General features: G+C 37.0%; 3 protein-coding genes, 2 long non-coding RNA genes and 2 other non-coding genes across 10 annotated transcripts; 3 read left to right on the top strand and 4 right to left on the bottom strand.

Annotated features, from left to right (window-relative positions):
* Positions 1-47,413: 47,413 nt before the first annotated feature.
* Positions 47,414-47,517, bottom strand: LOC112700164 (small nucleolar RNA R71). The gene has a single exon (XR_003153081.1). It is a non-coding gene; the product is annotated as a small nucleolar RNA R71 (small nucleolar RNA).
* A 24,613-nt stretch (positions 47,518-72,130) lies between these two features.
* LOC112700317 (small nucleolar RNA R71) lies at positions 72,131-72,238 on the top strand. The gene has a single exon (XR_003153226.1). It is a non-coding gene; the product is annotated as a small nucleolar RNA R71 (small nucleolar RNA).
* A 7,897-nt stretch (positions 72,239-80,135) lies between these two features.
* Positions 80,136-84,423, top strand: LOC112696838 (uncharacterized). The gene is made up of 4 exons (XR_003150947.2): positions 80,136-80,553; positions 83,569-83,714; positions 83,799-83,879; positions 83,965-84,423. It is a non-coding gene; the product is annotated as an uncharacterized lncRNA (long non-coding RNA).
* Positions 84,424-90,472: 6,049 nt separating this feature from the next.
* On the top strand, positions 90,473-101,144 carry LOC112696837 (uncharacterized). 4 transcript variants are annotated; one of them, XR_011862417.1, is made up of 7 exons: positions 90,473-90,844; positions 91,490-91,660; positions 92,091-92,327; positions 93,207-93,296; positions 93,596-93,712; positions 99,800-100,633; positions 100,789-101,144. XR_011862417.1 is itself a non-coding variant. In XM_025749734.3 (6 exons), the coding sequence occupies exons 1-6, from the start codon at positions 90,665-90,667 to the stop codon at positions 99,842-99,844; spliced, it is 840 nt and encodes a 279-aa protein (XP_025605519.1). In that variant the 5' UTR covers positions 90,473-90,664; the 3' UTR covers positions 99,845-101,144. The 4 variants fall into 4 exon arrangements, 1 of the variants encoding a protein (XP_025605519.1); XR_011862416.1 differs by having other exon boundaries at positions 100,735-101,144; XM_025749734.3 differs by having other exon boundaries at positions 99,800-101,144.
* A 3,092-nt stretch (positions 101,145-104,236) lies between these two features.
* Positions 104,237-110,262, bottom strand: LOC112696836 (uncharacterized). The gene is made up of 4 exons (XM_025749733.3): positions 109,922-110,262; positions 109,741-109,796; positions 106,695-109,616; positions 104,237-105,572 (listed from the first exon to the last, which is right to left on the bottom strand). Exons 3-4 carry the CDS (start codon positions 109,575-109,577, stop codon positions 104,640-104,642), a joined length of 3,816 nt encoding a protein of 1,271 aa, XP_025605518.1. The 5' UTR covers positions 109,578-109,616; positions 109,741-109,796; positions 109,922-110,262; the 3' UTR covers positions 104,237-104,639.
* A 7,464-nt stretch (positions 110,263-117,726) lies between these two features.
* On the bottom strand, positions 117,727-118,170 carry LOC112698215 (uncharacterized). The gene is made up of 2 exons (XR_003151440.3): positions 118,035-118,170; positions 117,727-117,931 (listed from the first exon to the last, which is right to left on the bottom strand). It is a non-coding gene; the product is annotated as an uncharacterized lncRNA (long non-coding RNA).
* Positions 118,171-118,197: 27 nt separating this feature from the next.
* LOC140173706 (uncharacterized) lies at positions 118,198-119,558 on the bottom strand. Its single transcript, XM_072198227.1, has 2 exons — positions 119,026-119,558; positions 118,198-118,756 (listed from the first exon to the last, which is right to left on the bottom strand). The coding sequence occupies exons 1-2, from the start codon at positions 119,556-119,558 to the stop codon at positions 118,198-118,200; spliced, it is 1,092 nt and encodes a 363-aa protein (XP_072054328.1).
* Positions 119,559-144,179: the final 24,621 nt, after the last annotated feature.

Here is a 144,179-nt window from a genome sequence, read left to right as displayed (position 1 = left end):
TTTTGGCTTGTTTCTTATAAAGTGTAATTACTCTTCTCCTTACATTCTAATTCTCTTAGTAAACTAATGTTTAAAGCTTTTTTCCTCAGTTAGAAAATGGCGTGACTTCTTGTATGGAGCTGACTGTTAAGGAAGCATTAGCACTTCCTCCTGGAAAGAAGATCATACTCCGACATAACAGAGAGTTGCAACAAGTTGGTCAGGCAGCAAGCCTATTGAGCGGGTTTTTGGGACTTTTGGGGCTGATTTTCAACAATTACCAATTTGTGAAACTAGTTGGAAGACAATGAATAAGGCTTTCAAAGAGCATGCGTTTGACCAGGTTAAGGTAATTTTTAAGTTTGTTGATAAAGTAAGGCGTTACCAATGTTTGAAGTGTTTTTGGGTCGTTCAACCGTTTTTTAAGTGTAAAAAGCTTTTCTTTTTTTCTATTAAATGAACAGTACAAGGGAAAGATTAAGACGCACACACATGATATCGACCATACAAATTTTAGAGAATATCGATAAATATATAAGGACTTTTTTGTTTAGTGTAAATTGCACTACATTATTATATAGCTTAGTCCCCAATTAGTCCGATCCTTGGTGTATAGCAATATAACTAATAATTATAGTAATAATAATAAAACTTATGAACCTCATGAAAATGTTAAAGTTGCTCCTATAGTAAACAATTAGAGAGTGACTAGCTAATATTTATGACTTTTGGTTAAATCAAAATGTCAGAAGAAAATAAATATGGAACACATTTGCATAAGTTGAATCCTTTACCCTCCTAACTTTGAAAATTTGAATGTTTTGTGGTTTTAATTTTTTATTGAGAGATTATTTGATTATTGACTAGCTTTGGTTATGCTGTTTTTTTGTGCTGCTATTCTCCGTCAGTTGGTGAATTTCTTTGGTTTTCTATTTTTCTATTTTTGTCTAGTAAATTAGAGAAAGATAGTGCATGTTGGGTTTCTTTTGGTTCACTGCTTTAAATTTTGTTGCCGAGAATTGTTCATGTCTAATTATGTGTCTTTTGATAATATATAAGTCTGTTTCAAGTGGTTAATTATTATATGTTTTCTTTCTGTTAATTTTTAGTCTGCTCCTCCTCAACCCTCCGACTAAAAACCCATTCAACTTTCAACTCTGTTATTGTTGTCCCTGTCTGTAAAAAGCTATTGTAGAAGAGATTCAGCCTGATTCCTTTAATAGGATTTGATGGGTTCCTTTACCAAAAAGTTATAACAAATTGTATTAGTAACTAAAATCATTATTTAATGAAGTGATATATACTTGATCACTACTAAGCTGGTCCAGCAAGGGGGATTCTTCTCATATCTTGAAGGTGATTTTTCCATTATCATTATTCGGAACCTTTATGATTTTTGTGGCATGTATGATCAGGTGAGCGGTCCATCAAGATTTGATTTGATCCTGTTACTGATAAGGTGTATGTTAAGAGGGAATATAGACGGTAAGAATGTCTTTCATGCGCTTGTTCCCAGCTAACTTTGATTACTGAAAAATAAATACTCAATATTGAGCCATCTTTGTCAAGGGTCTCTTTATTCTTGAAGTTCATGATCAAGGTCCACCTACTATGATTTTTTGTCTGTATGATAAGCTCTTGTTAATCTTTATGTGGACCAAGTTATGTGGCCTTATGTGATTAGGCATGCTTATATTGGACATGATTCTTGCTCTTTATATGGTTATATTGGTTGTGAAACTTGCATTTTGAACTTAGCCTTTAGGATAAAGTTTTCATGGTGGAAAGTTCTCAATCATATTTGCTTGTATGTTGATTTGATCACTCGCGTATAAAGTTCTGTGATGTAGAATGGATTTAGAGTTAAAGTTAAATGGTTACAATGACTGTGTGAAAGCACTGATAGAAGATCTTTATCATCGTCATTGTGTTATCTTATGATCTGAACTATTTGTAGCGAGTCTTTCACTATGAGGACGATGGAAGAGGGAGAATAAAGCGGGAAATTGTACAAAGAATAGGAAGATCCTAGAGGAATGCAAGAAATCATTTATTCCATAAGGTTTATGACAAAGAACTGACTTTTGAGGAAAACCTCAAGCGTAAGCCATCAGGAATAGATGCAAATCATTGGAAATGGTTTATTGAATATCGGTTGAAGGAGGACACATAGGTAACAAATATTGAGTTGGTATTTTATTGTATTCGATTTTAAACCGTCATGAATTACTACTAAATATGCTGAATTTATTATGATAGTGGAAAAACTACTACCCAAAATATCTTCACCTTATCCTTTTTTGTGTTTCCTGAAATTGTACATGGCTGACTTATAGACCATTAACATTGTAGTAATTTATCTCGATAACATTTATGTTGATCTTTTTGTTCATAGGAGAAGTGTAGAAAAAAATGCCATTAATCATTCAAAGCAACTGTACACACATACCGGAGGTTCTAAAACAATGGCAAAAAAGAGACATGAAGAAGTAATTAATTTAAATTCAGTTTCAGAATTTTGACTTGTTTTTGGTAATATAGTGTTGTCTGTTATATGATTGTATCTTGATAAATGTTATAGGAGCAACGACAGGAAAGGCCTATTGGTAGAGGAGAGATATGGACCATGAGTCATAAAAAAAAGAATGGTTCGTATATGAATGAAGATGCGCATGTTGTTAGGGTAAATCATGTTCTTTAATTTTTCAAATTTCTTTTTGCAATTAATACCATTGAATTTAAATTAGTGTTAATCCGAATCTCACATGTCTGCAAGAAGCAATTAAATATATTGAGAGCCAAGACGCCTCCAACAAGAAATTTTCATAGAATGATTTCCTTGCACAAATACTTGGAAAGGAGCATCCAGAAAGAGTTCGTGGACTAGGTTTTGGTCCATGTCCCACTTAGTATTTTCGTAACATTCCACAATAGTCTGACTTCGGTGTGCAGATTGAGGAGTATCAGATGGAGATTGTAAAACTTAAGGTAGATGCAGCAGCACTCAAGGCAGCAGCAGCAGAAGAAAAGACAAAGAGACAGAGAATGGAGGCAAAAGCAGCAGAGGAGAAGGCAAAAATACAGACAATAAAAAAATTGTTAAGATACATAATCTAGCAACAAGGAGGTAATTTGCCACCTGAAATAGCTGCAAATCTGGATTCTTTGGGAAGTGCACTGACCTCATCCCATGCAAGATGATGTGCTAGCACTAATGATCTGAATGATAAATCTTGGAATCTGAGTACTTTTTAACTATTCACTATCTTAATGACTTTTGAGATATTTAGTTGTAGTTTACAGACATCGATGCACTGAATTCAAATTACTATTATAATGATTCACTTTTACATATATATTTTTGTTCTGTTTTATGTGTTTTAGTTTGATTGGCTGTTGGTTGTTTTAATAAATTAAAGCAACTTAGTGAAAGAACGTATAAGGAATAAAAGAATTGGCATATATTATTATAAATTCGGATTTTTTTTAAAAAAAGTATAACTCTACATTTAGCAGCGGTTACAAATCCACCGTTATATCTTAACAGAACTTTTCAACAGATGGCATTTTGCAGCGGTTAACAACCACTGCCATCTCCAAGCAGTTCTATTTACGATTTCATAGTGGATAGAACCACCGCAAAACTATGCCGCTGCAAAATATCATTTAGCAGCAGTTATACCAGCGGTTAAAAGTAACTACTGCTAAAGGTTTAGCTGTACGCTATCTTCCAGCGGGTTATCAACCGCTGCTAATCGACTGCATAATCGTTACTATTTGCTGAATGTGGTGTAGTGTGTCGACCATTGATAAGGTTATATGGCTACTTCCTGAAGGGTTATTATAGAGGACAACTACTGTTGGCACTAGCACAAGATGCTAACAATCACTTTTATGTGGTTGCATACGCTGTAGTTGCTAGTGAGACGAAAGATAGATGAAAATGGTTTCTAGAATTGTTGCAAAATGACTTGGGCCATGCTACAGTTGAAGGGTGGAACTTCATCAGTGATTAGCAAAAGATATCAATTAATGTCAATTACTTTTTTAATGACTTTTAATGTAATTAATTTTTATTATTTTCTAAACTCTTTAATTTAGTTAGAACCTTTAATTTAGTTATAATACTATGCAATGTTGTATAGGGTCTGATGCCGGCTTTGAAAGAGGTTATGCCAAACGTGCATCATAAAAACTATGTTAGGCATATTTGGAAGAATTTCACTAACAAGTACAAGAGCAAGAAGTTGAAGAATGTTATATGGGTTTGTGCTAAGAGCAGCACGTATGCAAAGTTCAGGGAGCACATGAATAGACTGAAGAAGGTCAATAAGGACGCATAGGCTTACCTGGCCAAATTTGACCCAGTATGTTGGACGAAGTCACGTTTTAGCCACTGGCGAAAACTTGATGATAACATTAACAACAACATGACAGAGGTGTGGAATGTCAAGATAGTCCACTACAGAGAAAAATCCATTTTGACAATACTAGAAGAGTTGAAATGCTATATAATGAGGAGGATGGCCCAACATAAGAGAGTTTTGAGCAATTATACAGGTATGGTGGCACCAGTACAACAGAAGAGGATGGAAGACATCATGAAGGAGTGCAACTATTGGATGGCTCAGTGGACCGGTGATGATGCTAGACACATTTTTGAGGTATAATATCATATGAAGAAAGTGGGGGTGCATCTAGGAAAAAACACATGTACTTGTAACATGTGACAACTTACATGTATAATGTCCTTGGTTAATTTCTTATTTAGTATTGTGTGGAATTTAGTGAATTGTTGAAGGGTAATTTATATATTGTTCCAATAGGCTTGTTGGGTATAAAATACTGATATATTTCTCATAACTTGATTGATATATGTTCTTGATAACTTGATCACATTGGAAATTTTTTGTTAGAGTTTGCACATATAAATGTTGGGTGTAATTTGTACCTATAAATATTGGATAGACTTTGCTGACATATATGTTCTTCATAAATTGGTTACAATGCAAATTTGATTGTTTGGATTGGTGGTGCATGAAATTGCAATCACACTTCGCAATCCCGCACAACTAACTAGCAAGTGCACTGGGTCGTCCAAGTAATACCTTACGTGAGTAAGGGTCGATCCCACGGAGATTGTTGGATTGAAGCAAACTATGGTTATCTTGTAAATCTTAGTTAGGATATCAATAATTATCAAGGTTGATTGTGAAAAGTAAAAGAACATAAAATAAGTACTTGTTCTGCAGTAATGGGGAACAGGTCGAGGTTTTGGAGATGCTCCATCTTCTGAATCTCTACTTTCCTACTGTCTTCTTCTTCAAGCACGCAAGGCTCCTTCCATGGCAAGCTGTATGCAAGGGTTTCACCGTTGTCAGTGGCTACCTCCAATCCTCTCAGTGGAAATGTTCAACGCACCCTGTCACGGCACGGCTATCCATCTGTCGGTTCTCAATCAGGCCGGAATAGAATCCAGTGATTCTTTTGCGTCTGTCACTAACGCCCCGCCCTCAGGAGTTTGAAGCTCGTCACAGTCATTCAATCATTGAATCCTACTCAGAATACCACAGACAAGGTTTAGACCTTCCGGATTCTCTTGAATGCCGCCATCAGTTCTAGCTTATACCACGAAGATTCTGATTAAAGAATCCAAGAGATATCTACTTAATCTAAGGTAGAATGGAGGTGGTTGTCAGGCACACGTTCATAGTTGAGAATGATGATGAGTGTCACGGATCATCACATTCATCCAGTTTAAGAACAAGTAATATCTTAGAATGGAAGCAAGCATAATTGAATGAAAAACAGTAGTAATTGCATTAATCCATCAAGACACAGCAGAGCTCCTCACCCCCAACCATGGGGTTTAGAGACTCATGCCGTAGGAAGTACACAAAGAAACGTGTAAAGTGTCATGAGGTACAGATACAATGTCAAAAGATCCTATTAATAGTGAACTAGTAACCTAGGGTATACAGAAATGAGTAAATGACATAAAAATCCACTTCTGGGTCCACTTAGTATGTGCTTGGGCTGAGCATTGAAGCTTTCATTTGTAGAGACTTTTTCTGGAGTTAAACGCCAGCTTTCATGCCAGTTTGGGCGTTTAACTCCAAGTTTTATGCCAGTTCCAGCGTTAAACGCTGGAAATTCTGAGGTTGATTTGCCATGCCGGTTTGGGCCATCAAATCTCGGGCAAAGTATGGACTATTATACATTGCTGGAAAGCCCAGGATGTCTACTTTCCAACGCCATTGAGAGAGCGCCAATTGGACTTCTGTAGCTCCAGAAAATCCACTTCGAGTGCAGGGAGGTCAGAATCCAACAGCATCTGCAGTCCTTTTCAGTCTCTGAATCAGATTTTTGCTCAGGACCCTCAATTTCAGCCAGAAAATACCTGAAATCACAGAAAAACACACAAACTCATAGTAAAGTCCAGAAAAGTGAATTTTAACTAAAAACTAATAAAAATATACTAAAAACTAACTAAAATATACTAAAAACATACTAAAAACAATGCCAAAAAGCGTATAAATTATCCGCTCATCACAACACCAAACTTAAATTGTTGCTTGTCCCCAAGCAACTGAAAATCAAAGTAGGATAAAAAGAAGAGAATATACTATAGACTCCAAAATATCAAGGAAACTTAGCTCCAATTAGATGAGCGGGACTAGTAGCTTTTTGCTTCCGAACAGTTTTGGCATCTCACTTCATCCCTTGAAGTTCAGAATGATTGGCATCTATAGTAACTCAGAACTCAGATAGTGTTATTGATTCTCCTAGTTAAGTATAATGATTCTTGAACATAGCTAGTGTATGAGTCTTGGCTGTGGCCCAAAGCACTCTGTCTTCCAGTATTACCACCGGATACATACATGCCATAGACACATACTTGGGTGAACCTTTTTAGATTGTGACCCAGCTTTGCTAGAGTCCCCAATTAGAGGTGTCCAGGGTTCTTAAGCACACTCTTTTTTTGCCTTGGATCACAACTTTATTTCTTTCTTTTCTTTCCCTTTTTTTCATTTTTTTTTGAATCACTGCTTTTTCTTGCTTCAAGAATCAATTTGATGATTTTTCAGATCCTCAATAACAGTTCTCTTTTTCCCTCATTCTTTCAAGAGCCAACAATTTTAACATTCTCAAAACAACAAATTCAAAAGACATATGCACTGTTCAATCATTCATTCGGAAAACAAAGAGTATTGTCACCACATCAAACTAATTCAACTAGTTTCAAAGATAAATTCGAAATCATGTACTTCTTGTTCTTTTGTGATTAAAGCACTTTTCATTTAAGAGAGGTGATGGACTCATAGGACATTCATAGCTTTAAGACATGAATTTTAAATTTTATTAATTATGAATTAAGAACAAGACTCAAAAATAGATATAAGATGATACTAAAATAGAAAACAAAAAACAAAAAAAAAATTAAATAGGCTCCTAATGATAGAGGTTTTCACAGAGTTAGGACTCAACAACCTTGATTTTGAGAAGTGGATGCTCCCTCAAATTGAGGGGAGAATTTTTGGCGTTTCAGTTCTTGAAGTTCACGCCCCTACTTCTCTTGTTCCTTCAGCAATTTGCAGAGCATGCAGTTCTGATTCTGCTGTTCTTCCTTAAGTTGCTCCATAGTTTCTTGCAACTTGGTGATAGATGCTTCTAGGCTGGCCCAGTAGCCAATTTCAGGAAATTCAGGGAGGAACTCCTGCGCCCTCCTTTTGATAGAGTTGTCTTGCACTTGTCCTTCCATTGACTTCTTGGTGATTGGATGTTCAATGGGTATGAATTCATCTACTCCCATCTTTACCCCAGCCTCTTTACAGAGCAAGGAGATCAAGCTTGGGTAAGCCAATTTGGCTTCAGTGGAATTCTTATTTGCAATTGTGTAGATATCACAAGCAATCACATGATGAACCTCCACTTCTTTTCCAAGCATAATGCAATGAATCATCACTGCTCTCTTGATAGTGACCTCAGAACGGTTGCTAGTGGGCAGTATGGAACGCCCAATAAAGTCTAGCCAACCTCTTGCAATTGGTTTGAGGTCTCCCCTCTTGAGTTGGTTTGGGACACCCTTTGAATTGGTTATCCACTTAGTTCCAGGGAGGCATATGTCCTCTAGAACTTGATCCAACCCTTTATCTGCTCTCACCATTCTCCTATTAAAGGAATCAGGATCATCCTGCAGTTGAGGCAATTTGAAGATTTCTCTTATTTTGTCCAGATGGAAGTACATAACTTTCCCTCTGACCATGGTTCTGTAGGTATGGTAGGCAGTTCCAGTCATTCTTTGCTTATCTGTTAACCACAGATTTGAGTAGAATTCCTGAACCATATTTCTTCCAACCTTTATCTCAGGATTGGTTAGAACTTCCCATCCTCTGTTTCGAATTTGCTCTTGGATCCCCGGATATTCATCTTCTTTCAGATCAAATTTAACTTCCGGGATCACTGACCTTAGACCCATTATTTTGTGATAATGGTCTTCATGTTCTTTGGTTAAGAACTTCTCTTGATTCCAAAGATTCTTTGGATTATTCTCTTTCTTTCCTCTTAAATTGGTTTGTTTTCCCTTAGGAGCCATGATCTTGATGAATCTTGGCTTAGTGATCACGGAAAAGCACACCAAACTTAGAGGTTTGCTTGTCCTCAAGCAAAAGAAAGGAAAGAAGAGAGAGAGGAGAAGAGCAAATTCGAATGGTGTGGGGGAATGAGGAGGCCGAACGTGTTTTTATAAGGGGGGAAGGAGATTTCGAAAAAAATTGAAAGGAGATTTGAAAAGATATGGAGAGAATTTGAGAGAAGGGTGAGTTTTTGAATAAGATTTGGGATTGATTTGAGAGAGATTTGAAGAATGATTTTGATTTTTGAAGATTTGAAAGTGAATGATGAAAGGTTGAGATGTGTTTATGTAGAAAAGTGTGGGTAAGAAAAGGAAAGTTTGAAAAAAATTTGATCGGAAAGCAAAATCTTGGTCCCCCACCTTTCTGGCGTTAAACGCCCAGAATGGTATCCATTCTGGCGTTTAACGCCCATTTGTTAGCCAATGTGGGCGTTTAACGCCCAGCCAGGTGCCCTGGCTGGCGTTAAACGCCGGATTCCCTTTTTCACTGGGCGTTTTGCTAAACGCCCAGGATGCTGCACACCTGGCGTTAAACGCCCAGAATAGTGCCCATTCTGGCGTTTAACGCCCAAAATGGCACCTTTACTGCCGTTAAACGCCCAGAATGGTGCCCATTCTGGCGTTTAACGCCCAAAATGCCCCTTACTGGTGTTTTTTCGCCAGTAAGCTCTGTTTCTCTGCTTTTTGCACCAAATCCTTCTGTAACTCTGTGAATTCCTTCATTTTTGATACTTGCCTCTGTAGAAACAAAACATATAACCTGCTAATGACTGGGTTGCCTCCCAGCAAGCGCTTCTTTATTGTCTTTAGCTGGACCTTTACTGAGGATCATTCTAGCCTCAGTTTTGAGCATTCCTGCTCAATATTGCTTTGAAGATAATGCTTGATTCTCTGTCCATTAACAAAGAACTTTTTGTCAGAATCAATATCCTGAAGCTCAACATATCCATATGGTGACACTCCTGTAATCACATACGGACCTCTCCACCGGGACTTAAGTTTTCCTGGAAACAATCTGAGCCTAGAGTTGAAGAGCAGAACTTTTTTTCCTGGCTCAAAGACTCTGGATGACAACTTCTTGTCATGCCACTTCTTTGCCTTTTCCTTATAAATTTTTGCATTTTCAAAGGCATTGAGTCTGAATTCCTCTAGCTCATTTAGCTGGAGCAATCTTTTTTCACCAGCTAATTGAGCATCCATGTTTAGGAACCTGGTTGCCCAGTAGGCTTTATGTTCCAGTTCCACGGGCAGATGACAGGCCTTCCCATACACCAGTTGGTATGGAGAGGTTCCTATTGGAGTCTTGAATGCTGTTCTGTATGCCCACAGAGCATCATCCAAACTCTTTGCCCAATCCTTTCTTCGGGCTATCACAGTCCGTTCTAGGATTCTTTTTAGCTCTCTGTTAGAGACTTCAGCTTGCCCATTTGTCTGTGGATGATACGGAGTTGCCACTTTGTGGCTAATTCCATATCTGACCATAGCAGAGTATAGCTGTCTATTGCAGAAATGAGTGCCCCCGTCACTGATTAGTACTCTGGGAACACCAAACCTGCTGAAGATGTGTTTCTGGAGGAATTTCAGCACGGTCTTGGTATCATTAGTGGGTGTAGCAATTGCTTCTACCCACTTAGATACATAGTCCACTGCTACCAGAATGTAAGTGTTTGAGTATGATGGTGGGAATGGACCCATGAAGTCAATTCCCCATACATCAAACAATTCTATCTCTAATATCCCTTGTTGAGGCATGACATATCCGTGAGGCAAGTTACCAGCTCTTTGGCAACTGTCACAGTTACGCACAAACTCTCGGGCATCTTTATAGAGAGTAGGCCAGTAGAAACCACATTGGAGGACTTTAGTGGCTGTTCGCTCACTTCCAAAATGTCCTCCATACTGTGATCCATGGCAGTGCCATAGGATCCTTTGTGCTTCTTCTCTGGGTACACATCTGCGGATCATTCCGTCTGCACATCTCTTAAAGAGATATGGCTCATCCCATAGGTAGTACTTGGCATCTGAAATTAATTTCTTTCTTTGCACTCTGCTGTACTCCTGGGGTATGAACCTCACAGCTTTATAGTTTGTAATATCTGCAAACCATGGAGCTTCCTGAATGGCAAAGAGTTGCTCATCTAGGAAAGTCTCAGAAATCTCAGTAGAAGGGAGGGACGCCCCAGCTACTGGTTCTATTCGGGACAGATGATCAGCTACCTGGTTCTCTGTCCCTTTTCTGTCTCTTATTTCTATATCAAACTCTTGCAGAAGCAACACCCATCTTATTAGCCTGGGTTTTGAATCCTACTTTGTGAGTAAGTATTTAAGAGCAGCATGGTCAGTGTACACAACCACTTTGGATCCCACTAGATAGGATCTAAACTTGTCAATGGCATAGACCACTGCAAGTAACTCTTTTTCTGTGGTTGTGTAATTCTTCTGTGCATCATTTAGAACACGGCTGGCATAATAAATGACGTGCAGAAGCTTGTTATGCCTCTGTCCCAACACTGCACCAATGGCATGGTCACTGGCATCACACATTAGTTCAAATGGCAATGTCCAATCTGGTGCAGAGATGACTGGTGCTGTGACCAGCTTAGCTTTCAGGGTCTCAAATGCCTGCAGACACTGTGTGTCAAACACAAATGGTGTGTCAGCAGCTAGCAGGTTACTCAAAGGTTTTGCAATTTTCGAAAAATCCTTTATAAACCTTCTGTAGAATCCTGCATGCCCCAGAAAGCTTCTGATTGCCTTAACATTGGCAGGTGGTGGTAATTTTTCAATTACCTCTACCTTTGCCTTATCCACCTCTATTCCCCTACTTGAAATTTTGTGTCCAAGGACAATTCCTTCAGTCACCATAAAGTGACATTTCTCCCAGTTTAAAACCAGGTTAGTCTCTTGGCACCTTTTCAGGACAAGTGCTAGGTGATTAAGACAGGAGCTGAATGAGTCTCCATATACTGAGAAGTCATCCATGAAGACTTCTAGGAATTTCTCCACCATATCAGAGAAGATGAATAACATGCATCTCTGAAAGGTTGCAGGAGCATTACACAGACCAAAAGGCATCCTCCTGTAGGCAAACACGCCAGAAGGGCAAGTGAATGCTGTTTTCTCTTGGTCCTGAGGATCTACTGCAATTTGGTTGTAACCTGAATAGCCATCCAAAAAGCAGTAATAATCATGACCAGCTAGTCTTTCTAGCATTTGGTCTATGAATGGTAAAGGAAAATGATCCTTTCTGGTGGCTGTATTGAGCCTTCTGTAGTCAATTCACATACGCCACCCTGTGACTGTTCTTGTAGGAACCAGTTCATTTTTTTCATTATGAACCATTGTCATGCCTCCCTTCTTGGGGACAAATTGTACAGGGCTCACCCAGGGGCTATCAGAAATAGGATAAATAATCCCAGCCTCTAGTAATTTAGTGACCTCTTTCTGCACCACCTCCTTCATGGCTGGATTTAGCCTCCTCTGTAGTTGGACCACTGGTTTGGCATTATCCCCCAACAGGATCTTGTGCATGCATCTAGCTGGGCTAATGCCCTTAAGATCACTTATGGGCCACCCAAGAGCTGTCTTGTGTGTCCTTAGCACTTGAATCAGTGCTTCCTCTTCCTGTGGATTTAAAGCAGAGCTTATAATCACTGGAAAAGTGTCACCCTCTCCCAGAAATGCATACTTCAGGGATGGTGGTAGTGGTTTGAGTTCAGGTTTGGGAGGCTTATCCTCCTCCTGAGGAATTTTCGAAAATTCCTTTGTTTCCTTTGGTTCTTCTTGATCAGGTTGAACATCCTTGAAGATGTCCTCAAGCTCTGATTCTAGGCTTTCAGTCATATTGATCTCTTCTACCAAAGAGTCAATAATGTCAGCGCCCATGCAGTCATTTGGTGTGTCTGGATGCTGCATAGCATTCAACTTGAACTCATCCTCATTGACTCTCAGGGTTACTTCCCCTTTTTGTACATCAATAAGAGTTTGTCCAGTTGCTAGGAAAGGTCTTCCTAGAATGAGAGTTGCACTCTTGTGCTCCTTCATTTCCAGCACCACAAAGTCAGTTGGAAAGGCGAATGGCCCAACCTTGACAATCATGTCCTCTATTATGCCTGATGGGTGTTTAATGGAGCCATCAGCAAGTTGGAGGCATATCCGGGTTGGTTTGACTTCTTCAGTCAACCCAAGCTTTCTGATAGTGGATGCAGGTATTAGATTGATACTTGCTCCAAGATCACATAAGGCTGTCTTAGTGCAAGCGCCTTCTAATGTGCATGGTATCATAAAGCTCCCTGGATCTTGAAGCTTTTCTGGTAAGCTTTTCAAGATGACTGCACTGCATTCTTCAGTGAGAAATACTTTTTTAGTTTCTCTCCAATCCTTCTTATGACTTAATATTTCTTTCATGAACTTAGCATAAGAAGGTATTTGCTCAAGTGCCTCTGCAAACGGAATCTTTATTTCAAGAGTCCTTAGATAGTCTGCAAAGCGGGCAAATTGCTTATCCTGTTCTGCTTGGCGGAGTTTCTGAGGATAAGGCATCTTGGCTTTATATTCTTCAACCTTAGATTCTGCAGGTTTATTCCTTACAGAAGTGGTTGAAGAAGCCTTTTTAGAGGGATTACTGTCAGCACTCTCAGGTGTCTGATCCTCTCTTGGCATCTGAACGCCAGAATTGGGTGAAGATTGGGCGTTTAACGCCAACTTCTCTCCATTCTCTGGCGTTTGAACGCCAGAACTGGGCAGGGAATGGGCGTTTAACGCCAGCTTTCCCCCCTTTTCTGGCGTTTGAATGCCAAAAGTGTTCCTCTCTGGGCTCTTACTGTCCTCAGAGGGATTTTGAACAGTGGTTTGGTTATCCTCTGTCAATTGTTCCTTATTTGGCTTTTTGCTCTTTTGAGCAGTGTTATTCAATGTCTTCCCACTCCTCAGTTGAACTGCTTGACATTCTTCTGTTATCTGTTTAGATATTTGCTGTTTTGCTTGATTCAACTGCAGTTCTATATTCTTGTTAGCAACTTTAGTTTCGTGGAGCATCTCTTTAAATTCTGCTAACTGTTCTGTCATCAGGAGCAATTGTTGATTAAGCTCAATCATCTGTTCTTGAGGATTGGGATCAGTGGCTACTGCCATGACTTCCTCTTTTGGGGAGAACTCATTGCTAGATTACAAATATTGATTTCTAGCAACAGTGTCTATAAGCTCTTGAGCCTCCTCAATTGTCTTCCTCATGTGTATAGATCCACCAGCTGAGTGGTCTAAAGACATCTGAGCTTTTTCTGTAAGCCCATAGTAGAAGATGTCTAACTGTACCCACTCTGAAAACATTTCAGAGGGGCATTTTCTTAGCATACCTCTATACCTCTCCCAGGCATTATAAAGGGATTCATTATCCTCTTGTTTAAAGCCTTGGATGTCCAGCCTTAACTGTGTCATCCTCTTTGGAGGGTAAAAGTGATTCAGGAATTTGTCTGATAACTGTTTCCATGTCTTTATGCTTGCTGTAGATTGGTTATTCAACCACCTCTTAGCTTGATCTTTTACAGCAAATGGAAACAGTAATAGTCTGTAGACATCCTGATCCACCTCTTTATCACGTACTGTGTCAGCAATTTGTAAGAACTGTGCCAGAAACTCAGTAGGCTCTTCCTGAGGAAGACCGGAATACTGGCAATTTTGCTGCACTATGATAATGAGTTGAGGGTTTAGCTCAAAGCTGTTTGCTTTGATGGGAGGTGTACAGATACTACTCCCATATGCAGCTGTAATGGGGTTAGCATATGATCCCAGAGTCCTTCTGGACTGATCAATCCCACTTAGGTCCATAATGGATAAAGGGAAATGATATGGATTGCAAATAGATAAAAATATATTTATTTTTTTATTTTTTTTGAATTAACCAAAAAATAAAATAAAAACAAAAGGAAAATAAAATAAAAATTCGAAAATTAAAAGAAAATAAGATCAAAGCAAATTGAAAACTGAATCAATTAGTTAATTAAAAAGATTTTGAGATTAGCAATTAGAAAGATATGATTGAAAAATTTTTATGAAAAAGATTTGATTTTTAAAATGAGGAAAGAGAAAAACAACAAAATGACACCAAACTTAAAATTTTTAGAAAATCAAACACAAATTTTCGAAAATTTTAAAGGAAAAACACAAAGAGGACACCAAACTTAGAATTTTTACGGATCAAAAAGGGACTAAAGACATGCAAATTCAAAAATTAGAAGAAAAACAAAAGCATGCAATTGACACCAAACTTAAAATATGAAACTAGACTCAACTAAAAGACTCTAAACCGACGAAAACAAAACAGTCCTAATCTAAGCAACAAGATAAGCTGTCAGTTGTCCAAACTCGAACAATCCCCGGCAACGGCGCCAAAAACTTGGTGCACGAAATTGCAATCACACTTTGCAATCCCGCACAACTAACCAGCAAGTGCACTGGGTCGTCCAAGTAATACCTTACGTGAGTAAGGGTCGATCCCACGGAGATTGTCGGATTGAAGCAAACTATGGTTATCTTGTAAATCTTAGTCAGGATATCAATAATTATCAAGGTTGATTGTGAAAAGTAAAAGAACATAAAATAAGTACTTGTTCTGCAGTAATGGGGAACATGTCGAGGTTTTGGAGATGCTCCATCTTCTGAATCTCTGCTTTCCTACTGTCTTCTTCTTCAAGCACGCAAGGCTCCTTCCATGGCAAGCTGTATGCAAGGGTTTCACCGTTGTCAGTGGCTACCTCCCATCCTCTCAGTGGAAATGTTCAACGCACCCTGTCACGGCACGGCTATCCATCTGTCGGTTCTCAATTAGGCCGGAATAGAATCCAGTGATTCTTTTGCGTCTGTCACTAACGCCCCGCCCTCAGGAGTTTGAAGCTCGTCACAGTCATTCAATCATTGAATCCTACTCAGAATACCACAGACAAGGTTTAGACCTTCCGGATTCTCTTGAATGCCGCCATCAGTTCTAGCTTATACCACGAAGATTCTGATTAAAGAATCCAAGAGATATCTACTTAATCTAAGGTAGAACGGAGGTGGTTGTCAGGCACACGTTCATAGTTGAGAATGATGATGAGTGTCACGGATCATCACATTCATCCAGTTTAAGAACAAGTAATATCTTAGAATGGAAGCAAGCATAATTGAATGAAAAATAGTAGTAATTGCATTAATCCATCAAGACACAGCAGAGCTCCTCACCCCCAACCATGGGGTTTAGAGACTCATGCCGTAGGAAGTACACAAAGAAACGTGTAAAGTGTCATGAGGTACAGATACATTGTCAAAAGATCCTATTAATAGTGAACTAGTAACCTAGGGTATACAGAAATGAGTAAATGACATAAAAATCCACTTCTGGGTCCACTTAGTGTGTGCTTGGACTGAGCATTGAAGCTTTCATTTGTAGAGACTTTTTCTGGAGTTAAACGCCAGCTTTCATGCCAGTTTGGGCGTTTAACTCCAAGTTTTATGCCAGTTCCAGCGTTAAACGCTGGAAATTCTGAGGTTGATTTGCCATGCCGGTTTGGGTCATCAAATCTCGGGCAAAGTATGGACTATTATACATTGCTGGAAAGCCCAGGATGTCTACTTTCCAATGCCGTTGAGAGCGCGCCAATTGGGCTTCTGTAGCTCCGAAAATCCACTTCGAGTGCAGGGAGGTCAGAATCCAACAGCATCTGCAGTCCTTTTCAGTCTTTGAATCAGATTTTTGCTCAGGACCCTCAATTTCAGCCAGAAAATACCTGAAATCACAGAAAAACACACAAACTCATGGTAAAGTCCAGAAAAGTGAATTTTAACTAAAAACTAATAAAAATATACTAAAAACTAACTAAAATATACTAAAAACATACTAAAAACAATGCCAAAAAGCGTATAAATTTTCCGCTCATCAATAGGCATCCTTTGTGTGCATGCAATGGCTACAATAGCAAGACGAGGAAATAGACCAGTGGAGTATGTCCATCAATGGCTGACAATGGATGCATTCAATGCTACCTATGCTCATTCCATAAATCTTATCAATAGTGAAGAGTATTGGAAGAAATCTGGCCAGGTTAGTTCCATACCCCCAAGATTAAGCAGCCAATTGGTTGTCCTGTGAAACTAAAGAGACACGACGCAGCAGAAGATGGACCTGATGGAACAAAGGCCAAATAAGACATTTAAAGTAACATGTGCCAAGTGTGGAGAAATTGGACACAATTCCAAAACGTGCAAGGGAGCATCGAAGCAAGGATCATCTTCAACGGGCAAAGGAAAGGCAAACCAATCTCAAACACATGAGATGTCTGTTTCTCAATTGGCCCCCTCATCTTAGGTATCATGAATTGCATTAGTTGTACTCTTCTCTATTTTGACTTGCAAAATCTTTATATATAGACAATTGACCATGTTCGAAGGGGACCTATCTGCATTATGCATGTGCTTCTATAAGGATCCACTTGCCTGATAAGTTAATTTTTGGGAACCTATCTGACTGATAATTGGTTACATTACCCTCAAATATATTCATTGCCCTTGTTTGGTAATATTGGAAACACAGGATGATATATCTAGACTTGGTAGTATGCAAAATTCTAATCCTTCCTTTCATGGTACTCAAATTGAAAATTCTCCCTCACATGTCATAAAAAATATCTCAAGTAATCCCAAGGTATGCTACTTGTAATTGAATTAATGTGTATGTTGAAATCTGTATGAAACATCCTCATAATAATTTTGTAAATTCCAAGCTCAGCAACCTTTTAAACGTTCAAAGCAAACTGTAATCAGGCCCAAGGCTTAGGGGAGTGCTGAGACGATGGCAGCTGTAACTAGTGACATAGCATCTAGATTGTTCAAATTTATTCTAACCCCAGGATTGAACCAGTCTTTGAAAAAATGATGCTTATAAGAATTAGTGTGAAACTTATTGTGACAGGGATAACACCATATTTTGTTATGTTGGAGGAAATAGACCTTCTTTTGTTTGGGTTGGTTTGGTTTAGTCTATGTTAAAAGAAATAAACCTTCTTTTATTTGATTTGGTTTATGTTACTATTGAACTTAACTACTTGTGTGGTTATAATATTTTGATTCTCAGTTATGTTAACATTTTGATAAATGGATGAAACAAACCAAAAGCAATGTGTTTCTTTTATACTATTTTACCACAATTAATTTGATGCATATCCATCTAAATATAATGAGACATTCCAATCCAATAATTTGATAATCAACATAGAATAAAGTTTGCCTAAATAGCCACCACATAGATATAGAATACAACCATAATTGCCATTGCACCAATTATTACATCCATAAACAAAGCAAAAATAGTATGTTTTTTCACAAATTGGCTATCCTCATTCTTCTTCAACAACAGATCCTTTAATTGCTTGACTCTCTCCTCCAAGCCATTGTTCAAACTTACAATACATTCTTCACCCACACAAGTGTCGACAGAAGCCAATTTACGCCCTTTGACTACACTATCTATCGCATATCCAAATATCTCACCAGACCATGCCAAAAAACCACAATAACCTTGCTTTTCCTGCAACCAGAATAAAATAAATGACACCTAATTCTACAGTCCCATGGCAATTATCACAACTATACCACAACAAAATGACTCTGGAGTATCTCAAAGTGAGGACAACTGGTGCACAAAATTGTGATCATCAATAATGGCTCCAAAGACTTGTCAGTCACGTGCGTTCATAGGTGAGAATGATGATGAGTGTCATAGATCATCACATTCATCAAGTTGAAGTGCAACGAATATCTTAAAACAGGAATAAATCGAATTGGATAGAAAATAGTAGTAATTGCATTAAAACTTGAGGTACAGCAGAGCTCCACACCCTTAATCTATGGTGTGTAGAAACTCCACCGTTGAAAATACATAAGTGAAAGGTCCAGGCATGGCCGAATGGCCAGCCCCCAGATCTAAGAACTAAACGTCCAAAGATAGCTAATACACTAGTAAAAAGTTCTATTTATACTAAACTAGCTACTAGGGTTTGTAGGAGTAAGTAATTGATGTATAAATCCACTTCCGGGGCCCACTTGGTGTATGTTTGGGCTGAGCTTGATCTATTCACGAGCTGAGGCTTCTCTTGGGGTTGAACGCCAAGTTGTAATGTGTTTTGGGCGTTCAACTCTGGTTCGTGACGTGTTTCTGGCGTTTGACTCCAGAATGCAGCATAGAACTAGCGTTGAGCGCCAGTTTACGTCGTCAAATCTCGAATAAAGTATAAACTATTATATATTTCTAAAAAGCTCTGAATGTCTACTTTCCAACGCCGTTGAGAGCGTGCCATTTGGTGTTCTGTAGCTCCAAAAAATCCATTTCGAGTGCAGGGAGGTCAGATTCCAACAGCATCAGCAGTCTTTTGTCAGCCTCTTATCAGAGTTTTGCTCAGGTCCCTCAATTTCAGCCAGAAAATACCTGAAATTACAGAAAAACACACAAACTCATAGTAAAGTCTAGAAATGTGAATTTAGCATAAAAACTAATGAAAACATCCCAAAAAGTAACTAGATCATACTAAAAACTACCTAAAAACAATGCCAAAAAGTGTATAAATTATCTGCTCATCAACAACCAAAGAACAACCTATTCTGGTTTCTAATGTTCGAGACTTGCATATTATAGCATATGTTCTGCACTTGCACTTAGGATATTCTCCTTTTCTCAGGCAGTCCCTCACAAATCCAGTCGTCGCATTGTCAACCATCAACTCATCACTAATATTTCTTATACTTCATCTCCGACTTGCAACTGACGTCGTGCCTCCACTAGCAATCACCAACTGCACATCTCTCACCACACGAAGTTGCAAGGGTTAAAGATGACAACCTAATTATAAATTGGTCCCCCAGTTAAAATGGCGCCGTTTCACTACTCTATCTTCCATAGTAAGGACGAATTTGTCCTCTATGAAATGACGTCGTTCGTCTCATGATCCAATATGACGTCGTTTTGTCCAACTTGGATGGGGACCAAATTATTTTGGAGGTGACACGTCGTACTTAACCAGACACATCAACCCGTTAACCTCCATGTAAGATGTCACTGTTAGTCCTGACTGGGTCAAACTGACATGAGAACGTATTTGGTGTATAACTAAAAATGTTAAAGTCAAAATCTTAGTTAAATTTTGTTGGAGAAAAATCTGTCCGATCGTGAATTTCTTAGAACCTATTTGGAGTATTACTCAAATAATAATGTTAGTTATGTAGAGCCCGGCTAATTCACAGGATGGATGTTTCAATCCTACTTTTTCGCAGTTCACGTGACGATAGCTTCTCAGAGAGAACGTGAAGCTCTGAATCTATACATCGGTTCAACACATTGGACGCCACTAATTTGCACAATACCAAAACTAAAACAATATAAAAAATAATTAGTGTCTCCCCAATAGCGAGTTACAATTTCAAAATAAAATAAAAACTAAAAAATTACTCTAGCTTAATACAAGATGCTTTTCAGTAAAGAAAAAAATCGGTATCTCGCACTCGCAGTGGGCAAAAAGGATAACCACATCGCTCCTCGACACAAATATTCCATATTTCTATTGTTAATCGAAAAATATTTTCGATTAGGTGATGCTAATTCGAAGTATTGAAGAAATAATCAGAAGGGCGGCAGATGTTGAAAAAGGTGCACGTGTAGGCATTAGTTGAGAGTTGCTTGTCATGGACTTGATTTTGGATTCCTTCTTATATGAAACGGGCCTGATCGAATAAAATATTCGAATGAGAAATTGAATAATTACTCAAATAAGAGATTCAACGGTTACATAAGTGGAGAAGTTGAGGACTTTTACCACGTGAGGAATTAATGGGTAACATTTCATTAGCAAAAGAGAGGAAACGGTTACCAAGTAGTGCGCATTCAAGAAAACACCATGTAATCGATAGTCGGTTACAAAAGTAGACTATAAATATTAGAAAGTTTTAGGGAATAAGGGTTGAAACTTTGTTTCAAAAATTACTCACGCACACTCATATTCCCAGAGACTCTCTGAGTCTGCTTCCAGTCAATTATCTGTAGAGTTCCTTCCACATGTCTTTATCTTTTCAATTTAACTTTCTATAAACTTTACCTTTTCAAGCAAATTTATGTTTCAAGTAATGATTTAACTTTCGAATGCAATTTACATTTCAGTACTTTTAATTTTCCTGTCACAAGCCCTTTGACCCATTCAAAGGCATCTTTACTACTTTCTTTTAATTTCAACGCAATCTTTCCGATTTCAGTCAATTTACATTTTCGAATTTACTATTTTTAACTTATTTTATTCCTTTACAAGTTTTTACTTACTTGTTATTTCAATACCTATCTAATCGAAGACACTTTGATGCACTTATAGAAAACTAGTACCTGCAAAAGAGGAGTTGGTTTCACTCCTAGACCATTAGAATCGAACTACCATCGATTTACTAAAAATCGACAAAACAAATTGGCACGCCCGGTGGGATATTTTTAAATCGAAGTGTGTCAAATAGTTTTTTGGTGTCATTTGGTGTATGCGATTAAGGAGTGGAAAGATCATTCACATGACTAAAGAATTGTCGAATGTGAATGGTGGTTCATCCACCAGTGATAGCATACCAGTAACTGTGCAATCTGCGAACGTGACTTCACGTTTGGAATGTGTAATTGGAAGTGAAAGTATAGCGGTTACTACCATATAAATTAGGAGTGTTGGACGTAACATTCATCCACGTGGTATTTTATCACCAACCCAGCCTCCATTAACCATGGATTGGCCTTGTTATGGTCTCCCTCCTGATTATGTTCCACCAGTGGGTAGTTTTGTTCCTTCTGTTTGATTTGGGAGTGTAAATGAAGGGAATAATTCTCAAAACCCATAACAATATTCCGAGTATTCTCGTGACTATAATATGGGCTCTACTTCGAATGCTGCTAATTTTATGGCAGTATCTCAACAACAAGTATATGAAAGTCATCATGACTTAGTCAATTTGTTGACTCAACAAATGACCATAATTCTAAATCCTATGATGGCTGATCATGAATCAAAATCCGAACCCCTTGCTAGACAAGTCGAATGAATTGCTCGAATCGTAGATTATGAGGAATGTGAAAGGCATGATGCCAGGGAAAATAATGAAGGATTCAAAAATGTTTTCAAAATGAAAACAATGTTTTGAATAGAGGAAATTCTCATATAGTTCCCCGTGGTCAAGATGTTGATGAGGTTCTAGCCAGATTATGTGCTAATCATGGTGGTAAACGTTATCAAGTCATAAGAATTGTAGAGGAAGTACCCAATCAAATTGGCTTAAATATTGGTTTTATGAATCGATCTCATTTTGCGTCTGCTTTCCCTCAAGTTGTTTAAATGGCTGAAGTACCAAGAGGGGTGAAAAATCCAAAGATAATCACAAAATTTGTAGGGGAAGTTAGAGAGTCAACCACTAAACATGTTGCTCGATATTTGGTTGAGATTGAAAATTTAGCCAATGATGAGAATTTGAAATGAAGTTTTTTTTCTTCTTCGTTAATAAAGAATGCATTTACTTAGTTTTCGAATCTCAGACCCGATAACAACATGGAATCAGTTGGAAACTGCTTTTCACGCTCAGTTTTATCGAGGGAAATTGAATATGGCAGTTACTGATCTAGTTGCTTTGAAATGCGAAGATGGTGCAACCATTGACGATTACATGATACATTTCAAAAATGCTAGAAGTAGATGCTATGTTTCATTACTTGAGAGCAAAGTGGTAAAAATAATGGTTATGGGATTAGTATTTTATATGCATCAAAAATTGCTCAATGTGCACATCCCTGATCTGGCCCATCTGGTCGAAAGGGTTCGTCAGGTGGAGTTGATGAAAAGGGAAAAGAAGAAACATAAGAATGAGCAGAGGGTAAAGAGTAGGCCTTTTACTCGAAAGGAGAAAGTTGCTTATGTATAACTATGGAGTCCTCAGAAGAGGAACTCGATTTTGAAACAGAGATCGATTTGGCTGAACTTAAAAAAGGTCCTCCATATGTTTATTCTTTACTTAAAAAGCTTCCTGGTAATGAAAAGTTGAATGATTCAAAAAAGAAAAGTGGAAAGAAATATAGTTTTGATATTTCGAAATCTGATCAGATTTTCGATGTGTTGCTTAAAGATAAACAATTAATTCTGCCTGAGGGTAGAACTTTACTTTCGGTTAAAGATTTGAAAGGGAGACCTTATTATAAATTTCACCAAGCAACCAGTCATTTGACTAATAGCTTGTTCATTTCAGGAAGCTATAATGGAAGTACGGTTAAAGTTTGATGATGGTAAGAAGGAAATGAAAGTGGATATTGATCCTTTTGATGCGGATGCCAATTTCGTTGAACCATATTTCGGAGTGAATATGGTTGGTATGTCCTATGACTTTGATGTGGCTTTGGATGATTTTGAGTCACAAGTTCGATTTGTTTATACTCGAGCAGGAGATGGCTTGCTCGATTTCTTGGTACAACAGAAGATTAAAGATTGTGACGTGTCTTTATGTCCACGATGTAACACTGTATTCGATGCTGAAGCGGCAGCCATTTTCGAGAAAGAAAGGATGAAGAAAGAATTGGCGCATAGAGAAGAGCAAACACGTCAGAGGCGGCCGATTTGGTGTATAGAGGGTCAAAGTTCCAAGTCCCCTCAACAAAATGTTGTTGCACCTTTAAGTCATTCTCAGGCTATAGGTGTACAGAGGATACCCCAGGGGTAGGGGAAAAATCTCAATCAAAATAAAAAGCCTCAAGCAGATGTAGAAAAGGGGGCAACGCCTTTCGTTCATTCTCGAATTGTCTTTCCTTCTGATGGAGAGACATGCCCGAAGGGGATTTCATCTCCTACAAAGATGGAGAAAGGCAAGGCAGTAGCTCATTCCTCGGGGGTTGACAAAGGCAAGGAAGTTGATCTGGATGAGGAGTACTTTGAGGAAGGAGATGATGAAATGGTTGGAATAATTTCAATTATTCCAGCTAAATATTTGGGAGAATTCGAAAGTGACCCAGAAGAAGACTATGATATGGAAGCCGAAGAAGCTTTCTCCTTCATCCGATATGAGGATGAACTTGGTTACTTTCTGAGGCCTACTGAAAAACAGAAATTCCATCTCCGCCTACTCCATATCACTACTACTTTGAGTGGGATTAAAGTAAATAAGGTTCTAATTGATGGAGGAGCAACAAAAAGTCTCCTGCCAGAAAGGATGCTAATGAAGGTGGAAAAGCATCCTGATGATCTGGTCCCTACTAACATTGCGGTGACAGATTTTAGTGGTACCTCGACGCCAGCAAAAGGACTTTTTACCTTAGGAGTAAAGGTTGGATCATCTGAACGAAATACTGTGTTCGTGGTGGTACCATCAAAAGCAAGTTATAATGCTTTGTTGGGGGCGGGATTGGATCCATGGCGTTGGAGCGGTAACTTCGACTGTGCATCAAAGCGTCTTTCTTTGGACAGAAGATGGCAAACCTGAGATCGTTAAGACAGATTCGAATCTTTATGTCAAACAATTGCATGTCGATTTCACGATGTATAATCCAAAACTAAAGCCTTTGATTGTTGCCAAGACGCTGAACTCTTACAATTGTGAAGGTTGTTATTTGTAATCAGAAGGTTTGACAGTGAAGTTACGTTACCCACAATTGAATATGAACCCGACTGCCTGGGATTGTCTCTCTTAAGGGTTATTGAAGGTTGCTCGATGGACGAGGGTCAGGATGTTTCAGACTACCTGGTAACTTTATATAATTATTTAAGTAATTCTCTTTCTGTAGAAAATAAAAGTGGTTCCTCTGATGAAGTGGAATCATTTAGGAATGCAAATCTTTTAAGTAGTGGAAGTAGCTCGATGCCTTCTATCGAGTTTTATCATGGTTTTAGTTTTTCTTCTTCATGTAATGTAAGTGATGTTTCAAAACAAACTGCTGATTTAATAGTAGAGGCATATTGTGTTGAAAATCAAGTTGATATTAACTTAGTAAATGATCCAGTATATCCTATTTTAAGGAATTTGTTGATTTCTCTTTTGATTGCATCTATGATTTAGAACCTTTGGGTTTCGAAAAATATTCAGTAAAAGATGATGATCATTTCCAAGGATTTGAATCTCAAGATTCCTTAGAAGAAATTAATTTAGGGACACTTGATGATATTCGAATTACATATATTTGTAAAGGTCTTGTTGATCTATTTCGAATTGAACTTTTCCATCTTTTACATGAATTTAAAGATTGTTTTGCTTGGGTTTATCATGAGATGCTTGATTTTGATCGTTCTCTTGTAGAACATCGATTAGCATTGAAACTAAATGCTCGACCTACGAAGCAAACCCCTCGTCGTTTTGCTCCGGAAATTAATCAAAAGATTAAGGAAGAGATAGAATGGTTAATTAAAGTGAGGTTCATTCAAACTGCACGTTATGTCGAATGGGTTTCAAATATTGTGCCTGTAATGAAGAAAAATGAAAAGCTAAGAGTATGCATTGATTTTCGATATTTGAACAATGCTACCCCAAAAGATGAGTATTTTATGCCAATTGCAGATATGTTGATTGATTCTGTAGCAGGAAATGAAATTTTAAATTTTATGGACGGTTATTCAGGATATAACCAAATCTTCATCGTAGAGGATGATGTGTCAAAAACTGCATTTCGTTGTCCTGGAGCATTAGGCACTTATCAGTGGGTAATTATGCCTTTTGGTTTGAAAAATGCTGGTGCAACTTACCAGCGGGCAATGAATGCTACATTCCATGAGTATATTGGGAGATTTATAGAGGTTTATATCGATGACATTATGGTCAAGTCGATTTCGGTGAATCAACACATTGATCACCTAAGGAAAGCATTTGTTACCATGAGAAAGAAGGGATTAAAAATGAATCCTTTGAAATATGCTTTTGGTGTATCAGTTGGGAACTTTCTAGGTTTTGTTGTTCAGAAAAAGGGAATTGCAATCGATAAATATAAGGCCGATGCAATATTAGCGTTGTCTGTGCCTAAGTCAAAAGAAGAAGTACAATCCTTCCTAGGAAAGGTGAATTACCTTAGAAGGTTCATTTTGAATCTTTCCGACCGAACTCGAGTGTTTGCATCTTTGGTAAACTTATAGAATGACTCACAATTCGAATGGACAAACGAGCACCAATTAGTATTCGATTCGATTAAGGCTTATTTATCTAAGGCTCAGATTATGACGAGTGTTCGTCCACATGAGCCTTTAAAATTATACATTGCAGCATCTATGAACACAATTTGGTGTATGTTAGCCCAAGATGATGAGAATGGGCATGAACGGGTTGTTTATTACCTTAGTCGAGTGCTCACTAATATCGAGACAAGGTATTCCCCGATAGAAAAGTTGTGTTTGTCTTTGTACTATGCGTGTATGAAGTTAAAATATTATATGGTTGCCAAATCGGTAAAAGTTGTAGTACAAACCAATCTTATCAAATATATGTTAAGTTTCCCAATGTTACGGGGATGTTTAGGAAAATGGATGCTAGCTTTAACAGAATTTGATTTACAGTATGTCCCTGCTAAAGCTGTGAAAGGTCAGGTCATTGCAGATTTTCTGGTTGATAATTCGAATAATCTGAATGACCAAGGAACAAATGTAATCGACATTGAAGTCGATTATTGGAAGTTATATTTTGATGGATCAAAGCATAAGGACGGTGCAGGCGTTGGAATTCTTATTATTTCACCAGAAGGGATTCCATCCGAATTTTTATTCAAGCTAAAATATCCTTGCTCGAATAATGTGGCAAAGTATGAAGCTTTAATTCTGGGTCTCGAAATATTAATCAGTAAAGGTGCTTCAGAAGTTCGAATACTAGGGGATCCTCAGTTAGTTTTGAAGCAGTTATAGAAGGAGTTTAAATGCAATAATGAGAAGCTGTAAAAGTATTTAACAACTGCTTGGGAGTTGTTAACCTCCTTTCAAAAAAATTTTCTGGTTCACATCCCAAGGATTCATAATAAAATTGCCAATGAATTAGCCCAAATTACTTTGAGATATAAAATCGGTCCAGAAACTCTTAAAAAATTGGCTACTATCCATCAAATATTAGCGCTTGCGGATGAAAGAGAGGCTTTGTGTGTGGATGAATGGGAAGATAATGATTAGAGAAAGCCTATTGCTGAGTATTTAAAGAATCCCAGCATTCGAGTCGAAAGAAAGATAAAATTGTAAGCAATAAATTTTGTCTTAATGGCTAATAAATTGTATAAGAAAGGAATCGATGAAAGTTTGTCGAGATGTTTTGACCAAGATGATCAAAATATTGCTTTGGACGAAGTTCATAAAGGGATATGTGGGGTCCATCAGGCTGAGAAAAAGATAAAATGGGTGTTATATCGCAATCATGTGTATTGGCCAACTATGATCAAAGACGATATTGAATATGCAAAGGCATGTCAAGAGTGTCAAAAGCATGGTTCGATATAATAGATCCCAGCATCTGAGTTGCATTCGATCATAAAACCATGGTCATTTAGAGGTTGGGCTTTGGATCTAATTGGATTAATTCACCCTCCTTCATCAAAACATCATAAATTTATCTTGGTAGCAATTGATTACTTCATAAAGTGGGTTGAAGCAGTTCCTCTAATAAAAGTTGGTCAAAATAAAATAATTGACTTTATTGAAGAACATATAATCCACCGATTTGGGATTCCTTAAACGTTGAGTACTGATCAAGGGACTATGTTTACTGGTCAATGAATTAAACATTTTGCAGCTTCGAGGAATATCAATATAATTACCTCAACTTCTTATTATGCACAGGCTAATGGGCAAGTAGAGACAGCAAATAAAATCCTGATAAGTCTGATAAAAAAGCATATCAGAAATAGACCTCGAACATGGCATGAAACTTTAAGCCAAGTATTATGGGCTTATCGAAATTCACCAAGAGGGTCAACAGGTACTTCGCCCTATAAATTGGTCTATAGCCATAATGCAGCGCTACCTGATAAACCCCATTTTTAGGGTTTATCTTGTACTTAATTTAGGTGGATTTCATCCACTTTTCCCACATGTATTCAATGAAATAGCATGGTTTCATGATTATCTCCTAGTTTGTGCCTAAGTGTACAAACATGCTTTTAGGGCCTTAATTAGCTAAATTTAATGCACCTTTGATTCCATTAGATGCCTTGATATGTTTGTTAGTGAATTCAGGATGGAAAGGCTAGAAATGGACCAAAGGGATGAAAAGGAAAAGCATGCAAGTGGAGAACTCATAGGAAAATAAGGATTTGGGATGCTGAGATCTACGCGCACGCACAGCTGACGCGCACGCATAGCAGACGCGCACGCGTGGATTGTGGAGTCGCATGGCGACGCTGATAAACCACTATTTTATGGTTTATATTGTGTTTAATTGTGTGGTTTTATCATGATCCAGACCCACTTATTCTTTATATTTCCTTCCTGAAATTATTACATGATTGAAAACTGCTTCCTAGAGACTTTTTAATTATACATTTTAGTTCTCCTTTATCCCATTCGATGTCGTGATCTGTGTGTTAAGTGTTTCAGGCTTTATAGGGCATGGATGAGTTGGAGATTAGAAAGGAAGCTAGCAAAAATGGAAGGAACACAAGAAATTGAGGAGGTAATCAGCAAGAAGTGACGCAGCCGCATGGTTCACGCGTTCACGCGAAAGAGGAAAAATCGCAGTGACGCGGCCGCATGGCTCACTCGACCGCGCGGAATGGAAAAGCACAAGTGACGCGGAGGCGTGGACGACGCGAACGCGTGGAAGGGAAAAACGCGAATAACGCGTCCGCATGGATGATGCGATCGCATGACGTGCGCGATCTGCAGAATCTGCAGATTTCGTTGGGAGCGATTTTGGGCCCTATTTTGACCCAGTTCTCGGCCCAGAACAGCAGACTAGAGCCAGAGAACATACAGAAACCAGAGACAACATTCATTCTACACAGTTTTTAGTTTTAGATCTAGTTTTTACTCCTCCTCTAGGTTTTTCTCTCTACAGATTGATAGATTTTGGGATTTTACTTTTCTCTCACTTTTTGCATTGGGATACTGAGAAGAGTTATTACCTCATCAAGACTTCGTCATTCTAGTTCGTTTTCTTTACTTGGCTTTACTCTTCCATGTCCTTTGCTTTGTTAATTTTACCATTGGAATATTATTAGGATTTATTTAATACAAGGATTACTTTTATTTTTATTTGATTATTTTGATTTTTATTTACAATGTCTTTCTTTCATTCCTTTTCATATGTCATGAATTTTACATTCACAATGAGCGAGTAGTTCCCTAACTTGATGAGGAGTTGATTGAAAGGAACCAATTGAGTTGGAAGACTTGAAAGAAAAATTGTAATTGGGTTATTGTTTAATTAAGTGGATTGCAATAACTAACACCAATCCCTTTTAATTAAGTGGATTGCAACTTGTAAATGGGCATAGCATCCCAACTTGTTTAACTTTTCCTTACCTAGTAAGAGATAACTAAACAAGATAACCTTTAATTATCAATTAATCTAGAGAGTAATCCAACAATAGCGGAACTTCCAACTAATCAACTCCCAATCAAGGCTTTTATTTACATTATTCAAATTCTCCAATTTTATTTCCTGTTTACTCAACTCAAACCTTTTTGAAAACATCTGATTATTAAATAGCACATTTTTCTGCAACTCGTTGGGAGACGACCTGGGATTCATACTCCCAGTATTTTAAAATTTAAATTTCTGTGACACCTTTCTAAATTGATAAGTGAATTTCTGGTGAGTTAAGAACTATACTTGCAACGTACACATTTTAATAATTTTTAATTCACCAATTTTTGCCGCATCAATTTTTGGCGCCGTTGCCGGGGAGTTGCAACAGTGTGTTAATTTATTGATTGGTATTTATTTTTATTACAATTCTTTTTCTTTTCATTCTATCACTATGAACTGTACGTTTCTTTCGTTAAATGATGCGTTCGCTTCCTGATCCAAGCTTGCCAGTATTTGACCCTGAAATTGAAAGAACACTTTCACATATAAGGCGAGCTAGGCGTAGGCGACTCCTCTTTGAGGATGAACCTGAACCATCATCTAAGGAAGAAACAAACCCCCTTTATACTGATCCAGTTCATTTACGTGCAGGTGACATGGCAGCGCCCAGAAGAGTCACTATCCAGGAGGAAGAAGCCCCTGATTTTACGCTCCAACCATTCCAGGCGCACCACCCAGCAGTAGCTGTAGATTTTGAAATAAAGTCTTCACTACTCAACTTGATGCCCAAATTTCATGACTTACCTACTCAAGAGCCTATCAAGCATCTTAGAGATTTCCAGACTGCTTGTTCTGCCGTTAAGCGTGATGGCACTGATGAAATCTCTATTCTATTGAAAGCCTTCCCGTTTTCTCTGGAGGGAAAGGCAAGAGAGTGGTACTACACTCAACCCAGAGAAACGGTTTCCAACTGGGATACACTTAGGAGAGAATTTCTGGATAAATTCTTTCCAGCTGAAGTTGCTGATAAGCTAAGGAAGGACATGTCTATGATCATTCAGGATGAATCTGAGACCCTCTATGAATACTTGGAACGCTTCAATACACTTTGAGATGTATGTCCCCATCATATGATTGACAAGATAGTTTTGCTCGGTTACTTTACATAGGGTTTGAGATCTCAAGATAGGACCACACTGGAAGGTGCTTGCAATGGTTCTATGAAAAAGTACAAGACTACGAACGAAGCATGGCAATTGATCAGAGACTTAGCTGACTCTACTAGGAATCATAGGCAGAGACAAAGTCGGTCAAGAGCTGTTGCAGAGGTATCCACTAATACAGAGACTACTGCTATAGCCCAGAGTCTATGTGAAATGACTAACTTGCTGAAGCAGATGCAACTGAATCAACAACAACCTCAACAAGTTCAGCCTTCCCCACCACAGCACAGCCAGCAGTTAGTTCCACAAAGAGTGTGTGGAATCTGTGCAGATTACAGTCACTATACCGATGAGTGTCCGCAGCTCCAACCAGAAGACAACACTGTAGCAGCCACTCACAACTTTCATGACCGCCCCAATCAAGGGTACAATCAAGGTGGCAATTATAACCAAGGATGGCAAGATAACTCTAACCAAGGTTGGAGAGACAATTCTAACCTGGGTTGGAGGGACAATTCTAACAGAGGAGGCAGAGATAACAATGGAAATCAGAGGTGGAATAACAATAACAATTTCAGGCAGCAGAATCAGACTCAATCCTACAGAGCACCTCATTTAAGACAACCTCAAGCCTCTCAGCAAACTTCTCAGACCACTGGCATCTCTTCATCTCCTGATGATGAATTACTACAAGCCATTGATCAGAGACATCAGGCTATGGAGAATAGTATTAAAGCAACTATGAATGTTTAGACTTCTACTTTACAAACTCTTGTCTCACAGATTGGATCAATGAACAACTCCAACAAACAGCCTCAAGCTTTGGTGGACTCCCCTCTCAACCATTACCCAACCCAAAGGGTGGTATTAATGCCATCACCCTAAGGTCTGGAACCACACTGTAGGAGAGAAATCAGGAGGAGCCAAGCCCATCAAAACACGCCTTAGCTGAAGAGATAGTAGAAGTAGAAAATGTTGAAGAGGAAGAGGACATACAGGACATTGATGAGAAAGAAGAAGCTCAACCACAGGAGGAAGCACCAAAAGACGCAGACACTGCAGAAAACACCACTCCCATTCCCTTTCCACAACTTGCAAGGAAGCCCAGGAAGCAGTTGGAACCTGACCCCAAAATGGTAGAAATCTTCAAAAAGGTTGAGGTAACTGTTCCCCTTTTTGATGTCATTCAACAAGTACCTAAATATGCAGAGTTTCTAAAAGATTTATGTATACATAAAGACAAAATTAATGAATTAGAAACTATTCCTTTAGGAAGTTCTATATCTGCTTTAATGGGAAATTTACCTGAAAAATGTAGTGACCCAGGTCCTTGTATAGTTAGTTGTACTATTGGAGGTGTAGTAATTTATGATTGCATGTGTGATTTGGGAGCATGTGTTAGTATAATGCCTTTATCTGTATATGATGTTTTAAGGCTCCCTTCCTTAAAAAGGTCGGTAGCTCGTTTTGTGTTGGTAGATAAAATCATTATTACAGTAGCTGGAGTTGCTGAAGATGTTTTGGTGAACATTAAAGGGCTCACAGTTCCCACTGATTTCTATATCTTGGAGATACCCAATAATGACTCAGATAAGTGATGAGCGGATAATTTATACGCTTTTTGGCATTGTTTTTATATAATTTTTAGTAAGTTTGAGCTACTTTTAGGGATGTTTTCATTAGTTTTTATGTTAAATTCACATTTCTGGACTTTACTATGAGTTTGTGTGTTTTTCTGTGATTTCAGGTAAATTCTGACTGAAATTGAGGGATTTGAGCAAAACTCTGAAGAAGGCTGACAAAAGGACTGCTGATGTTGTTGGAATCTGACCTCCCTGCACTCGAAATGGATTTTCTGGAGCTACAGAACTCCAATTGGCGCGCTCTCAACGGCGTTGGAAAGTAGACATCCAGGGCTTTCCAGCAATATATAATAGTCCATACTTTATTCGAAGAATGACGACGTAACTTGGCGTTGAACGCCAAGTACAAGCTGCTGTCTGGAGTTAAACGCCAGAAAAACGTCATGATCCGGAGTTGAACGCCCAAAACACGTCATAACTCAGAGTTCAACTCCAAGAGAAGCCTCAGCTCGTGGATTGATCAAGCTCAGCCCAAACATACACCAAGTGGGCCCCGGAAGTGAATTTATGCATCAATTACTTACTCATGTAAACCCTAGGAGCTAGTTCATTATAAATAGAACATTTAACTATTGTATTAGATATCTGATGAGCGGATAATTTGTATGCTTTTTGGCATTGTTTTTAGTATGTTTTTAGCATAATCTAGTTAGTTTTTAGTATATTTTTATTAGTTTTTAGCTAAAATTCACTTTTCTGGACTTTACTATGAGTTTGTGTGTTTTTCTGTGATTTCAGGTATTTTCTGGCTGAAATTGAGGGTCCTGAGCAAAAATCTGATTCCGAGACCAAAAAGGACTGCAGATGCTGTTGGATTCTGACCTCCCTGCACTCGAAGTGGATTTTCTGGAGCTACAGAAGCCCAATTGGCGCGCTCTCAACGGCGTTGGAAAGTAGACATCCTGGGCTTTCCAGCAATATATGATAGTCCATACTTTGCTCAAGATTTGATGACCCAAACCGGCGTGGCAAAACAGCCTCAGAAATTCCAGCGTTAAACGTCGGAACTGGCATAAAACTTGGAGTTAAACGCCCAAACTGGCATGAAAGCTGGCGTTTAACTCCAGAAAAGGTCTCTACACGAAAATGCTTCATTGCTCAGCCCAAGCACACACCAAGTGGACCCAGAAGTGGATTTTTACGTCATTTACTCATTTCTGTACACCCTAGGCTACTAGTTTACTATTAATAGGATCTTTTGACATTGTATCTGTACCTTATGACCTCATGACATTTTTACACCTTTCTTTGTGTACTTTCCACGGCATGAGTCTCTAAACCCCATGGTTGGGGGTGAGGAGCTCTGCTGTGTCCTGATGGATTAATGCAAATACTACTGTTTCTTATTCAATCATGCTTGCTTCCATTCTAAGATAATACTTGTTCTTAATCCGGATGAATGTGATGATCTGTGACAATCATCATCATTCTCAACCATGAACGTGTGCCTGACAACCACCTCCGTTCTACCTTAGATTAAGTAGTTATCTCTTGGGTTCTTTAACCGGAATCTTCGTGGTATAAGCTAGACTGATAGCGGCATTCAAGAGAATCCGGAAGGTCTAAACCTTGTCTGTGGTATTCTGAGTAGGATTCAATGATTGAATGACTGTGACGTGCTTCAAACTCCTGAAGGCGGGGCGTTAGTGACAGACGCAAAAGAATCACTGGATTCTATTCCGGCCTGATTGAGAACCGACAGATGAATTCCGCTATGCTATGACAGAGCATATGCAATCGTTTTCACTGAGAGGATGGGAGGTAGCCATTGACAACGGTGAAACCCTACTTACAGCTTGCCATGGAAGGAGACTTGCGTGTTTGAAGAAGAAGACAGTAGGAAAGCAGAGATTCGGAAGATGGAGCATCTCCAAACCTCAACCTATTCTCCATTACTGCAAAACAAGTAACTATTTCATGTTCTTTTGCTTTTCACAATCAATCCTGATAATTTCTGATATCCTGACTAAGATTTACAAGATAACCATAGCTTGCTTCAAGCCGACAATCTCCGTGGGATCGACCCTTGCTCACGCAAGGTATTACTTGGACGACCCAGTGCACTTGCTGGTTAGTTGTGCGGAGTTGCAAAAGTGTGATTGCAATTTCGTGCACCAAGTTTTTGGCGCCGTTGCCGGGGATTGTTGAGTTTGGACAACTGACGGCTTATCTTGTTGCTTAGATTAGGACTGTTTTATTTTTGTTGGTTTAGAGTCTTTTAGTTGAGTCTAGTTTCATATTCTAAGTTTGGTGTCAATTGCATGCTTTTGTTTTTCTTTTAATTTTCGATTTTTGCATGTTTTTAGTCCCTTTTTGATTTACAAAAATTCTAAGTTTGGTGTCCTCTTTGTGTTTTTCCCTTAAAAATTTTCGAAAACTGTGTGTTTGATTTTCTAAAATTTTAAGTTTGGTGTCTTTTTGTGTTTTTCTCTTTCCTCTTTTCAAAATCAAATCTTTTTCATAAAAAAAAACTTTTCAATCATATCTTTCTAATTGCTATTTTCAAAATCTTTTTAATTAACTAATTGATTCAGTTCTCAATTTGCTTTGATCTTATTTTCTTTTTGATTTTCGAATTTTCACTTTAATTTTCTTTTGTTTTATTTTATTTTACCTTTTTTCGTTTAATTCAAAAAAAAAACAACAAAATTTATCTCCTTGCAATCATTATCATTTCCCTTTTGTCTATTATGGACTTAAGTGGGATTAATCAGTCTAAAAGGACTCTGGGGTCATATGCTAACCCCATTACAGCTGCATATGGGAGTAGCATCTGTACACCTCCCATCAAAGCAAGCAGCTTTGAACTAAATCCTCAACTCATTATCATAGTGCAGCAAAATTGCCAGTATTCCGGTCTTCCACAGGAAGAACCTACTGAGTTTCTGGCACAGTTTTTACAAATTGCTGACACAGTACATGATAAAGAGGTAGATCAGGATGTCTACAGACTATTACTGTTTCCATTTGCTGTAAAAGATCAAGCTGAAAGGTAGTTGAATAACCAACCTACAGCAAGCATAAAGACATGGAAACAGTTGTCAGACAAATTCCTGAATCATTTTTACCCTCCTAAGAGGATGACACAGCTAAGGCTGGACATCCAAGGCTTTAAACAAGAGGATAATGAATCCCTTTATAATGCCTGGGAGAGGTATAGAGGTATGCTAAGGAAATGTCCCTCTGAAATGTTTTCAGAGTGGGTACAGTTAGACATTTTCTACTATGGGCTTACAGAAAAAGCTCAGATGTCTTTAGACCACTCAGCTGGTGGATCTATACACATGAGGAAGACAATTGAAGAAGCTCAAGAGCTCATAGACACTGTTGCTAGAAACCAATATTTGTACTCTAGCAATGAGTTCTCTCCAAAAGAGGAGGTCATGGCAGTAGTCACTGACCCTAGTCCTCAAGAACAGATAATTGAGCTTAATCAACAATTGCTCCTGATGACAGAATAGTTAGCAGACTTTAAAGAGATGCTCCTTGAAACTAAAGTTGCTAACAAGAGCATAGAACTGCAGTTAAATCAAGCAAAACAGCAATTATCTAAACAGATAATAGAGGAATGTCAGGCAGTTCAATTGAGGAGTGGGAAGACCCTGAATAACACTGCTCAAAAGAGTAAAAAGCCAAACAAGGAACAGTTGACAGAGGACAACCAAACCACTGTTCAAAATCCCTCTGAGGACAGTAAGAGCCCAGAGAGGAATGTCATTGGCGTTCAAACGCCAGAAAGGGAAGGAAAACTGGCGTTAAACGCCCATTCCTTGCCCAGTTCTGGCGTTCAAACGCCAGAAAAGGGGGAAAAGCTGGCGTTTAACGCCCAATTTCCACTCAATCCTGGCGTTCAAACGCCTAGGGAGAATCAGACACCTGAGAGTGCTGACAGTAATCCCTCTAACAAGGCTTCTTCAACCAATTCTGTAAGGAATAAACCTGCAGCATCTAAGGTTGAAGAATATAAAGCCAAGATGCCTTATCCTCAAAAACTCCGCCAAGCGGAACAGGATAAGCAATTTGCCCGCTTTGCAGACTATCTAAGGACTCTTGAAATAAAGATTCCGTTTGCAGAGGCACTTGAGCAAATACCTTCTTATGCTAAATTCATGAAAGAAATCTTAAGTCATAAGAAGGATTGGAGAGAAACTGAAAAAGTGTTTCTCACTGAAGAATGCAGTGCAGTCATATTAAAAAGCTTACCAGAAAAGCTTCAAGATCCAGGAAGCTTTATGATACCATGCACATTGGAAGGTGCCTGCACCAAGACAGCTCTATGTGATCTTGGAGCAAGCATCAATCTAATACCTGCATCCACTATCAGAAAGCTTGGGTTGACTGGAGAAGTCAAACCAACCCGGATATGCCTCCAACTTGCTGATGGCTCCATTAAATACCCATCAGGCATAATTGAGGACATGATTGTCAAGGTTGGGCCATTTGCCTTTCCAACTGACTTTGTGGTGCTGGAAATAGAGGAGCACAAGAGTGCAACTCTCATTCTAGGAAGACCCTTCCTAGCAACTGGACGAACTCTCATTGATGTACAAAAAGGGGAAGTAACCTTGAGGGTCAATGAGGATGAGTTCAAGTTGAATGCTGTAAAAGCCATGCAGCATCCAGACACACAAAATGACTGCATGGGCGCTGACATTATTGACTCTCTGGTAGAAGAGATCAATATGGCTGAAAGCCTAGAATCAGAGCTTGAGGACATCTTCAAAGATGCTCAGCCTGATCAAGAAGAACTAGAGGAGGCAAAGGAATTTTCGAAAATTCCTCAGGAGGAGGATAAGCCTCCCAAGCCTGAACTCAAACCACTACCACCATCCCTGAAATATGCATTTCTGGGAGAGAGTGACACTTTTCCAGTGATTATAAGCTCTGCTTTAAATTCACAGGAAGAGGAAGCATTGATTCAAGTGCTAAGGACACACAAGACAGCTCTTGGGTGGTCCATAAGTGATCTTAAGGGCATTAGCCCAGCTAGATGCATGCACAAGATCCTGTTGGAGGATAATGCCAAACCAGTGGTCCAACCACAGAGGAGGCTAAATCCTGCCATGAAGGAGGTGGTGCAGAAAGAAGTCACTAATTACTAGAGGCTGGGATTATTTATCCTATTTCTGATAGCCCCTGGGTGAGCCCTGTTCAAGTTGTTCCCAAAAAGGGAGGCATGACAGTGGTTCATAATAAAAAAAATGAACTGGTTCCTACAAGGACAGTCACAGGGTGGCGCATGTGTATTGACTACAGAAGGCTCAATACAGCCACCAGAAAGGATCATTTTCCTTTACCATTCATAGACCAAATGCTAGAAAGACTAGCTGGCCATGATTATTACTGATTTTTGGATGGCTATTCAGGCTACAACCAAATTGCAGTAGATCCTCAGGACCAAGAGAAAACAGCATTCACTTGCCCTTCTGGCGTGTTTGCCTATAGGAGGATGCCTTTTGGTCTGTGCAATGCACCTGCAACCTTTCAGAGGTGCATGCTCTCTATCTTCTCAGATATGGTAGAGAAATTTCTGGAAGTCTTCATGGATGACTTTTCAGTATATGGAGACTCATTTAACTCCTGTCTTAATCACCTAGCACTTGTCTTGAAAAGATGCCAAGAGACTAACCTGGTTTTAAACTGGGAGAAATGTCACTTTATGGTGACTGAAGGAATTGTCCTTGGACACAAAATTTCAAACAAGGGAATAGAGGTGGATAAGGCAAAGGTAGAGGTAATTGAAAAATTACCACCACCTGCCAATGCTAAGGCAATCAGAAGCTTTCTGGGGCATGCAGGGTTCTACAGAAGGTTTATAAAGGATTTTTCAAAAATTGCAAAACCTCTGAGTAACCTGTTAGCTGCTGACACACCATTTGTGTTTGACACACAGTGTCTGCAGGCATTTGAGACCCTGAAAGCTAAGCTGGTCACAGCACCAGTCATCTCTGCACCAGATTGGACATTGCCATTTGAACTGATGTGTGATGCCAGTGACCATGCCATTGGTGCAGTGTTGGGACAGAGGCATAACAAGCTTCTGCACGTCATTTACTATGCCAGCTGTGTTCTAAATGACGCACAGAAGAACTACACAACCACAGAAAAAGAGTTACTTGCAGTGGTCTATGCCATTGACAAGTTTAGATCCTATCTAGTGGGATCCAAAGTGGTTGTGTACACTGACCATGCTGCTCTTAAATACTTACTCACAAAGCAGGATTCAAAACCCAGGCTTATAAGATGGGTGTTGCTTCTGCAAGAGTTTGATATAGAAATAAGAGACAGAAAAGGGACAGAGAACCAAGTAGCTGATCATCTGTCCCGAATAGAACCAGTAGCTGGGGCGTCCCTCCCTTCTACTGAGATCTCTGAGACGTTCCCAGATGAGCAACTATTTGCCATTCAGGAAGCTCCATGGTTTGCAGATATTGCAAATTTTAAAGCTGTGAGGTTCATTCCCAAAGAGTACAGCTACGCGCAGAGAAAGAAATTAATTTCAGATGCCAAGTACTACCTCTGGGATGAACCATATCTCTTTAAGAGATGTGCTGACGGAGTGATCCGCAGGTGTGTACCCAGAGAAGAAGCACAGAGGATCCTATGGCACTGCCATGGATCACAGTATGGAGGACATTTTGGAAGTGAGCGAACAGCCACTAAAGTCCTCCAATGTGGCTTCTACTGGCCTACTCTCTATAAAGATTCCCGAGAGTTTGTGCGTAACTGTGACAGTTGCCAAAGAGCTGGTAACCTGCCTCACGGATATGCCATGCCTCAACAAGGGATATTAGAGATAGAATTGTTTGATGTATGGGGAATTGACTTCATGGGGCCATTCCCACCATCATACTCAAACACTTACATTCTGGTGGCAGTGGACTATGTATCTAAGTGGGTAGAAGCGATTGCTACACCCACTAATGATACCAAGACCGTACTGAAATTCCTCCAGAAAAATATTTTCAGCAGGTTTGGCGTTCCCAGAGTGCTAATCAGTGACGGGGGAACTCATTTCTGCAATAAACAGCTACACCTTGCCATGGTTAGATATGGAATTAGCCACAAGGTGGCGACTCCGTATCATCCACAGACAAATGGGCAAGCTGAGGTCTCTAACAGAGAACTAAAAAGAATCCTGGAATGGACTGTGATGGCCCGAAGAAAGGATTGGGCAAAGAGTTTGGATGATGCTCTGTGGGCATACAGAACAGCATTCAAGACTCCTATAGGAACCTCTCCATACCAACTGGTGTATGGGAAGGCCTGCCATTTGCCTATGGAACTGGAACATAAAGCCTACTGGGCAACCAGATTCCTAAACATGGATGCTCAGTTAGCTGGTGAAAAAAGACTGCTCCAGCTAAATGAGCTAGAGGAGTTCAGACTCAATGCCTTTGAAAATGCAAAAATTTATAAGGAAAAGGCAAAGAAATGGCATGACAAGAAGTTGTCAACCAGAGTCTTTGAGCCAGGACAAAAAGTTCTGCTCTTCAACTCTAGGCTCAGACTGTTTCCAGGAAAACTCAAATCCCGTTGGAGGGGTCCGTATGTGATTACAGGAGTGTCACCATATGGATATGTTGAGCTTCAGGATATTGATTCTGACAAAAGGTTCATTGTTAATGGACAGAGAATCAAGCATTATCTTGAAGGGAATTTTGAGCAGGAGTGCTCAAAACTGAGACTTGAGTGATTCTCAGTGAAGGTCCAGCTAAAGACAGTAAAGAAGCGCTTGCTGGGAGGCAACCCAGTCATTAGTAGGTTGTATGAATTGTTCTTACAGAGGCAAATATCAAAAATGAAGGAATTCACAGAGTTACAGAAGGATTCAGCTCAAAAAGCAGAGAAAATGAGCTTACTGGCGAAAAAACGCCAGTAAGGTGCATTTTGGGCGTTAAACGCCAGAATGGGTATCATTCTGGGCGTTTAACGCCAGGAATGGTGCCATTTTGGGCGTTAAACGCCAGAATGGTGCCCATTCTGGCGTTTAACGCCAGGTGTGCAGCATCCTGGGCGTTTAGAAAAACGCCCAGTGATGAAAGTTTTCTGGCGTTTAACGCCAGCCAGGGCACCTGGCTGGGCGTTAAACGCCCAAAAGGGGTAGCAAATGGGCGTTAAACGCCAGAATGGGTGCCATTCTGGGCGTTTAACGCCAGAAAGGTGGGGGGGACCACATTTTTGTTTTCAACTCAAATTTTTTCAAACTTTCCCCTTTTTACCCATGCTCTTCTACATAAATGCACTTCAACCTTTCATCATTCACCTTCAAATCTTCACAAATCAAAACCATTCTTCAAATCTATTTCAAATTAATCCCAAATCTTCTTCAAAAACTCACCCTTTTCTCAATTTCTTCCCATATCTTCTCAAATCTCCTTTCAAATCTCTCTTTTTTTTTTCTTTTTTTTTCGAAATTCTCTCCCCCCCCCCACTCTATAAATAAACGTTTCTCACCCCTCATTCCCCACACCATTCGAATTTCCTCTTCCTCTCTCTTTCTTCTCTTCTTTCTTTTCTTTTTGCTTGAGGACAAGCAAAACCTCTAAGTTTGGTGTGCTTTTCCGTGATCACTAAGCCAAGATTCATCAAGATCATGGCTCCCAAGGGAAAACAAACCAACTCAAGAGGAAAGAAAGAGACTAATCCAAAGAATCTTTGGAATCAAGAGAAGTTCTTAACCAAAGAACATGAAGACCATTATCACAAAATAATGGGTCTGAGGTCAGTGATCCCGGAAGTTAAATTTGATCTGAAAGAAGATGAATATCCGGAGATCCAAGAGCAAATTCAAAACAGAGGATGGGATGTTCTGACCAATCCTGAAATAAAGGTTGGAAGGAACATGGTTCAGGAATTCTACTCAAATCTGTGGTTAACAGATAAGCAGAGAATGACTGGAACTGCTTACCATACCTACAGAACCATGGTCAGAGGGCAAGTTATGTACTTCCATCTGGACAAAATAAGAGAAATCTTCAAACTACCTCAACTGCAAGATGATCCTGACTCCTTCAATAGGAGGATGGTGAGAGTAGATAAAGGATTGGATCAAGTTCTAGAGGACATATGCCTCCCTGGGACTAAGTGGATAACCAATTCAAAGGGTGTCCCAAACCAACTCAAGAGGGGAGACCTCAAGCCAATTGCAAGAGGTTGGCTAGACTTTATTGGGCGTTCCATATTGCCCACTAGCAACCGTTCTGAGGTCACCATCAAGAGAGCAGTGATGAATCATTGCATTATGCTTGGAAAAGAAGTGGAGGTTCATCATGTGATTGCTTGTGAGATCTACACAATTGCAAATAAGAATTCCACTGAAGCCAAACTGGCTTATCCAAGCTTGATTTCCTTGCTCTGTAAAGAGGCTGGGGTGAAGATGGGAGTAGATGAGTTCATACCCATTGAACACCCAATCACCAAGAAGTCAATGGAAGGACAAGTGCAAGACAACTCCATCAAGAGGAGGGCACAGGAATTCCTCCCTGAATTCCCAAGAATTGACTACTGGACCAGCCTAGAAGCATCTATCTCCAAGCTGCAAGAGACTATGGAGCAACTGAAGGAAGAACAGCAGAATCAGAACTGCATGCTCTGCAAATTTCTGAAGGAACAAGAGAAGCAGGGGCGTGAAATCCAAGAGTTGAAACGCCAAAAGTTCTCCTCTCAAGCTGAGGGAGCATCCACTTCTCAAAATCAAGGTTGTTGAGTCCTAACTCTGTGAAAACCTCTATCATTAGGAGCCTATGTTTGCGTTTTTTTTCCCTTGTTTTGTTTTGATTTTTCGTTTTTCTAGTCTCATTTTATATCTATTTTTTAGTCTTATTTTAATTCATAATTAATAAAATTGAAATTTTATGCCTTAAAGATATGAATGTCCTATGAATCCATCACCTCTCTTAAATGAAAAATGCTTTAATCACAAAAGAACAAGAAGTACAGGATTTCGAAATTTATCATTGAAACTAGTTGAATTAGTTTGATGTGGTGACAATACTTTTTGTTTTCTGAATGAATGCTTGAACAGTGCATATGTCTCTTGAATTTGTTGTTTTGAGAATGTTAAAAAAATTGTTGGCTCTTGAAAGAAGGAAGAAAAAGAGAACTGTTATTGAGGATCTAAAAATCATTAGACTGATTCTTGAAGCAAGAAAAAGCAGTGGATACAAAAAAAATTTTGAAAAAAAAAAGAAAAGAGAAGAAGAAAAGAAAAAGAAAAAGAAAGAAATAAAGTTGTGATCCAAGGCAACAAGAGTGTGCTTAAGAACCTTGGACACCTCTAATTGGGGACTTTAGCAAAGCTGAGTCACAATCTGAAAAGGTTCACCCAATTATGTGTCTGTGGCATGAATGTATCCGGTGGTAATACTGGAAGACAGAGTGCTTTGGGCCACAGCCAAAACTCATACACTAGCTATGTTCAAGAATCATTATGCTCAACTAAGAGAATCAATAACACTATCTAAGTTCTGAGTTCTTATAGATGCCAATCATTCTGAACCTCAAAGGATAGAGTGAGATGCCAAAACTGTTCGGAGGCAAAAAGCTACTAGTCCCGCTCATCTAATTGGAACTATGTTTCCTTGATATTTTGGAGTCTATAGTATATTCTCTTCTTTTTATCCTATTTTGATTTTCAGTTGCTTGGGGACAAGCAACAATTTAAGTTTGGTGTTGTGATGAGCGGATAATTTGTATGCTTTTTGGCATTGTTTTTAGTATGTTTTTAGCATAATCTAGTTAGTTTTTAGTATATTTTTATTAGTTTTTAGCTAAAATTCACTTTTCTGGACTTTACTATGAGTTTGTGTGTTTTTCTGTGATTTCAGGTATTTTCTGGCTGAAATTGAGGGTCCTGAGCAAAAATCTGATTCCGAGACCAAAAAGGACTGCAGATGCTGTTGGATTCTGACCTCCCTGCACTCGAAGTGGATTTTCTGGAGCTACAGAAGCCCAATTGGCGCGCTCTCAACGGCGTTGGAAAGTATACATCCTGGGCTTTCCAGCAATATATGATAGTCCATACTTTGCCCAAGATTTGATGACCCAAACCGGCGTGGCAAAACAGCCTCAGAAATTCCAGCGTTAAACGCCGGAACTGGCATAAAACTTGGAGTTAAACGCCCAAACTGGCATGAAAGCTGGTGTTTAACTCCAAAAAAGGTCTCTACACGAAAATGCTTCATTGCTCAGCCCAAGCACACACCAAGTGGACCCAGAAGTGAATTTTTACGTCATTTACTCATTTCTGTACACCCTAGGCTACTAGTTTACTATTAATAGGATCTTTTGACATTGTATCTGTACCTTATGACCTCATGACATTTTTACACCTTTCTTTGTGTACTTTCCATGGCATGAGTCTCTAAATCCCATGGTTGGGGGTGAGGAGCTCTGCTGTGTCCTGATGGATTAATGCAAATACTACTGTTTCTTATTCAATCATGCTTGCTTCCATTCTAAGATAATACTTGTTCTTAATCCGGATGAATGTGATGATCTGTGACAATCATCATCATTCTCAACCATGAACGTGTGCCTGACAACCACCTCCGTTCTACCTTAGATTAAGTAGTTATCTCTTGGGTTCTTTAACCGGAATCTTCGTGGTATAAGCTAGACTGATAGCGGCATTCAAGAGAATCCGGAAGGTCTAAACCTTGTCTGTGGTATTCTGAGTAGGATTCAATGATTGAATGACTGTGACGTGCTTCAAACTCCTGAAGGCGGGGCGTTAGTGACAGACGCAAAAGAATCACTGGATTCTATTCCGGCCTGATTGAGAACCGACAGATGAATTCCGCTATGCTGTGACAGAGCATATGCAATCGTTTTCACTGAGAGGATGGGAGGTAGCCATTGACAACGGTGAAACCCTACTTACAGCTTGCCATGGAAGGAGACTTGCGTGTTTGAAGAAGAAGACAGTAGGAAAGCAGAGATTCGGAAGATGGAGCATCTCCAAACCTCAACCTATTCTCCATTACTGCAAAACAAGTAACTATTTCATGTTCTTTTGCTTTTCACAATCAATCCTGATAATTTCTGATATCCTGACTAAGATTTACAAGATAACCATAGCTTGCTTCAAGCCGACAATCTCCGTGGGATCGACCCTTTCTCACGCAAGGTATTACTTGGACGACCTAGTGCACTTGTTGGTTAGTTGTGCGGAGTTGCAAAAGTGTGATTGCAATTTCGTGCACCAATATCTTTTGACCACGTTTCATCTTTGGTCTCAGTTTTGTTTTATTCTTCATCCTAAGAGATCATTGATCACGTTAGGGGGGGCTGGCCATTCGGCCATGCCTGAACTCTTTGCTTATGTATTTTCAACGGTGGAGTTTCTGCACACCATAGATTAAGGGTGTGGAGCTCTACTGTACCTCAAGCATTAATGCAATTCTATTATCTTTTATTCAAATCTCTCTTATTCTTATTCCAAGATATTCATTCGTACCCAAGAACATGATGAATGTAATGAGTTAGATAACCCTCATTATCATTCTCACTTATGAACGCGCGTGATTGACAACCACTTCCGTTCTACATGCAACAGAGCTTGAATGCGTATCTCTTAGATTCCCCAACAGAATCTTCGTGGTATAAGCTAGATAGATGGCAGCATTTATGAGGATCCGGAAAGTCTCACCTTGTCTGTGGTATTCCGAGTAGGATCCTGGGAATCCGGAAAGTCTCACCTTGTCTGTGGTATTCCGAGTAGGATTCCGGTAATGAATGACTGTGACATGCTTCAAACTTGCAAGTGCTGGGCGTTAGTGACAGACGCAAAAGAATCAAGGGATTCTATTCCAGTAGGAGCGGGAACCAACCAGTGATTAGCCGTACTGTGACAGAGTGCGTGAGCATTAGTTTTTACTGCGAGGATGGGATGTAGCCATCAACCATGGGTGATGCCTCCAGACGATTAGCCGTGCGAGTGACAGCCGCATAGGATCATTTTCCCGAGAGGATTGAAAGTAGCCACCGCTGATGGTGAACCCCTATACAAAGCTTGCCATGGAAAGGAGTAAGAAGGATTGAGTAGAAGCAGTAGGAGAGCAGGCGTCCTTGAGCCATGCAGCATCTCCATTCGCTTATCTGAAATTCCCACCAATGAATCTGCATAAGTCTTCTATCCTTTTTATAATCTATTCTCTTATTTTTATTTTCGAAACCCATAAACCAATTTAATCTGCCTGACTGAGATTTGCAAGGTGACCATAGCTTGCTTCATACCAACAATCTCTGTGGGATCGACCCTTACTCACGTAAGGTTTATTACTTGGACGACCCAGTACACTTGCTGGTTAGTTGAACGGAGTTGTGAATTCAACCAGTACCATAATAAAGCTTTCATCTCAAAATAGTTAGAACATGGATCACAATTTCGTCCACCAAGTTTTTGGCGCCGTTGCCGGGGATTGTTCGAGTATGGACAACTGACGGTTCATCTTGTTGCTCAGATTAGGTAACTTTCTTTTCAAAAATCTTTTCAAAAATTTTTCTTTTATTTTTCGTTTTTTCCAAAAATGTTTTTCGAAAAAATTAATAAAAATACAAAAAAAAATTTAGAAAATCATAAAAATCAAAAATATTTTGTGTTCTTGTTTGAGTCTTGTGTTAATTTTTAAGTTTGGTGTCAATTGCATGCTTTAAAAATTTTTTCTTGCATTTTTCGAAAATCCCATGCATTCATAGTGTTCTTCATGATCTTCAAGTTGTTCTTGACAAGTCTTCTTGTTTGATCTTGATGATTTCTTGTTTTGTGTCTTTTCTTGTTTTTCATGTGCATCTTTGCATTCATATTTTTCATGCATTAAAGATTTCTAAGTTTGGTGTCTTGCATGTTTTCTTTGCATCAAAAATTTTTCAAAATTATGTTCTTGATGTTCATCATGATCTTCAAAGTGTTCTTGGTGTTCATCTTAACATTCATAGCATTCTTGCATGCATTCATTGTTTTGATCTAAAAATTTCATGCATTGAGTCTTTTTGTTGTTTTTCTCTCTCATAATTAAAAATTCAAAAATCAAAAAAATATCTTTTCCTTATTTTCCTCCAAATTTTCGAAATTTTGGGTTGACTTGGTCAAAAATTTTCAAAATTAGTTGTTTCTTACAAGTCAAGTCAAAATTTCAATTTTAAAAATCTTATCTTTTTCAAAAATCATATCTTTTTCATTTTTTATATATAATTTTCAAAAATTTCAAAAATTATTTTTCAAAATATTTTCAAAATCTTTTTCTTATCTTTTATATCTAATTTTCGAAAATTAACTAACAAGTAATGTGATTGGTTCAAAAATTTGAAGTATTGTTACTTTCTTGTTAAGAAAGGTTCAATCTTTAAGTTCTAGAATCTTATCTTGTAGTTTCTTGTCAGTTAAGTAATTTTAAAAATTAAATCTTTTTCAAAATATCTTTTTATTAAAATTTTTATCTTATCTTTTTATCTTTTATCTTATCTTTTTCAAAAATTTTATCTTTTTCAAAATTTGATTTCGAAATATCTTATCTAACTTCTTATCTTCTTATCTTTTTAAAATTTGATTTCAAATCTTTTTCAATCAACTAACCAACTTTTTGTTTATTTCTTATCTTTTTCAAAACCACCTAACCACTTTTCCCTCTCTAATTTTCGAAAACTCTCCCTCTCTTTTTCAAAAATTCTTTTTGTTTTAAATTTTAATTTAATTATATTTTGTCTTTAATTTTCGAAAATCACTACCCTATTTTCAAAAATTATTTTCGAAAATTCTCTCCCTCTCCTCTCTTCTTCTATTTAATTATTTAATTACTAACACTTCTCTTCACCTCTCTTCATCCAAAAATCCGAATCCTTCCTTCTTCTTTCTTATACCCCTTTCTTCTTCTACTAACATAAGGGAATCTCTATATTGTGACATAGAGGATTCCTCTTTCTTTTCTTGTTTTCTTCTCCTTCATATGAGCAGGAACAGGGAAAAGGGCACTCTTGTTGAAGTTGATCCAGAACCTGAAAGGACTCTGAAGAGAAAATTAAGAGAAGCTAAATTACAACAATCCAGAAATAACCTTTCAGAAATTTTCGAACAAGAGAAGGAGATGGCAGCCGAAAATAATAATAATAATGCAAGGAGAATGCTTGGTGACTTCACAAAGCCAACGTCCAAGTTTGATGGAAGAAGCATCTCCATTCCTGCCATAGGAGCCAATAACTTTGAGCTTAAGCCTCAACTTGTTGCTTTAATGCAACAAAACTGCAAGTTTTATGGACTTCCATCTGAAGATCCTTATCAGTTTTTAACTGAATTCTTGCAGATCTGTGAGACTGTAAAGACGAATGGAGTTGATCCTGAAGTCTACAGACTCATGCTTTTCCCTTTTGCTGTAAGAGACAGAGCTAGAATATGGTTGGATTCACAACCTAAGGATAGCCTGGACTCCTGGGATAAGCTGGTCACTGCTTTCTTAGATAAGTTCTTCCCTCCTCAAAAGCTGAGCAAGCTGAGAGTGGATGTTCAAACCTTCAAACAAAAAGATGGTGAATCCCTCTATGAAGCTTGGGAGAGATACAAGCAGCTGACCAAAAGATGTCCATCTGACATGTTTTCAGAATGGACCCTATTAGATATATTCTATTATGGTCTCTCTGAATTTTCGAAAATGTCATTGGACCAGTCTGCAGGTGGATCTATTCACCTGAAGAAAACGCCTGAAGAGGCTCAAGAACTCATTGACATGGTTGCAAACAACCAGTTCATGTATACCTCTGAGAGGAATTCCGTGAACAATGGGATACCTCAGAAGAAAGGAGTTCTTGAAATTGATGCTCTGAATGCCATATTGGCTCAGAACAAAATGTTGACTCAACAGGTCAACATTATCTCTCAAAATCTGAATGGATTGCAACATGCATCCAACAGCACTAGAGAGGCAGCTTCTGAAGAAGCTTATGATCCTGAAAACCCTGCCATGGCAGAGGTTAATTACATGGGTGAACCTTATGGAAACACCTATAACCCATCATGGAGAAATCATCCAAATTTCTCCTGGAAGGATCAACAGAAGCCTCAACAAGGCTTTAACAATGGTGGACGCAATAGGCTGAACAATAGTAAGCCATATCCATCATCTTCTCAGCAACAGACAGAGAACTCTGAACAAAACACTTCTAATTTAGCAATTATAGTCTCTGATCTGTCAAAGGCCACTTTCAGTTTCATGAATGAAACAAGATCCTCCAATAGAAACCTGGAGGCACAAGTAGGCCAGCTGAGTAAGAAAGTTATTGAAACTCCTCCCAGTATTCTCCCAAGCAATACAGAAGAAAATCCAAAAGGAGAGTGCAAGGCCATTGATTTGATCAAAGTGGCCGAATGCACTAAGGAGGAGGAGGACGAAAATCCTAGTGAGGAAGACCTCCTGGGATGTCCTTCAAGCAAGAAGGAGTCTCCTATTAAGGAACCAGAGGAATCTGAGGCTCATCTAGAGACCATAGAGATTCCATTAAATCTCCTTCTGCCATTCATGAGCTCTGAAGACTATTCTTCCTCTGAAGAGGATGAAGATGTGACTGGAGAGCAAGTTGCTCAATACTTAGGAGCTATCATGAAGCTGAATGCCAAGTTATTTGGTAATGAGACTTGGGAAAGTGAACCTCCCTTGCTCATTAGTGAACTAGATACTTGGATTCAGAGAACTCTACCTCAAAAGAAACAAGATCCTGACAAGTTCTTAATACCTTGCACCATTGGCACCATGAGCTTTGAAAAAGCTCTATGTGATCTTGGGTCAGGGATAAATCTGATGCCACTCTCTGTAATGGAGAAGCTAGGGATTATTGAGGTACAACCTGCCTTGTTCTCATTGCAATTGGCAGACAAGTCAGTGAGACAAGCTTATGGAATAGTAGAGGACGTGTTAGTAAAGGTTGAAGGCCTTTACATCCCTGCTGATTTCATAATCCTAGACACTAGGAAGGAAGATGATGAATGCATCATCCTAGGAAGACCTTTCCTAGCCACAGCAGGAGCTGTGATAGATGTCAACAGAGGTGAGTTAGTCCTTCAATTGAATGGGGACTACCTTGTGTTTAAGGCACATGGCCATCCCTCTGTGACAAAAGAGAGTAAGCATGAAGAGCTTCTCTCAGTTCAGAGTCAAGAAGATCCCACACAGTCAAACTCTAAGTTTGGTGTTGTGAGGCCACAACCAAACTCTAAGTTTGGTGTTAAGATCCCATATCCAAACTCTAAGTTTGGTGTGGACAACTATACAACATTGACCTGATCACCTTGAGGCTCCATGAGAGCCACTGTCAAGCTATTGACATTAAAGAAGCGCTTGTTGGGAGGCAACCCAATTTTATTTATCTAATTTTATTTTATTTTGTTTCTTTGTTATTTTTGTGTTTAATTAGGTACATGATCATGAGGAGTCACGAAAGAAATCAAAAAAATTAAAAACAGAGTCAAAAACAGAAGAAAAAAATTTTTCACCCTAGAGGCAGCGCAGACTGGCGTTCAACGCCAGTAAGATGCATCTGGCTGGCGTTCAACGCCAGAACAGAGCACCATTCTGGCGCTGAACGACAGAAACAAGCAACAACCTGGCGTTAAACGCCAGGAAGGTGCACAGAGAGGACAAACTGGCGCTGAACGCCAGAAACAAGCATGAAACTGGCGTTCAACGCCAGAAACATGCATTACATGGGCGTTGAACGCCCAGAACATGCACCAATGGGCGTTTGAACGCCAGAATGATGCATGAAGGCATTTTACATGCCTATATGGTGAAGGAATGGTATTTCTTTTAATCTCAGGATCTGTGGACCCCACAGGATCCCCACCACAGGATCTGTGGACCCCACAGGATCCCCACCTACCATATTCCCACCTTACCTCTTAATCCTATTTTTGTGATTTGTATTCCCCATGTCACAAAACCCAATACTCCTCACCAATCACCTCAATTCCTCTTCCCAATTACCCCATTCATCATTCACATCAACCCCCTCTTCCCCATAAACCCCACCTACCTCCATAAAATTCAAATTCATTTTCCCACCCATTCCCACCCAAATTGGCCGAACCTATACCCTCCCCTCTCCCTATAAATACCCTTCTATTCTACTTCATTTTCACACAACACAAACCCACATTCTCCCACATAGCCGAACCACCTCTTCTCCCTCTCTTCCATATTCTCTTCTTCTTCTTCTACTTTTCTTTTCTTTCTTGCTCGAGGGCGAGCAAAATTTTAAGTTTGGTGTGGTAAAAGCATAAGCTTTTTGTTTTTCCATTACCATCAATGGCACCTAAGGCCGGAGTATCCTCTAGAAAAGGGAAAGGGAAGACAAAAGCTTCCACCTCCGAGTCATGGGAGAAGGAGAGATTCATCTCCAAGAGCCATCAAGACCACTTCTATGATGTTGTGGCAAAGAAGAAGGTGATCCCCGAGGTCCCTTTCAAGCTCAAAAAGAATGAGTATCCGGAAATCCGACATGAAATTCAAAGAAGAGGGTGGGAAGTCATAACCAACCCCATGCAACAAGTTGGAATATTGATGGTTCAAGAGTTCTATGCCAATGCATGGATCACTAGAAACCATGATCAAAGTATGAACCCGAATCCAAAGAACTATATCACAATGGTTCGGGGGAAATACTTAGATTTTAGTCCGGAAAATGTGAGGTTGGCGTTTCACTTGCCTATGATGCAAGGAGATGAACGCCCCTACACTAGAAGGGTCAACTTTAATCAAAGGCTGGACCAAGTCCTTATGGACATATGTGTGGAAGGAGCTCAGTGGAGAATAGACTCCAAAGGCAAGCCAGTTCAACTAAGAAGACTGGATCTCAAGCCAGTGGCTAGAGGATGGTTGGAATTCATCCAAAGATCCATCATTCCTACTAGCAACCGATCTGAAGTTACTGTGGATCGGGCTATCATGATCCATAGCATCATGATTGGAGAGGAAGTAGAAGTTCATGAGGTCATCTCCAATGAACTCTACAAAATAGCCGACAAGTCCTCACCCATGGCACGGCTAGCCTTCCCTCACCTTATTTGCCATCTATGTTACTCAGCTGGAGTTATCATAGATGAAGATGTCTCCATTGAAGAAGACACGCCCATCACCAAGAAAAGGATGGAGCAAACAAGAGAAGTTCCTCACGGCCCTCAAGAAGAACATGAGGAAGTTCATCATCAACAAATGCCTCAAGGAATGCACTTTCCTCCCAACAACTATTGGGAGCAACTCAATACCTCTTTAGAAGATTTGAGTCATAATGTTGAACAATTAAGGGTGGAACATCATGAACACTCCGTCATTCTCCAAGAAATAAGAGAAGATCAAAGAGCAATGAGGGAGGAGCAACAAAGGCAAGGAAGGGACATAGAAGAGCTTAAGAACATCATTGGTCCTTCAAGAAGAAGACGCCACTAGAGGTGGATTCATTCCTTGTTCTTTATCTTTTTCTGTTTTCGGCTTTTAGTATTATGTTTATCTATGTTTTGTGTCTTTATTTCATGATCATTAGTATGTAACCATGCCTTAAAGCTATGAATGAAATCCATGAATCCTTCACTTCTCTTAAAATGAAAAATGTTTTAATTCAAAAGAATAAGAAGTACATAAATTTTGAATTTATCCTTGAATTTAATTTAATTATATTGATGTGGTGGCAATAATTTTTGTTTTCTGAATGAATGCTTGAACAGTGCATATGTCTTTTGATATTGTTGTTTATGAGTGTTAAAATTGTTGGCTCTTGAAAGAATGATGAACAAAGAGAAATGTTATTGATGATCTGAAAAATCATGAAATTGATTCTTGAAGCAAGAAAAAGCAGTGAAAAAGGAAGCTTGTGAAAAAAAAATAGAAAGAAAAAGAAGGAGCAGTAGAAAAAGCCAATAGCCCTTAAAACCAAAAGGCAAGGGTAAAAAGGATCCAAGGCTTTGAGCATCAATGGATAGGAGGGCCCAAGGAAATTAAATCCAGGCCTAAGCGGCTAAATCAAGCTGTCCCTAACCATGTGCTTGTGTCATGAAGGTCCAAGTGAAAAGCTTGAGACTGAGTGGTCAAAGTCGTGATCCAAAGCAAAAAAAGAGTGTGCTTAAGAGCTCTGGACACCACTAACTGGGAACTCTAGCAAAGCTGAGTCACAATCTGAAAAGGTTCACCCAGTCATGTGTCTGTGGCATTTATGTATCCGGTGGTAATACTGGAAGACAAAGTGCTTAGGGCCACAGCCAAGACTCATAAGTAGCTGTGTTCAAGAATCAACATGCTTAACTAGGAGAGTCAATAACACTATCCGAAATTCTAAGTTCCTAGAGACGCCAATCACTCTAAACTTCAAAGGAAAAGGTGAGATGCCAAAACTGTTCAGAAGCAAAAAGCTACAAGTCCCGCTCATCTAATTAAATTAATATTCATTGATATTCTGGAATTTATAGTATATTCTCTTCTTTTATCCTAATTGATTTTCAGTTGCTTGGGGATAAGCAACAATTTAAGTTTGGTGTTGTGATGAGCTGATAATTTATACGCTTTTTGGCATTGTTTTTATATAGTTTTTAGTAAGTTTGAGCTACTTTTAGGGATGTTTTCATTAGTTTTTATGTTAAATTCACATTTCTGGACTTTACTATGAGTTTGTGTGTTTTTCTGTGATTTCAGGTAAATTCTGACTGAAATTGAGGGATTTGAGCAAAACTCTGAAGAAGGCTGACAAAAGGACTGCTGATGTTGTTGGAATCTGACCTCCCTGCACTCGAAATGGATTTTCTGGAGCTACAGAACTCCAATTGGCGCGCTCTCAACGGCGTTGGAAAGTAGACATCCAGGGCTTTCCAGCAATATATAATAGTCCATACTTTATTCGAAGAATGACGACGTAACTTGGCGTTGAACGCCAAGTACAAGCTGCTGTCTGGAGTTAAACGCCAGAAAAACGTCATGATCCGGAGTTGAACGCCCAAAACACGTCATAACTCAGAGTTCAACTCCAAGAGAAGCCTCAGCTCGTGGATTGATCAAGCTCAGCCCAAACATACACCAAGTGGGCCCCGGAAGTGAATTTATGCATCAATTACTTACTCATGTAAACCCTAGGAGCTAGTTCATTATAAATAGAACATTTAACTATTGTATTAGATATCTTTTGACCACGTTTCATCTTTGGTCTCAGTTTTGTTTTATTCTTCATCCTAAGAGATCATTGATCACGTTAGGGGGGGCTGGCCATTCGGCCATGCCTGAACTCTTTGCTTATGTATTTTCAACGGTGGAGTTTCTGCACACCATAGATTAAGGGTGTGGAGCTCTGCTGTACCTCAAGCATTAATGCAATTCTATTATCTTTTATTCAAATATCTCATATTCTTATTCCAAGATATTCATTCGTACCCAAGAACATGATGAATGTAATGAGTTAGATAACCCTCATTATCATTCTCACTTATGAACGCGCGTGATTGACAACCACTTCCGTTCTACATGCAACAGAGCTTGAATGCGTATCTCTTAGATTCCCCAACAGAATCTTCGTGGTATAAGCTAGATAGATGGCGGCATTTATGAGGATCCGGAAAGTCTCACCTTGTCTGTGGTATTCCGAGTAGGATCCTGGGAATCCGGAAAGTCTCACCTTGTCTGTGGTATTCCGAGTAGGATTCCGGTAATGAATGACTGTGACGTGCTTCAAACTTGCAAGTGCTGGGCGTTAGTGACAGACGCAAAAGAATCAAGGGATTCTATTCCAGTAGGAGCGGGAACCAACCAGTGATTAGCCGTACTGTGACAGAGTGCGTGAGCATTAGTTTTCACTGCGAGGATGGGATGTAGCCATCAACCATGGGTGATGCCTCCAGACGATTAGCCGTGCGAGTGACAGCCGCATAGGATCATTTTCCCGAGAGGATTGAAAGTAGCCACCGCTGATGGTGAACTCCTATACAAAGCTTGCCATGGAAAGGAGTAAGAAGGATTGAGTAGAAGCAGTAGGAGAGCAGGCGTCCTTGAGCCATGCAGCATCTCCATTCGCTTATCTGAAATTCCCACCAATGAATCTGCATAAGTCTTCTATCCTTTTTATAATCTATTCTCTTATTTTTATTTTCGAAACCCATAAACCAATTTAATCTGCCTGACTGAGATTTGCAAGGTGACCATAGCTTGCTTCATACCAACAATCTCTGTGGGATCGACCCTTACTCACGTAAGGTTTATTACTTGGACGACCCAGTACACTTGCTGGTTAGTTGAACGGAGTTGTGAATTCAACCAGTACCATAATAAAGCTTTCATCTCAAAATAGTTAGAACATGGATCACAATTTCGTCCACCAATAAGCCATCATCAATCCTACTTGGCAGACCATTCCTGAAGACATCAAGATTCAAATTAGATGCTTTTTTAGGAACATATTCTTTTGAAATAGATGGCTGAATAGTAATCTTCAATTTGAATGGAGTCACAAACAACCCTCCAGAAGATCATTCTATCTTCCAGTGTGATATCATAGATAAAACTGTAGCTGAAATTCACCAGGAAGAGCTGGAAGAAAAGTACACAGAACAAAATCCAAGTGTGGGGACTCTATTAACTGACAATAAGGATACTTCGGTATTTTTACAAACTCCAAACAATCCAGAGCCTGCCCATGACCAAAAGATAGAGTTGAAACCTCTCCTTCCATATCTCAAATACGCTTATCTTGAAGATGAGCAGAAGTTTCCAATTATTATTGCACAGGACCTCACTCCTGAACAGGAAGAGTAGTTACTTAATGTGCTAAGAAAGCACAAGAAAGCAATTGGATGAAGTTTGGCAGACATAGTAGACATCAACCCTCAAGTATGTGAGCACAGAATATTTTTAGATGAAGGATCAAGACCTGTCCGCCAACCCCAAAAAAGACTGAATCCTACTATTTTGGAAGTTGTCAAAAAGGAAGTGACCAGACTATTGGAAGCATGTATCATTTATCCCATTTCAGACAGTGAATGGGTTAGCCCAGTACAAGTGGTGCCCAAGAAGTCTGGAGTCACTACAGTGAAGAATGAGCATAGAGAGCTCATAGCAACCAGAGTACAGAACGCTTGGAGAGTCTGCATTGATTACAGGCGTCTCAACCAAGCCACCCGTAAGGATCACTACCCACTCCGATTCATTGATCAAATGCTGGATCGCCTGTCAGGTAAATCACATTATTGCTTTTTAGATGGTTACACAGGTTATTTCCAGATTCATATAGCTCCTGAGGATCAGGAAAAGACTACTTTTACATGTCCTTTTGGGACTTATGCTTACAAGAGAATGCCCTTTGGCTTGTGCAATGCACCAGCTACTTTCCAGAGGTGCATGATGAGTCTTTTCTCTGATCTTATTGAGGACTGTATGGAGGTTTTCATGGATGATTTTAGCATTTATGGTGATTCTTTTAGCCTTTGCTTAGATGGATTATCTAGAGTATTGGATAGATGTGTCAATACAAACCTTGTATTAAATTTTGAAAAATGTCATTTTATGGTTAAATAAGGGATTATACTAGGACATGTTGTATCTAATACTGGTATTTCTGTAGACCCAGCAATGGTCAATGTTATTTCTAGTTTACCTTACCCCTCCTCTGTGAGGAAAGTCCGTTCGTTCCTTGGACATGCAGGTTTTTACAGGAGATTTATTAAGGACTTCAGTAAGGTAGCACTGCCCTTATCCAGATTACTGCAGAAGGATATTGAGTTCGAGTTCAGTGAGGATTGTAAGCAAGCGTTTGATAAGCTGAAGACCAACCTGACTCAAGCTTCAATTGTGAGAGGACCAGACTGGAGCCAGCCATTTGAAATCATGTGCGATGCTTCCAACCATGCAGTAGGAGCAGCGCTGGCTCAGCGTGAAGGTAAGGATCCTTTTGTTATTGCTTATGTGTCTAAGACTTTAAACGCTGCCCAGTCCAATTATACTACTACTGACAAAGAGCTTCTTGCTATTGTTTTTGCTCTGGATAAATTCTGAGCTTATTTACTTAGTACTAGAGTAGTAGTGTATTCGGACCATGCAGCTTTAAAGTATCTATTAGCTAAAAAGGAGTCCAAACCAAGGCTCATACGTTGGATACTGCTTTTACAAGAATTTGATTTAGAAATAAAGGATAGGAGTGGTAACCAGAATCTAGTGGTAGACCACTTGAGTCGCCTTGAGCACATTAAGGATGATTCTGCTCCTATAGATGATAATTTCCCATTGGATAACCTGCAAGCAGTATCTGAAGTAGCCCCTTGGTACGCACCTGTAGCTAATTATCTAGTTAGCCGCACATTTCCTCCACACTTTTCTAAGCATCAAAGGGACAAGCTGAAAAGCGAGTCTAAATATTATATATGGGATGACCCATATTTGTGGAGATGTGGCGCTGATCAGGTAATTAGACGTTATGTGCCTCAATCAGAATTCCAGTCTATTTTAGAGGCCTGTCACTCATCTGAGAGTGGAGGACATTTTGGCCCTCAAAGAACAGCTAGAAAGATCTTAGACTGTGGATTCTGGTGGCCTACTCTTTTTAGAGACGCTGCTGAGTTTTGTAAATTTTGTTCCCCATGCCAAAAATTTGGTAATATATCCAGGAGGGATGAGATGCCTCAACAAATTATGCTTTTTGTGAAATTTTTGATGTTTGGGGCATTGACTTCATGGGTCCGTTCCCAAATTCTAATGGTCATTTTTATATATTGTTAGTTGTGGATTACGTTTCCAAATGGGTGGAAGCAATTCCTTCCCGCACTGATGATGCTAACACTGTTGTTTCCTTTGTGAGAAACCATATTATTTGCCGCTTTGGATTACCACGAGCAATCGTGAGCGATCAAGGCACCCATTTCTGTAACAGGAGACTCACAGGATTAATGAAGAAGCATGGGATAATTCATAAGGTTGCAACAGCATACCATCCTCAAACCAATGGGCAAACCGAGGTGTCAAACAGAGAGATAAAGCGTATCTTGCAGAAGATAGTCAAACCTCATAGAAAAGACTGGAGCACCAGGCTACAAGATGCACTATGGGCATACAGGACAGCATATAAAACTCCCATTGGGATGAGTCCTTTCCGCTTAGTTTATGGAAAAGCTTGTCATCTCCCAGTTGAAGTAGAGCACAGAGCCTTTTGGGCAGTCAATGAGTGCAACATGGGAATTGAGTAAGCTGGAGCTGAAAGGAAGTTGCAACTGCAAGAACTGGAGAGCCTTCGCCTAGAAGCTTATGAGAACTCAAGAATATACAAGGAGAAGATGAAGGCTGTACATGATCAGCACATCAAGAGAAAAGAGTTCCAACCTGGGGATTTAGTCCTCCTTTACAAATCTCGACTAAAACTCATGCCAGGCAAGTTGAGATCAAGATGGGAAGGTCCATACAGAGTAGAGAAGGCCGAACCATACGGAGTTTATCACCTAAGCCACCCTTCACACTCTGAACTTATTAAAGTTAATGGACAACGTCTGAAGCTGTACCATGGAGAGAAGATGCAGAAAAACAAAGAGCTTGAGATCTTCCTCTTGGAAGATCCCCACATAGCAGAAGTTTGAGCTAGTGGAGCGTCCAACTTACGGACGTTAAAGCAAAGTGCTAGGTGGGAGACAACCCACCATGGTATGATCGTTCTTTTCTTTCTATCTTTAGTTTTTCCAAGTCAATAACTCTTCTCTTTATCAGTACCTTCATGCATCTGCATTCATATATTTTTATAAAAAAAAGAGCCGCGCGACGCGACCGCATCAGCGATGCGTCCGCGTCGCAAGAAGAGGTGAGAAAATAAAAAACGAATAGAGAGTTTCGCTGGTGCGTGGCTGGAGGCGTTCCAATGGCACAAATTGTCCCACGCGACCGTGTCGCTGACGCGGCCGCGTCACATGGGATTCTTGGCCTCCCATGCGGCCGCGTGCCCTGATTTTCGACGTAAAAGGGGTGCACAACGAAATATTGTGCGAAAGTGGTGCTGGACACACCATCCCTATCACGCGACCGCGTCGCTGACGCGTCCACATCATCCCTTCTGAAGCCCACTCACACGATCGCATGCCTTACGCGATCGCGTCACCCCAATTTTGGCAAATATATCAATTTGAACAGAGAGTTGTGTAGGCACGAGGCTACCCTCGCGCCAGAAGCACAATATGGGTCACGCGATCGCGTGGCCGATGCGATCGCGTCAACTAAACTAAAGCGCAATCATGCGAACGCGTGCCCTACGCGGCCGCGTCGCTTGCGCCGCACAGCTCCACCAAAACTGCCAAAATATCTTATCTTTCTCTCCTCCAAATCCTAATTTTTCTTTTCCCTCCTTATTTCTTCCTTCTCCCTTCTTCCTTCTATCTCACCTTTCACTCTCTCTCTCTCTCTCACCTTCATTAACAAGGTTTTATTTTCTTCTTCCCTTCTTCCTTTTCTATCATTCTTCTTATTTTATATGTTATTTTCTTTTCTTTTCTTTTCTTTTCATTATCCATATTTTCTTTCTTCTTCTTTCCTTTTTACTTGGTGCTAGAAAGTTATTTGAGTCATCATTCCTCATTATTTGCTTGTGGATTGTTGCAAATTGTTTGGCAATTATATCATATTTTCATAAAAGGATTGCTTGCATGTTTACTTTAATACTTTCTATGACTTCTTTACCATGCATGCTATATGTTTGTGAAAAAGCCCATATGGCATCATGCACTTTTCTACATTATCCTATTTTACTACTCAATGCATGTTTTTAACAAATTTCTTTTACTATTTTATTAATTCAATTTAATCGCCAATACAAACATGTTAGTTTGTTACGAAGTGATGCTTGATCTATGCTACTCATGCCCTTGCCGGCATGCCAATAATCATCTTGCATCTACTTACCCTTTCGTGCACTTGTTCTATTTCCTTTAATGATCTTTTCACATGTTGTCATGACCATGTGTTCATTTCATTCATCTTTACTGTGCACTGTTTATTACTCACTCCATCTCCTTCCTTGCTTTAATTCTTTGGATCTAACTTACTTTCTCTCCCCTTTTTTAGAATGGCCACCAAGAAAGGCAAAGAGAAAGCTACCCCTAAACCCACAGCAAGGAAAGGTACGAAGACAGCATTAGTGGTAGAACCTTCTTCAACTACAGTCAAGCCCTCAACAAAAAGAATTAAAAGGATTATCAAGGTTGATGAAAAGGAGCGAGCCTTCCCAGCCAAGGACACTGCACGATTCCCAAATCGCTACTGTGAGCAGATGTTCCCCATCCTGGCAGCTCAAAATTACAATAATGAACACCTTCTTATCCTTCCGCCTCGTATCGCTGAATTTGTTGAAACACAAATTGCACAGAGACATTGGGGATTTTTACAGAGACAGCCACGACAGGTTAATCTTTCTTGGGTTGTTGAGTTCTACTCCAACTTCCACCTGCCGACTCTGCAGTTTATCTATTTACGCCAGAAGCAAGTCTCCATTACAGAAGAAGCCATACAGCAAGCCTTAGATCTCCCACCTGCTCCAGAAGGATTGGATGCTTTTCAGAAAGCCGCAATCAAGCGCCAGGCATACACTTTTGACTGGGACGTTGTTCTCAGAGTTATTGCTCGCCCTAGCAGCAAATGGATCTTCAGATACCATCATTCCCATCCTAAGGGAATCTCGACTTCCGCACTTACCTTAGAGGCTCACGTATGGGCACAGATTATGTCCCATTACGTCTTTTCGAGTACTCATGAGTCCTCCTTCACCGCAGACATGGCCATTCTACTATGGTGCATCCTCACAGACCAGCCTCTCAATTTACCGCGACATATCCGGAATGCTATGGAACATGTGCAGATCACGGGCAACCTACCTTTCCCCGCATTGGTCTCTGATCTTATCTCAGCAGCCGGAGTATCATACAGAGCTGGAGACACCAAAGCCATTCTTCCACGGGATGATCAGTATGTCCCTAACAGGAGATATCTCAGGCCACAACTTGCTACTACCAGTCAGTCCACAGAGGATGCTGCAGCTCCTCCACCATCTACTAGTCAACTGCTGCATCAGATTCTGAAGCGGTTGGACCAACATGAAAGGAAAGCAAAGCTCCGAGAGCGCCGCAATCAACGCCGATTCAAACACCTCAGGGAGCTGCTTAGAGGAGACTGCAGAGACTCAGACACCCCGGACTCCACTTCCTTCACCAACATAGGGAGCCATGACGGCCCCGACTGTGGAGACACTGCCACCAGCCCACCATTGTTCCTGACAAATGGCACCGAGGACGGTGCAAAGCCTTAAGTGTGGGGAGGTCGGTCAGTATCTGACTTCCGAAGGTAAATTCTCTTCCCTAGCACCAATAAATTAGGATATTTTAGTTAGATTTTCTTTTTTTAGAAATGGTTAGTTGCATGCATGTTCTACTTGATTGAAAAGACAATAAGTTTCTTCTAAAAAGATATTTTTGGAACAAAATTTCAAAACTCTTATGATAAATTTGCTTGAAGCTGTATTTGGAACATGATTTTTTGAGCTAAAGAACACACAACCTGTGAAACTTTGAGCCTTTATGCATGGTTACATTATTTAACCGTAATTATTTTATTCTTGTGTGTTTACTTCTCTATGATTGTAATCTAAATTTTGTTTCATCCTATATGTCCAATAGTTATTATGTTTATATGCTTGCATGTGATTGAGGCCATTATTTGTTTAAACTCACTTATCCAAATTAAGCCTACCATTTTTAATTACCTTTGTTAACCACTTTGAGCCTTAAAATCTCATTTGTTCTATATTTTACCACATTACTAGCCTTAAGTGGAAAAATAATTGTATATCCCAAATTGAATCTTTGGTTAGCTTAAGATAGAATTGTGTATACTAGTTAAGTATAGGAATTTGTGGGAACAAAAGTTATTAAGGGAATATGTCATGATAATACAATGGGAATTTGGATACCTACTCATGTGAAGCTATAAGAATTAAAAATCTATGTACATTGATAAGCTATGTTTATTTTTATTAAAAAAATCAATAAATAAATAAGAGGACAAAATCACCCCAAAGCTGAATAAAAAAAAATTCAAAGATCAATGCACATATGACAAAATTGATACATGAGTATGGAATGTAAAAGGGAATTCTGGGTAGCTAGGTATAAATTCTAAAGTTATATAAAATATATAGGTTGGGTTAAAGCTGGGTTAATTAAAGATTCAATTTATAAGCTTACTTAACCATATATGTATCCCTACCCTTACCTTGGCCCCATTACAACCTTGAAAAGACCTCATGATGTCTGCATTGGCATATTAACTATTGTTGATTGGTTAGGAGAAAACAAAAGTTAGAGAGCATGATTAGAGAAGGATAGAGTGATTACCTTATACACTAGAGAGATTAGAGCGTACATACATCATCAGTGAGGGTTCAATGCTTGAATTTCCATGTTCCCCGCTTTCATGAGCTATCTTCTTGCACTTTTATCTGTCTTGCTGTATAATGATAGAATTAGTGGAATTTGATTTGTAATTATTTTGAAGAGCTTATTTACTTTTGATCAAGTGGGCAATAATCATATAGTTGCATTCATATATATATATAGGTTGCATTGCATTGCATGAGTTTCTACATGTTCATACTTATTTATCTTATCTCCTTCAATTAAGCATGAGGACATGCTAATGTTTAAGTGTGGGGAGGTTGATAAACCACTATTTTATGGTTTATATTGTGTTTAATTGTGTGGTTTTATCATGATCCTGACCCACTTATTCATTAATTTAGCATGCATTTATATTTCCTTCCTGAAATTATTACATGATTGAAAACTGCTTCCTAGAGACTTTTTAATTATGCATTTTAGTTCTCCTTTATCCCATTCGATGCCGTGATCTGTGTGCTAAGTGTTTCAGGCTTTATAGGGCATGGATAAGTTGGAGATTAGAAAGGAAGCTAGCAAAAATAGAAGGAACACAAGAAATTGAGGAGGTAATCAGCGAGAAGTGACGCGGCCGCATAGTTCACGCGTTCGCGCGAAAGAGGAAAAATCGCAGTGACGCGGCCGCATGGCTCACGCGACCGCGCGGAATGGAAAAGCACAAGTGACGCGGAGGCGTGGACGACGCGAACGCGTGGAAGGGAAAAACGCGAATGACGCGTCCGCATGGATGACGCGATCGCATGACGTGCGCGATCTGCAGAATCTGCAGATTTCATTGGGAGCGATTGTGGGCCCTATTTTGACCCAGTTCTCGGCCCAGAACAGCAGACTAGAGCCAGAGAACATACAGAAACCAGAGACAACATTCATTCTACACAGTTTTTAGTTTTAGATCTAGTTTTTACTCCTCCTCTAGGTTTTTCTCTCTACAGATTGATAGTTTTTGGGATTTTATTTTTCTCTCACTTTTTGCATTGGGATACTGAGAAGAGTTATTACCTCATCAAGACTTCGTCATTCTAGTTCGTTTTCTTTACTTGGCTTTACTCTTCCATGTCCTTTGCTTTGTTAATTTTACCATTGGAATATTATTAGGATTTATTTAATACAAGGATTACTTTTATTTTTATTTGATTATTTTGATTTTTATTTACAATGTCTTTCTTTAATTCCTTTTCATATGTCATGAATTTTACATTCACAATGAGCGAGTAGTTCCCTAACTCGATGGGGAGTTGATTGAAAGGAACCAATTGAGTTGGAAGACTTGAAAGAAAAATTATAATTGGGTTATTGTTGGCTTGCCCTCTAGTCACTAACACCAATCCCTTTTAATTAAGTAGATTGCAACTTGTGAATGGGCATAGCATCCCAACTTGTTTAACTTTTCCTTACCTAGTAAGAGATAACTAAACAGGATAACCTTTAATTATCAATTAATCTAGAGAGTAATCCAACAATAGCGGAACTTCCAACTAATCAACTCCCAATCAAGGCTTTTATTTACATTATTCAAATTCTCCAATTTTATTTCCTGTTTACTCAACTCAAACCTTTTTGAAAACATCTGATTAATAAAATAGCACACTTTTCTGCAACTCGTTGGGAGACGACCTGGGATTCATACTCCCAGTATTTTAAAATTTAAATTTCTGTGACACCTTTCTAAATTGATAAATGGATTTCCGGTGAGTTAAGAACTATACTTGCAATGTACACATTTTAATAATTTTTAATTCACCAATTTATGCCGCATCAGACGCCTACGCGTACATGGCACGTACGCGTGGATAGAAAATTGTCTGGCGACGCGTACGCGTACATGGTGCATACGCGTCAATACTCGCACGTGACACACTTAAAGGCAAAACACTGGAGGCAAATTCTGGGCTTTCCAGGCCCAAATCCAACTCACATCTGATGCTATTTAACCCAAGGATTGAAAAGGGATCATCTATCTAGAGTCTTAGTTAGTTTTTAGTTTAAGTTTCGGAGGGGAAGTTAGTTTCTAGAGAGAGAAGCTCTCTTTTCTCTCTAGAATTAGGATTAGGTTTAGTTTAGTTATCTTCTCTTTGATCTAGATCTACTTCTACTCTTACTTCTATTTTCCTTTTGCTTTATGAATTCTCATGTAGATCTCCATTTATCTTTCAATGCAATTTATGATTTCCATGCTTTTTCATGTTTGATTTGGTTTTTTTATTATGGATCTATTGTCTTTGTAGTTAGATCTCTCTTTCATTCTTGCAATTTATGTTGTTTACCTTTATTGCCTTTTATGTGTTTGATGAAATGCCTCTTTTAGTTATGAGTTAGATTTTTCTCCTCTTGGATTTGGTAGAGTAATTAGTGACTATTGAGTTATCTAATTCCTTTGTTGATTGATAATTAGAAGTTGCTAATTGATTTGAATGCCACTAAAGCTAGTCTTTCCTTTGGAATTTGACTAGGACTTGTGGACTCAAGTTAATCCATCTACTTGACTTTTCTCCATAGTAGAGGTTAACTAAGTGGGAGCAATGGACAATTGTTGTCACAATTAAGGAGGATGGCTAGGATAGGACTTCTAGTTCTCATACCTTGCCAAGAGCTTTGTTAGTTGTTAGTTTATTTTCATTGCCATTTACATTTTTTGTCTCTTATCTCAAAAACCACAAAACATACCTCATAGCCAATAACAAGACACTTTATTGCAATTTCTAGGGAGAACAACCCGAGGTTTGAATACTTCGATTATTAATTTTAGGGATTTGTTACTTGTGACAAACAATCTTTTGTATGAAAGGATTTTTTTGTTGGTTTAGAAACTATATTGCAACGAGATTTCATTTGTGAATTCTAAACCATCAAAAATCTATTCATCACTACCATTAGAGATTAATTTGAATACTTTGAGAGTATCGAAACAGAATGACTTGCCAGTCGATGATTACTGGAATACAATGTTTGATGAGTTGAATGAATTAGACTCAGAGCGAATCTTGGCACTTGAGAATATGATTTGACAAAAAGAAGGTGTTGCTCAAAGTTATAATCGTCGAATAAGAGAAAATTGTTTCAATATAGGTGAGTTGGTTTTAAAAGTTATTTTGCCAATGGAAAAGAAATTGAGATTTCTTAGCAAATGGTCCCATACCTGGAAAGAACCTTTCCAAGTAATAGGATTGTATTCGGAAAATGCATATCAGATCAAAGATATCGAATCGAGAAACATAATTGATTCAATTAATGAAAAATACTTAAAGAAATATTATTGTTTGCAAAATTAGAGTCAAAGTGCATAAGTCCAAAAGGAAATGAAACTATTACAAATACTAAAATTTAAGAAGATGTATGAGGCGCCATGAGATTTGCCAAGTCTGAGCGTAGCTTTGCTCTTTCATGATCTAGAGCTGCAAGTGCCTCAGCATGCTTGAATTTTTCGTATTGGACCTTGTCAAGTTGTTTCCCATATTCGTCTTGTTTGCTCTCAATAGAAACAATTTCTTAGATGAGTTGTTGTTGTTCTTGTTGGGCAGTTGTCGGAGGTATGGCTATATCAGCTCGTCTCTTGCATATTTTGGAAAGTTTTTCATTGATCTGAGCTAATTCTGTTTCAAGTTTTATCTCTTTCTTGTCATAAAAAGGCTGAACAGAAATAGCCTGAGAGATTCTCAAATTGAATTCTTCACGGAAAGCTTTGATTGGTTTAAGGGCCGCAGCACAACCTTCTACTTTAGTTTTGATTTTAGCTTCCTCGTTCTCAATCTCTTGGAGTTTGTTTTGGAAAGCTACGCTGTTATTGGCAAGTTATTTGAATTGGTGGACTATGGCAGAATGTGGAGTAGAAGCCGAAAGTTCAAAGGTAGAATTCAAAAAATCAGATAAAAGTTGGTTGAGAATTGCATCATTGATCCATGCAACAGGTGGGTGATCCAAGAGTTTAAGAAGTGATCGAAGTTGTTCTCGAGTATCAACATTCAACTCGAATAAAGGACTAGATGTAGAAGGTCTGGGAATTATTGGTGCAGAAACAGGCACTTCGTCCTCTTGGATGGCTTGATTTAAGATTAAAACCAGGTTGGCTAAGGTGGCACTTGTAGGTGTGGTAGAAGCAACCAAGTTTCCAGGTTCTTGACCAGGAGGAGTTTGAAATTCAGCTTGTTGAGGGGGACTGAAGAGTCCCTGGGGAGTTTCTAAGACTCTGGATCGAGGAGAATCTGAATTGGTAGTTTCAGCAACTCGAGAGACAGAGTCAGAGTCTGGAGCCACATGATTTTCAGCAGAAAGGGCATCCTAGTTGGTTGGTGAGGTTGGTCCAAAGATTTGAGTCTATGTTGGAGAATGCTATGTAGGGTCTTTTGTCAAATCAACCACCTGTGTTCCAGAGGGAGGTGGAAAAGCAACCTGTAGTGGCTCAATGGACTCTGTAGCTTGGATTGAATCATGAGATGTGGAATATCCCAGATCATGATGTGGTTGTAAAAGTGGTTGATCAAGTGCCAAAGGAGATGTGATTGAGTGAGCAGCAGTAGTAGGCTGATATGAAAGGAACACAATTATAAGTTAAGATTTATATTCTAACTCAAATGAAATATATGTAGAAATGATCATGTTACCAGAATGAGTCTTGGCTTTCGAATTAATTGAGGACCAGGATCTGAATCAGTTGTATCCTCTGATTGAGAGGAAGCAGCAAGGATGTTCCGGATGGATTGCTGGTGCACAAAATTGTGATCATCAATGGCGCCATCAACATGGTACACTCAATTGCAATCTCAACTCTTTATCACAACTTCGCACAACTAACCTGCAAGTGCACTGGGTCGTCCAAGTAATAAACCTTATGCGAGTAAGGGTCGATCCCACGGAGATTGTTGGTATGAAGCAAGCTATGGTCATCTTGTAAATCTCAGTCAGGCAGATTCAAATGGTTATGAATAATTTATGAATAAAGCATAAAATAAAGATAGAGATACTTATGTAATTCATTGGTGAGAATTTCAGATAAGCGTATGAAGATGCTTTGTCCCTTCCGTTTCTCTGCTTTCCTATTGTCTTCATCCAATCCTTCTTACTCCTTTCCATGGCAAGCTGTATGTTGGGCATCACCATTGTCAATGGCTACAGTCCCGTCCTCTCAGTGAAAATGTTCAACGCGCTCTGTCACAGCACGGCTATTCAGCTGTCGGTTCTCGATCATGTCGGAATAGAATCCAGTGATTCTTTTGCGTCTGTCACTAACGCCCCATAATCGCGAGTTTGAAGCTCGTCACAGTCATTCAATCCTTGAATCCTACTCAGAATACCACAGAAAGGTTTAGACCTTCCGGATTCTCTTGAATGCCGCCATCAATTCTAGCTTATACCATGAAGATTCTGATTAAGGAATCCAAGAGATATTCACTCAATCTAAGGTAGAACGGAGGTGGTTGTCAGGCACACGTTCATAGGTGAGAATGATGATAAGTGTCACAGATCATCACATTCATCAAGTTGAGGAACAAGTGATATCTTAGAACAAGAATAAGCTGAATTGAATAGAAGAACAATAGTAATTGCATTGATACTCGAGGTACAGCAGAGCTCCACACCTTAATCTATGGTGTGTAAAAACTCCACCGTTGAAAATACATAAGAACAAGGTCTAGGCATGGCCGGATGGCCAGCCTCCCAAAGAGAGTTCAATCATAAAAACATGATCAAAAGATTCAAGTGATCAAAAGACGAAAATACAATAGTAAAATGTCCTATTTGTAGAGAACTAGTAGCCTAGGGTTTAAAAAGATGAGTAAATGACATAAAAATCCACTTCCGGGCCCATTTGGTGTGTGCTTGGGCTGAGCATTGAAGCTTTCATGTGTAGAGACTTTTCTTGGAGTTAAACGCTAGCTATTGTGCCAGTTTGGGCGTTTAACTCCCATTCTTGTGCCAGTTTCGGCGTTTTACGCCAGAATTCTTGAGCTAACTTGGAATGCCTGTTTGGGCCATCAAATCTCTGAAAAAGTATAGACTATTATACATTTCTGGAAAGCCCAGGATGTCTACTTTCCAACGCAATTGAGAGCGCGCCAATTGGGCTTCTGTAGCTCCAGAAAATCCACTTCGAGTGCAGGGAGGTCAGAATCCAACAGCATCTGCAGTCCTTTTCAGCCTCTGAATCAGATTTTTGCTCAGGTCCCTCAATTTCAGCCAGAAATTACCTGAAATCACAGAAAAACACACAAACTCATAGTAAAGTCCAGAAAAGTGAATTTTAACTAAAAACTAATAAAAATATAATAAAAACTAACTAAAATATACTAAAAACATACTAAAAACGATGCCAAAAAGCGTATAAATTATCCGCTCATCACAACACAGACTTAAATTGTTGCTTGTCCCCAAGCAACTGAAAATCAAATAAGATAAAAAGAAGAGAATATGCAATAAATTCCAAAAATATCTATGAAGATCAGTATTAATTAGATGAGCGGGGCTTTAGCTTTTTGCCTCTGAATAGTTTTGGCATCTCACTTTATCCTTTGAAATTCAGAATGATTGGCTTCTCTAGGAACTCAGAATCCAGATAGTGTTATTGATTCTCCTAGTTAAGTATGATGATTCTTGAACATAGCTTCTTTATGAGTCTTGGCCGTGGTCCAAAGCACTCTGTCTTCCAGTATTACCACCGGATACATACATGCCACAGACACATAACTGGGTAAACCTTTTCAGATTTTGACTCAACTTTGCTAGAGTCCCCAATTAGAGGTGTCCAGGGTTCTTAAGCACACTCTTTTTTCCTTAGATCATTACTTTATTTTTTTCTTTTTCTTTTTCCTCTCTTTCTTTCTCTTTTTTTTTCATTGCTTTTTCTTGCTTCAAGAATCATTTTTATGATTTTTCAGATCCTCAGTAACATGTCTCCTTTTTCATCATTCATTCAAGAGCCAATATTCATGAATCAACAAATTCAAAAGACATATGCACTGTTCAAGCATACATTTAAAAGTCAAAGTATTGCCACCACATCAAAATAATTAATCTATAATTAAAATTCAAAATTCATGCAATTCTTCTCTTTTTCAATTAAGAACATTTTTCATTTAAGAAAGGTGATGGATTCATAGGACATTCATAACTTTAAAGCATAGACACTAAGACACTAATGATCATAAGACACAAACATAGATAAATATAGGCATAAAAATTCGAAAAACAGGAAATTAAAGAACAAGGAGATTAAAGAACGGGTCCTCCTTTGTGATGGCGGCTTGTTCTTCCTCTTGAAGATCTTATGGAGTGCTTGAGCTCCTCAATGTCTCTTCCTTGCCTTTGTTGCTCCTCTCTCATGATTCTTTGATCTTCTCTAATTTCATGGAGGAGAATGGAATGTTCTTGGTGCTCCACCCTTAGTTGTCCCATGTTGGAACTCAATTCTCCTAGGGAAGTGTTGATTTGCTCCCAATAGTTTTGTGGAGGAAAGTGCATCCCTTAAGGCATCTCAGGGATTTCATGATAAGTGGGATCTCTTGTTTGCTCCATCCTTTTCTTAGCGACGGGCTTGTCCTCATCAATGAGGGTGTCTCCCTCTATGTCAATTCTGACTGAATAACAGATGTGACAAATGAGATGAGGGAAGGCTAACCTTGCCAAGGTAGAGGACTTGTCCGCCACCTTATAAAGTTCTTGGGATATAACCTCATGAACTTCTACTTCCTCTCTAATCATGATGCTATGAATCATGATAGCCCGGTCTATAGTAACTTCGGACCGGTTGCTAGTGGGAATGATTGAGCGTTGGATAAACTCCAACCATCCCCTAGCCACGGGCTTGAGGTCATGCCTTCTTAGTTGAACCGGCTTCCCTCTTGAATCTCTCTTCCATTGAGCGCCCTCTTCACAAATGTCTATGAGGACTTGGTCCAACCTTTGATCAAAGTTGACCCTTCTAGTGTAAGGGTGTTCATCTCCTTGCATCATGGGCAAGTTGAATGCCAACCTTACATTTTTCGGACTAAAATCTAAGCATTTCCCCCGAACCATTGTAAGCCAATTCCTTGGGTCTGGATTCACACTTTGATCATGGTTCTTGGTGATCCATGCATTAGCATAGAACTCTTGAACCATTAAGATTTCGACTTGTTGAATGGGGTTGGTAAGAACTTCCCAACCTCTTCTTCGGATCTCATGTCGGATCTCTGGATATTCACTCTTTTTGAGTTTGAAAGGGACCTCGGGGATCACCTTCTTCATGGCCACAACTTCATAGAAGTGGTCTTGATGCACCCTTGAGATGAATCTCTCCATCTCCCATGACTCGGAGGTGGAAGCTTTTGCCTTCCCTTTCTTCTTTCTAGAGGTTTCTCCGGCCTTAGACGCCATAAATGGTTATGGAAAAACAAAAAGCAATGCTTTTACCACACCAAACTTAGAAGGTTTGCTCGTCCTCGAGTAAAAGAAGGAAGAATAGAGTAGAAGAAGAAGAAATAGAGGAGAGGAAGGAGGCTTTGTGGTTCGGCTAAGGGGAGAAGTAGTGTTTAGGTTGTGTGAAAATGAAGGAGTGAAGATGGGTTTATATAGGGGTGGAGAGAGGGGTAGGGTTCGGTCATGTATGGGTGGGTTTGGGAGGCAAAGTGGTCTGAATTTGAATGGTGAGGTAGGTGGGGTTTTATGAAGGATGGATGTGAGTGGTGAAGAGAATAGTGGAATTTGATAGGTGAAGGGTTTTTGGGGAAGAGGTGTTGAGGTGATTGGTGAATGGGTGAAGAAGAGAGGGAGTGGTGGAGTAGGTGGGGATCTTGTGGAGTCCACAGATCCTGAGGTGTCAAGGAAAATTTATCCCTGCACCAAGTGGCGAGCAAAAATGCTCCTTCTGCCAATTCTGGCATTAAACGCCGGGCTGGTGCCCATTTCTGGCATTTAACGCCAGCTTCTTACCCTTTCCTGGCGTTTAACGCCAGTCTGGTGCCCCTTTCTGGCGTTAAACACCCAGAATGGTGCCAGACTGGGCGTTAAACGCCCATTTGCTGCCCTTACTGGCGTTTAAACGCCAGCAAGCTTTCCTCCAGGGTGTGCTGTTGTGCTTCTTTAATGTCAGTAGCTTGACAATGGGCCCTCATGGAGCCTCACAGATACTCAGAGCAATGTTGGAACCTCCCAACACCAAACTTAGAGTTTGAATGTGGGGGTTCAACACCAAACTTAGAATTTTGTTGTGGCCTCCCAACACCAAACTTAGAGTTTGATTGTGGGGGCTCTGTTTGACTCTGTTTTAAGAGAAGCTCTTCTTGCTTCCTCTCCATGTGTACAGAGGGATATCCTTGAGCCTTAAACACAAAGGATTCTTCATTCATTTGATCAATTCTCCTCTATCAACGTCAATCACAGCCTTTGCTGTGGCTAGGAAGGGTCTGCCAAGGATGATGGATTCATCCATGCACTTCCCAGTCTCTAGGACTATGAAATCAGCAGGGATGTAATGGTTTTCAACTTTTACCAGAACATCCTCTACAAGTCAATAAGCTTGTTTTCTTGAATTGTCTGCCGTCTCTAGTGAGATTCTTGCAGCTTGCACCTCAAAGATCCCTAGCTTCTCCATTACAGAGAGAGGCATGAGGTTTATGCTTGACCCTAGGTCACACAAAGCCTTCTTGAAGGTCATGGTGCCCAATGTACAAGGTATTGAAAACTTTCCAGGGTCCTGTCTCTTTTGAGGTAATCTCTGCCTAGTCAAGTCATCCAGTTCTTTGGTGAGCAAAGGGGGTTCATCCTCCCAAGTCTCATTACTAAATAACTTGTCATTTAGCTTCATGATTGCTCCAAGGTACTTAGCAACTTGCTCTTCAGTGATATCTTCGTCCTCTTCAGAGGAAGAATACTCATCAGAGCTCATGAATGGCAGAAGTAAATCCAATAGAATCTCTATGGTCTCAGTGTGAGCCTCAGATTCCCATGGTTCGTCATTAGGGAACTCATTGGAGGCCAGTGGACGTCCAATGAGGTCTTCCTCAGTGGCGATCATTTCCTCTTCCTCCTCTCCAAATTCGGCCATGTTGATGGCCTTGCACTCTCCCTTTGGATTCTCTTCTGTATTGCTTGGAAGAGTACTAGGAGGGAGTTCAGTAACTCTCTTACTCAGCTGACCCACTTGTGCCTCCAAGTTTCTAATGGATGACCTTGTTTCAGTCATGAAACTTTGAGTGGTTTTGATTAGATCAGAGACCATGGTTGCTAAGTCAGAATGGCTCTGCTTAGAATTCTCTGTCTGTTGCTGAGAAGATGATGGAAAAGGCTTGCCATTGCTAAACCTGTTTCTTCCACCATTATTGTTGTTGAAACCTTGTTGAGGTCTCTGTTGATCCTTCCATAAGAGATTTGGGTGATTTCTCCATGAAGGATTATAGGTGTTTCCATAGGGTTCTCCCATGTAATTCACCTCTTCCATTGAAGGGTTCTCAGGATCATAAGCTTCTTCTTCAGATGAAGCATCCTGAGTACTGCCTGGTGCAACTTGCATTCCAGACAGACTTTGAGAAATCATATTGACTTGCTGGGTCAATATTTTGTTCTGAGCCAATATGGCATTCAGAGTATCAATCTCAATAACTCCATTCTTCTGATTCGTCCCATTGTTCACAGGATTCCTTTCAGAAGTGTACATGAATTGCTTATTTGCAACCATTTCAATGAGTTCTTGAGCTTCTGCAGGTGTCTTCTTCAGATGAAGAGATCCTCCAGCAGAGCTGTCCAATGACATCTTGGACAGTTCAGACAGACCATCATAGAAGATACCTATGATGCTCCATTCAGAAAGCATGTCAGAAGGACACTTTCTGATCAATTGTTTGTATCTTTCCCAAGCTTCATAGAGGGATTCACCTTCCTTCTGTCCGAAGGTTTGGACTTCCACTCTAAGCTTACTCAATTTTTGAGGTGGAAAGAACTTTGCCAAGAAGGCATTGACTAGCTTCTCCCAAGAGTTCAGGCTTTCTTTTAAGTTGTGAGTCCAACCATATCCTAGCTCTGTCTCTTACAGCAAAAGGGAATAGCATAAGTCTGTAGACCTCAGGGTCAACCCCATTAGTCTTGACAGTGTCACAGATTTACACGAATTCAGCTAAAAACTGATGAGGATCTTCTAATGGAAGTCCAAGGAACTTGAAATTCTGTTGCATTAGAGAAACTAATTGAGGCTTAAGCTCAAAGTTGTTTGCTCCAATGGCAGGGATAGAGATGCTTCTCCCATAGAAGTCAGGAGTAGGTGCAGTAAAGTCACCCAGCACCTTCCTTGCATTGTTGGCATTGTTGTTGTTTTCGGCCGCCATGTCTTCTTCTTTGAAGAATTCTGTTAGGTCCTCTACAGAGGGTTGTGCTTTAGCTTCTCTTAGCTTTCGCTTCAAGGTCCTTTCAGGTTCAGGGTCAGCCTCAACAAGAATGCTTTTGTCTTTGCTCCTGCTCATATGAAAGAGAAGAGAACAAGAAAGTATGGAATCCTCTGTGTCACAGTATAGAGATTCCTTGAGGTGTCAGAGGAAAAGAAAAATAGAAAGAGAAGGTAGAAGAATTCGAACTTATCAAGAGAGATGGAGTTCGAATTGTTGATGGTGGAGGAGTGTTAGTCCATAAATAGAAGGATGTGAGAAGAGGGGAAGAAATTTTCGAAAATAAATTAAAAAGATTTTAAAAACATTTTGAAAAATTGAAGAATGATTTTCGAAAAATATGATTGGGAGGGAAATAAATTGATTTTTGAAAAAGATTTTGAAATTAGAAATCAAAAAGATATGATTGAAAACTATTTTGAAAAATATGTGATTAAAAGGATATGATTGAAAAGTTACGGTTTAAAAAAGATATGATTGAAAAGATATGATTGAAAAACAATTTAAAAAGATATGACTTTTAAAATTAATGACTTGGCTAACAAGAAAAGATATGATTCAAATATTAAACCTTTCTCAACAGAAAAGCCAACATACTTGAAATGTTGAATCAAATCATTAATTGTTAGCAAGTATTTTTGAAAAATGAAAGAAATTGATTTTGAAAATATATGATTGAAAAGATGATTTGAAAAAGATTTGATTTTGAAAAATTATGAAAACTTGAAAAAAATTTGAATTAAAAACAAAATCTTCCCTCTTGTGCCATCCTGGCATTAAACGCCCAGAATGGTATCTATTCTGGCGTTTAACGCCCAAAATGCTACCCTTTTGGGCGTTAAACGCCCAGCCAGGCACCCTGGCTGGCGTTTAAACGCCAATTTTCCTTCCTCACTGGGCATTTTGAACGCCCAGCTTTTTCTGTGTAATTCCTCTGCTGTATGTTCTGAATCTTCAATTCTCTGTATTATTGACTTGAAAAGGCACAAATTAAAAATTTTTTGCATTTTTAATAATGAGGAATAATCAAAATGAAACTAAGATCAAATAAACAATACATGCAAGACACCAAACTTAGAAGTTTGTATACTACTGACACTAACAAGTTGAGAATGCATATGAGAAACAACAAAACACTCAAGACAAGAGAATTTAAAGATCAGAGCAAGGAAATCATCAAGAACAACTTGAAGATCAATGAAGACACGTGAATGAATTCGAAAAATGCAAGAAAAACAGAAACATGCAATTGACACCAAACTTAAAATGAGACACTAGACTCAAACAAGAAACATAAAATATTTTTAGTTTTTATGATTTTGTAATTTTTTTGGATTTTTCGAAAATTATATGGAGAAGAAAATAAAGAGATTCAAAATTTTTAATAAGAATTCCAGGAATCATGCAATGTTAGTCTAAAGCTTCAGTCTAAATTCCTTTAGACATGGCTAGCCAAGCTTCAGCAGGACATTGCATTCAAGAGCTAAATTGATGAAGATCAATCAGCTTTGGTGATGATAAGAACATCACCTTGAAACACTAGAATTCATTCTTAAAAATTCTGAAAAATACCTAATCTAAGCAACAAGATGAACCGTCAGTTGTCCAAACTCAAACAATCCCCGGCAACGGCGCCAAAAACTTGGTGCACAAAATTGTGATCATCAATGGCGCCATCAACATGGTATGCTCAATTGTAATCTCAACTCTTTATCACAACTTCGCACAACTAACCAGCAAGTGCACTGGGTCGTCCAAGTAATAAACCTTACGCGAGTAAGGGTCGATCCCACGGAGATTGTTGGTATGAAGCAAGCTATGGTCATCTTGTAAATCTCAGTCAGGTAGATTCAAATGGTTATGAATGATTTATGAATAAAGCATAAAATAAAGATAGAGATACTTATGTAATTCATTGGTGAGAATTTCAGATAAGCGTATGAAGATGCTTTGTCCCTTCCGTCTCTCTGCTTTCCTACTGTCTTCATCCAATCCTTCTTACTCCTTTCCATGGCAAGCTGTATGTTGGGCATCACCATTGTCAATGGCTACAGTCCCGTCCCCTCAGTGAAAATGTTCAACACGCTCTATCACAGCACGGCTATTCAGCTATCGGTTCTCGATCATGTCGGAATAGAATCCAGTGATTCTTTTGCGTCTGTCACTAATGCCCCACAATCGCAAGTTTGAAGCTCGTCACATTCATTCAATCCTTGAATCCTACTCAGAATACCACAGACAAGGTTTAGACCTTCCGGATTCTCTTGAATGCTGCCATCAATTCTAGCTTATACCATGAAGATTCTGATTAAAGAATCCAAGAGATATTCACTCAATCTAAGGTAGAACGGAGGTGGTTGTCAGGCACACGTTCATAGGTGAGAATGATGATGAGTGTCACGGATCATCACATTCATCAAGTTGAGGAATAAGTGATATCTTAGAACAAGAATAAGCTGAATTGAATAGAAGAACAATAGTAATTGCATTGATACTCGAGGTACAGCAGAGCTCCACACCTTAATCTATGGTGTGTAGAAACTCCACCGTTGAAAATACATAAGAACAAGGTCTAGGCATGGCCGAATGGCCAGCCTCCCAAAGAGGGTTCAATCATAAAAACATAATCAAAAGATTCAAGTGATCAAAAGATGAAAATACAATAGTAAAAGGTCCTATTTGTAGAGAACTGGTAGCCTAAGGTTTACAAAGATGAGTAAATGACATAAAAATTCACTTCCGGACCCACTTGGTGTGTGCTTGGGTTGAGCATTGAAGCTTTCATATGTAGAGACTTCTCTTGGAGTTAAACGCCAGCTTTTGTGCCAGTTTGGGCGTTTAACTCCCATTCTTGTGCCAGTTCCGGCGTTTTACGCCAGAATTCTTGAGCTGATTTGGAACGCCTGTTTGGGCCATCAAATCTCGGGCAAATTATGGACTATTATACATTTCTGGAAAGCCCAGGATGTCTACTTTCCAACGCAATTGAGAGCGCACCAATAAGGCTTCTGTAGCTCCAAAAAATCCACTTTGAGTGCAGGGAGGTCAGAATCCAACAGCATCTGCAGTCCTTTTCAGCCTCTGAATCAGATTTTTGCTCAGGTCCCTCAATTTCAGCCAGAAAATACCTAAAATCACAGAAAAACACACAAACTCATAGTAAAGTCCAGAAAAGTGAATTTTAACTAAAAAGTAATAAAAATATAATAAAAACTAACTAAAATATACTAAAAACATACTAAAAACAATGCCAAAAAGCGTATAAATTATCCGCTCATCAATTGCTCACTTCCATCAGAGCTCTCACTTGACGGTTGCAACCGTAACTGATGGAAAAATCAAAATAAAGAGTTGTTAAGTAAATGTGATTTTCAGAATATTTCAATTTAAAGTGCATGGGTATGTGTAGAAATAGTTACCCTTCTAGAAGTCCTGGTGGAAGTCCTTCGACTCTTGTGTTGTGGTTGTCGTGAGGAGGCTGTGGTGTTAGCCTTTCTTTTTTGAGACTTTTTAGGGGAACCTTCAGCAGTGTGGGCTATTTGAATGGCAGATTGCTGGATTTCCTCTAAAGTACGACTATACCTAGAGTAGTAAGCAGTCCATCATTCAAAACAAGACTTGGTGAATTATGAAATGCGATCATAAATGAGGAAATTGAAATGCTCCCTTTGTTGTTGATTTTTTAAGAGGCAGAAATCAAGTTCACTTTGAGAAGTCAGAGTGATGTGGCAAAATGGCTTGTTGTTTCGAGGAAGAGAGTTTGAATGGCCTGTGAGAAGCCAAGTTGCCTGGTTGCGAAATGAGGAGCATATAGGGTTATCTTGAACTTTTCTTTTTTGTGCTGAGGCAGCCCTGTAGGAATTACTTGAACGGCCAGCAAATTCGCCCAATTTCGATTAGCCAGTTCATTTTCCTCAGCATCATGTGAAAAAAGCAAGCGGTGGAGCCATGCAGGACCACAATTTTTTGACGCAAAGAGAGGGCGAAATTGAGGTTTTCATTATAAAAGTCTTTACAAGAATGGAAGAGAGAGAAGACAGCCCAAAATCGACCTTCATCTAACTGTGTATTCGGGAAATTTGGCTTATAATTAGCCAATCAAAAGCCTTCGATGTGCTGTTTATCGGTAGCACCAACTCCAGGCTTTGTTATATACTTTTCGAAATGGCATTAAGCCATAGTTGGAGAAGCCAGAAAGGGCCACATGTACTTATCAAATAATTGTTTCAGAGACTACAAATTAACCAAGCTCTTCATAAACATGCCCTAGAAGAAGCTTGGCCAAATTAAGATTATTTCCTTCATGAAGCAAAGCAGCCAGAGGATGGAAAAACTTTGACATTTGGATACTTCGGGAGCAGAAAACGATTGCATTTAGCCAATAAAATAGAAAGACCACATGCTCATCGTCTGTAATAGTAGTTTCCTCCTTACCCATGTGATGAGCAATAAATTCACTATAGGAATTGGTAGAGGCAATGTTGTATTGGTGTTTGGGTTGCATGTCAAAAGTGCAGTCTGGAGAATTTATTGGGAGCCCTGTAATAGCGGCTACATCCAAAAGAGACATACCAATCATTCCACACAAGAGAGGTGGAAATTGTTGGTTGTCCTGTTCCAAAAACAGGTTACAGCTCCAATCATCCAAGGGAGTGTTGAAGGTGAGAAGCGGGAAAGCTTTAGGAGTTCTTGAATCCCTAGAGGCCTAGGGGTGAGCATAGGTAGCAGGTACCCGATTACCTGTCTAAACCTGAACCAAACCAATTAAATTGGTTCTGGAACCAACGGGTAATCGGGTCCAACCCAAACCAAACCGATGGTCTTTATTAGTGATTGGTTCGGTATCGGTTCTAAGGGTGCAGAACCTGAACCAACTCACAGATCCGATCATATATTAATTAAATAAAAAAATAAAAAATATATATATGACTTTTTCATTAGACAAAGATTATTCACTATTAATATGTTTGGATTTTAATGAGTTTAGTTTTTAATGTATTTGATATTTAACATGTTTGGATTATTTCTATTGATATTACATGTTTATTGTACTTGTTAAATTTTTAAGATAAAAATTTGGTTTTTTTATGAATTTCAAAGTCATCGGGTATCCAATTACCCGAACCGAACCAATCTGTTCTTAATCGGGTTGGTTTGGTTCGGGTACATATAAAAAAAAAACACAAATCTGAACCAAACCGAATCAATTATATTTTGATCGGTTTGGTTCTAATTTTACCATGAACTCGAACCAAACCAACTCGTGCTCACCCTTGCCTAGAGTCCCCCCAAGCAGCGCTCTTTGTAGGGGCAAAGCGTTGAAGCCAGGCCGTGAAGTCGGTCCCGCAAAGATTAATCTTTGGATTGTTCCTGAAAGGCTTCTGATTGATGAAGAAAGAGATGTCAAGGGCTTGATTGATTAATAAATCTTCTCTCTGAGCACTGGGGAAGAAAGGTAGCTTCTTGTTTGCCCTTTCCAGGGTTCCGACAGGCCCAAGGAAACAAAGAAGATCTCCACCCACTGTAAAAGGGATCAGGATTCTGTTATCATTGACTTGAAATTGAGGATCGTCAATGACTTCATCATTGACTTGATTTAATATATGAAGAGCTGGTGGAGCCGGTGGTTCCACTGCGGGGGCCTTTGGCCTTGTCTTGAGTAGCAGCATGAGATGATGAAGAAGCCATTACAAAATAGAGAAAAGTGAAGTTTGGGGATCGAAGAATAATGGTTGCGTAAAAGATGGATGCAAAAGGAATATAGAGAATAACAGTTCGAAAAAGTTTGACAAAAAATAGAAGTGTCGAATTTAAAGGGAATTTTACAGTAGCCATTATCGCAAATGGAACTCAAAGGAAAAAGAGGTAATTTCACGAAGAAGACGAAGTGGTGGAGAGAGAGAAAGAGCGAGTCACGAAAAACGTGTCGAACGGGTCAGTATTAATGGGAAGTTAAATGGTAATTATTACTGACTCAGGAAATTAAAGTTTTGAATTTGGATTACTTGCTTTATCTTTCAAAAATGATTTTGAAGACAAACACATTAATCCAAGAGGGTGATTTGTTAATCGAAAAATATTTTCGATTAGGTGATGCTAATTCAAAGTATTGAAAAAATAATCAGAAGGGAAGTAGATGTTGAAAAAGGTGCACGTATAGGCATTAGTTGGGAGTTGCTTGTCATGGACTTTATTTGGATTCCTTCTTAAATCGAACGGGTCTGATCAAATAAAGTATTCGAATGAGAAATCGAATAATTGTTCGAATAAGAGATCGAATGATTACATAGGTGGAGAAGTTGAGGGCTTTTACCACGTGAGGAATTGATGGGTAACATTTCATTAGCAAAAGAGAGGGAACGGTTACCAAGCAGTGCGCATTCAAGACAGCACCATGTAATTGATAGTCGGTTACAAAAGTAGACTATAAATATTAGAAAGTTTTAGGGAATAAGGGTTGGAACTTTGCTTCAGAAATTACTCACATACTCATATCCCTAGAGACTTTCTGAGTCTGCTTCGAGTCAATTATCTGTAGGATTCTTTCCACATGTCTTTATCTTTTCAATTTAACTTTCTGTAAACTTTACCTTTTCAAGCAAATTTATGTTTCAAGTAATGATTTAACTTTTGAATGCAATTTACATTCCAGTACTTTTAATTTTCCTGTCAAAAGCCCTTTGACCCACTCGAAGTCATCTTTACTACTTTCTTTTAATTTCAACGCAATCTTTCCGATTTCAGTCAATTCACTTTTTCGAATTTACTGTTTTTAACTTATTTTATTCCGTTACAAGTGTTTACTTACTTGTTATTTCAATACTTGTCTAATCGAAGACACTTTGATGCACTTATAGAAAATTGGTACCTGTAAAAGAGGAGTTGGTTTCGCTCCCAAACCATTAAAATCAAACCACCATCGATTTACTACAAATCAACAAAATACCTATCTTCAAGAATAATACCAAAACGTTCCCCCCAAAAAAATAATACAAAAATCAAATTAATTTTATAATCAATTTTTTTGGCTTTTTTTTTCAAGACTAATTGACAAAGTAGAAATCCTCCGGAACGTGGCCGATAGAAGTCACATCCCAGGTTCGAATCCCAGCTATGACTGGGCAATGATGGAACTTTTAGGGTGTGTGTGGTTGGAGAAAATACAAGTGTATTTCCAGAAATTTTGAGATGGAAATATCTTATTCCCATATTTGGTTCAAGGTTTAAAAAATTATTCTTGGGTATGTTTTATTTTAAGGAATTCAATTACCACCAATTTAATTTCCATCTTCCCCATGGTTATCTTTAATTTCAATGGGAATAGAATGTGTATAACAATGTAAAAAGACTAAAATGCTCGTCACCTCTAATCCACTTTCTTTAGATTTTTCATTCATTTCACAAAAAACCAAACCCTAGTAGAGTAACTCCTCCATGAAAACGAAACCCTAGCCAGTTTTCCCCAAATTCATGGAGGCTCCACTGACGTCGGTGCCGCCTCGCCGCTGATCTGGATTCACACGACCACAGAGCTCCTTATTCTAGAAGGAAGATTCACTATCAACCGTTCGAGTTCGTGTTCATCATCACATCTCACCTCCGTTCGTATTCGCGTGTTCGTGCTCGTGCTATGGCCTCTCTGCTTCGTCTAAGCTCGGTTGCTTGCGCATCTCTCGCCTCCATCTCTGCTCGAGTTATGCTTCCTGTTTATGTCGTCTCCCTCGCCCCTCTCCCTCCTCGCCGGCGCCACTGTTATCCTAAACAGAAGACTGGTATCCTCTTCTTCGAGTTCATGTTCGCATTGCTTCTCTCTGCGAATTCTCTTTGAATTCTCTTCGAATCTATCATTAAGGTTGGATTTTTTTTATGCTTTCTACATCATATTACACTAATTTTCTGCAATAAACTGCTAATTTGATTGGTTATTTTTTATTTTTCTTGATTTCTTAGATGTCCTTTGTGATTATGTTGCATGCAAACAACATGTTTGATGATTTGCCTCAAATAAAGAGTTTAAGCTTGCTGTCATCGATTTTGATGAATTAATGAAAAGATATTAATCAATTTTTTAAACTTTGCAATGTAAGTAGTTTCCATTATGAAACAAAATATTCTAGTTGGATGAGAATGAAGTTTAGTACAGAGTAAATAAATACAGGAATTTCACCCATTTTGTCATACTCCACTGACCCAACTAGTCAATACAATAGAGAAAGAATTTTACTAGTAGGTCTAAATTTCCAAATTTCACATTGATGTCTGTTACTGTTAGAGGGGGCATTGTAGCTGCTTGAATTTATGGCTAGTGAGACAAATGTATTTCCAAATTTCCAAATTTCACATTCAATTGTATTTCTGTATTATTATGTAGTTAGTGATATTACTGATATCCTGTTCTTGATAATGTGCAATCACTAATCCTTATATAAATTCAATTATTCATTTATGAATGTATATGCTTGACTATATATATTGGTATTCAGAGTTGTTGCTATTGATGAAAACAAAACCATGGAACTTATCAGATAATTTTATTATTGTTATTGGGATTGTAGTTGAGTGTGTGTTGGCAAATTCAGTTTGCAATTGTAGTTTTGAATTGCAATTTTAAACCATTTTCAAGTGCTTTTCTTAAATTGAGCTTAGTAGTTGATAGTATTGTATTAAGTTTTCCGATGTTGTTTCACATTGTAATATTTTTAATTTATTTTCTTTTAATTTTGTTGATCGTTCTTTTAGTATAAAGTTACTGTGATTTTTTGAAAGAGCAAATGAGATGCCCTCTTCTGCTTTGTGGCTTTATGTTTCTTATACTAGATATTACAGATTCTTTGTTTGTGAATAAATTGATGACAACACTTATTTAATTATATACTCAAATTTTTCTTAGAATGTGTAAATCTAATTGTCTATTTTAGACCATCTTATGAATAGTCTTTTTTTTATAAAGTATAATCAGTTTGTTAGACTGGTAACTTGGATATAGCTTTTATAATTTCATTGCAGAAAATGATAAATTTTGATTTTTTTTATTTGTATGGTAGAAGAAATTTCAATGGCTTTTGAGCTTGCTTTTGTTTGAGTTTGCTTTTGATTCTTTTTGGTTTCATCACATGTCTCTGTCATAGGAGTGATTCTATTTAAATAATTAGAGGCCGTTGAGTTTATATAAACTTGAATTATTTAAACAAAAGCATTACTTTTCGTGAATTGCATATCTATATAAACGTGAATGGCAACATTTTGCATATCCGGTAAAACATTACTTGTTTTTTCCCTTTTTTTTTATGATTTCATTTACTTCCATCTCTGAGCTATACATATGACTTTACTGCTATTTAAAGAGTTCCATTCTATTCATATTAATCATTTCTTAACAAAATAAATGTTTGAGCAAATAAAAAGCCACTTTATATATATTTTGAAGAAGTATGTTTTGTTTTATGAATATCAAGTATTCAAGTGATAATGTAGAAAAATTTAAAAGCCACTTTATATGTATTACTCTTGTGTACACATTATGTGTACACCTTCCATTTTTAAATTTGAAAGTGAAAGTTAAGAAGAGAGAAAAATTGCTTTAAGATGTTCACATAAGGTGTACAATAAAATAGTGCAAGTATCATTTGTTACTTGCTATATCATGACTAATGAGTACACTCTTCGAAAAATATGTAATGTTGGTTTGGCATTAGATATTTGGTTGAAATTCTAAATACTGGAGTTGATCTATCAAAATAAATTATCAAAATAATGTGTCCTTGAATTTGATCTATGTCCCTCTTGTGTTCACCGCAGAAAGTTATACTTTTAATGGGATACATATTTAATCTTCTTGATGATAGGGTTGCCTTCATTCTTCTTTAGATAGTTCTTAGATAGAACCATTTTAACTTCTACTACATATTAATAAAGGCAGAAAAATAAAATATAAAAAATTTTAACATAATAATAAGTCAAATTGAAATTCTGAAATCAAATTAAAGGAAAGTTAAGTGTTGAATGTATATCTTTATAGTCTGATTTTATTGCTTAGCTTTAAATTATGATTTATGCAATAAGCTAAATATTTCGAATAAATTTGAAGTATGGCTATTAATTTTATTTTTAAATGATAGAAAAAGTTTACATAGAATAAATAAATAGTTAAGTCTCTTAGCTAAATATTTTAATATTTTTTCGCAAAATGGATTCCAAACAAAAGATGAAAGTTATTACCTGCTTGATTTTACATTTCGAATTAATGAATGACCTTATGGTTTAGTTGTTAATGATTTGTTATGTTTTGATTATATTGCAATTGAAAAAAAAAAGAAAAGAAAATGGAATTATAATTATAGTAGACAAATAATAAGAGATGTTAGTGTTGATAGGATTATTTATTTTAGTGATCTAGCATATATAGAAAATACAAGAATGGATAGATGTGTCTTTCATGCATTGTGTAATATGCTTAAAAGGGTTGGAAGGTTAGAACCAAGTAGGAATATAGGTGTGGAAGAAATGGTTGCCATGTTTTTACATATTATAGCACATGACGTCAAAATTAGAGTAATAAAGAGACAATTTGTGAGATCTGAAGAAACAATTAGTAGGCGATTTAATGATATATTGCTTGCTATTTTGAGATGTCATAATCTCTTACTGAAAAAACCTCAACCATTTAGTCAAGATAGAATGGATGAATGATGGAAATGGTTCAAGATAATTTATCTTGCTAATGTTATTAAACCTAATATGCTTGGTGTGCTTTAGAATTGAGTTAATTGACCTCATTTTTTGAATTTTAGAATTGTCTAAGAGTCTTAAATGGTACTCATATCAAAGTCAATGTCCTTGAGGCTAATAAGCCTAGATATCGAAACAGAAAAGGTGACATAACAACCAATGTGCTTGGAGTGGTTGCTCTTGATATGCAATTTATCTATGCACTAGCGGGTTGGGAGGGTTCAGCTGCGGATTCTAGGGTATTACGAGATGCACTATTTCGAAACGGGTTTAGTGTTCCCCAAGGTATTTTTATTGAGACTTTAGTATGTTATCAAAGTAACTATTTGATCTTTCATTAATTTTGTTCAATTTTATATGTCACACTAGGTCATTACTACTTATGTGATGCTGGATATATGAATTGTGAAGGATTTTTGACACCTTATAGATGACAAAAATATCATTTGAGTAAGTTTAATCCACCTAATCAACCCAGTATAGCTTAAGAGTTTTTTAATATGAAACACTCACAAGCTAGAAATGTCATTGAAAGGGCATTTGGAGTATTGAAAGCAAGATGGAGAATTTTAAGGGGAAGATCATTTTATCATGTTAAGACTCAAGGAAGAATTATAACTGCTTGTTGCATTTTGCATAATCATATTAGAAGAGTGATGGTTGTGGATCCTATTGATGAGATAGAAGATCAAAATATACTTGGAGTAGATGGTGAGACGATCCACCATATTAAGACGAGTGATGTTTGGGGTAGATGAAGAGATCAACTTACACAAAAAATGTGGAACCAATGGAGGAGAAGACATAACGCTCGATAATTGTAATCATTTTTCTATGTGTGAGGCTATCTATCATAACATTGATTTTATTTTGTTGATGTGTTTGTATTCTTGTATAAGAGTTGTGCATGTATACTTATTAGTGCAAGTAATTTTTTACTTTTGAGACTTCTTTGTAACTTCTATTTGGTTCATAGTAATTCTTTTTTAGTAAATTTAATTGTGATAATGTTAATTTTAATTAAAGATATTTGTTATTAGGGGTATTTTAGTAAATTTGAAAAGATTAGAATCGACAATAATTTTAATTAAACATATTTTTATTAAGGGTATTTTAGTAAATTTTTTATTAGAAGTATTTTTGTAAATTCAAAATGTAAAAAAGTAATCATTTTAATTAAGCATATTGTTATTAAGTGAAATTTAGAATCAATAATAATTTAACTAAAGATATTTGATATTAGGGTATTTTAGTAAATTTAAAAAAATTAAAATCAGTAATAATTTAGTTAAACATATTTGATATTAGGGATATTTAAGTAAATTTAAAAAAAATTAGAATCAATAATAATAGGAATATTATGAATATGTTAGTAATAATTATTTTAATAATTATTATTTGATATTAGAAATATTTTAATAATTTAAAAAAATTTAGAATTAATAATAATTTTAGTTAAATATATTTGATATTGGGGATATTTAAGTAAATTTTAAAAAAATAGAATCAATAATAATTTTATTTGAACATTAAGGATATTTTAGAATCAATAATAATTTTATTTGAACATATTTAATATTAAGGATATTTTAGTAAATTTTAAAAAATTAGAATTAATAAACAATTTAGCTAAAAATATTTGATATTAGGAGTATTTTAGTAAATTTAAAAAAAAATTAGAATCAATAATAATTTTAGCTAAACATATTTATTATTAGGGGTATTTTAGTAAATTTATTATTAGAGATATTTTGTAAATTAAAAAAATTAATGTAAAAAAATAATAATATTTAACTAGCTTTATATTTAATTTTTAGTCATTAATATTTTAATTTGAATGAATAAGGATAATTTTGACATATTAGATAATATGACTAAAAAATTTAAACTCAACCAAACAAAAATTTATTCATTTCTAAAATTATTACATAACATTGGGTATGTCTAAAACGAGCACAATAATTATGTGCTTGTTGGATGCGCCACATTTATATAGACCATTAGATTTGATTAGATGACAATCAAAGGCTAATATGAAAGAAGAAGGGATTGTCTAAAACGAGCTCAACCATTATGTGCTTATTGAATGAGCCACATTTATATAGACCATTAGATTTTATTAGATGAAAATCAAAGGCTAATATAAAACAAGAGCATTGATAGACTCTAATAAATATAGAATATCCTAATACATAAATAAATACTTTAAATAGCAATACTTTAATACACAATACTTTAAATGGCAACAAAATCTTTTATTCTTAAATAACTAAATATAAAATATATAAATATAAAATATATGAGTATTTTTTATTTAATAAAATTAATTATTATGCAAAAATTTTTAATAATATTAAAAATTTATATTAAAATAATATTTTAAATAGTAACATAAAACTATAAAATCATTAAAATTTATTTTATATTACTTGATAAATAATTAGATTATTACATTCAAAATTTATTAACTAACTACTTTTATTAAATATATTATTATATAATATGATTTTTTATAAAAATATTTTTAAAAAATAATTTATTTAGAATATTATATATAATACATGAAAATATTATTTTTTTATTTTTTTATTTTTTAGAAAAACAAAATAAATAATATAATTTTAAATACATACCTAAATAAAAAGTTAATATTTTCATGTATTATATATAACGTTTTAAATAAATTTTACTTTTACAAATATTTTGATAAAAAATTATATTATATAATAATATATTTAACAAAGAAATTAGTTAATAAATTTTAAATATAATAAACTAATTATTTGTCAAGTAATATAAAATAAACTTTATTTATTTTATATTTTTATGTTGTAGTTTAAAATATCATTTTAATATTATAAAAAAATTTGTATATAATAATTAATCTTAATGAATAAAAAACTTATATTTTTTGTATTTATATTTTATATTTTTTAAAATAAATTTTTTTTATCTTTATATAATAAAATAAGTGATAATCTTCTTTTATATATATATATATTAGGGGTGGTAAAATCGGTCGAATTCGTCGGGCCGACCCGCCGAACTCGCTAAAAAATGTGGGTTGGGTTAGAATTTGAAACCTGTCAAATTAAAAAAATTCGCTAAATTATGTATATATGTTCTAACTTCTAATTATGTGACTTTATTTATTTTATTTTAAAATTTCGTATATATGTTTAAATTATGTGACTTATTTTTTAAAATAAAAATGGTTCTATTGACAAAAATTATTTTAAGCAAATTTATTGAAGTTAAAAATTTTAAAAATAATAATAAAAAATTATATTATAATTTGACTATTTTTTATTTGTAATTAATTGTTTAATTATTATCTTTTAGTTAATTTTAATTAATTTTATTTTTCAAAAAAAAAGTCAAATGACTAGCATTTTGTACCAACTTTAGTTGGCGGGGCGGGCTGGCCCGTCTCGCTTAAGATGCAGGCCTAGGTGAGGCGGGACGGGTTGGGGCGAGTCGGCCCGCATTGCCACCCCTAATATATATATATATATATATATATATATATATATATATATATATATATATATATATATATATAGGGGTGGCAAGCGAGGAAGCCCGCCCCGCCCCGCCTAGTGAGGCGGTCCAAAAATCCTAGCCCTCCCCGCCTAACGGCAGGCATAGCCCGTCAAATATCCTCTTTTTTTTTTTACTTTTAACTATTAAATAATATATATAAAGGCATAAAAAAATCTCTCATATTTTTTACTTTTAACTATTATAATTTCTAAAAGTTATAAACAAATTATAATTTTTATATTCACAAATATTAAAGTCTTTGTAATTATAAATATCTAATAAATATAAATATAAACTAAGTTTTCATCCAAAACATAATTATAAATATTGTTCCCAAAGCAAAATAAACATAATCTAAAACATAATTATAAATATTGTCTCTAAAACAAAATAAATATAATCCAAAACACACAATTTTCATCTTCATTCTCTTGTAAGTTAGGTTGGGGGAAGTTGGATTTTGGCAAAAAAAAAAATTGTAAAAATACCTCTTGCTAAAAATAATAAGCCCGGCCCGTCCCGCCAAAATCCGTGGTTTAAGCGGTGCGAGTTACGCGGTCCCAATTTTTTAGCCCAACCCGCTTTTTTTGGCGGGTTATGCGGGCCGACCCGGCGGGTTTAGGCCCGTTTGCCACCCCTATATATATATATATATATAATATTTAGTAATTTTTTTATATATTAAATAATTATAATTATATAATAACATTAAAATCAGAAAACATATTAAATCTATTACAGTATAACTATTTAAAATATCATTTTTATATAATCTTTTAATATTATAAAAAAATTATGCATAAAAATTTTGTGGGTTTGGCAAATTTTTTAATTTGACCGGTTTCAAATCTTAGTCCGACCCACCTTTTTTAGCGAGTTCGGCGGGTCGGCCCGATGGACTCGACCTGTTTTGCCACCCCTAACATATATTAAGAAAATTATCACATATTTTACTATATAAAGGTAGAAACTTTTTGTTCTAAAAAATATAAATTAAATAAATACAAAAAATATAATTTTTTTATTCATTAAGATTAATTATTATGCAAATTTTTTATAATATTAAAATAATATTTTAAGCTATAATATAAAAATATAAAATAATTAAAATTTATTTTATATTACTTGACAAATAATTAGATTATTATATTTAAAATTTATTAACTAATTACTTTATTAAATATATTATTATATTATATAATTTTTTATCAAAATATTTGTAAAAGTAAAATTTATTTAAAAAGTTATATAAAATACATGAAAATATTAACTTTTTTATTTAGGTATGTATTTAAAATTATATTATTTATTATGTTTTTTTAAAAAAATTGAAAAAAATAAAAAGTTAATATTTTCATGTATTATATATAATATTTTAAATAAATTATATTTTTAAAATATTTTTATAAAAAATTATATTATATAATAATATATTTAATAAACTTAGTTAGTTAATAAACTTTAAATATAATAATCTAATTATTTGTCAAGTAATATAAAATAAAATTTTAATTATTTTATATTTTTATGTTAGTTATAGTTTAAAATATTATTTTAATATAATTTTTTAATATTATAAAATTTTTTTGCAATAATTAATTTTAATAAATAAAAAATACTCATATATTTTATATTTAATTATTTAAGAATAAAAGATTTTGTTGCCGTTTAAAGTATTGTGTATTAAAGTATTACCATTTAAAGCATTTATTTATGTAGTCACAAAAAAAGCATTTATTTATGTACTAGGATATTCTATATTTATTAGAGTCCATCAATGTTCTTGTTTTATATTAGCCTTTAATTTTCATCTAATAAAATCTAATGGCCTATATAAGTGTGGCTCATTCAATAAGCACATAATGGTTGAGCTCGTTTTAGACATACCCAAAGAAGAACATTGATAGACTTTAATAAATACAGAATATCTTAGTACATAAATAAATACTTTCAATGATAATACTTTAATACACAATACTTTAAATAGTAACAAAATTTTTTATTCTTAAATAATTAAATATAAAACATATAAATACAAAAATATGAGTATTTTTTATTCAATAAGATTAATTATTATGCAAAAAATTTTTATGATATTAAAAAATTATATTAAAATAAAATTTTAAATTGTAACATAAAAATATAAAATAATTAAAATTTTATTTCATATTACTTGACAAATAATTAGATGATTATATTCAAAATTTATTAACTAACTAATTTTATAAAAATTATTATTATATAATATAATTTATTTAAAATATTATATATAATACATGAAAATATTAATTTTTTATTTTTTTCAATTTTTTATTTTAAAAAACAAAATAAATAATATAATTCTAAAACATGCCTATCATATTACATATTTATTTATATTAGTAAGACCTAAACTAATATAACTTACATAATTAAAAATATAAAACATATAAATACAAAAAAATAAAAGTATTTTAAAAATATTATGACATTTGTATATTAATTTTTCATATATATATATATATATATATATATATATATATATATATTTGGTCGAGTTAGAGATTAAAAAATTTAACTAAAACAATAAAAAATACTTGAAAATAATAAAAATAAAAAATATCTTATTATAAATATATAATTTTAAATATTATATATATGAAACTTTAAATGTTAATTTTAATAAATAAAAAATATTTATTTTTTTGTATTTATATGTTTTATATTTTTAATTACGTAAGTTTGATTAATTTAGGTTTTACTCGTATAAATAAATATATAATATGATAGGCATATATTTAGAATTATATTATTTTTATTCTGCTTTTCTAAAAAAATTGAAAAAATAAAATGGTTAATATTTTTATGTATTATATATAATATTTTAAATAAATTATATTTTTGAAATATTTTGATGAAAATTTATTTTATATAATAATATTTTTAACAAAATTAGTTAATTAATAAATTTTAAATATAATAATCTAATTATTTGTGAAGTAATATAAAATAAAATTTTAATTGTTTTATATTTTTATGTTATAGTTTAAAATTTTATTTTAATATGAATTTTTAATATCATAAAAAATTTTTGTTTAATAATTAATCTTATTGAATAAAAAATACTCATATTTTTATATTTATTTATTTTATATTTAATTATTTAAAAATAAAAGATTCTGTCACTATCTAAAGTATTGTGTATTAAAGTATTATCATTTAAAGTATTTATTTATGTACTAGGATATTCTGTATTTATTAGAGTCTATCAATATTTTTTTTATACTAGCTTTTGATTTTCATCTAATCAAATCTAATAATCTATATAAATATAGCGCATTCAATAAACACATAATTGTTATGTTTGTTTTAGACATATCCCATAACATTCCAAGATATTAAATTTTATAACCAAATATAAATATTTTATATTCTAAATAATGTTATTTCTAGACATTATATTCTTAGGAATAGAAATGACATTCTTAATAATAAAATTTAATCTGAGTATGCGAGCGTGTATGACCGGGAAAAAAAAAAAAAATCCTCCGGAACTTATTTTCCATTTCACTCGATTTTATTCGATTTTCCACTGCACTAACGAAAAGTCGAAAAGCGTTGGTTCTCAGTTTTCCCCTTCTTAGCGTACATAACAAACAGCCAGCAACTGAAGCAGAAATCGCAGCTCAAAACCCCAAAAGAAAGAAAAAAAAATGGAGGAGGAGAGCACGCTGCATCTCGAACTGCACAAGTTATCTTGCGTCAACTCCGATGAAACCATGGACACCATTCTCCGAAGCATCTGGAACACCCGCAAAACTGGTCTCCGTGGCGCCGATAAGTCAAAATTGCGGTCACTCCTTCACCTCTCTTCTCCCTCACAACTCGACCCTGTAATGTTTACAATTCCAACTCTCTCATTCTTCAATTTGTTTATTTATATGCATTTTTTCTTTCAAAGGTTTAATCTTCCTCCCTCTTTATTTGCTTCCGTGGGATTGTTTCCAGTGGTTTTTGTTTCGAATGGGACCGAAAGAAAGTGAAGATGTTTCAAAGAGTGTTTGCGGTCCAATCACCTTGAATGTAGAAATTAGTTCACTCAGCTCAAAACAGATTTGTTAGAACGAAATTGATTATGGATGGTCGTGGTTTATTATATGTAAAAGAAGATTTTTTCTTTGTGAAAAAATTCACCACTTTTTTGTTATTTTGATGTGTGTATTGGACACTGGTTCAGCTGTTTCTTTGATTTTGGACTTGCTTCTTAGGCACTTGGAACCATTTTGTTTTGCAGTTTGGGAACTAGTTTATGAGGCAATAACTGAACTATGTTTTGTTTTGCTTACTTCTATTTGGTTCTCTTTATTTCTCAAGCAAAAGGAAGCAACTCAAGTCGTGTAAAGGTGTTATTCAAATTGTGTGTTTTTTCTTCTGAAGTTGATATGTTTTGCTACTCAATGTTGTCATGAGTTGTTGAAATATGAGTGATTATGTTGGAGTTTGTGTAGTATGTTCTGATGGTGAGTTGGTCATGATAGGTCTTGGCATGCCTTCGCTCGCTTGTCCGAAAATGCGCTTATCAAAACTTTGCCAGCAATGAGCTTGTGAAATTGTTTCCTCCTGATCTTCCACTAGACTTACAAAGCATTCTCCTATTGTCCCTCCAAAAGAACCAAGAACAGTGGAGGGAAGATATAGCCCGAGAACAGGTGAGCCAACACTTTCGTGCTTACTAAATACTAACACTCGAATGAGTGGGATGTTCAACACAGCTTCATCATAACCTCAGTTTTTAGGGTGTGCAAACTGAGGTTATCCACAAAAATCATGTTTTAAAAACTTGTTTGAACTTGATTGTGTCCGAAACCGTGGTTTTGACTTTTGAATGGAAGAGAAATTGTGTTTCTCATTGTTCAAACCATGGATTGGGAATTATAATCCACATTGCTATCAGTAATTCTTTTAAAATGCTCTTAAGAGAATTGCAGGCTTGCATTTTTGCTTTGGTGTAGGATAGATAAACTCTACAATACAGCTCCTTCTAGTTGATAAACAGCAACATAGGAGGAAAGACACTCATATACATACATACACACACACATCTATATATATATATATCTTTTGCTTTCACATTTTCAGGATTTCTCTCCGAGGACAAGTGTTTCCTATCAAGTAAGAGCAAATGTCCCTCCATCTTTTACTTCACTGCTGTCTTCTGAGATGCAGATGTCACCATCTCTGTGGCCACGCCAAGATGATTCTATTGCCCAACTGAACCACAATGATTTTGGGATTTCAGCAGCACTCGTTCCCAATGTAGATCTCTCTGGCCTGCCTGCATGCTTCCAATGTGACACTGCTCCTGCTGAAAACTTGGTACTTGAGAGGCATTGGTTTCGTCTAACGGTTTTAATTCTAAATTTCCAATGTAGATCTCTTTCCACTATCACTTTTCGCTTGGGAATTAATTCTAAATTTCCAAACTACTCTTACTTTGAATGTATACAGGCTTTAGGGAAAATAGGAAAAAAAAATGAAAATGGGCTTTGGTTGCCTTGCTTGATGCTTAGTTATAATAACTGATGTGTTCTGCCTTGTACAGATATTTATTTATTTTTAGCATTTATTTATTGGTTTTTTTTTTGGGGGGGGGGGGGTTGATAAAACTGCACTGTACAGATTTTAGATATAATTATGAGTGTTTCTAGTGATGTATTTTGAGGATACTAGTAGATATCATATTTCATTGTTTATTTTCCATCATCTTTTTGGTTTTCTTTTTTTTAAAAAAAAGGAAAAAATAAGTACTTTTTTCAAAAGCCAATCCAAACCGACCTTAAAGTTATTTCATATTTGGATAGATTTTTTAAAAAAAAAATTCAAGTATTAAAAACGTATAATTTGTCTGTTAAAAAAATTTCTTTTTTAAAAAAGATAAAAAAAAATACTTTTTTTCAAAAACCAATCCAAACTGATCCAAAAGCTATTTCATATTTAGATAGGTTTTTTTAAAAAAAAATTTAAGTATTAAAAACGTATTTTGCTTATATTTTTTTTAAAGCAAGATATTGTTAGCATTTAGAAAAACAAATAATATTTTTTTAATAAAAGTATTTTTTTAAAAAATGAATCCAAATAAGTTTAAAATTGAATAAAAAGTACTTTATTTTTGAAAAAACAAGGGTAATTTTTTAACTCAAAAAAGCAATTCTAACCAACACTAAATATGCTTTTCTTGTTATTTGAAAATCATAGGGAAACCTTCCTTGCGTCAAATCAATGACTTGGACCATGGAGAACCGTGGCTCTTCTCCTGCAGATAGAATGGCTATAATTAACCTCAAGGTAATGGCACTAGCTTGTATGTCTGTGAATATTAATCACCAAATATCCATAAGCTTAAAATAAAGGCATCTATAGTGAGCATATTACCTCTGTCTCCACATTTTCACAAATATATTGGTTGTATCCTGTACAAAGGTTATAATCAAATTTGATTCAGACTAAAAGCATCTTTTAGAAGCATAAATCAAAATTCATTACCATTCTTATACACTTTGAAGGTCCACAATTTGCATTCAATGTCATTATAATATTGTTATAATGCGAAGGATATTCATTTTTAACATGCTTTTGTTATAAAGCTGCATGATTATAGCAAGTCCCCGTTAGGCGAAACAGAGGTGAAGTTTCAGCTCACAAAGGACACACTTGAGGCTATGCTGAGATCAATGACATACATCAGTGAACAACTAAGTGCAGTAAGATTTTCTTTTATGTTCATTGAGATTTTGGCCATGTATTGTATTGCATAATCAACCAGGAAGCAAGAAGTTTATCAAGCATGTATTGTTGAAAATGAGAGAGAATAGTTATTCATCTTTCATAATAAGAAACTTGTTTGTTCTGGATTGGAGACTTTTAGATGATGTGTGATCTGTTGTAGGTTGATAAGGGAAAGGAGAAGTAGAATAGTAGATGAATCAAGTGCGTTGTGTATGAAGAGAGAGATTGCAACAAACCAGAGAGATAATAGGGATTTAACTCCTTTTAAATATACTTATAAAAGGAGAGGAGAAAAAGTAGCAAACTAAATTTTAAATTCTGAAACTCCACATCTTTAGGACAGTAGTTATAGGATTAGATATTATAAATAGGTAGGCTGGGAAAGCTAGTAGGCAGGAAATAAGTGGAGTGAAAATCTAGAGGGAGAGAATTGACCTCTCGAAAGTCAATTATTCTTGTTTTTCTTTCATTTAAATCTATAATATCCTGTTCAGTTATTCTGTTCTTCCCTTCTACCCTTATCTTCTACACTCAATTCTGCCCTAACAGTAAGGATACTAGAGAAACCGTAACAATTGGTATCAGAAGTTCGATCTGGGCTTCTTCCTGTGAATGGTTTCCACACGCAGCGGAGGTGCGATGGAGGATCGGGTTGAGAGTCTGGAGAAACAGTTGAATGAGTTTCGCTCTGAACAAAACAGAATAATGGAAACGATGACGCAAAGGATGGATGAATTAGTAATGCGAATCCCACAACAGGATTCGAGCGGTGGGAACTCGCGCATCAACGATCCGGGTGGCGGGCGTCAGCGAGATCCACCTCCAAACAGGGGTGCTCTTGATCGCCGAGTGGACATTCCTTCGTTTGATGGCTCGGATGCGAGCGGATGGTTGGTTCGAATGGATCGTTATTTTCGCATATCAAGGATTCAGGTGGAAGAGAAACTCGAGTACGCGGTGCTTGCACTTCATGGGGAAGCTTTAACATGGTTTGAATGGTGGGAGTCTCAATCCACCTTCCCTTCATGGATTCGTTTCAAACAAGATTTGCTCAAACGATTTGAGCCTGGTGCAGATGCGAATCCTCTTGCGCCATTATTGCAGGTGAGACAGCATGGGTCGGTTATGGAGTATCGGAGAGACTTTGAGATAGCGGCTAGGGCACATAGACATTTGGGGGGAGATACCTTGTTGTGCATGTTCCATGAAGGACTCAAACCGTCGATCAAAGCGGAGATGAGAGTTGCCGAGTTTGAAAACCTCCAGGCCCTGATGGATAGGGCCATGATGTTAGAGTCGAGGAATGAAGCGTGGCGTACAGAAGGAACGCACCCAGGAGGAAGACGAAATGACAATACTAACCGTTTGGGCTGGAGCGGTGCCAGATCCAATAATTGGGCTCAGCACACTTCACAATCTCCTTCCACAACTAAACAGCCCACATCCATCCCTCATAGTAAAACAGAATCCAATACTTCCTCGGCCCCTTCCACCACTAATATCACAAAGCCTTCATCACGATGGATTTCAAATGAGGAATGGAGTGAGCGACAGCGCAAAGGTCTCTGTTTCCGCTGCGGGGACAAGTGGAATCCTGGCCACGCATGCAAGTTCAGACATCAACAACTCATTCTCCTGGGGGAAGAGGATGAACAACCCGAGGATTGTTGTGAAGATTTGGCCTCGGACGAACCTGTCATAACCATTAACAGTCTTTCTCTTCGTCTCTCTTCTCTAAGTTATTGGGGACTTACATCACACCAAACTTTGAAGGTACGAGCTACTATAAACGGTGTTGGGGTGGTCGTGTTGGTTGATCCAGGGGCTGAGGCGAATTTTATTTCATCTTCTCTTGTCTCCATACTGGGTTTGCCATTGGTACACCTGCCTCCTTTCCGAATTGAGGTTGGAAATGGAGCAATAGAGCATGGGTTAGGTGGCTGTGAAAAAGTGGAATTATTGGTACAGGGAATTTCTATTGTGGAGGACTTCTTGGTGATGGAATTGGGACGTTCTGAAGTCGTTTTGGGTGCGGGGTGGATTGCTAGTTTGGGCAAATTTGAAGGGGATTATAACGCCTTATCCTTAAGCTGGATGTTGAATGGGAAGAAGGTGACTTTGCATGGTGATCCCTCTTTAGGGAGAAGTCGAGCTAGTGCAAAAGTGACTTTAAATGCCCTGAGAAATAATGAAGAGGGCTTTCTCGTAACCCCTGTGTTCATTGCCGATTCTACAGAAGCCCAACTATCTGTTTCGTCAGCAACTTTGGCAATTTTGCAGCAATTTGAGGATGTCTTTCAGTCCCCATATGGTCTTCCTCCACAAAGAACACACGATCATGCTATAGTACTAAAAGATAGTGCAGAGATCCCAAACATTCGACCTTACAGATATCCATATTATCAGAAGGCAGAAATGGAAAAAATAATTGATGAAATGCTGCAGATTGGGATTATTCGGCCTAGCACAAGTCCCTTCTCGAGCCCGGTAATTTTGGTAAAGAAAAAGGATGGTGGGTGGAGGTTTTGCGTCGACTATAGGGCCCTCAATAAGATCACGGTGCCGGACAAATTTCCTATTCCTATTATAGAGGAGCTATTGGATGAGCTCGACGGTGCAACAGTGTTTTCCAAATTGGATCTCAAATCCGGATATCATCAAATTCGAATGAAGGAGGAGGATATTCATAAGACAGCTTTTCGCACCCACGACGGCCATTACGAATTCCTTGTAATGCCTTTTGGCCTCACAAACGCTCCATCCACTTTTCAAGCCCTCATGAACACTGTACTTCGTCCGTTCCTCAGTAAATTTGCTTTAGTTTTCTTCGATGACATCCTTATTTATAGCAAGGATCTCATTAGCCACAGAGGTCATTTGCAGAATATTTTTGAGGTACTGAGGCAGCACAGTTTATTGGTAAATAAAAAGAAGTGCTGTTTTGAAGCAATGAGTATTGAGTACCTTGGCCACGTTATTTCTGCCGAAGGGGTGGCGGCTGATCCTAAGAAACTCAGAGATATGCTTGACTGGCCTCCACCAAAAGATATTCGCAGCTTGCGGGGTTTCTTGGGCTTAACCGGATATTATCGCCGCTTTGTAAAAGGGTATGGTACTATTGCTGCTCCTCTCACCCAACTTCTCAAAAAGGACTCTTTTAATTGGGGTAAGGATGCTGAATCTGCTTTTCAAAAGCTCAAAACAGCTATGGTTTCCGTTCCGGTTTTAGCCGTTCCATGCTTTTCTAAACCTTTCCAGCTGGAAACCGATGCATCCGGAAAGGGAGTGGGTGCTGTCTTGATGCAGGAGGGTCGGCCAATTGCCTTTATGAGCCAAAAACTCTCGGAAACAGCCCAGCAGAAATCTGTCTACGAAAGAGAGTTGATGGCAATTGTTCTAGCTGTTCAAAAGTGGAAACACTATCTCATGGGACAGCAGTTCACAGTTTTTACTGATCAACAGTCCTTGAAGTTTTTATTAGATCAGCGTGTAGCAGACGAAGGCCAGCAGAAATGGTTATCCAAGTTACTGGGATACAATTTTGACATTAAATATAAGGCAGGGACAGAAAACAGGGTGGCTGATGCCCTTTCTAGGAAATTTCATTTCTCCTCCCTGTCTTTTTCCATGGCAGCAGAATGGGATGATATGGAGGCTGAAGTATTGGCTGATGAGAAATTAAATGGGATTATGCAGAAGTTGTTAATGGGGGAAGAAACTACACCCGGTTTTGCTTTAATAAATGGAAAACTCAAATATAAAGGGAGGTTAGTGATTGCAAAAACCTCTAAATGGATTCCAAAAATTCTGTTGGAATTTCATAGCTCCAAGCTGGGAGGCCATTCGGGCTTCTTTAGGACTTACAAGAGGATTTCTGCTATCCTTTATTGGGAGGGTATGAAGGCAGCAGTGATGAACTTTATTAAAGGCTGTGAAATTTGTCAGCAGAACAAGCATTCTACCTTGCAACCTGCTGGTCTCCTACAACCGCTGCCAATTCCTTCCAATGTATGGGCTGACATCTCAATGGATTTCATAGGGGGATTACCCAAAGCCAATGGAATGGATACAATATTTGTGGTGGTGGACCGCATGACTAAATATGCTCATTTCTTCCCACTTTCACATCCCTTTACGGCAAAGGATGTTGCTGTTTTGTTCATTAAGGAAGTGGTACGCCTCCATGGTTTTCCATCATCAATTGTCTCCGATCGAGACAAAATATTCATGAGTGCTTTCTGGACTGAAGTTTTTAAACAGGCCGGTACTACCTTGAAGATGTCCTCGGCCTATCACCCGCAGACCGACGGCCAAACTGAGGCGGTGAATAAATGCTTGGAAACCTACCTGCGATGCTTAACTGGTGCTAAACCTAAACAATGGCCCGCTTGGCTTTCTTGGGCAGAATTTTGGTATAATACCTCATACCATGGCTCTATTCGGATGACACCTTTTCGAGCTTTATATGGCAGGGAACCTCCAACTTTATTACGAGGAGGGATGGAATCTTCAGTAGAAGAAGTAAGGGTCTTATTGGAGGAACGAAATCAGATGCTAGAGGAAATCCAATTTCAGCTTAATAGGGCTCAGAACAGAATGAGACAAAGTGCAGACAAGAAACGACGTGATGTGTCTTTTGAAATAGGAGACTTTGTGTATCTCAAACTTCAGCCATATAGGATGAAATCTTTGGCAGCCAGATCAAATCAGAAGTTAGGTGCAAGGTTTTATGGTCCTTTTGAGGTGCTAGAACGGATTGGAGCAGTGGCCTACAGGCTGAAATTACCTGACACAGCAAGAATCCACCCTGTTTTTCATATTTCCCAGTTGAAGAAAAGTGTTGGACCTTCCTTACATCCTCAACCATTACCCGAAGCACTCACTGAAGAAGGAGAATTGCTGGTAGAACCTGAACAAGCCATTGACAGCCGCTACAACAATCAGGGAGATCTTGAGGTCCTTATCAAATGGAAAGAACTGCCAGATTTCGAGAATACTTGGGAGTCAGCAGCAACATTACAGACAACATTTCCCTCTTTCCACCTTGAGGACAAGGTGGCTCTTCATGGGGGGGGGGGGGGTATTGCAACAAACCAGAGAGATAATAGGGATTTAACTCCTTTTAAATATACTTATAAAAGGAGAGGAGAAAAAGTAGCAAACTAAATTTTAAATTCTGAAACTCCACATCTTTAGGACAGTAGTTATAGGATTAGATATTATAAATAGGTAGGCTGGGAAAGCTAGTAGGCAGGAAATAAGTGGAGTGAAAATCTAGAGGGAGAGAATTGACCTCTCGAAAGTCAATTATTCTTGTTTTTCTTTCATTTAAATCTATAATATCCTGTTCAGTTATTCTGTTCTTCCCTTCTACCCTTATCTTCTACACTCAATTCTGCCCTAACAGTAAGGATACTAGAGAAATCGTAACAGAGATCGAGTGAGCATAGAACAAATTTAGGCCCTTGGATCTTGCATTATTTGTCTAGACTAAAACCTAAAGTTGTGTACTTAATAAAAGAAAATGAAAAATAAACTTGTGTAACTCTTTTCGTGAATATGTGATTTTTTAATAACTTTAATCGTAGTCATTCATATATGGTTATATGATCTAAATTGACTCTTTCATCTTATATTTATATAAAAGCACTGTTCTCACTAGATAGATCCCTATATAAGGAGTGGATCAAATTAGAGATCTAACCTGTCTGATGTTACATGAAAGAACAATATTAAAATATAAATTCATCTAATTTTAAATGTGATGATGTTCCTATTTTTTTTTCTCTCCCTGAAACACAATCAAACAACTTGAAGTTGATTTGTTAAACTATATGCTGAGAAATGAATGATGCGCTCCATTGCAATGAAATCTCTATTTGTTGTCCACCGTTGCTCTACTTTCTGGTAGGCAGATTAAATGGTGTACACCGTCCATAATTTCAAAGTTAAGAGAAAATCATAGGAACTTACATGGTCTTGTCTAATGTAATTCTTTTCTGTGTTTTCCAGACATGATTCTTGTACTTCATTTATTTGTGTCATCCACAATGTGTTTGCAGGTTAGGACATCTTCCGGACCAGCCAACAAGAAGCACAAGCAGTAGTTTCTTTTTGTTTAGTTTTTTTCTTCTTTTTTTTTTTAAGTGATTAGCACTGTAGGTCATAAGTCACATTATACCTAACAATAGTAAGGATAATATATACTAATGTATCATCCTTTTAGATAGAGCAACAATTAAGAAGGTGAAAAAAGTAGTAGCTAATGATCTATATATGTTGTAATGGCGCATTTGACTCAAGAATATAATGTTAGGGGTAAACAAATATGAGTAAAGTATCAACCCGGTCCTGTCCATTTCCTTGAATGACAACGCGATCCTTAACCAAAAACACGATTTATTTCGGTGCCTAACCTTGTGCTCCATCTGTCAATGCGGTCCTTCTGTCACTTTCACGGCGAAAACTTGACAGAAATTGTTGACGTGTATAGGTAAGTGGATGACATGGATGGCCTAGGTGGTTACGTGGAAGATGGAAGCCCATGTGGCTAGGTGAAATGGACAAGGGCCTATCTGTCTTCGTCCACAACACACAAATACCGTCGTTTTGAGGTTTCCAGGCGTCTTTATTAGACAAGTCTGGTCGTCTCTCTCCCTTGTTTCGTGTATAGAACCCAGACCACCATGAGCAATAGCAGAGAGTATGGGAGTGGAAGAGATGTGTCAAATGATGAGGATAGGAGTATTTCTGTGAGCTCCGTTGGCAGTGCTGGAGCGAGGAAGAAAAAAAGATTCGTTACCCAAAAATGCAATTGTGGGATTTATGCAATTCTATTCATGTTGTCAACACAATCAAACCCTAATAGGCTATTCTTTGGATGCCCATATTTCAAGGTATGAAATAATTAGTTATGTTCTTATTCCTGTTAAGATCTGTAGCAAGCATCTCTTCATTGCAATTCTAGTTTTGCCATTTTTTACTGTGCAAACTGCAGAATCTCATTGCAAATATTTTCTATGGCTGGATAAATATGTTTCACTGTTTGAAGAGGAGCAAATAAATGATCACAATCTTCGTGATTGGAATCCAAAGCAAAATCATTTGTTGGATGCAGCTATTTCGATGGAGGAGAAAGTGACTAAGCTAGAGGATAGAGTTTTTGGCTTAGAGTTGCAGATGAAAAATTCTAGGCATGTTAAATGTATTAGGGGTTAGTTATCCATTAATGGCTCTTGTGTTTGTCTTTGGAGTTGTATTTGCAAATTATCTCCGATAAATTGGATAGCAGTTAATAGGTCTATGATGTTTTTGTTTTGGAAGTGCATGTTGCTTAAATAGTTGTATCACCTAACAGTGTAAATCTGATTTTATTAAATGGAATAGTTGTGTTGGTTGTTTGAAAAAGATTGACTGTGTCAAAAAAATAGAATGTGTTATACTCCAATTCTTGTAATTCATGAAAAACAATCCAGTAATAACTAACAATAATATGTAACATTGACAACTTCATACAGTTACCAAATGTCAACATCTTGTGCACAAGGTGACTCCAAAAGTGGGCAAAATATAGTCCTATACCAATATTAGAGACACAAATATAAATAGAGTATTATAGATTCTTAATTCACACAGGCTATCAAAACAGTAACCAAAAGACTGTTTGTTGTGGCTGTATGTAAACTAGTTTATCAAAAAAGACTACATCTACTTGTTATAATATAAACCTAGGACTACACTTTTAGTTCTTCCTTATCGTTTGATGCATCTCTTCCACTCCCACGTTCTCTGCTATTGGCCATGGTGTTTTGGGTTCCATACACGAAACAAGGGAGAGAGACGACCGGACTCGTCTAATAAAGACGCCTGAAAACCTTAAAACGACGGCGTTTGTGTGTTGTGGATAAGGACAGATAGGCTCCTGTCCATTTCACCTAGCCACGTGGGCTTCCATCTTTCATGTAACCACCCAAGCCATCCATATCACCACTTGCCTACACATATTAGCAATTTTCGTCAAGTTTTCGCCGTAAAAGTGACAGAAGGATCGTGTTGGCAGATGAATCACAGGGTCAGGGACCAAAATAGATCGTGTTTTCGGTTAAGGATCGTGTTGTCATTCAGAGAAATGGACAGAAACTATGTTGGTACTTTACTCAACAAATAAACTGATTTTGCTCAAGTGTTTATGATTCGTTGATTGATGTGATTAAGAAAATTTGCTGGTAATTATAAGCAGTTTCTATCTCATTAATCAAATATTAGTCTCTAAGTAAGATCTTTGACATTATATTTTTTTGATTTATTGAAAATACGTCTAATTGTTGTAGTTGTTTGATTTAGAGGTATTGCTAATTTGACAACTAAACCATCTCCGATAAGGCAATAACTACAACTAGGTGTATTTTTGCGAGATATTTTTTGTATTTAAACAATAACCCAATATTTTTTTTGAGTCCTGCTATACATCAAAGCAATTTTACATTCAAGTCGTTTAGTTTACGTTGCGGGACTTTGTCATCGTCATCTTCTTTCTCTTTCTCCTCCTCCTCCTTCTTCTCCTCCTTCTCCTTTTTCTTCATCTTTTTTTCATTATCGTCATCGTCACCACCACCATACCACTACATCCATCTCCTCCTCCTCTTTCTTTTTTATTTGAATTTTTTTGATCTTTTCCTTCCTTTTCTTCTTCCTCCTCCATTATTATTATCGTCATCACTAACAACACCAATATTTTGCTAACATCTTTATTGATTCTGATTGTGATGATCGAATAAACCGAAAATATTATCAACACGAAACTATTGTATAATACCAAATGAACCGAAAATGACCATTATATAAATTCGAATTCAGAAATACCTGCGCTCGAATAAACCGAAAATATTATCAAACGAAAAAATTGTATAGTACCAAATGAACCGAAAATTAGCTTAAAAAAATCATTATATAATACCAAATGAACTAAAAATTGTCCATTATATAAATTCGAATTCGATGATAACGATAAAGACAATATATATTAGAAGACAATGACGATATCAATGATGATTATGATGATGATGATGATGATTATGGAGGAGAAGGATAAAAAAGAAGGAGGAGACGAAATTCCAATAGAAGTAGGAGGAGGAAGATGAAGAGGTGGTATTGGTGACGACGGTAACGAACTTGAAAAATAAGAAAAATGTAGGATAAGAAGAAGTCGTAGACTCGTAGCATCCGAAGTGAAGAAGAAGAAGAAGAAGAAGGGGGAAGGGGGAGAAAAAAGAAACGCGTAACTCAAATCACTTGGATGGGGAGAATTACTCATTTTTTTCCGGGTAAAGTATTATTTTGGTCCTCAATGTTTAGGCCAAATCCTAGTTTAGTCCTTAACGTTTCAAACGACCTATTTCTATCCCAAAAAATTTCAAACAGGTTCAATATTGTTTTACTATTAAATTTGATATTGATAGTTAACAGAATGAATGATATGGACGTTAATAATGATATTAGTTAAGTTATATTTTATTTTATGTGTTAGAAAAACATAACCAAAATCTTCTTGTAATATTTCTTCTCCTCAATTTCTTGTGTAAAAAATTTCAAATCCTAACAATCAATTATTAACAACTCAACATCAAAGAAAATTTTTTTACTAGTGATTGTTGATAGATTGATTTTATTTACATACGAAAATCAAATGTTATTAGTTTTTTAATATGCGAATTATTTATGTCAAATTTAATAATGGGACAACATTAAACCCGCTTAAAATTTTGTGATTGAAATAGGACGTTTGAAATATTAGAGATCAAATTAGGATTTGGCTAAAACATTGGCAACCAAAATAATTATTTACTGTTTTTTTCCCTTATGCTCGTTTCCCTTCTTAAAGCACAGCGCTGTTTCAATATAATCTTAGACTACAGTCAATTGAATGGCATGAATAAGTGAAGAAATTCCATCTTCAGCCAGTACGGAGAGAACATACTGTGTGAAATATTAATAAAAATAAATTGATTCTTTAAACTCTTCAGATTATTGAAGCCAACCAATGAAAATTTTTAAAATTGCCTGGTACCAAGTTTCTGAGAAAAAGCTTGATTGCCCTTACATTCATAATAGACCATATATACCAATGCGGGAAATAAAATGACCCCAACCATCAAAGAGACAAAAAGAGGGGCGGGAATGAGAGTGTAGTAATTCCGAATTGCTGACCAACAAAACACCACATGAGAGCCAACATTCCAGATACCTAAAAGGCTCATAAATCATAATCATAAATCTTGGGACTTTGAAAAAGAAATGCAGTAAACTATTGGGATATGAGACAAGTCAATCAATTCAAGAGATTCTCACCATTTCACTGATTAGTAAAATGGTGAAAACATAAACAAACACAAATGAACTCTGTGGTGCACCATAAAATTAACAGATCAATGACAAAGAAGAACAAACCTGAAAAGAGATTAAGAAATGAGAGCGAAAGCAGAAAACAACTAGTTGCTATATACAAAAATAAATAAATAAATAAAAAAACTCCAAATAAACATTTCTACAATCACATTGTAATGTAATGTACAATACACCAATTTTCTTTTCTTAGGGACGGGACTACACAACTTGCAACTGTTGGAAAAATAATCTCTCTCAATCTATAAACCAAACTGGCCACACTCAGAAGAGGGTAAAATTGAACCAAAAAACTCCACACTTCAAGAAATAAAACCAACAATAAATCATTCTTGAAGAAACCAAATCCATCAAAACTATAGAAACCTCACCTGACTAACTACAATTGACCAACACATGTCAGTGCCAATGCTAGGATCCCAAACCATCATCAGTGAAGAAAGAAATAAAACACCACCATAAATAAGAAACTTCAACCTCTTTTCTTTTCAATTCTCAGTTTCAGTCTGAATCACTTGAGCTGGAGCTGGAGCTGGAGCTGGAGCTGGAACTGGAACTAGATTTCCTAGTGTGAGATTTCGTCTCTTTACTGGAGCTGCTCACAGGTGCATTTTCCAATTTGTCTTCTGGAGTTCTCACCTCTTTACTGGAACTACTTACAGGTGCATTTTCCAATTCGTCTCCTGGAGTTCTGTTCCCTTCCTCCGTACTGGCCGCTACATCAGCAAATACACCCACCTGTGCTGAGCCAGCTCCATCTGCTTCCACTTTGACTGATCCCTCATTCAAATCCGAATTTTTTTTCAGCTCCTGTCGATTACCTTCCTGGATTTGCATCAAAGCAGTGTTAATATCTTCCAAAGATCTAGCTTCAACAACATGAAGGTCTGATTTAGCTTCCAAGTTATCTTTAGATTCTTCACTTTCAAGCTGATCCTTAATCATACTTGGAACGATGACCTCCTTGACATCCACTCCTTCTTGAAGCTGCTTAAAGGCCAAGTAAATATCTTCAAGTGATCTTGCTTCAAGAGCAGGGATCTCCTGATCAATATAGGCTGTGATCTCGGGCATGTGGTTAGTATGAAGTAAATCACCGTCTTTGTTGACGTGAAAATCCCCAACGGTGTCCAACTCCATCAGGAATCCTTCATCAATTTCCTTTATATCATTGATACTTTCTTCGGTAGCTTGAGACGTGTAGCTCTCAGCCGAAGTATCTGGATGTTCTTGTGCCTCACTGAGGTATTCATTATCAACAGCCTCATGGCCAATGACTACCAAATCCACTTCGCCAGTAGGTGAATTGAACTCAGTAGTCTCAGATATTTCAGAAGTCGCTGATGAGACATTTAGAGGAGTTTGGTCTGTGGCATCATGCAATTCTTCAACTTCGTCATTGTTGGAAGTGTCAACATCATACGCAGATTCTATCTGGAAAACATCAGAATTTTGCAAAATGTTGGAGACTTTATTATTAATTTAAGAGCTAATTAAGATCATCGGATCAATAAGCCCATTTTTCACAGAATAAATTTAAAGTCACCAATAATGTTGATGGGTACTTGAAAACAACAGGATAAGAGTATGTTCATTGATAATGTCCATGTAAAAGAGTCAACGACTACAAAATTTGAATAATCAGTGCTTGAATAGGGAAATTCCATCCACCTTATGCAAGTTAAACTGTAATCCACATGTATATGACTAATAAGTAATAAGCATCCTATTTATTACAAAAACTACTAGAGACAGTTTTTCCGCTGGTTTAGCAGGAGTTAAACACTTGTGGATAATCAGTCACAGATAACATAACAATGATCTGTTTAATGCCAGCTTATCTAAACAGGATTAACATTTTCTGGTTATATAACAACTAGCAGTGTTGGTAGAAGATCGGAATTGAGCTTTTCACAGGAGCATAATTGAAAGAAAACAAAAAAGGAAAGGGATGAATGATCAGGAAATGCTGCATGAAAGTCACATAAATATGGGTTGGTTGGAGAGAACCAATAAAAATTGGAAAAAGTTCCCTATCTGGGAATCACATAAGGGACGGACAATTTAAGATAAGTTAACTTACTTAAGGCAAAGAATCTACAGGGAATAGATTCTAAATATCAAATTGATACGATTTCTGTATCTTCTTTTTTCTTTTTGTTTTTTACACCTTCATGGAGAATCTTAAAGAAGAGATAGAGAAAAAAAATTGTCCTAATTTAGATGGATAAAGAAATAGGTCTGCATGGAACTACACAGCTCCTATTGGAAGTAAAATGGTTACTGATACAGTCTTGTAACTTCAATGGCAAGTTCATAACAAGCAAGTAGGGTCCCAAATGGATTTACATGAATACTGGAACTATCATTAACAAATCTATTGTTTTCTCTGTTAAAAATGAAAGAACAACAAAATAATACCTTCCAAGAAAGAGTTTAAGATGAATATATTTTTCCTTTGTGTGTTTGGCATTCAAAAACAGTGGGACCCTTACAGCAAAAGAAGTTGAATGGACTGAATATTAGATAGGAAGGAAACACTATAATATAAATTACCTCATTTTCATCATGACCACTGGAAGATGTTCCAGCTACTAATTTATCTGAGCTTGACTGCACACTTTCCATTTTAGAGGGAGATTTCACATCAATTTCATGTTGACTATCTGATGTAAACGAAGCCATTTTCTGGTCAAAATCTTGGCGAAGATCAATGTTGCCTTGCTCCATGGATCTTGACAATAAGGCTTCATCTTCAGAACGAACACTAGGATGAACTGCAGGAGCTTGCACAGATTCTCGTGAATGCTGTAAATCTAGTACTGCAGAATCAGGCATATTAGCATTTTCAAATCTTGGTACTTCATCAGGTTCTGGACCTCCTCCCACGAATTTATCATCTAATATATTCAACTTTTCAGAAGCCATTTGATAGTTTGAATCAGGAGAATCAAAATCCTGAAACTCAGGTGTAGTAGGTGCACTCTGATGAACAGAATTTGGCGAAATTGCAGAAATCCTATCTGCAGGAACATGGTGCTCATTTTTTACTCCAGTATGTGGTTCAGAAGGGGCTGCTTCAGTTTCTACACGACCAGAAGAATTACCCTCTAGTCTCTCATCATGTGCTTTACATTCCATATCTGACAAATTAGCCGTCATTTCAACCGAAACAGGAGGCACTGCCCTCTCAAGAGTCTCCATGGCTGAATCAGAAGACATTGAAGGAAAAGAATCAAGCTTTTCAGCAGCAGGTGGACTAGAATCATACACAGGTTCTACATGTTGATTGTCTTCCACCTCATTACTTGCATTATGGAAATGAGATTCATCCCCTGAAGATTGAGCTGAAATTCTAGATTCCTCCCCAGAAGTTTGAGTTGAAAGTCTAGATTCTCTAGATTCTGCAAGATGACCATCTTGATGCTGAATATTTGCTTCTTTTTCCATTTTTTCATCAGGTATATTGTCAATCACTTCTGATACTGAAGAATGGCTTGATCTGCTGCTGCTACTGCTGTCATCATCATTTGGTTCACCTCTCAACTGTGTCTCCGCAGCATTTAATTGCCTGGGGGTTTCAACCTCACTCGCGTCATGATAGAATTCCATCTCAGAAGGATTCTCCATCCCACCCAACAATATTTCAGCTTCATCATGGTGAAGGGTGCTATTCTCAGTTTCAACATAATCATTTGCTCCGGAGGGTTGGCTTCCATGTTCAGCACCATCAGAAGCATGATCAGCATCAGTTATTATTACAGCTTCTCGAGACAGGTCTTGCTCACCGAGTTTCCTCTCATCCTGATCAATGGAACTAACTGATTCAGTATCTGGAACAGAACTCAACTTTGAATCACTCATTTCGCTTGATTGCCTCTGGAATGATGAATAGCTTGTTCCCTCTGAATCCATCCTTTCAGATATAAAGATAGGTTTCCAATTAATATCATGCCTTTCATGCTTGGACATCCCAAATGCTGATGGACCCAAGCTGAAACTTTCATGCCTCCGAAAAAATGCAGAATCCTTTTGATTGAACATTGAGAACTCCTGTTGAAAACCGTCTCCCTTAAGATCAGGTTTTTCTTCATTTGGGTCATAAGGAATATCAAATGGGTTTCTTCTTGGCTGCAAAACAGATGGAGCAGATCCCGGAATGGGAGGTAATCCCATGGCAGCATAGGACTCATCAGGGAGATCAAACGGGTTATGTCTTGATGTAGCTATGGGTGGAACAATATACGGAAGATCAGCAACATCTAAATCTATTAGATTCTTCTCGGTCATCATTCTCCGTGCTCTTCTCCTTGCAATGAGATTTTCCAACCGTTGATTCCTCTCTAGCTCCAAAGTTCCCAGGTCCATGAGATTCTTTTGGTCATCCTCGGTCCACTTAATAGCAGATTTACTTTCATCCTCTTTGCCACCATCTGTTTCTTCTCCCTCTTCGTCAAGACCATCCTCCCCTTCACCATTTTCAGCATCTCCGTCTGACTCAATGCTCTCGTCATCACTTTGCTGAGACTTATCAGACACAGCACCAGAAGTGACATGGGACAAAAGAGTAGGTTGTGGGGCATCTGGATCTAATAGGGGGTGGAGTTCATCGAGCATTGGAATGATATCAGCCATAGAAGCATCAGGTGAAGAGCTCTCGGCCTGATCTGAACCCGACTCCACAGATTCCTCATCATCATCATGGTTATCTTCCTCCTGTTTCCAAGATGAACTGGCTGAAGGGTCTGCATGATCTCCTGGAGTTTCCTCATTCTTACTCTCAGAAATATCATCATCATCATCATCATCATTTACATTTTCAACCATTACATATTGCTTCTCAATAGCTTCCTCGTCACTTGAAACACCTTCAGACCTCATGTTCTCTGCGGTTTCCCTCCTCTTTACAAACTCAAAACTGCGAAATTCCTTATCCACTTCCTCGTCCAATTTCTTATCAGGCCGATCACTTTGGAAGTTCTCTTGCTCTGGCAGTGCATCTGAAAGAAAGCCATGATCCTCTTTCTCACCCAACAAACTGGCTTCATCAATGCCACTGTCATCTACATCACTTCTAATCTCCGAATACCCTTTCACAAAATACCTGTCATCTCTGTGAGAAACCACAGTATAACCTTCCGAGAAACCAGTTTGGAAGGACGAGATGCCATGAGTGACCTTCTCTTCTTCTGTTTCAATTTCAGGCACATTTGGCTGCCCGAAACTGAGGAGGGTACCAAGCAGTACAGCAGTGCAGACTAAGACAGGGGATGCAGACACCAAAATAGAGAACAGAAATGGAAGAAATCTATACAGAAAAAACAAGAACCCCAAAAAGGCAACAAGGAATGGGTGATTGCAAACTGATCTGTAACACCCTCTGATTGAAATGACAACAATTTTCCTAAATCTGATTCCAATTTCCAAAGCTGATCCCATCTCACTCTCTTTCACTGTCTCTGTTCTCCTTCCCTACACCTAAAAGAGAAAAACAAACGAGTTCCCCAAAGAAGATCTATGAACAAAGTTGCGACAAAAAATATATATCTAAATAGAAAAGAAAGTTTGGAACTTTAACATAATTCAAGCTAAAAATACTTACCTTAGAAAATGAATACAAAATCAATTCCCTATGAATCAGACTGATCGAAGCAATCCCTGAAAAATAAAAAAGTATAGAATGAACGATGATCGCGGCATGATCAATCAGAGAATTAAAAAAATAATAAAAAGTTGAAGCAAAATTCATAAATGGACGGTGAAATCGATGAAAGAATAAATACCGAATCCTAAGAACGCCGGAGAGTTGGCGGCGTCGGGTTTGCCGGAGTACGATGGAGGAATGGGGAATGGCGGTGGCGTTTTCTCCAACCTTTTGGTGCACACACTTATGACTATATTTGATCAAAGAGAGAGAGAGAGAGTCTCTTTGTGTGTTGGTGGTTTTGTTTCAGAAAGAGAGTGTGATGTGAAGAAAGAAGAGGAACGAATTGAAGAAGAAGAAGAAGAAGAAGAAGAAGAAGAAGAAAGAGCTATAAAGGAGACCATACACAAACACAACTATTTACTCCGTCGTCCATGATTCATCATTCATGAATAGTGAATAGAAGATTACAAGTGTTTTAGGCTATAGGAATTAGGATAAAAACATTTACTGTAACAAATTATTAAATTAACTCCTAGGTATGCTCTATAATTTCTATTTTCTACTTTTAATTTTGAAATGGTTTTAATTTTCGTACGGCGTACCCTTTTAAAGAATTTTCACAAACAATTAATGTGTATTTTCATATGAACAAAAGTAATTCATTTTTAAATTTATTATTTAAAAATTATTTAAACCCATAAATATAATTAAATAATTATATAAAACTTATTGTACTAAAATTAAACTCAAAAAATAAACTCGTAATATGTAATTAACTATCTAGTGTAAGTAGATATGATCTATTTTAATTCTAGGATAATTAAAATAAAATAAATTTAATATTTTTCATTATATTATATAAAATTATAAATTAATATTTCTTAAAATTTTTTGTTTAAACCAAACCAAACCAAACCGTTATTGTTGGTAACTTGGTATCCAAGGACCAATTGATGCGTATGCGACGTGATACAATGGTGAATATAACATATCATTTGAGTCGTTTTTTATGCAAACAACAAGGCAAATAGTTACAAATAAACAATCAATAATATATTATTATATTAATAAAAGTAATAAATTTTAAAATTTATGACTCATTTTTTTAAACAAAATTTAATTAGATAAATATGTAAAACTCTTTTATTAAAATTAAACTCATTTACAAATGGTAAACAAATTAAGTTTTTACTTTTTATCAATGTAGTCCTCCCTGTCTTTGCTTTATGTAAAGAAAGCTTTTTGTTATGTAGTGCCTTTTTTCTTGTTTGATATTTGTCAATGAAATATGTGGAGGCATCCCATGTTAGTATGTTACTAATCCTGAGTTTTTTTTTTCTTTTCTTTTCCTTTATTATTATTAAAGACAGAATTCATATGAGATAAATTATAAAAAGTAAAGTACAAAGTAAACAATATTAAGAATCATTGAAAAAGGATGTGATTTTCTAATAAAATAACAAAATGCATAAAATAAAATCATCTTAAAGTAATAGCATTAGTCCTAAAACTAAAAAAAAATCCTAAGAAATTAAAATAAAAGATAATTAAAAAATATTATCAGCATTTTTATTATGGCCCCCAAAATGTCATCTTTTATAAGGAAAAAAAATAAAAAATAAAAAATAATTAAAAGAAAAAGAACGTACCACAAAATCACCAATTTCTTTAGAAAACAAAACTCAAGCACTGTATAAGTACATAAAAAAGTAAAAAACCCATAAGTGTAGCCAATATTGGAATTAAACAACATGGTAACGCAAGAAAACTCCAATAAAATGAAGCGAAAAAGAAAAAGAAAAAGAAAAAAAAAACACAGCCACATAAATGGTGAACAACGTTTAAAATCACTCTAACCATTTTGTACATATTAGATATCTCATTTTTTATGAAATATTAAATTTTATTAAATAAAAATTAAAAAATATATAAAAGAAGTATACTGATAAACTTTATAAATATAAAATATATTAGTATATACATACATAACTATATTTTAATACAAAAATTTAAAAAATAACAAATATAATATTTTATTTTAAAATAAATATAAAACATATAAATACATACAAAAATATTTTTTATTTATTAAGATTAATTATTATATAGTAATATTTTTAATTATATAATATAAAAAATTAAATTATTTTATAACATTTAAAAATAATAAAATTATTTTATATTATTTAAAAATAATTATATTATTCATTAAAAAATATTTATTAATAGTTAACTTTTTAAAAATATATTATTATATAACATAATTTTTTAATCAAATATTTGTAAACATACATTTTATTCAAAATAGTATCTATAATATTATTTTAAGAAAATTAATTATTATATAATTTAAAAAAACGTGTAATAATTTTATGTATTATATATAATTTGAAAAAATATTTTGAAAAAATTAATTATTTGTCAAATAATATATTTTCAATCAATTTTAAATATAATAATTATTTGTCAAGTAATATAAAATAAATTTTAATTATTTTATATTTTTATATTATAGCTATAATATTATTTTAATATATTTTTTAATATTCTATAAAAAAATTTGTATAATAATTAATCCTCATGTTTGTATTTATTTATTTTATATTTTTTAAAACAAATAAAAAAAAATTTATATAATAAAATATGTGATAATCTTCTTAATATATATATATATATATATATATATATATATATATATATATATATACTATCTATTAATTTTTTTATATATTAAATAATTATAATAATATAATAATATTGAAATCAAATAACATATTAACTTTAGTATATTAGAACTAAAAAGTTATATATTTTACTCTTAGATTTAACAAAATATATTTTTAAAAAATTATTATAATAAAAAATATTTTGTGAAAGACATTTATACACCAATTTTTCATATATATATATATATATATATATATATATATATATATATATATATATATAAGTCTTCTCGAGTTAAAAAATAAAAAATTTGACTAAAAAATAAAAAATATTTTAAAATAATAAAAAATAAAAAATGATTTTATTATAAATATATAATTATAAATATTGTATATATGAAACTATAGATGTTAAATTTAAAAAATTATTCTAAATTATTATCCACTTAATATTACAACAAAATAAATATGAATAAAAAAGATCAGAGAAGAGAGTCATGAGATGACATATATATTACAGAATCTAAAAAAAATATATCAATCTTATATCAGTCGTTATTATATACACATATGATACATATACATAGTTGATACATATTATTAATTTTTTTAAAAAAAATTAAAAAATAATATTTTCATGTATTATATATAATATTTTAAATAAATTATATTTAGACAAATATTTGATAAAAATTATATTATATAATAATATTTTTAACAAAAATAATTAGTTAAGTATTGAATATAATAATCTAATTATTTATCAAGTAATATAAAATAAAATTTAATTATTTTATAGTTTTACATTACAGTTTAAAATATCATTTTAATATTATAAAAATTTTTGCATAATAATTAATTTTAATGAATAAAAAATATTTATATTTTTTGTATTTATATATTTTATATTTTTAATTACATAAGTTTGATTAGTTTAGATCTTACTAATATAAGTAAATATATAATGTGATAAGCATGGATTTAGAATTATATTATTTATTCTGTTTTCCTAAACAAATTGAAAAAAATGAAAAGGTTAATATTTCCATGTATTATATATAATATTTTAAATAAATTATATTTTTAAAATATTTTGATGAAAAATTATATCATATAATAATATCTTTAAAAAAAGTAGTTAGTTAATAAATTTTAAATATAATAATCTAATTATTTGTCAAGTAATATAAATATAATTTTAATAATTTTAATTTTTACGTTACATTTTAAAATATTATTCTAATATAATTTTTGATATTATAAAATTTTTTGTAAAATAATTAATTTTATTGAATAAAAAATACTCATAAATTTTATATTTATATATTTTATATTTAATTATTTAAAAATAAAAAATTTGTTGTCATTTAAAATATTGTGCATTAAAATATTGTCATTTAAAACATTCAATTATGTACTAGAATATTTTGTATTTATTAAAGGCTATCAACGCTCTTCTTTTGTATTAATCTTTAATTTTTATCTAATATAATCTAATGATCTATATAAACGTGGCACATGCAATAAACATATAATTATTATGTTCATTTTAGACATTCCTCAACATTGCCAGTTACATGATATAAAAAATATAGTTACAATCTTCTTCAACTAATAACCACACCAGCGCGTTTTATTGTATTTTTTTTTCTGATGAAAACTCTACTCTTTGTTTATAATGATTTGAGCTATCTTAAACACATAGTTTCAATCTTCTTCAACTAATAACCACACCAGCGCGTTTTATTGTATTTTTTTTCTTGATGAAAACTCTGCTCTTTGTTTATAATGATTTGGGCTATCTTAAACATTGCTTTTTGAGACATAAATGTTAGAATTGAATCAATAATCGAATCAGTCAAATTATTAATTTATTAATTTATTGATTTAACCGATAAATTACTGATTGAATCGGTTGATTTGATTTTATATAAATAAAATATATAAAATAATAAAAAATTTAAAGTACATATTTTTTTAACATTTAAAAAAAAATCAAATCTCAACTTCTAAAAATAAATACTATAAAAAACACATAAAATCTACTAGTACTATTATAATAATATTTTAATTTTATTCAATAAAAATAACAATTCTTAAACTATATTCAAGAAGTAATTTTAAAATTTAAATATTTTTTATATAATTAAATAATTATATATAAGTTTATTTTTCTTCTCCCAATTTATATATATGTATTAATTAGGATATCATGTGAAAATGAAACATATACTTTAAAAAGCATAAAAGAGAACCAAAAACATATTAGTATAGTGGTTTTTAACTTGTCCTTACACTAGAAGAACCAGGTTTAACTCCCACCCAACAGGTTGATTGTTGACCGTGTAGGTTAACTCTTTGACCGATTCAGTCGAGTGTCAGTTTTGATCAGTTTATATCAGTTTTTTATCGATTCATACCGTTTTAAGTTAGTTTATTTTCTTATATGGTTAAAATACTAAAATCGGACCGAATTAGTGTTCGGTTCGTCAGTTTTTTAGTCAAATTAATCGGTTTGGTTCAATTTTTAAAAAATTTTCAAACCCAATGCTAAGGTTCATTTTTGACCATGTAAGTTGACTCTTTGACTAGTCCGACTGAGTGTCAATTCTGACCGATTCGTGCCGATTTTACCGGTTCATACCGGTCTAAGCCAATTTATTTTCTTAAACGGTTAAAATACTAAATCAGACCGAATTAGTGTTCGGTTCACCAGTTTTCAGTCAAATCAGTCAGTCCAGTCTGATTTTTATAACTATGCTTTGGGATAAGTAGAACGACAAAGGATTTGAGAGTTCAAATTGTAACCGGGACAAGTTTGATGTTATTAGCATGGTAAATGTGACACGTAACAAATATTCCTACATTTTAGTAAGTGCAATTTACTTAAATAAAACGATTGGAGTTTATATTTATGTAAATGCAAGAATCTGATTACATGTGTATCTTATTTCGATTCTATATAAATCGCGAAACTCCTTCAACGGTTTGCACATTTACACATAAATCGTGGAATCCTATCTCTACCACGATTTATGAAGGGGCATCTGTTACACATAAAACCATGAAATCCCTACCACAGTTTATAAAGAAGCATCTATTATACATAAACCATGAAAACTCATACCACGGTTAATGAATGACATCAGTTACACATAAATTGTGGAACTCCTGTCACAATATATAAAGAGCTAAGTTTATACATAAACTGCGAGACCAAGCACTTGAGTGTGTATTAATTATTGATAAATTAAATAATTTACAGATAAAAAATATTTAATAGACTCAAAACCTTCCTACTTAGCTCAATATTTATAGATGTAGAGAACTCAATATTTTTTAGTATAAATTATTTATAGGTACTCTCTTCTTTTTTAATTTTTTCTTATTCTCTCCAAAATCTTTCTTGCCATCGCAACGATGCTTATTTGTGTAGCAGTGAATTAATATTGGTCGAAGTGAAAATTTATTTGCAAGAATCGTTTTGCAGGTCGATGTGTGTGTAGAACCTGCAGCAAGTCGCCGTTTAGTTCTACACACGTCGCCTTACTAAATGGCGACTTAATTAAAAATTACGCAAATAATCTTCTAAATTTTATCAGTGAATTATTTAATTTATAAGTAATTAATATACGCTCAAGAATGCAATTTTTCACTCAAACTTATAATTTATATACAAATTTAACTCCTCATAAATTTTAATAGAAATTTTATGATTTATATATAAATATATTTTTTTATAAATCGTAATATGAACTGTTTATGTATAAAATGTGTAAAACGAAAGAAATTTCGAAATTTATATAAAATGAAAATAAAATACATATATAATCAATTTAAAATTATTGTATTTACATAAATATAAACTCTAATTATTTTATTTAAGTAAATTGTGCTTTTAGGAGCACTCAGAAAAAGAAATATATAAGAAAGCAGAAATTAAAGAAAAAAAAGAAAAGATGAATGTTGGTCATGATGATTGCTTCCTCGAGTTGCTGAAATTCGAATTCTTGTTTATTTATTATTAGTGGATTTTGGTGCAGAGAACATGCCATTTTGTCAGCGTTTTGTTTTCCCAGGCTGGTATTCGCCCTATGCCCCTATCCATTCATATTTAATTAGTTTTCTCATTCATTCTAATATTATTCTATGCCCCTCTCTTAAATTTTGGCCGCCGGCAAGGGTCACATATTCGGACGCAAATATTCTTTTAAAAATGTGAATGACTTTGGTTTCTCGTCAAGTGTTAACTCAAGACCATAAGTATTTCGAATTTTATCTTGGATGTACAAAACATTTCTAGTCATTCTTGTAGAAAACATTTCAAATTGCAAAATTTACTCTCTACCAATTCTTCAATATTTTTGTAATAAATTATACAGTTATTTATGCAACAATCAATTTTAATTGCCTTCAACTCTAAGTGAAAAGTCGTCGTGTTTGGTGATTTTATGATAGTTCTTTAGAACATTATTAAAAATAAGTGTGATTTGCAAGGTTCAGAAAATTGGACTGGTCATCAAATCGCTCTAGTCACTGATTTACTGGTTTATTGGTCTAATTGGTTCAATCGGTGGTTCAACTGAAAAAACTGTTTTAGAGTAGAATAATAAATAAATTATAAATACACATCCTAAAATATAATTATAGTCTGATACAAATCTTAAAATATCTTCGAAATTAAAAACACTACATAAAATATCATCAACCAAATACATATGATCTTATCAAAATCCAAACTCAAAAGTTAAATAGTAATAAAAGCATATCTAAATATTAAATCCCAACATCATGGTTTATCAATTATCAAAATCCGCAAGAACTTGTTGCAAATCTGCTTCGGTGGGATGATCTTCACCTTCATTCCCACCCTGATCAGCAAAAGAAAGAGATGCAGCATAAAGACCACTACTACCACCGCCACTTTGATATAAATCAGCATCAATTTCACCTAATAAAATAGAAATGTTATCATTATATTATAAACTAACAACATTCTAATAAATCATTAGAAACTAAATATACTATACTCACGCAATAAGTCATCCACATTACTAGGAAGATTAGGCTCTTTCTCTACAACCCCTTCAGTCACCTAGAAGTCAACTTGACTGATACTTTCATAATCAATTGGATCATGTTGTGTCTTTTGCTTTCTTTTTTCTTTTTCTTTCCTAAAAAGTTAAATACAATATATGGAGATTTAATAATTTACAAATTTATTATGATAAAGATTACAAATGAAACAATATAGTATTTCATGAAACATATATTACCTGGATTTAAGACGCAAATTATAGGTAACATAAACAATGTCATTCAGTCTATCATGCTCCAATCTATTTCTTCTTTTTGTATGAATCTGGTAAAAAATGTCCAATTTCTCTCACACCTAGAAGAAGCAGATGCTTGGCTAAGAATGCGAACAGCTATCTTTTGTAGACATGGAGCAGAGCCTCCGAATAACCTCCACCATTCATCTACCAATTATAAAACCATAACATATTATAAGATATTAATTAAGAACATAGGAGCATAAAATAAGTTACTATTGATTAAACAAATATTTAACCATATTCTTACCAGGCTTAAGTTCAGATGCAGCTGGAATAACTTCTTGTCTATCAAAACTTTCCTTCCGATCTCTATATAAATGTATTTCTTTCATTGCCTAAACTGAATCCAAATTGTTACACTTGCAATACAAGGTAACAAGATCAAGCAAACCTCGCATAACATCAGGTGCTTATTTATAATTTTCATTAAAAAAGAATTTAGGATTCAGGAAGTAAGCTGCCGCATGAAGATCTTTCTTCAAATGCTTGTCCCATCTTGAGTTGATAATATCTGTGTACGGCTGATATGCAGTCTTGGATTGCCTAAACATCTCCTTAATTGCATCTTCTGTCCTTAGCATTCCTTCGTAAACATATCCCAAAGATGGGGGGTCATCAGCATCAACAACCCTCAACAAGTAAATCAGAGGGCCCACAAGTTTACATACAGTAAAGCAATCGTCCCAAAATTTGGCATCCAGAATAATAGCACTCACAGCTCTACCAGTAGCACTCCTTCCTAATTTGTGATCAGTGAAAATTGAATCTACAAACAATTGTTGCAACTCCTTTTTACGGTCAAAGATGCTCTTCAATGTAATAAACACAGTTGCAAACCGGGTTGCACCAGGACGTACAATTTCTCTCCAATGAGGTCTTTGTCTTAGCCAAAATAAGAAAACCGTATGATTGTACACAAATACTGTGATCTTTGAAGCACGAGTTGCAAGGTTAGAAATATGCGCTATGCTGCTTATATATTTTAAAATAAGATTAAGGCAATGAGCAGCACATGGTGACCAATAGATATTATCATATTTTGTATTGATAAGCCTACCAGCAGAACATAATTGGCCGCATTGTCAGTCACAACGTGCACAATATTATTTGGGACAATCCATTCAATCACCTCAGAAAATAAAGTACACAAGTGTGAAGCATTTTTTACCATACTGGAAGCATCTACTGATTTCACAAAGCACAAACCTTTAGAACAATACACCAAGAAATTGATTAACGTTCTTTGTCTTTGATCTGTCCAACCATCAGCCATGAGGGTATATCCAGTTTCCTTCCATGCACTCCTATAACTATCAACTAGCATTTGACTTTCTCTTTTAAGATCAGCCAACAAATGAACCCTTAACTTATCATAAGAAGGCCCCTTGTAACCAGGTCCAATACCAGCAACACCATCCAACATATCTTGAAAATATGGCGACATCACAACATTAAATGAAATTTTACAATCTAAAAGCCACCGAGCAAATCGTTTATCAACCTCGTGTATCGCCTCTTTGTTTTGCATAACACTTTTAATACTTGGTTGAGCTCCTGGAGTTGTTCTTGGTGCAAACATAGGAGGAATGACTTTGGCTTTTTTCTTTGGATCGCCTCCAACTCCTTGCTGACTCGAGGTACGCTGTTGTTCCTGTTCTTCTTGAGCTATTGCCTCATCAATTGCATCCTCTACCTCATCACCACCCTCTTCACCAAAACTTACTTTTCTTTTCTTTTTGCTGGCCTGAATATCTTTCAACAAACTTTCCATCTATTTTTCCACATCATATGGAACTTTAGGACATTTTTTCACATCTCCAGTAATCTTTGCTAGATGTTTCTTCATCCTGTGAATTCCACCTCCATTGAAAACTTGTAGACAAAATAAACATTGATATTGTGGTTTTCCATTCACGTGTTGTAGAGCAACATATTTCCAAGCTAAATCTATTTTTCTCCTAAGGTTAGAAGAACCTTGTGACTGACTATCATTAGCACTACGGGAATTAGGATTAGCAGCATCATTTAGAATAGGAGTATCGGCAAGCATGTTATTATTCACAAAAGCATTGTTATCAGCAATTGCTTCTTGATTAATACTATCTTTCATAACTGAAATTAATAAAACATGTATGAAATTAAACAACACAACACAACACAATGAACATACACAGAAATTGAACAGTTCACATATGGAGTTCTAGAAATTGAACAGTTCACAGAGCAAGTTCACAGAAATTGAACAGTTCACAAATGAAGTTGAGCTGCAAAATAGAAGACCAGCCAGCTTAACATTCAGATTTTTTATTTTTTATGCTTAGCAGCAAACAGAAATTGAGCCGAGGACCAAACACAAATTGACCAACAAATAGAAATTGTGCAACAAAGAGGAATTAAGCTGCAAAATAGAGCAGAAATTGAGCAGAGGACCAAACATAAATTGACCAAACACAGCCACTTACTTTTCAGATTATTAATTTCTTATGCTAATTGCTAACAAATAAACAGTCAAACAGAAATTGAGCAGAGGAACAAAGAAGGAAGAAGATGAGCACTGAAATCAGAAAATGCACAGAGCAAGTTCACAGAAATTGAACAGTTCACAAATGAAGTTCACAGAAAATTAAGCCGAGGTCTAAGTTCAGTTCACATTGAGGACAAAGAGAAAGAGAACATGAGCAGAGGTCTAAGTTCAGTTCAGTTCACAGAAAATTAAACCGAGGTCTAAGTGCACAGAAATTGAACAGTTCACATCGATGGAAGAACATGAGCAGAGGCGAAGGACAAAGAGAAATGAGCAGAGGACGAGTCACTCACCAGGGGTCGATGGAGGGCTACCGGTGTTAACTGTTGAGGACCGCCGATGAGAGGCTACTGCATGCTGGTGTTGAGAATTGAGAAGATGAAGACGATGGAGATTGAGGGCTACTGGGCAGGAACCAGGCGACGATGGAGATTGGAGGGTTGCTGGAGCTGAGGATGGTGACACCACGGGGGCGAAGGATGGCGACAGGGGGCTATGGTTCAGGCAGCGCGGCTAGGGTTCTCCTTCTCCATTGGAGATGATTCAGATGATGATTGATGAATGAATGGGGTTGGGGCTCGAGGGAAGAAAGGGGGGTGGGGTGCTCCACAGGCGGGTCGGGTCGGGTTTATTTTTTTTATTTTTTTAAAACGTAAAACGGCGTCGTTTAGCGTAACCGGCCGGTCACCGGTTCGGTCCAACCGGCCAGTTTTTGACCGGTTCACCGGTTCTTGAGCGGTTCTTCTCTCTGCGGTTTTCAGATAAGGACTGGACTGTTTGCACCGCCGGTTCGCGGTTAAACTGGTCGAACCGGCCGGTCCGGTCCAGTTTTCAGAACCTTGGTGATTTGTCTAATTAAAGTCGTTATTTGCTCAAATGAATATTATTAGTGATTGTTTTTTAACTTAATATTTAATTCTTGTGATAAATGATAATTGAGAATGAACACAATTGTCCCAAAGAGATTTGCATATTAATTTTAGAATAAAGGACAAAATCGTCCCTGACCTTTTTTACCGCGGACATTTTCGTCCTCGAGGATTAGGAAATACTTAAATGTCTATGACCCCGTTAAAAACTGGACAGTTTGACCCCTCCATTTGAGTGTCTCCGTTTGCCTTGACGGAAAATGGTGACGTGGCTCCCGTGGTGCTGAGCTGGCCTTAACGGGCTGCCACGTCGGATGGGCTTTTAAAAAGAAGACAAATTAGTCCCCAGACTCAAAAACGCTATCGTTTTTCAGTCATCCCCAATGTATGAAATCCTGGAGCCCTAATCCTTCGAATGCATTCTGACGGTGAAGCAGAAGAAAGAAGAAAGGGAGCATTCCGACCATGGCATCCGAAGGTGTGTCCTCAAGCTCGAGAAGAGGCCCAGTTCTGACCGCCAATGATGGAAAAGAGTGCATGTCACCAAAGTGCTTCTGTGGAGAAAACGCAATCCTGTTCATGTCGAGGACGACCAGAAATCCGAAGAGATTGTTTCTGGGATGTCCCTTTTATAAGGTATGCAAAGGAAATCTGTTTAACTCTGTTTGTGGTAGGGTTTATCCTCAATTCCTGAATTTCTTAGCTTTGAGGATTGATTTTGTGTAGGTTAGACAACCATGTTACAAGTATTTTATGTGGCTGGACGAGCACATAGCTGGTCTTGGTGTTGGTGTTACAAGGTACCTGGGGCATGAGCAAATTTTGCATGGTGAAGAGCATCACTGGAACAAAGACATGGAAAAGAGGATAATGTTGCTGGAGAAGAGGATAGAAACATTAGAGGTTAAGAAAAATCGAATTGGATGGAGCATATGTGTGATGTTTGTTGTCCTGATATTTGCATTATTTAGTTATAAGAAATGATGTAAGAGGTGCGAAATGTTGAAAAGGAAAGGGTAAAAAACTTATATAAGCCAAGGCAAGAAGGGTCTAACGTAAATACGCCAAACCGAAAATCGTTTCAGCAATAAGCCAAACACTGTCTTTATGTAATTCGAACCAAGGTGGTTCGAACTACAAACCTTAATAATTCGAACCAGGATGGTTCGAATTAGGGGAGAGGAAATTTGAACGTAAATCGAACCAAGGTGGTTCGAACTCTTCTTGCACGTAATTCGAACTGGACTAGCTCGAATTATTCATTGGAAACCAAACCATGTAATTCGAACCAAGCTGGTTCGAATTACCCTTGGCGTGCTCCTTCATAATTCGAACCAAGGTGGTTTGAATTATGGGTGATTCGGCTATATAAGGAGTTCGAATCACCCTCATTCGAACTATTATTCCTACCCCCTACCCCACAAAATCTCAGAGAAAATGACCCAGATTCTCTCCGAGGAAGACCTGAACGGAATACTCTGCTCATGGGGGACGATCCGGCACGGTTATATTGCTTGGACGGAGTCGCTCATATAGCCGGGGTCATCAACGAGGAGGTTAGTACGGAAATATTTTTGATTCTAGCGGTATTTGTGCCTTAGTGGTTTTGCATGTGGGTTAGATGGTGGTTTATGTTAGTGGTTTATGCTAGTGGTTTATGTAGGTGGTTTATGTTAGTGGTTTAAGTTAGCGGTTTAAGTTAGTGGTTTATGCTAGTGGTTTAAGTTAGTGGTTTCTGTTGGTGGTTTATGTTAGTGGTTTAAGTTAGCGGTTTAAGTTAGTGGTTTATGCTAGTGGTTTAAGTTAGTGGTTTCTGTTGGTGGTTTATGTTAGTGGTTTAAGTTAGCGGTTTAAGTTAGTGGTTTATGCTAGTGGTTTAAGTTAGTGGTTTTTGTTGGTGGTTTATGTTGGTGGTTTATGTTAGCGGTTTTTGCGAGTGGTTTATACAAGCGGTTTATGTTAGTGGTTTAGGGTAGGTGGTTTTCGTTAGTGGTTCTATTTTGGTGATTTGTTTGACTTTTTTTATGGTAGTTGTTTTACCCTAGCTCTTTTACGTAAACCGGTTTAGTTAAGCTGTTTCTTGTTAGTGGATCTCGTTATGCTGGTTTATTTTAGCGGTTTAGTTGTGCCGTCTATGGATTTGTTTTCCAGTTGCTTATCTTTCATGTAATGTTATGCGGTTTTATCTAGCAGAATGGTATGTTGATGATTTATCGTGCTGCTTATGGTTGTGGTTGGTTTTTAAGCTGGTTCTAACTATGCGGTTCGTTTCGTGCGCAGCCCCAGCGATGCATTAGGAGCATGCGGCGGCAGCAGGGCATGCGACTTGATGACAGATACGTTCCGTACTTGCAGATGGCAGGTCTATACCATCTTGCAAGGCTGAACGACCGCTGGTTCCGGCTAGACGAGGCCCTTGTGAGTGCATTCGTAGAGCGATGGCGTCCCGAGACGCACACGTTCCATATGCACGTTCGGATGGGTGACGGGGCTGACACAGGTGACGCTGTACTTGGATCAGGCCCTCTTGGAGATTACTTCGTTGGTGTGCCAGCCGATGACCAGCCTGAGCAGGGGGGACACCTTGGCGCATCTCGGGATCACAGTGGTCAGATTTTATTGGGTCAGACACGCTTGTTGGGGACTTTGGGAGTCCACGCTTCCTAGAGGAGATCACCGCCATCATGCAGGGGGACGCGACTCCACGCAGTGGTGGTCAGACCTCAGGCACACAGGCCCCGTTAGATGTTGATTTGAATGAGCCTCCATCCTCATCCGCTGGTCACCAGTTCTGTCTCAGAGGTACTCCTCCATTCGCCTTCACCGCTGCATCAGAGTCTGTCGCAGGGATTTCGGCGGCACCCCTGCATGTTGCGCCACCAGCACAGCCTGCCCCACCGGATGATGGGGATGACATCGAGGATGAGGAGCCGTTTATCCGCCGAGGTCAGAGGGCACGGGTAGCCCGTCGCTGTGGTACTGGGTCGCATCTGTTTAGATGATTCACGTTTCATGTATTTTTTTCCTTAAAGTTCAATCATGTATGATAGTGATTTGTACTTTTTTTGTTATGTTATAGTCTGTTCACCTATGTTTTTTTTTATTTGTGTTGTGGGACTTTGATTATGTATGATCATTGAATCTTGAAACAGTTTAGTGTTTATTTTTTCTTATTAAATTGTGCATCTACGGAAAATGTAGCATTATTCATAATTAAAGAAGCCATATTCATTACTACTCGCAACAATCAAACTAAAAGTCATGCGCACTAATGTTTTTCTATTAACAGATCCTCTGTGGTGCACCAAAACCACAAAACTCTCCTCACTAGCCATCTTATTCCCTCTAATGAGACTAACTCACGTTTGGAACCATATATATACAGCTCAGTCTCACACTAATTCGAACCGGTCTGGTTCGAACTATGATTTGTGTAATTCGAACCAGCCCGGTTCGAATTACACGGAAACCGTCTCTCTCTATAATTCGAACCAGCTTGGTTCGAATTACGTTCATTCTTAATTCGAACCAAGCTGGTTCGATTTATTACCAACCAAAAAAACCTAATTCGAACTCACCTGGTTCGATTTACTAACAATTAGAGTTCGAACCAACCTGGTTCGAATTATATAAAAATATGATCTGGCTTATTGCTGAAACGATTTTTGCTTTGGCGTATTTACGTAATTTTTTGAGTCAGTTGGCTTATTATGGTTTTTTACCCAAAAGGAAATGTATTAATCATTTGTGTATCTGACATAAGTTTGGGTCATTTTTGTGATTATGTATGTATGAAAAGTGATGAGCGGATAATTTATACGCTTTTTGGCATTGTTTTTAGATAGTTTTTAGTAAGTTTGAGCTACTTTTAGGGATGTTTTCATTAGTTTTTAGGCAAAAATCATATTTCTGGACTTTACTATGAGTTTGTGTGTTTTTCTGTGATTTCAGGTAATTTCTGGCTGAAATTGAGGGAGCTGAGCAAAAATCTGACTTAGGCTGAAAAAGGACTGCTGATGCTGTTGGATCCTGACCTCCCTGCACTCGAAATGGATTTTTTGGAGCTACAGGAGTCCAATTGGCGCGCTCTCAACGGCGTTGGAAAGTAGACATCCAGGGCTTTCCAGAAATATATAATAGTCCATACTTTGTACGAAGATAGACGACGTAACTTGGCGTTGAACGCCAAATTCATGCTGCTGTCTGGAGTTAAACGCCAGAAAAACGTCATGATCCGGAGTTGAACGCCCAAAACACGTTACAACTTGGAGTTCAACTCCAAGAAAGGCCTCAACTCGTGGATAGCTTTAGTCTCAGCCCCAGCACACACCAAGTGGGCCCCAGAAGTGGATTTCTGCACCAATTATCTTAGTTTACTCATATTCTGTAAACCTAGGTTACTAGTTTACTATTTAAACAACTTTTAGAGACTTATCTTGTACCTCATGACATTTTCAGATCTGAATTACATACTTTTTGACGGCATGAGTCTCTAAACTCCATTGTTGGGGGTGAGGAGCTCTGCAGCGTCTCGATGAATTAATACAATTCCTTTATTTTCCATTCAAACACGCTTGTTCTTATCTAAGATGTTCATTCGCGCTTAATTGTAGAGAAGGTGATGATCCGTGACACTCATCACCTTCCTCAATCCATGAACATGTGCCTGACAACCACCTCCGTTCTACATCAGATTGAATGAGTATCTCTTAGATTCCTTAATCAGAATCTTCGTGGTATAAGCCGGATTGATGGCGGCATTCATGAGAATCCGGAAAGTCTAAATCTTGTCTGTGGTATTCCGAGTAGGATTCTGGGATTGAATGACTGTGACGAGCTTCAAACTCCTGAAGGCTGGGCGTTAGTGACAGACGCAAAAGAATCAATGGATTCTATTCCAACCTGATTGAGAACCGACAGATGATTAGCCGTGCTGTGACAGAGCATAGGAACGTTTTCACTGAGAGGATGGGAAGTAGCCATTGACAACGGTGACACCCTACATAGAGCTTGCCATGGAAGGGACCTTGCGTGTGGGAAGAGGATTTCAAGGAAAAGTTGAGATTCAGAGGACAAAGCATCTCCAAAACTCCAACATATTCTCCATTAATAAAGTAACAATTCCTTATTCCAAATACTTTGACTTCTTATCATTAAAACCAATTAATCTTATTGACATCCTGACTAGGATTAATAAAATAAACATTGATTGCTTCAAACCAACAATCTCCGTGGGATCGACCCTTACTCACGTAAGGTATTACTTGGACGACCCAGTGCACTTGCTGGTTAGTTGTGCGGATCACAAATTCGTGCACCAAGTTTTTGGCGCCGTTGTCGGGGATTGTTGAGTTTGAACAATTGAAGGCTTATTTTATTTCTTAGATTAGGAATAATTTATTTTTGTTGTTATAGAGTCATTAAATTTTGATAGGATAGTCTCTTTTCAAAAATTTCTTTTCAAAAAAATTATTTTTCTTAATTAATTGTTAATTTTTCGTGAGTCTAGTGTCTTGTTCTAAGTTTGGTGTCAATTGCATCTTTTATAATTTTTTTCTAAAATTTTCGACTTGTGTTCTTTGTTCTTCATTGATCTTCAAGTTGTTCTTGTGTATTTTTCTTGATTGATCTTTAACTTTTCTTGTTCTGTGTCTTTTCTTGTTTTTCTTATACTAATCCAAAGCATTAGTCTTCTAAAAGGAATATACCCATTCAGAACAATTGTTACCTTTTCTGCCCATTTGGCTAGAATATTGGTTTATATTCTTGATAAGGGAGCACCAATACTTTTGAAAATCTTTTTCAAAATTAATTTTTTCTTTGATTTAATCTTGTGCCAAACTTTAAGTTTGGTGTTTTCTTGTTAATCTTTTCATAAATTTTGAAAATTTATTTTGATTTTCTAAAAATTTTAAGTTTGGTGTTCTTTCTTTTGTTCTTGGTGTTCTTGTTAATCTTCAAAGTGTTCTTGAGTTTTTCTTGTGTCTTGATCTTAAAATTTTTAAGTTTGGTGTTCCTTGGTGTTTTCCCTCCAAAAATTTTCGAAAATAAGGAACATTGGATCTAAAAATTTTAAATCTTGTGTCTTTTGCATATTTTTCTCTTTCATCATAAAATTCAAAATTCAAAAAAAAAATATATTCTTCCTAACTAATTTTAAACTATTTTTTTCGAAAATTTTATATAAAAAAAAATTTCAGATTTCAATTTCAAAATATTTTTCAATTTCTTTTATTTGTTTCGTTTTTATTTTATTTTATAAAAATTAATTTTTTTTATAAAATAAACAATAGCAACATACATATCATCTCTTTTATTCCATTATGGAATTAAGTGGGAATGATCAGTCCAGGAGGACTCTGGGGTCATATGCTAACCCCACTACTGCTTCGTATGGGGGTAGTATCTGTATACCCTCCATTGGAGTTAGTAGCTTTGAGTTGAATCCTCAGCTCATTATCATGGTGCAGCAAAACTGCCAGTATTTTGGTCTTCCACATGAAGAGCCTACAGAGTTTCTGGCACAATTTTTACAATTTGCTGACACAGTACATGATAAAGAAGTGGATCAGGATGTCTACAGATTATTACTGTTTCCATTTGCTGTAAAAGATCAAGCTAAAAGGTGGTTAAATAACCAGCCTAAGAACAGTATAAAAACATGGAAACAGCTGTCAGAAAAATTTCTGAATCACTATTTCCCTCCAAAACGGATGACACAGCTAAGGCTAAGCATCCAAGGCTTCAAACAAGGAGATAATGAATCCCTTTATGATGCCTGGGAGAGATACAGAGAGATGCTAAGAAAATGCCCCTCTGAAATATTTTCAGAGTGGGTGCAATTAGACATCTTCTACTATGGGCTTACAGAAAAAGCTCAGATTTCTCTAGACCACTCAGCTGGTGGATCTATACATATGAGAAAAACAATTGAAGAAGCTCAAGAGCTTATTGATACAGTTGCCAGAAATCAGCATCTGTACCTAAGCAGCGAATCTTCCATGAAAGAAGAAGCTAAAACAGTAACTGCTGAACTCAGTCCTGTAGATCAGGCTAATGAATTCAATCAGCAATTAGACTTTCTAACTCAACAGCTAGCCGAATTCAAGGAAATACTACAGGAAACAAGAATGGCTAACAGGAATATGGAAGTACAGTTAAGGCAAACAGAAAAGCAACTGTCAAAACAAATAGCAGAAGAATGCCAAGCAGTTCAATTAAGAAGTGGGAAAACATTAAATACCTCACTTCAAAACAGCAGGAAGCCAAGAAATGAACAGATGGCTACTCAAAATCCCTCTGAGGACAATCAGAGCCCAGAGAGGAATAATACTGGCGCTGAACGCCCAGACCATGCTCATTCCTGGCGTTCAACGCCAGAAACAAGCATGAATTCGGCGTTGAACGCCCAAGGGAAGCATAGTTCTGGCGTTCAGACGCCAGTAACAAATAAGGAGTTGGCGTTTAACGCCACTCCAGCTTCCACCCCTGGCATTCAAACGCCAGTGAGAAATCAGTCACATACAAGTGCTGATAGCAACCCTTCTAAAAAGGCTTCCCAACCCACTTCTGCAGGCAATCAACCTGCAGCAACTAAGGTTGAGGAATACAAAGCCAAAATGCTTTATCCTCAAAAACTCCGCCAAGCGGAACAGGATAAACAATTTGCCCGCTTTGCAGACTATCTCAGGACTCTTGAAATAAAGATTCCGTTTGCAGAAGCACTTGAGCAAATACCCTCTTATGCTAAGTTCATGAAAGAGATCTTAAGTCATAAGAAGGATTGGAGGGAGACTGAAAAAGTTTACCTCACTGAAGAATGCAGTGCAGTCATTCTGAAAAGCTTACCTGAGAAGCTTAAAGATCCTGGGAGCTTCATGATACCATGCACATTAGAGGGTAACTGCACCAAGACAGCTCTATGTGATCTTGGGGCAAGCATCAACCTAATCCCTGCATCCACTATTAGAAAGCTTGGCTTGACTGAAGAGGTCAAACCAACCCGGATCTGTCTTCAACTTGCTGATGGCTCCATTAAATACCCATCAGGCATAATTGAGGACATGATTATCAAGGTTGGGCCATTTGCCTTCCCTACTGACTTTGTAGTGCTGGAAATGGAGGAGCACAAGAGTGCAACTCTCATTTTAGGAAGACCATTCCTAGCAACTGGACGAACCCTCATTGACGTCCAAAAAGGGGAGATAACCCTGAGAGTCAATGAGGATGAGTTTAAGTTGAATGTTGTCAAAGCTATGCAACATCCAGACACATTAGACGACTGCCTGGGCGTTGATATTATTGACTCCCTGGTGGAAGAGGTCTATATGACTGAGAGTCTCGAATCAGAGCTAGAGGACATTTTTAAAGATGTTCAGCCTGATCTGGAGGAACCAGAGAAAATAAAAGAACCTTTGAAAACTCCTCAGGAAGAGGAGAAACCTCCTAAACCGGAGCTCAAACCACTACCACCATCCCTGAAATATGCATTTCTGGGTGAAGGTGACACTTTTCCTGTAATCATAAGCTCTACTTTAGGGCCACAGGAAGAGAAAGCATTAATTCAAGTGCTAAGGACACACAAGACAGCTCTTGGGTGGTCCATCAGTGATCTCAAGGGCATTAGCCCAGCCAGATGCATGCACAAGATCTTACTGGAGGGTGACGCCAAGCCAGTGGTTCAACCACAAAGGCAGCTGAATCCAGCCATGAAGGAAGTTGTGCAGAAAGAAGTCACTAAGTTACTAGAGGCTGGGATTATTTATCCTATTTCTGATAGCCCCTGGGTAAGCCCTGTCCAAGTCGTCCCTAAGAAAGGTGGCATGACAGTGGTTCATAATGAAAAAAATGAACTGGTTCCTACAAGAACAGTTACAGGGTGGCGTATGTGTATTGATTATAGAAGGCTCAATACAGCCACCCGAAAGGATCATTTTCCTTTACCATTCATAGATCAGATGCTAGAAAGACTAGCAGGTCATGAATACTACTGCTTCCTGGATGGATATTCAGGTTATAATCAAATTGCAGTAGATCCCCAGGATCAAGAGAAAACGGCATTCACATGTCCATCTGGAGTATTTGCATACAGAAGGATGCCATTTGGCTTGTGCAATGCACCTGCAACCTTTCAAAGGTGCATGCTCTCCATCTTCTCTGATATGGTGGAGAAGTTTCTGGAAGTCTTCATGGATGACTTTTCAGTATTTGGAGACTCATTCAGCTCCTGCCTTAACCATTTAGCACTTGTTCTGAAAAGATGCCAAGAGACCAACCTAGTTTTAAACTGGGAAAAATGTCACTTTATGGTGACTGAAGGGATTGTCCTTGGGCACAAAATTTCAAACAAGGGAATAGAGGTGGATCAAGCTAAGGTAGAGGTAATTGAAAAATTACCACCACCTGCCAATGTTAAGGCAATCAGAAGCTTTCTGGGGCATGCAGGATTCTATAGGAGGTTTATAAAGGATTTTTCAAAAATCGCCAAACCTCTGAGCAATCTGCTAGCTGCAGACACGCCATTTGTGTTTGACACAAAGTGTTTGCAGGCGTTTGAGACCCTGAAAGCTAAGCTGGTCACAGCACCAGTTATTTCTGCACCAGACTGGACATTACCCTTTGAACTAATGTGTGATGCTAGTGACCATACCATCGGTGCAGTATTGGGACAGAGGCATAACAAGCTTCTGCATGTCATTTATTATGCTAGCAGTGTTTTAAATGATGCCCAGAAAAATTACACAACCACAGAAAAAGAATTACTTGCAGTGGTTTATGCCATTGACAAGTTTAGATCCTACTTAGTAGGATCAAAAGTGATTGTGTACACTGACCATGCTGCTCTTAAATATCTACTCACAAAGCAGGATTCAAAGCCCAGGCTTATAAGATGGGTGTTGCTTCTGCAAGAGTTTGATATAGAAATAAGAGACAGAAAAGGAACAGAGAATCAAATAGCTGATCACCTGTCCCGGATAGAACCAATAGCAGGAGCATCCCTCCCTCCTACTGAGATCTCTGAAACCTTTCCGGATGAGCAATTGTTTGCTGTTCAGGAAGCTCTGTGGTTTGCAGACATTGCAAACTATAAGACACAAGGTTCTCCTTTTATAACCATGGAGAGGAAGCATGAAGAGCTTCTCTCAGTTCAGAGTCAAGAAGAGTCCACACAGTCAAACTCTAAGTTTGGTGTTGTGAGGCCACAACCAAACTCTAAGTTTGGTGTTAAGACCCCATATCCAAACTCTAAGTTTGGTGTTGGCAACTATACAACATTGATCTGATCACCTTGTGGCTCCATGAGAGCCACTGTCAAGCTATTGACATTAAAGAAGCGCTTGTTGGGAGGCAACCCAATTTTATTTATCTAATTTTTATTTTATTATTATTTTATGTTTTATTAGGTACTTGATCATGAGGAGTCACGAAAAAATCATAAAAATTAAAAACAGAATCAAAAACAGCAGAAAAAAAAAATTCGCACCCTGGAGGACGCACAGGCTGGCGTTCAACGCCAGTAAGATGCATCTGGCCGGCGTTCAACGCCAGAACAGAGCACCATTCTGGCGCTGAACGCCAGAAATAAGCAACATTCTGGCGCTGAACGCCAGGAATGTGCCTAGAGAAGAAAAGCTGGCGCTGAACGCTAGTAACAAGCATGAAACTGGCGTTCAACGCCAGAAACATGCTTTACATGGGCGTTGAACGCCCAGAATGTGCACCACACGGCGTTTAAACGCCAGAATGGTGTGCAAAGGCATTTTACATGCCTATTTGGTGCAGGAATGGAATTCCTTGACACCTTAGGATCTGTGGACCCCCACAGGATCACCTCAGGATCTGTGGACCTCACAGGATCCCCACCTACCTCGCCCTCTCTCTCTCTCCATTCATGGTCATCTCTTCTGTTTTTCATTCACCACTCACTTCTATCCACTCTTCCCCACTCCCCTTCAAAATTCAAAACTCTTTCCCACCCAAACCCACCCATATAGCCAAATACACACAACCCTCCATCTCTTCTTCTTCTTCATCATCTTTTCTTTCTTCTCTTGCTTGAGGGCGAGCAATTTTCTAAGTTTGGTGTGGTAAAAGCATAGCTTTTTGCTTTTTCATTACCATTAATGGCACCTAAGGCCAGAGAAACCTCAAAGGGAAGACAAAAGCTTCCACCTCTGAGTCTTGGGAGATGGAAAGACTCATATAAAGCCGTCATAGCTCAGTGGTAGAACATGTGGCTGCAAATCAAGAGATCCCTGAGATACCTCAGGGGATAAATTGTCCTCCACACAAATATTGGAAGCAACCAAGGGTAGAAACACCAAAATTACTAGGAATCATTCAACAGAAGCAAGGAAGAGACATAGAGGAGCTCAAAGAGCACCATTGGACCTTCAAGAAGGCGCCACCCTCACTCAGGTGGATTCATTCCTTGTTCTTATTTCTTTCTGCTTTTCGGTTTTTAATATTGTATTTATCTATGTTTTGTGTCTCTAAATTCATGATCATTAGTATGTAACCATGTCTCAAAGCTATGAATAAATTCCATTAATCCGTCACATCTCTTAAAAAAAAATGTTTTAACTCAAAAGAATAAGAAGTACATGAATTTCGAATTATCCTTGAATTTAATTTAATTATATTGATGTGGCGACAATACTTTTTGTTTTCTGAATGAATGCTTAAACAGTGCATGTTTTTGATCTTGTTGTTTATGAATGTTAAAATTGTTGGCTCTTGAAAGAATGATGAACAAAGAGAAATGTTTTTGATGATCTGAAAAATCATGAAATTGATTCTTGAAGCAAGAAAAAGCAGTGAATAGCAAAAGCTTTCAAAAAAAAAAAAAAGAGAAGGAGCAGTAGAATAAGCCAATAGCCCTTAAAACCAAAAGGCAAGGGTAAAAAGGATCCAAGGCTTTGAGCATCAATGGATAGGAGGGCCCAAGGAAATAAAATCCAGGCCTAAGCGGCTAAACCAAGCTGTCCCTAACCATGTGCTTGTGTCATGAAGGTCCAAGTGAAAAGCTTGAGACTGAGTGGTTAAAGTCGTGATCCAAAGCAAAAGAGTGTGCTTAAGAGCTCTGGACACCACTAACTGGGGACTCTAGCAAAGCTGAGTCACAATCTGAAAAGGTTCACCCAGTTATGTGTCTGTGGCATTTATGTATCCGGTGGTAATACTGGAAAACAAAGTGCTTAGGGCCACGGCCAAGACTCAAAAAAAAAAAAAGTAGCTGTGTTCAAGAATCAACATACTTAACTAGGAGAATCAATAACACTATCTGAAATTCTAAGTTCCTAGAGAAGCCAATCATTCTAAACTTCAAAGGAAAAAGTGAGATGCCAAAACTGTTCAGAAGCAAAAAGCTACAAGTCCCGCTCATCTAATCATAATTAATATTCATTGATATTTTGGAATTTATAGTATATTCTCTTCTTTTTATCCTAATTGATTTTTAGTTGCTTGGGGACAAGCAACAATTTAAGTTTGGTGTTGTGATGAGCGGATAATTTATATGCTTTTTGGCATTGTTTTTAGATAGTTTTTAGTAAGTTTGAGCTACTTTTAGGGATGTTTTCATTAGTTTTTAGGCAAAAATCATATTTCTGGACTTTACTATGAGTTTGTGTGTTTTTCTGTGATTTCAGGTAATTTCTGGCTGAAATTGAGGGAGCTGAGCAAAAATCTGACTTAGGCTGAAAAAGGACTGCTGATGCTGTTGGATCCTGACCTCCCTGCAGTCGAAATGGATTTTCTGGAGCTACAGGAGTCTAATTGGCACGCTCTCAACGGAGTTGGAAAGTAGACATCCAGGGCTTTCCAGAAATATATAATAGTCCATACTTTGTACGTAGATAGACGACGTAACTTGGCGTTGAACGCCAAGTTCATGCTGCTGTCTGGAGTTAAACGCCAGAAAAACGTCATGATCCGGAGTTGAACGCCCAAAACACGTTACAACTTGGAGTTCAACTCCAAGAAAGGCCTCAACTCGTGGATAGCTTTAGTCTCAGCCCCAGCACACACCAAGTGGGCCCCAGAAGTGGATTTCTGCACCAATTATCTTAGTTTACTCATATTCTGTAAACCTAGGTTACTAGTTTACTATTTAAACAACTTTTAGAGACTTATCTTGTACCTCATGACATTTTCAGATCTGAATTACATACTTTTTGACGGCATGAGTCTCTAAACTCCATTGTTGGGGGTGAGGAGCTCTGCAGCGTCTCGATGAATTAATACAATTCCTTTATTTTCCATTCAAACACGCTTGTTCTTATCTAAGATGTTCATTCGCGCTTAATTGTAGAGAAGGTGATGATCCATGACACTCATCACCTTCCTCAATCCATGAATGTGTGCCTGACAACCACCTCCGTTCTACATCAAATTGAATGAGTATCTCTTAGATTCCTTAATCAGAATCTTCGTGGTATAAGCCGGATTGATGGCGGCATTCATGAGAATCCGGAAAGTCTAAACCTTGTCTGTGGTATTCCGAGTAGGATTCTGGGATTGAATGACTGTGACGAGCTTCAAACTCCTGAAGGCTGGGCATTAGTGACAGACGCAAAAGAATCAATGGATTCTATTCCAACCTGATTGAGAACCGACAGATGATTAGCCGTGCTGTGACAGAGCATAGGAACGTTTTCACTGAGAGGATGGGAAGTAGCCATTGACAACGGTGACACCCTACATAGAGCTTGCCATGGAAGGGACCTTGCGTGTGGGAAGAGGATTTCAAGGAAAAGTTGAGATTCAGAGGACAAAGCATCTCCAAAACTCCAACATATTCTCCATTAATAAAGTAACAATTCCTTATTCCAAATACTTTGACTTCTAATCATTAAAACCAATTAATCTTATTGACATCCTGACTAGGATTAATAAAATAAACATTGATTGCTTCAAACCAACAATCTCCGTGGGATCGACCCTTACTCACGTAAGGTATTACTTGGACGACCCAGTGCACTTGCTGGTTAGTTGTGCGGATCACAAATTCGTGCACCAAAAAGAAAGTTGGCAAATTTACAGGAAATCAAACTTTCAACCGTTAATGATCAACATAAAGTTGGCAAAGTTACAGGAAATCAAACTTTCAACCATTTACATCAAAATAAAAGGAAAGTGATATGTCTTTCTACCATTAACATCTTCTTACTTCAAAAATAAAGTTTGAACCAAAATAAAGACCCAAACCAAAAAAAGGAAATAGTATCTAGAATTTCTGGTTATCAGTTACATTGGGTCACAGCTAAACAAAATAAAACATAATATCGTCATCCGTCAATCATGTTGATTCCTTAGATGTTGGGTCAGTTGGTGTTGTTGTTTTGGAGACTTCCTGAGCTGGTGCTACTTGCGGTGTGCTAGATTGTCCTTGAATCAGTGGTGCTGGTGGCCTGAAGATCTTTTGTTTTGGTCTGAATTTTGATGGTTTCGGGCGAGAAATGTTGTTAACCATCGATGGAACCTTGCCTGGATCTTTACTTGGAAGGGTTGTTGTTGGGGTTGGTGGCCTGAATGGAGTGACTCTTGCTCCCGGAGTTGGTATCACAAGTGTAGATCTAGTAAACCTGGATGGAGCTGGTGCAACATTTGCAGGATTTGGTGCAGCTGCACTCATAACCTGCACGCAGGAGCAGACCAAAAGATGGGGAAAAATTAAAGCACATCAACTGGGTTCAAACAAGTTATATTATCAGAAAGACAGTAAACTAAATAGTTACAGTAGTTGCTTGTTGTAGGGGTGTTGTGTTGGTTGGTTGGCTACTTGAAGAATCCTGGAGAGTTAATGAACATGATCAGTCAGCATGATAATAAGATAGATTAGTCCCCTAAGTTTTCTATACTAAGACATACTGATCCTTGAGAAAATCCATACTAATACTCATTAACCCCTAACCTTTGAGCTAATAAGACATATCAGTCCCTGACAATGTTATTTATAAATCAGCAATTCCAGAGGAGTGTGTTATTCAAACCAGAAATAGAGAATGCAAACTTACCCCTAGAGTTGGAGCTGACTGTGACAAAGGAAGCACAACCATTTGTTGAGAGCTGCTTCCTTCTTTCTTCTTAGGCTTCTTAGGCTTCTTTCTTTTCGACTTCCAATTGGGGTTTGATGGAGCTCCCTTGCAGGTTTTGTAGTTGTGGCCCTTTTCACCACACTTACTGCAAGCCACCGAGAATGACTTCTTCAATTTTTCCCCTTGCATCAATGGCTTAGCAGGATCTTTCTGTCTGTTGTGAACTTTTGGCCGGCCAATAGGTCTCTTGATGATGGGGAGTTCTGGTTGTGAGTACTCAGTTCGGGGCCAGAATTCTGCACTGGAGACTGGTTTGATGCAATGTGAATAAGTCCTCTTGATTGATTCCATACACAACCACAGGTGCACATAATCTTTTGCCTTGTCACGCCTCTTCATTATAGCAGCAAGTGCATGTGTGTATGGCATCCCTAACCAAAAAATGTATTCAGTTTTAACGCAGAGTATGGAGTAGGTAAATGACATGTGAACAAACAATTAATAATTCATAGTCAAGGCATTCTAATTACAGGTGAACAAACAATTACCAGTAAGTTGCCATCAATTGCAGGAGCATGTGTATTTAATCAGGTCCACATCAACCTTGATTTCTTTGCGGCTCACCTCAAACCTTTTTCTTTTATTATCTCCAACCCACTCTGCCGTCCACTTTGTGCTAAGAGTAAGTAATTTTTCCATCCATTTTTGCTGCACTGGTGCTAGTTTACCAGGGTGATTTTCCAACACTCGCTTGTGGTTTACCATCCTCCTCATCAGGTAACACCTGATTTCTTCACACATCGCTTGTGGCCTTCACCTTCATCCTCTGACCCCATAGGTGTGTGCAATTCCTTCGACTCATACTCAAACATGATTTCCTTAGGCTCTATCGGAACTTCACTTACATACCATCTGCCTACATTATCAGAAACCACTTCAGGCCTATTGCCACCACCTCCTACATTATCAGGAACCACTTCAGGCCTATCAGCAGCTGGGTCCATTCCACCATCACCAGCTGCCCCTGTGTTAGCCTGACCACTCCGTTCTCCACCTGCATTCTCCTTCGCACCATACTGCACCTTCTTCTTACCCTTTTTATGATTATCCTTCATCCGTTGTCTCTTTGTGACATTTTTTTTGGGGTTATCACCTTTTTTCTGGGCTTTCTTTTTCTCTTGCCACCAGCAGCCCCGCTATTGTTGTCAGAATCACTTCCATCACTCTCAAACTCAGCTGGTGAAGGTTTATACAATACATCCTCGGTGCTCTCGTACCCATCATCCGATGAAGAGGATGTCTTCAATTCATCTAGAATTTTATCCACATCCACATCCACTTCATCATCACCATTCCTAGCAGCATCATCTACTACTTGCATTGATCCTTGCATCCCCAGTTAACTCGTTCAGACCAGACTCAAGATTGCCACTTCTTTGATCATACCAGTATACTGCGTTGTATGACTGGTATCCCAAACCCTTAAATAAGGTTACAAGGTCCCCAAAGTTCACAAAATCTAGGTCCATCTCCGGGAACCTCTCCTCCTTACCATTTTGATATACAAAGACACCATCACTACCTCTCACGAAGTTGCCTTCGTGGTGAAAAATTGGCACTACAAAAACATCCACCATCTGAAATTTACTAAGAAACAACTTTGTGTTAGTATTGGGATACGTTGAAAATTTATTTTAGAACCCCCCTAAACCCTAACACAATGCTTCCTACTACTACTTCTATCCACCATGCTCTAAAAACCAGTTTTAGCCCTCATTACACCACTGTTACACAGTCTCAACATGCACCCATGATGACTTCACCCTTAGTACAAACATGAACTCCATAAACTTTAGGGGTAAGGAAGGCGATATTACCTTGACAGGAAGATGGCAGTGCTGACCTCGCCAGTAACCTTCTTTCCTACCACCGACAGCAACTCCACTGCACGCCAATTGCTCTTCCACGTAGTGTAATTTTTGGAGGAAGAAACAGGGGAGAACTTTGATCGTTTTGGTGTTATGGGTGTTGCGTATGTGAGTTAAGGTAAGTTTCCAAAGTTGGGGAGAAACGGCAGCATTTTTGAGTCTGGGGACTAATTTGTCTTCTTTTTAAAAGCCCATCCAACGTGGCAGCCCGTTAAGGCCAGCTCAGCGCCACGAGAGCCACATCACCGTTTTTCGTCAAGGCAAACGGAGACACTCAAACGGAGGGGTCAAACTGTCCAATTTTTAACGGGGTCAGGGATATTTAAGTATTTCCTAATTCTCAGGGACGAAAATGTCCGCGACAAAAAAGGTCAGGGACGATTTTGTCCTTTACTCTTAATTTTAAGATATGGTAAAATATGTGTACTCGAATTAGGTTCCTCTTCTTCTTCTATTAGGATAAGTTGTCAAAAAATGTTTACCACAATTTCTTTGTACCTATCAACATTAGTTTTCAAGTCGTCACACTTCCAACCTCTTCACTATACAAATATCTCTATGCTTTAGAGCTATTCTCAATTTCTAAATTCATTTCACCATATTAAACCCAAAACTAAATAATTCAATGGTAGTTGTTCTACGGTAAAGATTTAAGGCTGTGTTTATTTATAGAGACAAGACACTGAGACAGGGACACTGAGATACAAAATCGTGTTTGGCAGAGGAGACATGGACAAAGACAATGTGTTCAGAGACACTGAATTAGTGTATTTTGTGTCCATCCTGACAGGAAGGACACTGATAAACCACTATTTCATGGTTTATCTTGTGCTCAATTGAGTGGTTTTTATCAACTCTTCAGCCACTTATTCATACTATTCGCATGTTTTACGTTTTCCTTCCTGATTTTGTGCTATGATTGAAAACATGCTTCTTTGACCTTTAAATTACTAACTTCAATCCTCTCTTATTACCATTAGATGCCTTGATATGTGTGTTAAGTGTTTTCAGAGATTATAGGGCAGGAATGACTTGGAGGATGGAAAGGAAGCATGCAAAAGTGGAAGAAATACAAGAAGTTGAAGGAACTGCAAAGTTGTCAGCCTGACCCTTTCTTACTATAACGATCATAACTTGAGCTACAGAGGTCCAAATGATGCGGTTCTACTTGCGTTGGAAAGCTAACATCCGGGGCTTCGATTTGATATATAATTTGTTATATTGGCCGTACAGATAGGTGACGCAAATGCGTGCTCCATGTGGATGTATCGCAGTGACGAAAATCAGCGTGACAGATTTCTTCTCCAGCGATTTCTGGGCTGTTTTCGACCCAGTTTGCGGCCCAAAAAACACAGATTAGAGGCTATAAAGTGGGAGAATCCATTCATTCATAATCATGAGCTCATAATATAGATTTAGATGTAGTTTTGAGGGAGAGGTTCTCTCCTCTCTCTTAGGTTTTAGGATTGGGATTCCTCTTAAAGGATTTAGGATTTCAACTCTTCATCAGGTTCAATATTCCTTTTACTTTATATCTCTCTTCTACTTTGAGATACTTTAATGCTTTTATTTATGTTTGATTTATGCTGCCCAATTGGCTTATGAATATTTTCCATGTTAGATTTGACTGCTTTGAATGAATGTTATTTGAGGTATTCCAGATATTTATGATTCTTATTTAGCTTTTTATATTATTGGCTTTAATTGATTAACTGGAAGCTCTTGAGTTATCAACTATTCAGGATTGATTGTTATGTCGGCTGATTAATTGGAATTCCACTAACTCTAGTCTTTCCTTAGGAGTTGGCTAGGACTTGGGAAATCTAACCAATTGGTTCACTTGACTTTCCCTTGCTTACGCAAAGGTTAACTAAGTGGGATTAACTTCCATTCTCATAGGAGTAACTAGGATAGGACTTCCGAATTTTCATATCTTGCCAAGAGTTTATTTTATAGTTAATTATTTATTTTATTTGTCATTTAATTTACTTGTTCCTCACTTTCAAAACCCCAATTTACAAAACCCATAACCAATAATAAGAACATACCTCCCTGCAATTCCTTGAGAAGACGACCCGAGGTTTGAATACTCGGTTATCAATTTTAAAAAGGGTTTGTTAGTTGTGACAACCAAAACGTTTGTACGAAGGGATTTCTGTTGGTTCAGAATCTATACTTACAACGCGACTTTATAAAATTCTTTACTAGCAAAAATTCTAACGTCAGACACGGAGACAGTAACAAGGAACACAACTTATTTTTTATTTTTTCTTTCATTATTCTTGTTAATTTTTCATAATTATATTTTTTATTGTTATATTTTTCATCTCAAATTTTTAAATGAAAAAAATGAGAATAAATTGAATTTTCATAATTTGTTCTAGTTTATCACCAAACAAAATACAAGAACACAAAATTTTGTGTCTCTGTCCATCAGTGTCTTGTCATATTCTATTCTCAGTGTCTTGTCCTGTCCTGTTCTTAGAAACAAACACAGCCTAATATACAAAAATTTTCTTATTTAAATGCTGTTACTACATGTGGTTAGAAAGGAGCAGGTTTTACAGAAAAGCTTCTTCCAAATGTGGCTTGGATGTTTTGAAGCTGAGCCAACATTTCGAACAAAGTTAATCAAGTTTCGTTCTTGATGATGGACTGTTGGGCCATTGTTTTATATTACACTGAGTATAGAGATTGGACATTGCCCATTAAATTGGAAAATAATATTTTTGTGGGGACATAATTATTTTTTTTAGTTAATGTTTAATATTTTGTTTGGAAAATAACCTTTTGTGAGAATTTGATTTTTTTTTATAGTTATTAGTTGCTAATTATTTTTTCGTTAAACAGTAAAGACTTATTTAGCAAGCATTTATTTCCATCTTTTCATTATATTATATAGTATGACCTTTGTCTATATTTCTGTGTTTTTGGAAAAGAAAATAAATAAAATATCCAATAAATATGTTTCATTTATCAATAATTTCGTCATATTACAAATATAAATACAATCACCGTTATTTCATTAGAAACAATTAATTCAACATTATATAATTGTTATGTGCCAAAATGGTTGTTCCTAAATGTTATTTAACATAAAAAATATATCTTACAAATCTTCACTTAATAATTTAATATTGATATTTTAAATTTGAGCAAGTTATTTTCATGTTAAAACTAGCAGTTCAACTGACTCTATCATGTCTGTTTAGACATTTTTTATTATTTTAAAGAGATTTATATTTTTATTTTTATTTTTAAAATTATAAATTTAACTTTGCCAATGTTATACCTGTAGTACATAGCTAATTCTAGGTCTGGATAAAGGAGGAGGGTTATGTTAGGCCTTCGACAATCAACATAAAAACTTAGTCGAATTTTCATGACATGGATCAAAGACATTATTGCGCTAAAGTTAAGTCATTGTTCAGAAGCAACGCGCTGTATGGCTCATGTACAGTGTCAAATGAGAAAGAGTCGTTGCATCGGTGCTCGGGTGTAATGTTAAATGAGTAAGGGTTACTGCGTTTTCGTGAATGGACGAGGGTAAATAAGTTATTTCACAAAGAAACAGGTAAAGGTAAAGGTTGAAACGACAGAAAGTTGAGATTTTGGACATGGAATATAGGCACTCTAACAGGAAAATCTATGGAGGTGATGGATATCAAACTCGCGAGTCTAGGTAAACTCGTGGAGCTGACCTAGACTCGACTTGTAGACTCGTACGAGTTTACCTGTTATACATTTTTTATAAAATATATATATATATATATATATCATGTATAATATATATATTTACTCAGATATAGACATTCAAACTTAATAATTTCAACATCAAAACACATAATAAATTAACATAATATTACAATTACAAGTTACAAGTACTCTAGATAACACATTTAAATTCTTCACAAGTATGTATCTAGTTCAACATAAAACACACAATCACACAATCAAAGCTTCATAAGACACAACCAAGACACAACCGAATCTTCTCTTTTTCAATGTTGCTTCTTTAGCCTCCACACAGACTTTCAACATCACAGCCTTAACTTCTTCAGGTACTGAAGCACAAGGCTCTGAATCCTCTTTAGTATCGGCAAGATGATGCTTAAATCTATAAATCCCCCCGCTTATAGTCTTTAAGCAATAATTACACTTCACTTTTTTACCATTGCCTTGAACATCAATCCCATGTTTCCATTCATATCACTTCTATTTCTAGTTGCATTTTTCCTCCTAGAAACAGCAGGTGTAGGTTCAGGAATACTAGGAAGTGAAGACCCTATCCCTGAACCAACATTCTCATACATTTTGTATTTTTATCCCTAAAAATCAACAACCCAGATAACAAATTCAGATTCAGATTATCCACTAACTAAATTCAGATTTCGGATTCAGATTCAGTTGATAAATAATAAATTCAGATTTTATATTTCAATTGCTAAGTGATGAGTGATCCACTACCAAAGTTGAATTATTCATAACTAACACTAACATTTCATATTTTAGATATTCAGACCCATTTACAAAAAAAAAAACCACTAACTAAATAACTAACAGTTTAAACCAGAAAACCAGTAAACCACACATTTTAACCATGAAGCATGAAACATGAAGCAACATCAGTTTACTAACTTATTAAAGCATGAAGCAGCATCAGTTTAATTTTTTTTCCATCATATCAAATCTCATTAACCAATTGTGTGTATGATTTAAACTAAATTAAAAAATTTAAAAAGTTAATATCAGAAGTTCAGAACCAAAATTGCAGAATTTAGACAAAAATTGTTAATATTTGAATTTCTTTAAAAAAATTACCTTAGAGAACATGGACAGAATTGAAGTAGATCGGCAGTGCAGAATAGGGGCGACAAACAGGGGAGGCAAACACAGTGAAGCACTGAAGCAGAAGTAGAATTGGAACAGGAGCAGTGAGCAGGGGTGAGCCGACGAACGCAGAACAGGGGCGGTGAACAGCGTGCCGTGAATCGTCGAAGTGTTCGACGTGTGTGTTGGGCTGGTGTCAGTGAGTAGCATGAGGAACCTTCACCAGTTCGGCAGTTTAGGACATTAGGACATGAACGATGGGGGGTGGTGGGCGGTGTCGGCGATGTACGTGTACAACGACTCGGCGACACAAGGAAAACTGGTTGGTTAGGTGAGGCGACAGGCGAGGGATGAAGAATCCGTCCGGCCTCTATGTGGCGGCGCAAACAAGGGTTCTGGTGGATGGTGGCGATTTGGCGAACGTTGGAGAAAAAGAAGAGACTCAGGGCTTGATGGAGAGTGAGGGCTTGGAGTGCGCTGTTTTGAATTAGGGTTATTGGGTGATGGGTTAGCTGTAGTTGTTGTTTTTTTTGCGGCCCAAAATGACGCCGTTTTGGCGAAAATGGGCACCCAATTCAAACTCGCTGACTCGCTAGCAAACTCGCGAGTTTGAGTGATTCTGTTCGAGTCTAGCGGAGTCTACCCGAGTTTACCCAGAAACGAGTTTGTATTCGAGTCAACTCGATTCCACTACCTAAACTCGTAAACTCGTATGAGTTTACGAGTTAACTCGCGAGTTTGACAACCATGAGGAAGATTAACATTATGTGCCTACAAGAAACAAAATGGGTCGACGCAAAGATTCCGTAGAGATTTTTTTTACTAGGCTCTTATGTCAACACACCCTCATTCACACCACCACCTTTGTCATTTCCTATATGCAATGTGTTGCGAATTGGATTGATGATCTTGATAGAGCTCATTGCCTCACATGCGACCTTCAGGTTTCTAAGAAAAGAGAATATACTTCTAATCGCAAAATTTGGTTAGTATTGCAAGATGAAGTTAGTGTGCCATTTCTATGACTCTTGTCTCAAAAACTCTAGCCCCTTAGCGCTCTGGGACGAGAGTGGGGAACACCCTACGTGCAAGTCGACTCCACCAAACCAGAATCGAATAATTTTTTTGAATAAATTAGTGTTTAACAAAAATAATTATGATGTTGATTTTTTAATAAGACTATTTTCTAGAAAAATAAATGAT

This window comes from Arachis hypogaea, chromosome 6, assembly GCF_003086295.3.
Source record: "Arachis hypogaea cultivar Tifrunner chromosome 6, arahy.Tifrunner.gnm2.J5K5, whole genome shotgun sequence".
In the NCBI taxonomy this organism is placed as follows: domain Eukaryota; kingdom Viridiplantae; phylum Streptophyta; class Magnoliopsida; order Fabales; family Fabaceae; genus Arachis; species Arachis hypogaea.
The sequence above is the reverse complement of the archived record's forward strand: the minus strand, read 5'-3'. Positions and strand labels throughout refer to the sequence as shown.

What these genes read in the sequence shown, in the direction of transcription:
- LOC112696836 (XM_025749733.3), bottom strand. Translation starts at nt 109,577, where the DNA reads ATGGGATCAGCTTTGGAAATTGGAATCAGATTTAGGAAAATTGTTGTC. An exon ending in GTGGTCATGATGAAAATGAG is followed by an intron (nt 105,573 to 106,694) that starts GTAATTTATATT and finishes GATGTTTTCCAG; the next exon opens with ATAGAATCTGCGTATGATGT.
- LOC112696837 (XM_025749734.3), top strand. Translation starts at nt 90,665, where the DNA reads ATGGAGGAGGAGAGCACGCTGCATCTCGAACTGCACAAGTTATCTTGC. An exon ending in AAGATATAGCCCGAGAACAG is followed by an intron (nt 91,661 to 92,090) that starts GTGAGCCAACAC and finishes TCACATTTTCAG; the next exon opens with GATTTCTCTCCGAGGACAAG. An exon ending in CTGCTCCTGCTGAAAACTTG is followed by an intron (nt 92,328 to 93,206) that starts GTACTTGAGAGG and finishes TGAAAATCATAG; the next exon opens with GGAAACCTTCCTTGCGTCAA.
- LOC140173706 (XM_072198227.1), bottom strand. Translation starts at nt 119,558, where the DNA reads ATGGAAAGTTTGTTGAAAGATATTCAGGCCAGCAAAAAGAAAAGAAAA. An exon ending in ACAGATCAAAGACAAAGAAC is followed by an intron (nt 118,757 to 119,025) that starts GTTAATCAATTT and finishes ATATATAAGCAG; the next exon opens with CATAGCGCATATTTCTAACC.